The 144,179-nt window shown below is 39.2% G+C and overlaps 2 protein-coding genes and 1 long non-coding RNA gene across 6 annotated transcripts; all 3 read right to left on the bottom strand.

The window, feature by feature from the left end:
• Positions 1 to 8,598: 8,598 nt before the first annotated feature.
• tnrc6c2 (trinucleotide repeat containing adaptor 6C2) lies at positions 8,599 to 72,044 on the bottom strand. Of its 4 annotated transcripts, XM_058777858.1 has the most exons (24): positions 71,281 to 72,044; positions 69,669 to 69,760; positions 56,869 to 56,969; positions 51,963 to 51,984; positions 43,878 to 43,946; positions 42,309 to 42,629; positions 36,369 to 38,594; positions 35,557 to 35,763; positions 33,804 to 33,961; positions 33,555 to 33,632; positions 33,406 to 33,463; positions 33,157 to 33,302; positions 32,885 to 33,031; positions 25,132 to 25,278; positions 20,953 to 21,072; positions 20,658 to 20,741; positions 20,268 to 20,511; positions 17,906 to 18,070; positions 17,076 to 17,264; positions 16,735 to 16,884; positions 15,311 to 15,526; positions 15,028 to 15,101; positions 14,208 to 14,347; positions 8,599 to 13,774 (listed from the first exon to the last, which is right to left on the bottom strand). In XM_058777858.1, the coding sequence occupies exons 3-24, from the start codon at positions 56,929 to 56,931 to the stop codon at positions 13,393 to 13,395; spliced, it is 5,406 nt and encodes a 1,801-aa protein (XP_058633841.1). In that variant the 5' UTR covers positions 56,932 to 56,969; positions 69,669 to 69,760; positions 71,281 to 72,044; the 3' UTR covers positions 8,599 to 13,392. The 4 variants fall into 4 exon arrangements, with proteins under 4 accessions (XP_058633841.1, XP_058633840.1, XP_058633842.1 ...); XM_058777857.1 differs by lacking the exon at positions 69,669 to 69,760; XM_058777859.1 differs by lacking the exons at positions 43,878 to 43,946; positions 69,669 to 69,760 and having other exon boundaries at positions 71,281 to 72,043.
• Positions 72,045 to 80,868: 8,824 nt separating this feature from the next.
• LOC131542315 (keratin, type I cytoskeletal 9-like) lies at positions 80,869 to 81,466 on the bottom strand. Its single transcript, XM_058778868.1, has 2 exons — positions 81,187 to 81,466; positions 80,869 to 81,068 (listed from the first exon to the last, which is right to left on the bottom strand). Exons 1-2 carry the CDS (start codon positions 81,464 to 81,466, stop codon positions 80,869 to 80,871), a joined length of 480 nt encoding a protein of 159 aa, XP_058634851.1.
• A 20,422-nt stretch (positions 81,467 to 101,888) lies between these two features.
• On the bottom strand, positions 101,889 to 104,091 carry LOC131542986 (uncharacterized). Its single transcript, XR_009271836.1, has 4 exons — positions 104,018 to 104,091; positions 102,750 to 102,819; positions 102,486 to 102,637; positions 101,889 to 102,316 (listed from the first exon to the last, which is right to left on the bottom strand). It is a non-coding gene; the product is annotated as an uncharacterized LOC131542986 (long non-coding RNA).
• Positions 104,092 to 144,179: the final 40,088 nt, after the last annotated feature.

Genomic DNA, 144,179 nt, shown 5'->3' on the forward strand with positions numbered 1-144,179 from the left:
CAATTTATGCCCTGTCAGTTAGATCAGTATTGTCACGAATCTGGTCTGCACTTCCGTTCATTCACCACCAGAGGTCACTCACCACATGGACTTTCACACCACACATCACAATGGACTCCATTTCCCATCATTCACTGCACTGATTGCACACACAGCTGTAGGCACTGATCACACAGCATCACTAATAACACACACTATTTAAACCCTGGACTTTGTTTCCCTCCTGGCCGAGTATTGTTTGTGTTTACCGCTCCCCTAGCTGTAGCAACTCTACAGAGCCCCTGTTAGTTTTCCCCCTGCCTGTCTTGGATTGTGTTTTCCCGTGTTTGTTCTAGCCCGTGTTCCCTGGATTAACCCTTGCCTTGCCGTTTGGATACTGTTTGCACCCCTATTGGATTCTAGCCCGTGTTCCCTGGATTATCTCTCTGCCTTGCCCACTGGATACTGTTCGCCGATCGTCGACCTTCGCTTGCCCTAGGATTACTCTTTGTCTTGTCCCTGCCATACCTGTTTGCCATTGCTCGACCCTGCCTGTATTTATGACCATGCCTATAAATAAAAGCTTGCACTTGGATCCGCACGTCTCACGTCTCGTCAGCCCCGTTACAAGTATGTTACAATTCAAATTTGTGCATTTAACTTCCCTACCACGCAAGAAATCAGTTCTTATTGGATGTCTTTCCAAAATACCCCTCCCTAACATTTTCATCTCATTTGCTGATGAAAATGTCAATAGATTTTCATCATTGTTTTTGTATTTCAAGTTTTTTATTTAGTTATTTAATTGGTGAAAAAATGTTGTTGACAAACTATTATTCATCAGTGAAATTAACACTGGACCTCACCTTTATACAAAAATAAATAACTGGTACTGTTAAAATTTAATTTACATTTACTGATGTTTGATGCATTTTCACAGTCAAATTGAGTAAGGAATCTGCAAAATCAGAAATTTTGTTTGAAAGATTTCTACAAACAGATTTTGCATCGGGTTGACCAATAGAAAGCTGGTGAGTATAAAAATGACTTCCATATCAGCTATATTGGCATGTTCAAGTTTCAAACCTAATAATATGCAATTTCAGACAGTTTTAGTCTATTTTTCATCCACGCACACACAAAACAAAACAAAAAAGGTTCTATCCAAAGCCAGAACGGAATCAACAGTTGTGTGTCAAGAAACACACATTAGCTGTGTTTTCTTTCTGAATTAATGTGATTTTGAAGAAATTGGCTGAGCAAATTATTCAATGACTCACTCATGGGGCATTTGCACGGAAAGTCAACATTAATGCTTCTCATTTACTTTGAATAGGTGATGTTATGCATTGCCGGTGTAGGATATCAGAACGAATCAAACAATTTAGGATTCGATCAGAACATGTTTGAAACATGAGGAGCCAAATTCCACAAACAGGACCACAAGACAATGTCATAAATCTGTCCAGATCCTGGTGCCAGCTTTGAGCAGCTCACAACATTAAAACAAAAGAACACTTATTGACAATTCCAACTCAGGAAGGAGATTGTCAAATTTGGGGCAAATAACCAAGATTAATGGTGTCTTTTTAATAACTATTGAATAGCTTAAGGGTTTATATTTTTGTTTGGTATGTATGTGTGTGACAATTCTAGCTTGAAATGCTGCTTTCAATTAATTTTTGGTCAAATGTATCATATTCTGGTTATAGAAATCACATCCAAAAGTATACTTTGCAAGAGCATGTAAAGTTCAGACCATGTGACTGACAAGATAACATGTTAATTTATGGATTGGGAGGAGAAACAGTGCAACACCCTGAGCTAAGATAATATCTAATTGGTCAACACACCAGTTGGGATGTTTCCAAAAGCCAAGTTTAAAAACTCGGGACACCATCAAACTCTCTTCTCTTTTCGGTTTTGCTTTTTGCCACTGCGTTTTGACGCTGCTTTTAGCACTCTTTGAGTGTGTTCTGGCTTGCCAGCTGCTACTTAACACCACGATGAGAAGAAAAACCACCTAGTCTCGTTACATCCTTTCTTTCTTTGACTTTAGTTTTTTTTCTTTTCCGTTGTGAGTTTCGGGTTCTCAGTTTAAGTTTTGCTGCCACGCCTTGTCTCTGAGTTCAACTCGAGTCTGTGACCGCCTCAAAACTTCTACCAGCCACAACTCCGCATATTCAGCCAACGCCCAACCATTGGCTTCCCAAGACATCACTTCAATGACTACTGAACCTCCAACCAATCAGCAACCTTGGGAAACCTCCTTTCTGCAAAGATGACAACAAAAGGGAATCCCTTAACACAAAGGCAAGGCAAGCAAGTAACCTCCAGATTTTAGGTGAATTGGTGCATTTAATATAAATTTTAGCCTCATTGAGAAACTCAATGCAAGGGTTAAATAAGTGTTTGATGGTTGTTCAGGTCTATGCAATAGCACATATTGCTGTAAACTTGGGATTTCACATTTTCATTCTCTAAACTCACTTTCTCTCTTCCTGAAGCGTGTATGAATGTGTGTGTTCATGTGTTAGATTAGTTTACATGTCTTAGATTTATCCAATAAAATCTTATTTATATTGAAAAGAGAAGTATCTTGTGTTTTGTGCTCACAGGTTAATGTCTTAAACGGCTGATCTTGTTACTGTGCTATTTAATAGTGTTTTCACTATATTTTGGATGTTAATATCCAGTGCAGATTTGATGTTGTACATATACAGTTGTTCATTGAATTGCTGCCGACTCAATGATCAGCCGTGCAACAGTGAGTCTGTTCAAATTCCATTTAAAATCATAAATGATTCCCTTTGAGCCAAATTGACCTGTTTCCTTTTCACCGGACTGAATTGTGGGTCCGTTGCCTTACATCACTGGCATTGCTTGGGGCAGCCAATAAGATCTTCTTTATGCAAGTCCCCAAACGCAGATGCTAGCCAATCGTGTTCATGCAAACAATGCAAAGGTAATGTGATTACCTTCACATTACCTTTCCTAAACTTCAGACACACCCTCCATCAAGCGTTGACATCGACACCCCGTGTGAATGCCCAGTCATAATACACAAAATGTCACTTGTTGCCATCTACTGGTATAACAATATAACCAGCAAAATATCCCCACCACTAATACTCACACTGACAGTGTGACTGGAACTCCACAAAGAAGGACTAGCAGTGTGATACAAACAATGAAAAATTCCCAGTGCTGCTCAGTACTCTTAGTCATCTGCTGAGCCAGTCAAATTTAAAAGAGTCCTATTATGCTTTTTACACTTTCAATTTCCTTTAGTGCATAATGTTGCTGCTTGTGCATGAACAGGATTTGCAAAGTTACAGTTATTCTCTACATCCATTAGCACTGTTTCTAAACTCCACAAATGCCTTGTTTGTAGTCCACTTTAAAAAATGGGTATTCAAGTAACTTTTTATTTTTTTAAATAATACCACTATCACCATCATAGTGTTGTTCTCAATATCTGCAGGGCTGTGATTATCTGTGGTCTGTCAGCTAAAATCCTATCAAGAATTATATAATGTTTATAATTAGCCACTTTTAAAATGCATATGGAAAAAACACTTACTCATCCAACACATTCTTTTTTTTTTTTAATGAGTGGTGTCGACAAACTTAGCATGCTTGTATTCCCTCACAGTACCTCCTGGCATTGGTCCTGAGGATGTATTTCCATGGTAACGTATAGACCTTAGTTATTTATAGCATAAAACACCTACACAAGAATTTATAGTCTTGGGAGTTTCTCTGTACTATTGCCAGAAATATTCCAAAAAAGTGATACCTGAGAGAAATTTGAGATTTTTTAAAATTATTTTTAATGAAAATATTATATTATTAGACCTCCATAATGTACCATATTATTAAAGTTTGTTACTCACACACGTTTATGTAAATATGATTTATGGTCATAACTGAAATTAAGTACAAAGAATACCAACAAAGGCCTAAATGTTTACTGTATACTATAAAGATTAGGCAAATAAGTCTCAGAAGTCCATGTATTTAAGTAAATATGGTGTCCTTAAGGACTGTGGTGAAGATACAAAAATGAATGTAGCTCCATACTGCCGCCTTGTGTATGATTTGTATAAGTGCAAAACAACAGCCAGAAGACAACTTCCATTTAGGAATTTGTTAAAATAGCAATTAACACAGAGATATTTTAAACTGTTATTAATCAAAAAAAAAAATTAAAAAAAAAATTTAAAAAACCCCAGAAAGGTTATAGTATTTTTTTCAATATATATTTAGCCTATATCTCGGTTTCTTGGCAATAGGTTCAGGTAGAGTTTACGTTACCTCTTTTGTAAATGTTCTAAGCCTAAGGCAATGCAAAACTGAACCAGAATGATCAAAGGAAGCATGTTAATTTTTCTGCATGTGCCATTCAGTTACATAATTAGCTCAGTAATATTTTCCTCATTTAAATCTTTTGCACAAAGACATGACTAGAACTTTTGTAAAAACGTTTAAAAAAAACAAAAAAACTGCATTTCTCTTTTCTCACACAAATTATTCATGTATGACTGCTAAAAAGTCAAGCCAAGAAAGCCAACTATTTTTTGGTCATGCAAGTACAGCTACCATCTAATTTAAATGTCAAAATTAGGGCCGTCAGTTGATTAAAATGTTTAATCTAATTCATTACATGATGTGTCGATTAATTAATCTAATTAGTTGTAAAAAAATTTGACTGTGAAAATACCCACAAAAGATTATTTAAAGCTATTTTTGTGTTAAATGAGAAAGTATCAAGTAGACCTTACAAATTGTAGAAAGAAAGAAAATTTTTATTTGATTCAACATAAAATTGTTACAACGGCCTATCTATGGAACATAAAAGAAGATAATTTGAGAAACATCTCAGTATTTTTTGTTCATTCAATGAAAGTTATTGGTAACCAAAACAGCTTTGTTACCAGTCTTCAAAATACCTGCTTTTAGCCTATGCTCCACAAAAGAAAGGTTTGAAACCACATGAGAGTGAGTAAATGATGACTGACTTAATCTTTTGGGTGAACTAGGCCTATCCCTTTAATGTTTTTATTTGTATTATTTATTTATTTTTTGAATGAAATGATACTCTAAATGAGAAACTAAATCTGCCAGCAGATTCATTCAGGAATGAAGTAAACGGCTCTCTTTATGAATGGGTCTTTGAATCACTGATTCACTCGATTCGTTCAAAACGCGGATTCATTCAGAAAACACGGCTGTGTTGCTCGGAGACGTGCAACAATTCTGCTATGGCTTTAAAGGTAATAGATTCTTTGCAAAATTGAGCAAAAACACATAATATTGTGTTTAAAATGTAACAATATCAACTTCTTATTTACTGAACTGTTGTATAAAATCACATTTAAACTTGTGATATTCGGGACAAACAGGATATTGCTCTCCCTGCTCGTGTGATATCCAGGGTTCCCACACCTTGGTTAACTTCAAATTAAAGGACCTTTCAAGGACTTTCCAGGTCCAATACCCTCAAATTCAAGGACTTAATGTGGGGACACATTTCAAGTGAGAGCAAAGGTTACATCGTGTCACCTTGTAAGATACATTGTTACAGTTTTCATGTGTCAAACACAACTATGCAAAAAAAATTTGCATTTATTTTTGGCCACATGACAGAAATCTAATATTTGTTGTATTTCTGTTTTACATAAAATTGAATAATATTTGGTACATACTATACTGTATTCTAAAATGATCTGATATTAACTTTTGCATGGATTTTTATTGAAAAGAGCTTAGGCTCATGTAACCAGAAGTTTTAAGATATGAATATGCTTTTAAGTTTTTCTTGCCTCATGGCTTTACATTATCTTAACAAGCAAAGCAATTCAACATTACATCCTTTGGATCTCTGGCAAGCCATTCTTTGTAATCTTCTTTTGTGAGCCACATATCTTGAAACTTGCATTTTCCAGGCATCACGTTTCAGCGGTTTCAGCCTATTTTTGCAATGTTTCACGGTGTGTCTGTGAAACGTTGAGGTACCATCTTAGTAGTTTCGTGTGCGTGTGAACGTCATGGCAACGAACAACACAAAGTACCTCACGTGGGAAACACTTAACGTAACGCATAAATGTGCAACGTAAATCAAGCAAGCTAGTATGCACAAAGTGTTGGCGAAATAACACATGAGCGGACCGGAATTTTCAAGGAGCTGTATCTATGTTTGTTTATTTTCAAAAACTTTCCATGGCCTTGAAAATTTTTAATCAGATTCATAAACTTTCAACGATTTCAAGGACCCGTGGGAACCCTGGATATCGCTTATCGTGTGATACAAATATGAGACAAAAACTCATACAGGGGCATTTTTGCACAAATATCTTGAATTTTAGGGCATAATTACACTCATGAAGTTTTTGCCCTGCATATTTGTGAAGAGTCAACTATATGCAGTCTAAGATGATGTACAGGTCTGGGGGCGGGGCCAGTACGTAAACAGCGTTAAAATATTTTAATCCCGTTATTTTTTCCATAACTCATTAATTACGTTAACGTGTTAAACTGACAGCCCTAATCAAAATTTATATCGCCATAAACAATATATAGCCAAACTCACATTTCAGTACAAGTTCAAGATGACTGCCAGGTCAGCCAGCATATAAACTACTTACAAAGAGTAGAAAAATCTACTCAAATGTTGACGTACATTTGTTGATGTAAATAAAATATTAGCTCACAACAAATAAAAAACAAACAAACACAGTTTAAGAGGAAAAATGCGGTTTATTAATATAGGCTGAAATAATCTCCATACCACGTGGAAAGACTTTTTCGGTGCAAGTCCTCAGCGATCACATTCTATTAAAAGGATATTTCACACAAAAATGAAAATTTCATCATCATTTACTCACCTTCTTGTTGTTCCAAACCTGTATAAATTTCCCTCTTCTGTGGAACACACAAGAAGATATTTTGAATAATGTTGGTAACCAGTTGTCGGTATCCACTTATCTCTATAGTTTAGTGAGAAAAAAAATGGAACCATGGAAGTCAATGGCTACCAGCAACTTTCAGGTTCCCAACATTTTTCAAAATATCTTCTTTTGTGTTCACCAGAAGTAAGAAATTTGTACAGATTTGGAACAACCTGAGAGTGAGTAAATGATGACAGGATTTTCATTTTTGTGTCAGCTATCCGTTTAAGGGTAAGGGGGAAAAAAAAAAAAACATTTAAAAGCCAGCAACATTGTTAAATCTCAGTACAGTCATGTTCTTAATATCTGAACAATAAAGAGAAACAGTTAAATTCCCTTTCACAACCCATCATTCCATTTAAACACCAGAATGTCAGAGATTTGCATAAACCCACAGTGCTTGGTTGATGATGCTCCTTGGTTGGGAGACACAGAGCATGATGATGACACTTTCTGCTGATTAAAATGAAAACTCGTACAAAGAAACTGGAAATCCCCCTCCCCCACCCCACCCCACCAAAAAGATCCTTATATCCTTGTAAGAACAGCGTGTCCGGACATACTGTCCCCTCAAACTTGTGCATAGATTCTTAATCCTTTCACAACATCTTATTTCTGCATCTAGTGTTAAACCTTTTCATCCCGCAATCAAAAACTAGTAAGAAATTCTGGTAAGAGTTCAAGTTCTGTGTTAATCTACAATTCTCAGGCCTTTGCATACAGGCCTCTACTGAATTTTTAAAACAAGTAAAGACAAGAGGATGGAATATCAAGCATCTTTTACTGGACCTCGTTGAGAAACATCAGGCAAGGTAAAATCAAACAGTGGTAGGTCCTTCCACAACCTAACCAATAAACAAAACTGTATTTGTACATAAAGCGACAGATACAAACAAACATATTTCAAATGGAAAGTACTCCACTTCAAGAAATATAACGCATAGGTTCACTAAAATCTAATATTTGGTAAATGTGTATCTGCTACGGATTAAAATTCAAAAAGACATTTTTAAATCCATAACCTTCAGTGCTTACAGCTGGATTTCTATCAACATCTTTTTCTTCTTTCATTAACCGATTTGTTAAATTCTCATGATAATCAACATCATAACAGTGGAACTGGAACTCTGGACCCCCAATCTTCCTGAGAAAATATCCAAGTCCATTGTCAGTGTGCAAGACAGTGACAGAATCATGTTACTTTTACAGAAATGAAAACTTAAAGACATTTCGGTATCAGTCCAACTAACAAGAACAACAATAATGTAATTCATAAGCAAAATACAATGCAACACTGAAACAATCCCAGAGTTCAGCAAGTAGCATACGTCTTCATTTGAAAAGGTTTTTTTTTAAAAAAAACATTTATTTTATGGAAGATGTAATTAAAAAGTTTTTTTCTTGCATTCTTGTAATCAATTTCTTTTCTTTTTGCAAGTTCAGACAATTCAACCATTTGTAAACGGTAGGTAGATTTGAAAAGAAAAAATTTCACAGAATGGAAGAGAGGCACCTTTTGAAATGAGTCAGAATGTCACTAACTAGCATCTGGTTATCTTTACTGTTCATCCATGAATGTAACTGCTTCTCAACCAACTTTCTCACTACGGCCAAAGTTCAGTTTTTATCTTCTATTTTTTTGGATTTTTAATTTTTAATTTTTATTTAATTTTATTTTTTTAATAATGCAATTGAAATGATGCAACACTTCAAAATGATAACTCTTGTGGGAATTAATCCACAATAAAAGCCACTATGAGGATACAATTTTACAGGTTTTAAACATTTTAAGATGAAAATAAATCCATAAAGTCCTTGAGTAAACATTAACACATGAATTGTCATCATCTCCCCTGCAGTTTTCAGTTTTTTAGTTTAGCTGAGCAAGGGAAAAAAGACACTCAGTGCAACGCTAGATAGTAACCATGTTGGAACAATTTTTAAAACACACACAAATAACAGAGACAGTACAACATACTAAATGGATCATAATTGCAGACAGTCGCCCCGTGACGAGAAGCAGTGATTAGAGAGCGCACATACAAAACCACTCAAACACATTCAAACTTTTTTTTTTTTTAAGATCACAATTTTTTTCTTTCTTTTGAAGAATGTTTAACCTTGTGAGCATGTTACCTTATTATCAAATACCTTGAAAGTGTCAGACCCAAACAAAAATGTAAGAAAAAATAAATTCACATTTTACAATTGGCGCACTTCAATTCAAGTATCGGTGAAGATATTTCTTTTGATATGTTTATGATTTTTCATTCTTTGCCAAGAGACAAAAACATGGTTCATAATTGAGGGTTTCAACATAATGATTGAAGGTATACACAAATACTGCATGTATGTCCTGTGTCATTTAATTTTAAACATGCTACTCCAGTAAGACTGTTTGGTTCATATCTATCATTTTGATCACTCTTTTTTTTTTTTTTTCCCTTTAGGACAATTCTCTCAAATGACACACTGTAAGGATCAAGGTCTATTGCTTAATTCAAATGACATTTTATCCAGTAGTTTCAAAAGGGAAGGATTCAGAAATCTGATAGCATTTTTTTCCTACATAATGAGCATGATAATATACAGGATAATGTTTAGCTGTAGTCTACCTATGCTGGTGTCACCAGAGACTTCCTGTGATGTTTGACTGTTTGGAATTACAGCCACATTGTGGTTCACTGTCAGTCAGCTGCGACTGAGTTTGGAACAAGGCAGTTACATACACAGGCAACAGTGATCCCCCCACCCCCCACCCAGAAACAGAGAAAAAATAAGTCAATGAACAACTTTAGTATCTTAAGACACATCTGCTGAAATGTCTTTTCCCAAAAGAAAAAAAAAAAAGGTTTATACAGCATAAAGGCCCAAACGAACTGAAACAGAGATGGAAATGTACAGTTCAGGGCCCCATTTTTACAAACAAACAGTTAATACAGCATACACAAAAGGCACTCCAGCTTGCCGTCAACCTTCAGAACATGACCAGCAAACAGGAGATAATATCAGCAAGAAGTGCATTTTTAAAACATTATAGATCTTTTTCCTTCATTGTGTTTTTGTCAAACTTTTATAAAAAAAGATATTAAAATGCTATTACATTTTTGGTATTCAAAAAAAGTACCAGGGATTACTCATTATCTGTATGCCATTAGCACACCATAATCCCCAATGCTGTTAAAGTTCTTGCTTGTTATAAAGGATTCTTCCAATGACAGCAACAAGATTATCACAAATAATCAGCATGAGGTGACAAATATATCTTGATGAATATCCTCAACCCTTTCGAACCCAATCCCACCTCAAACACACAAGAATCATCAAAGTGCCTCCGAACAGAAGTGCTCTACAACAAAACAACACACACTGGAATTTAAGATGTGAAGTCAGAGATGCCACAGTGTACTGTACATATATCTATGTATATATTGGCACATGAGACCATAAGGGGAATTCAACACAACCAGCAGCAGAGAGGTAAGATAAGCAGGTCCCATTTACTGTAGAAATGAACTGCTGGCTCTGCAGCAGACCCAAACTAGCCACCCTCCTAAATTTATTGCCCCACTGATAAATATCCTCTTGCGTTTCTTTAATGTGCACTTTGTAAGCTGCATACACATCACTGAATGTGTAAAACCGCTTACAAATGATAAATCTTCAAATGATCAACTTTCAATAAACATAAATTTAGTTCATCTTGTCGTGCCCTGAGATTGTATTGAAATGAGATTGATCAAATTCAGCAGAATTAACACACAGACCTCCAAAAACTGAAATTGGCTTGAGTATTACGGGAGGACTGTGAGATATTTCCAACTTTCTTTGAAAGCCACAGATTGGCACAGGGCAGACATTACGTGCCCATCTTCTCTAACTTTGCATAGTGACAGCATACCATGTGCTGTAGTTAAAGAGCCAGTGGCAGAAAGAGTCTGTCCATAGAAACACTGCTCGGACAGGGCTTTTCAAGTACAGGAGGCTTGTCTTGATAACAGGGCTGGCTTCGCCGAGGCCACACAAGAGAAAGAGGATGTTAGCAGCTGAGTTAGAGGTGGGACACCCAGGGTGAGGTCACATGCATACGCATCAACAGAAGAGGCCCTAATCTAAATGATCTAAGAACACTGTTAACAACAACAAAAACAAAACAAATATGGCCCACACCATCGATCTTCGTTTGCATTCGTTACACAGGACAGGTATACAGAGGCACCTCTTTTAAAGTGTATCTGCATATGAGCACTGCAGGCAGTTAAAGACCACTGCATGAAGACCAACAGAATGTGAAAAAAAAACAAGTTTCACAACACTGGCAATTCCATTCCTTCTCAAACTCCAGCAGAAAAGATCATGCAAGACCATGAGTAAGTAAGGACGCATGAGAGGTGTGATGTTATCCAGAGAAGGAACGGGGGACATTCGAAGATCCGTACCTAAGTTACTACAATGAGGACGCAAATGATGAGCGATGACGCCAACGTCCATATCATGACGTCATGACTGTCCTTTCTTGCATTCCATTGTACTAGGAGCACGGAGAAAGCTGCGATGGAGAATCAAACATCCTCCTATCAGTTTCCACATTGAGGCACTAACACACCACACATCCTCCTTTTCAAATCCAATCTAATCGAGGTGCCTCCAGACAGACAAAGACATTTGACTATTTCATTTGAGTAGCAATGACATTCACTTTGATAGAGAGGGGGGAGAAAGTACAGACACAAAAAAAAAAACATACATTGCAAGTTTTGTATGATTGTAGTTTGTTCTTCCCTTCATTCAGATTTTTTTTTCTGCACTCAAGTTTCTGGACCAGAGATGGACGACAAACAAATACGTTTTTTTGAATACCAGCAAGGTACAAAAACAAAGAAAAAAAAAAGTTAAAAGTTGCCATAAGAAGTTTTTGTTGTCATTGTTTTTCTTTTTTTTTTTCCTTTTTTTTTTTTACTATACGCTCCATAATCTGATTTATTGGCTTCACAGAAGGAGCATAACTCTTGTAATAAGTGCTATGATAATACCCCTTTAAGAAGAGACATAGAAAACGTAGATGTCTTTTTTGTTTGTACCAAATGCAAAGGTCTCTTATTCTGTACTGCATTAAGAGAAACCCATTGTATTTGGTATTGTGCCTGACTCCCGTGCCATTTGTCTCCGTTCTGGATTCCGTTTCTGTTTGGTGAAGAAGTAGCTGGGAGACTGTGTGATCCCACACATGCCGAGTTTAAAACTGCATGGAGTGATGTCAAACACAATTAACAGTTCCTCCTTTCCACGCAAATACCGAACAGCCAGCAAACCAGACAGACAGAGGCAAGGTGGGAAAATGAGTTCAAAGGTTAAATTCTTCAAAAATCTTCAAAAAAAAAAAAAAAGAAGGTGTCTTAAGTTTCAGTAAGCTTCAGTGTGGACGGAAGAAAGGGTCTCTGGCTTCTATTGCACAATGCATCAGAATGAGTTTCTTGTCTTGGTTGTATCTCAATAAAAATGGCCGACCAGATACATCACATAGTAACTGAATAACTTCTGATTGATTCAGCACTGAAGTCCATTAGGTATAATTAAAAAGCCTCCACTGAGAGTGTTTTTAACAGTGGTTATGTACTCGCACACAGATGCTTGGTCAAGTTCCAGCAGACACACTGACATTCATTCATCTACATCAAAGCTTAACATTCAGCTTATTTTTTTTTTTAAACCATACACATATTTTTGTAAAAACAAACTGGCGTGAGTAAATAGAAATCATAGAGCAGTGCAGCTCCCTTTTGTAAAACTAAAAGAATTAAAGAAAAAAATCATTGGTGATTAGTCATGCTGACAGGCCACTGCTAGGAGTGTTCTTCTCATTTGCTCTGGCCTATTCGCTGGCTCAGAAACAGAACTGTGCAAGATACAAAGTTTTTTTTTGTTTGTTTTTTTTGTTGGCTTTATAAAATAAAAGTTTTAAGGAGGACCTGGAGAGAGAGCACTTACGGCTAATATAAGTTCTGAAGAAACTATGTAAAGTTTAAAACCAAAAAAGTACCAGGATCATTCCAATCATCAGAACAGTGTCGTTATAGGGAAAGGTGTCATGAGGTCTCACTGTGCCTGGGTCGCTTTCAGATGACTGCCTCGTTGATGGCTTCTCCTGCACAACACTTCTGAGAAAAAAAAACAACCTTTGGAAATAAAAAAAAAATAATAAAAAAAAGCATTAAAAGGCTTCTGCTTCTACTGATTCTGGCTTCTCAAGGTCTTTGAACACTAAGAACAAGATCCACGAACACAACAAAGAGTCTGACGTAAAAACCAGAGGACAAATAAACAGCAGTGGGAGGTTTGCAGCTTTGTTTCACCCTAAACCTCCATTACAGCTCCACAAAAAGTGATTATCGCCACATTGATTTGCTTGGGTTTTGATCCATTAGGTCTTTTGACTTTGTTGGTTTATGATATCCGATACATCCTACATGCTCTCTCCGCTTAGCAGGTCTCCCGGGAGCAGAGTGTTAATTGGGATGGGGCTGCCGATTACCCTGGTGTCGTCTCCATTTGGGGGAGCCCACAAACTGGAGTACTGTGGCACACCTCCCCACAGCAGGTCGCCTCCATTTCCGCTGCTGCTGTTCCCGGTGCTGCAGACTGTCTTGGTACCTCCTCCACCCCCGCTCCAGAGGCCTGTGTGGTGGCTGGCAGCAGGGTTGCCCAGCCGGGGTTGATTGGAGCCTGGTGCTGGGCTGGCCTGCCAGCTGGTGGTAGGAGTAAGGGACTGGCCCTGTGCAAAGAAGCGGTTTATATCGTCCTCACCGGCAAACTCTGCCAGGATGGTAGTGTTACCCAGCACACACCTTGAGAGGCAGACAAACAGATGAAAGGGTATTAAAAAGCTTTCTTGATTGATAACATAAAATCAGCTTGAGGAGAGAAAGACGACATGATGCGCATTTATCTATAGGACTTGAATTTAGAAATAAAAGAAGAAACAACATACAGCTAACACTATAAATCGCAAATAAAAGCTGTTCTCGAACATCCTCTTAGGCTCTGTCCCAAATGGCACATTTCATGTGCACTTGCAGTCTTGTGGACATACAATGCTGGCCGTGTGCACATGACTCTAAAGCCCGTGAGGCCGTAGGGCTCTGCAGCAGACTTCTACCTGACAGACAAAGAGGCATCACGTCACAAAAGTGTGGACTCAGAGGAAGACCGTTGGGGTTTAGGGTACCATTTGGGACAAGGCCTCAGTGAGGTTTGATGTAGAAGAGCTTGTAGTCTTACATGTGCAGGGATTTTTGGGCTTTGGCAGCCTCCTCCTTGGAGCTATAACGTACAACAGCATTGCCCTGCGTCAGGTTCAGATGGAAGGTGATGAGAGGGCCGTGCTGCATGCACAGAGTCCGCAGGGTGGAGCCGTCAATCTGATGCACACACATAGATAAATGATTAAATTCATTGTTATTCATATTCAAGTGCTAAGGGGCAGTTCAGAGAGAATGCGTTCTTGCATTAATAACAGGCATGGAATAGTACAAAGATGCTGCACTACTTTTGAATGCACTTTAAGAAAGCTGGAAAACACTGCACTACTTTCAAAATCAGACTTTACACGCACATTGAACACAAAGAAATCTGTCTCGTTGCTAGGAGGTGAATGACAAATAAAAACAACGTGTTGATTTTTAAGTGTGTATAGCTAAGAAGCTCCTATCGTAATGGTACATAGATGCCACTGTAAACACATACTCAGAATATGGCTGCCTACGGATTCTTCTGTTTGACCCAGTGTTTCGAAATTGATACTGATGAGGTGCCCTGCTTGTCAAAGCTTCTTTTTGTACTCATGTGAGAGATGTTGGAAAAACAGCGAAACATTTTGCAGCAGTAAAAAAAATGCTTTTAAAGATGTTTTAAAAAAAATCTCTACATTGAACATCTGAACATCAACTAAAAAACGTATAGTGCATAATGCTACATAAAAACTCAACACCTTTGTTGCATAAAAAGTGACATACCTGTACATTTCTGTACTCTCATGCGATATGAATCTGAATAAATCATACTAGTTTTCACAGTAATAAAAATTGTTTGCTCTATGCACCTGAGGAGTGAGGTTTCTCAGCACCAGCCAGCTGCTTCCTCTGTTGGAACTGTTAGTGCTCCAAGTTCCCCCTTCTATAACAAAGTAAAGAGAGAGAGATTTGGAAAAACATGTTGCAGCTGAGCATATTTTCCACTAAATTCTTGACTTCTGTCCATTTGCAACTCTAAACACACAACTTGAGAAGACAGAGGGAAGTCTGACTGGTCGACCACACTACAGCAGAACCTCGCGAGTAACTGGTTTTGCTGCTTTGTACCACAAAGGTGTACTGAGGATTTACCTGAGGAGTAAGAGCTGGTCCAGCCCTGGCTGAGGCCAAGAGAGTTTCCTCCCCAGGTGGAGGAGGGCTTGGTGTTGGTCAGGCCTGGAGGGGGGCGTGAGGGAGCACTGGAGTTACGTGTCCCTGGGGAAACCTTCCATAACTCATGAGATAAAGAGGCCTGTGTGTGGGAGATGGGTCCAGGGGACCAGGTAGACTTCATTTCCAAAAGTTTACCTGAAGAAAGGGAAGAGAGGAAGAAAGAGAGGGACAAATTAATAACAGCAGTAGATACAGTCACCACCCATCGTTGCCTCCAAGGATTGGTTAAAACAATATGCCAACAGAAATTTGTTTCTGGTTGGGGTTTTGCAAAGAGCCACAATGGGGTAGAGAAAGTCCATTCCAATCGCCATTTATTTCAAATAAATTATGCTCTTTTTATATTTCTATTCATCAAAGAATGCTGAACATTTTTGAATCACAGTTTCCACAAATATATTAAGCAGCACAGCTATTATTTAATTACTATGAATTATTTATTGAGCACCAAAACAGCATATTAGAATGATGAAAATTCAGCTTTGCCATCAGTAAATAAGATTGTAAATATTTCATTTAAAATATCAAAACAGAAAACAATTTGTAGTAATACTGTTTTAGTGAATTATACATAAAAGCAGACTAAGTGAGCCTAAGAGACTTAAAAATATTACTTATCCTATACTTTTTAATAGTTATCACTAAAAACATTGACAGTACTACCGAAACAGAAAATGAGGGAATCTGTGTGATAGAGACACTTGATTTAACAATGTTATAAGGAATGAAGTGTTTGACCAACATTTTTTAGAATACTGTAAACTTTTATTATAAGAAAATGAATAATCTAAGATAATTGCATAACCTACCTTATAATAAGAACCTCTTATTCAAGTTCATATATATATATATATATATATATATATATATATATATATATATATATATATATATATATATATAAACTTTTAGGAATTTATATGTATTTTTAGGGTTTTAGGAGAACACACACTTGGTGAGGGGTCTGTCTAGGTTCAAGGATAAATAAGGGTAAGGAGGTCTAGTGTGGGGCAGGGCCGTTTAGGATTTAGGGCTGTACCTGGACTGTTAGCATCCCTCTCGTTCTGAGAGGACAAACCGAACGAGTTACAAGCACTGACTGACCACTCACTCAAGGAAGACATAGTCCCATTCTGAGATGGGTACGAGGCTATTATGACCATTTGTCCCAAGTGGATAGCAAAAGGAGCATGAGGAAACAGTGAAATACATTTATAGTGTAATGACAGTGATTTCTGTTATAGCTTTAAAGCAAGACAGTCAATGTTCATTTAGCAGTAAATATTTCAGAAATTTTAAGTAACAAGCTCTGTCTTATTTCATATGACATCAATCATCCTTACCTCCAGTCCTGTCACGTAACAGGTAGCGATTCACATCCTGTATGTTAGTGTTAATGGTGGGGCCACTTGGAACACTTCCTGGGGTCATGTTGGGGTCATTCTCAGGGTCAATGTTCTGCAGACCTTTCCATGGCACCCCAGGGCAGAATTCTGAGATAAAGCAAGAACATAATTGGTTGTCCAGCATCAAGACTCAAAGTACGTAACAGGGGTCCGCAACCTTTTGGTCATTAAGTTCCATCTTAAATTTTTTCTGGTTAATCTGTGTGCCATCTCATACATATAATAAAAAAAATAAATATCACTGTGATCAGTGTGGATAATATGCCACTGAAGCGTACCAGGAGGCCAGTTGATATTGGAGTTGCTAGACATTTTCTCATTGGGGCTTTTGCCTTGTGTCCAGCTCTCTGGAGACACCAAGGTGCTGGTGGGGGATTCAGAGCTTGACATCAGATTGTATGGGCTGAAGGAATCTTCCATGGTGCTCTTTCCGATAGGAACATGGGACTGAGCAGAAGAAATTGAACCTGAAACAAAAGAACAGTCTCTTTAATCTGTCTATTCACAGGAGGTTTTACTTAAAAAATCATGTAATAAAATATTTAGAGACTAAGCAACCCAAACTCAGATATATATTTTGATGCCCAATATCTGAACTGCTATTTTGCTTCTCTAAAAAAATCCATCTTCAAAGATACAATCTGAATAATACAATTCAAGATTACAGGCTTGAGCTTTTGTCCTCAGCTGAACTCACTCCAGTAAACTGCAGCGGCTTGGCTGGACGTACTGTTCAGGCAAGTTTTACTGAGAACAAATGCCAAGGAAGGATAATATTTTAAAAGGCCCTGCTGACTCGGAGCAAAAATAACTCTGGAATGTCTGCAAGCACTTAACTTAAGAGGGAGTTTTGTCTGTCCTTTTGAAATACACAAATCTCAGGGACAGAAATTGTGACTCAGTGTCTGGAGTTTGATGTTTGATTAAAGATACTGCTGTGTTTTCACTGAGTGGAATGTTGTTTGTGGAAGCAGGAGTCTTTTAAAGGATGTTAGACCTAGAGGACCATATGACTGTCTTGACATTATAGATTAGATTAGATAAATTTTACATGTCACAGTGCAAAATCAAGCCCATAATATGTTTGGAGCAATGAATAAATTAATACCGTGCTTATTGAGGTTTGCCTCCATGTGCTGAGCACTAGCTGACAGGGAATCTATGGAGTTTGAATGAGTCCACTGCGAGAGCCGGGATTGAGGCTGAGGGGGGTCTTTGAGAGATAGATTTCCCACCTCCATACAGTTTACATTCATGTTCGGGTTCAAACCAGCTACAGGGGGGCGACAAAGAGACAAGAAGATTAATGCACATTCACAAACACAAGGGGAAAAACATCAAGATCAAAATAACTAAAAAACTATTCAGGGGTTAAAGCAAAAAAAATCCTGAGCCTGAACTTTTTCCCGGGGGCGGGGGGAGGGGGCAGCACATGCAATGACTGTTGCAACTTAAACATTTGAAAGGATACTATGGCAAAGTTATGAAAATTATGAGCTATATCACCGCTTATCAACACTAGGGGTGTGACAATATACTTAGATCACGAGATGAGACAAAATACAGATACTTGGTTCACTAGAATGAGACAATTTTAATGCTATTTTTAAGAAATTTTCAATGACAAAATATTTGTCTTTTAATTACAAATCAACTAATCTAGGGCTGTAACTAATGATTATTTTGGTAATCAACTAATCTAATGATTATTTTGACAATTGAGTAATCTGATATTTTTATTAACACAAACCGACCTAAGTGAAAACCAGGCTGTAGTATGATTATTTATATATAAACTAATGATGAGGCAATAATAATTGGCTCAAATAAAATATCAAAACCAAGTAATTACATGGTTTTATTGAACAACACAGTTAAAATACATAATGTAATATGCCTATACATAATATGAACATAACAGATTTAAATAAATTATGTATTATAACAAATACCTGCAGAGGGCGCTAACGGCCTGGATACGTTTCGCTTTACAGCGTGATTAAACTGTTTTTAATCCAATAAATTTTAATATTTGTCCGCATGCAGAAACTTTTATTTTGAAATCGCGATATACAACATGGCATTTAGACATAGTTTGACATATTCTCCTGTGTTGGCAAAGGTTTATAAATGATTTACGTTACAAATCTAGTAAAACAATGCATTGTTTTCCCAGATGAACTTTAAGCAATTCTCACAGGAAGAGTTTAGCCCCTTTCGCACATAGTCTTTACTGGTAAATTACCGGAAAAATTACCATTAACGTAAAAATAACCTTTTCAATAAACCCGGTAAATTTGTTCTGGCAATCATATTGTTCTTATGGAGATTACATGATTACTCTGAGCTGTTCACAAGGCTCCGCTGCTTTTTAATGAGTTTTTCCATGTAAATATGCGCTAGATGGACCATATCGCGCCTCACAGCTTTTTGTCGCGCTTCTCCAGTCATCAGGGCTGCGACTCTGCCTACTATTACTCGCGGCGCGTCTCGTGTCTATAAGCAAAAAATTCTGATTGGCTAGTAATGTTTGTTTGGTTGAGAGTGAAAGCTGTGCTCCTCTCATACCATTGGTAGGCGAACTCATGGTCTCGACAGTGAAATCAACAAGTTTTTTTTAAATGTAGGATTATTTTTTTTCTGCAGCCAAACGCTACACGCCGGAGATCCGGTGTTGTGCCGAATTCTGACCCCCGCCAGATTATTACCCCCCCTAGGGGTGGGGTTAGGATTAGGCAATCAGGTAGCGATTTCAACGAGGGGGTAAATAATTTGGCAGGGAGTCGAAAATGGATACAACACCGGCACCGGAGAACTTTAAGCCCTGACTATTGCTTGTCAATCAATGAATCAAAAAATAATCAAATTTATTACACAATATTCTAATACATTATTCACTTATAGCAATATTTGCGTCGAAAACCCCCAATGAAGCCCCAAATGAAGATAATCGAAAGGCATTACATTGTTATGGCAAAAAAAAAAAAATTAAGTACAGGAATGGTGACAAAATAAATTGCATTGCATTTTTAAAATGTTAAAAAAAAAAAAAAAAAAATCAAACTAAAGCTATGTTTTAAACTGACAGTCCTGCTATTATTACAAAAACAATGCTTTTATTACAATAAAATACTCAGTGCAACTATCAGCTACTATATAAAACTTAAACTTTGTTTTAAGACATGTTTGTTACTGTGTAATTATACAAACAATTACTGAGTAATATCAATTAACAACATGTACTTACTATAAGGTTAGGATTTGTATTAATGTTAGTTGCTTGTAATTCTGCATAATTTACTGGTATTACTACAGTAAGTACATGGAACATGCATAACATACATTGTAAAATAAAGTGAAAAGTGCGCACAAACACAAACACACACACACACACACACACACACACATACACACACACACAGCAAGCATACACATGCAGGAGTGTGTCCACATGAGGCTCGTTCTCTTACAGAGTGTATAAGGGTTGAAGGAGTTTGGAGAAGACTGCTGCTCTTTGGTCTGCAGGTCTGAGACGGAGAGGCCTGAAGTCTGAGGATGACCCGTGAAAGTGTCCAGGCTTGCCTTGCCAAGATTTGGGTGCAGGCCAGTGTGAGAGGAAGGTGGAGGCTGCTGCTGTTTCATAAGCAGGGCCTGGGCCAGCTGACGCTGGTGCTGCTGGATCTGCTGCTGCATGTTTGTGATTGTACGTGCAACCTGTGTGAGAGGACGACAATGATCATCTTTTTCATTTCATATGGAACATTATTTGTCATAGTCAAGATAACTATAAGCTAATATTTTAGGACTAGAATTACTGTAAGAGTATAAATATCAGAGCCAGTAAAATTAGTCTGTCATACTTGCTGCTCTTGTTGTTTGATGGGACCAGAGACATTACGCTGAGCCTGCATCATTTGCTGCTGAATCTGCAAACGCTGATACGCCTGACAGAAAGAGAAAAAAATACAATTTGAGAAAGAGAGGAAATTACAGAGAAATAGAAAGAAATAGAAATAGAGATAGAAAGGTGATGGGGTCATTATCAAGACAGAAAGAGCTACCATCTCACTCCCTGCAGACAGGCCAGTGGGTAGATGACAATCACTAGTGTTCATGTGGAAACAGCAGAGCAGGAGAGTGAACTGTGTGACTCACCACCTGCAGTTGTTGTAGTTGGTACAGCAGGGTCATTTGTTGAGGATTTATTGGTGAGGTTAAAAGTGCAGGATTCAGTCCAATGTTTTTTGCCGCAAACTGTAAGAGCTGTGCTTGAACCTACAAAAAAACAAAAACAAACCGGTTTGGGCAAAGCCTGTTGATCCATGTTATCCGCCATGATTTGAAAATGTTCCAAAGAAAATCTTGTGTGTTTCAGTGGAAGCAAGGAAATCTGACTTCCTGATGAAAATGAAAAAATTTTCATTTTTGGGCAAACTACCCCTTTAAAGTCTCAGTGAAACCAAAAGTTTTTTGGGTGTTAGTATCAATATGTTCTCATTCCAATGGAGAGTAGTGCGGGAGCTGCGTGGAGTTCCGATCATATGCGTATGTGGAAATTTCGGATCCGATTTGAGCTTCGGATGCGTTAAAATATTTGAACTTTTGCGGCTAGACCGTATGCGACAGCATATTAAAAACTATAAGCGCAATGTTAGAATTAACAATATTTTGTTCACTTTAACATAATTCTTTAAACACTATTTCTGTAAAATGGTGCTTTAGAATAATTATGGAAGAAATAATTATTTTATAATTATTAAATCATTATTTACGTTGATTAGCCCCATAAAACCTACTATGTTTTTATTTTGGGGGTCATTTGTGACGATACATTCATACATTAATTATTTAAATCATTAATTTTACCATGGTGAATATGCCGAGGTGACGGTTGCTGCACGACCAGTTTGAAAGTACAGTGCGACTGCCACTAGGGGGAGAAATGAGACAGTCGTGTCCGAATGTCGTGTGCAGTGGAAAGGCGGCTTTAAGGTTATCTATAAGCCAGTGTGCTCCAAAACAGTGACAAAATTCACGTTTACAAGATATAAGCATTCAAAACTTACAGTCTCTCACTTCCGGCAAAATGGATAAACAATTTTTTGACGTCACCTCGTACTTCAGCTTCTCATCAAATCTTCTGACCAATCAAATGCTCTCTAGAATCCGAAGCGCCCGCCCACTACACTATAAATAGACGCTGAAGCGCTGGCTGAGATTGGTCACTTGTTCACAGGATTTGTATTTTCTGTACGTTGAATGGCATGTAGTGCAGTATATAGGGGATAGGGAACGATTCAGACAGTGTAAATATGCTTTACATAGGGGCAAAAGAAGTCTGGTTTTGCGCTATGTCACGCTAACTGACAAACCGCTCACACACAGTCTGTTCCAGTCCAGAGACATGATAGCAAGCAGCGGACCATATGCACGAGTTGGCACAGACCACAAAACATATTGGACCCATTTGAATTCTACACAGAATACTATTTTTTATAGCAATATGGATGAGATTGTGGCTGTCATACCCTGTCAAATGTGGCTTTATCGAGCTCAATGGCTCTAGCCCAAGCTGTGATATAAACGAACGCTATTAGCTAGGGATGCACTGATACCACTTTTTCCAGTACTCTCCCGATAACGATACTTTTATTTTTGGTACTTGCCGATACCGATATTTTCATTGCATTTGTACATTTTTAAAATATTGGGTACAAAAACCAAAACAGTATGTATAATGTTAATTGGTTAACTTCATTTATCAAATAGATACAGTCAAACCAAAATTTATTCAGACACCTTCAACATTTCTCACATTATCACAGTTTATTCGCTATAGTTTATGGTAATAAATTATGACAAGAACTCAGAGTTAAACTATGTCAGAACAAATTCAGCTTGATAATGTCAGATAACTTTGATAGAAAGGTATGTGATGGATTACAATCAACCAAAATTATTCAGACAGCTGTTAGTATGACAATATTTACACAACTATCAGTACTTTGTCGGGCAACCCTTGCCTTAATGACAGCCTGTAGTCTCCTGGGCATGCTGTTAACCAGGTTCATGCAAACCTGAACTTCAGTTTTTTTCCCAGACTCGGTTTGAATAATTTTTGGTTCCAAATTTGTATCAATTTTATTGGTAGTTCACCCTATGGAAGAATTTTTGGATATAATATGTCACAGTTTACTTTATTTAGCTATCCTCACTTACATAAATGAATAATAACTCCTGCACCCACTAGTAAAAAAATATCAAAAATTATATTTGGTCTCTGAATAATTTTTGGTTTGACTGTATATCCTTCGGTTATTTTCACACTTAACTATGCACATTAAAACGTATTTTACAAGTTTGTTACTTTCACTGTTAATTTTTTTGTTCTATGGTACATAATCTTTAATTTAACAGCATTAGAGCTGCTCCATTGCTGTGGCTTTGTACTGTAATCAAACGCTTTGCTGTAATAATGCAGGGAATCACTCATTATAAATCTCCTAATTGTGATATTTTCAGAAATAGAAGTTGCGTTATTCTTTTCATTTGAAACATGCTGTGATTTATATTCCAAAGCCACTCATATCATGCAGAAACTATCATGAAGAATCAAAACGCACAACACGTACGCGCACGTATTTGTACTGGTGCAGAATGAGAGGGACAAGTAAGAAAGTCGTGTATGCTTAAGGTTGAAAATAAATTATGTTTATAGTGAATGCCCCTATAAATTGTCTTATATTTACGATTTAGTTTTACATTTACATTTACGCATTTAGCAGACGCTTTTATCCAAAGCGACTTACATTGCATTCAAGTTACAGTTTTTACATTTTATCAGCTCTTGCTTTCCCTGGGAATCGAACCCATGATCTTGGCGTTGCTAGTGCCATGCTCTACTATTTGAGCTACAGGAAAGCTTTTAATCCAAATGATGCGTGCTATGTGAGCGAACATCAATAAAGATCACACAACAGAAGTGCGCGCTCTCTCTCTCTACATCTCCCTCCCCACCGTTAAGTAACTTGTGCATTGTTTTGCTTACTTGTTTTTGACATATCCGACTGAACTACAAACTTTCCAGTGATGTCTGTGAGAAAGTCGCTTGACAAGCTCGCGCATCTGCACCGCCGTGAGCTCAATCCACTCAGCGCTTTGCTTTTCAGTTTGCGCACATTAGCTATAAAGGCATTAATACTGAATGTTTAACATTACTCATTGCATACATCTGCTTCGTAGACATCCTTAATCTCTAATAACTCCATTCTGCAGCCTGTTGTTCTGTTGTCGTGTTTCTTTGTCTGCATACGGCACTTATCACATGCTGTGTGGTATCGGCGTTTAGTATCGGTGCATTTTAATGAGTACGAGTACGAGTACATGAGCTCAGTATCGGGCCCATTAGCTATTTAAAAAGGGGCGGGGCTGCTTGATATGTCCCGCCCAAGCGGCAACCTCCCGCTCCCTCTCTTGAAACCAACACGGAAGTGACTAAATCTGCAATTCATCGACTGGCCGCTAGAGACTGGCTCCAAAAGGGAGTCAGTCCCATAGACCTCCCATGTTAAAATGCAGAAATGAAGTATTTTTTTCCATAACATTGAAGTTGATGGGGACCATTAACCGTTTGGCTACCTATATGCTTCAAAATATCTTCTTTTATTTACAAGTTGAGGTGAGTAAATAATGACAAAATTTTCATTTTTGGGTGAAATATCTCTTTAAGAAACAGCCCTGTAGTGTCTTATTATTCTTTTGGTATTATTATTGATTGAGTTTATCAATATGACCGCATTGACTGACACAACCGGATGAAAACAACACTTGAACTGAATTAAGCTGGATGATGGTACTATTGTTTTCTGTGCTGTTTTACATCAACATTGGTGTTGAACTGAACTGAATCAGCACTGAACTGACTTGAATTGAATAACAACATTGCTTATAGCTGACTAAATTCGCACTGTTATGTTATCTGAACTGACTTTAGCTAAATAATGACACTGTTGTCTTTTAGAGCTGCTTTAAACCAGTCTCCATAGCTGAGCTTCCATAATTAATTCTGCTGTTTTCTTGTTTATCTCTGTGAAGTTGCTTTGACACAAACTGTACTGTATAAAGCACCACGGAAATAAAGGTGACTTGACTATTCTGACTAGATGATTGATTGAATTTAAGATTTTGAGATGCTACAAACATTTAATACGGTTAATTTGGTAAATTTATATTTATATTTGTAAATATAAGCCCTTAGATATGTAAAAAAATGCCCTTGGATTTTGTCACAGATGCAGGCACAATAGAATTTGAAATAATAGATGCAATTTGTACCTGAGGGGTGAGAAGCTGAGGCACTTGAGCACGTAGAGTAGGCTGGGCGGAGCTAAGAGGTGGCACTGGTTGCTGAGGGGGCGGGGCCTGCTGCTGCATGACCCGAGTTTGTGCTGCTCCGTTAGTGCCAAACATTCCATTCTGCATCTAAAAAACAAAGAGAGTGGGGGTGGGGATCAATACAAATTAAATGCTTTTATATACTCTAAATGGTTGGATGCAAGAAAAAAATCAGATAAATTTCAGTACAAATTTAACAAAATCTCTCTTACAATGCAGCCTCTTAAAAAAAAAAAAGTGCTTTTAACATTGACTTGAACATAACGTCAAATTATCCTGCCACTTTCAGATTAAAATAAAAAAAATTAAAATAAATAAATAAATATTCATTTCATATAAATACAACATAAATGGAATAGTCAGTCATGTTTTAGCGTTTATATATCTTTAATTATAAATGACAAATAACTTTAGTTCACCACTCCAGCCTTAGTGGCTTTTTAACAACACTTAAAAATACAAAATAAGGAGTAGGGCATTATACCAGACAATACAGCTTCATAGTTGAATCTAAATTTAAAACTTGTGCGCTATGCCTAGGGCTGGGTATACAGATACCTTGACTTCGATACCGGTTCCTGAACGATACTTTTTTTTAATTGCAATTTTATTACATTTTAACAAGATTACATTATCTAAAAAAATAAAAATAAAAAAATAAAAGATTTTTCAGCTTGATGTTTATACAGACTCAAAGACTCATCTACTGAGCCACTGCACAAAGGAACAAAATGTAACCAACACAATAAATCAGTGCAAATAGTTTTAGTAAAGCTCAAACAGTCTTCACTTTACACATCTGTTAGGCTACATTTACACTAGCACGTGTTCGTTTTAAAACGCATAGCTCAGACAGAATCATCATTTCCATTCATTTTCCATTGATTTACTGATGAGCATTAGCAGCTTCCAGCGCTGTCTGCCTGTGTTCTCTCTTCCATGATCGTTGTTCTGACTCAGAGGTAATAACATATTTCAGCAACATGGCCAAAACACACATTAGACGGCAAATGGAAGTTATTACAAACACTCGATAGTGGTTTAAAGTGAGATTTGAGTAAAAGCGGAATATAAATCTTATTTATTGTTTTATGTAGCATGATGCAACAGTGTGCATGAATGGTCACGTAACACACGCTTTCGGTCGTGTAGTATGAACGGACATCTACATGATCGGAATTCCACGCAGTTCCCGCACTACTCTCCATTGGAAATGAATGACTTTCTATGGAGTCAATTTAATGCCGCATATATATGCAAAAGAAAATAAAGTTTTGCAAAAGAAAATAAGTTTTGCAAAGAAAAATAAAGAATTGCAAAACAAATTGAAGTATTGCAAAAAGAAAATAAGTTTTGCAAATAAAAATAAAGAATTGCAAAATAGATAAATAAAACAGAGCAAAAGCAATGATTTTGCAATACATATTTTCCTTGCGATACCGTTTTCCCTTCGTTTCCTTTTATTCACTAGCTTTAAAACATGCATGTTTTCATTTTATTAACAAATCTATATGTGTATTAGCAGCGTTTGCTCAAGTTAAAGAAGTTGTTAATATGAACATCTGCTGTTTATTTCTCTCAATGTGTGCGCACTTTTATAGCATTAAAATGTGTATTGTTTCATCTGGTTAACTAAATGTGCATTAATAGTGCTTGTTTAAAATCTCTTAACCTGTGCACAGTGCTCTTTGTTTACATTAGTTCAGAGTTACTGCTAGTTTTAATGTAAAAGAATGCAATTAACTTCACAAACTATACATCATTAAAAAGGTCTAAGACTCAAGCTTCATATCCATCTCGACTTTGTTTTTCATTTACATAACTCCTGGCATAAATTAAGAAATGACTGGCACTGGAAGTTTAAAAAAAGATTAAAAAGTCTTTTTGGTTTAGTTTTGTCGTGGCCACGAGATATTAAGTCGTGGGAACGTAATAATAATGTATGTCGTGGCCATGAGTTTAATCATGCATAAACAAACCCGCGTGACCATAGCAACCTGGGATTATCAGAGACTGATCAAATATATTTATCCATCCCACAGTCCGTTGATCGTGTCTTTTTATGTAATATATGTGTATATTAGGCTATTATTATTATTATACAGCCCTGAACGTTAAGAGATCGAAATGAAGGGAAAAATCAAATACATAACAACGAATATAAAAATATTACCAATACTAATAAAATACATGGACTTACAAGACTTGTGGGATGGATAAAAATGTTTTCTTGTCGGCCTATTTTATTATACTTTATGTAACATTTATTCATAATAAACTTAATTCGAATGTTGTCTACATCGCGATACAGTCCAGTACGTAGCATATGGTTAACACTTCAACCACCAGAGGTCGCTGTATACCTAAAAGCGCCAGCGGGTCAAATTTACCCATGCCATGACTACTGTTTTGATATGGCTAAAAACGTAGTATGTCACTGTATTATGCCACTGTCTTCACAATGTCTAGAGTCATAAAATTATTATTTTTAGTCATCAGCTATGTTTTTGTCCTGTTGTTTTAAGTTCACAGCTATTTTTAAGCAGGTTACACTAATCACTTTTCTTAATGATGAATATAAACCAGCCTGTAATGACAACGAGAATTACGAGGAAATAAATACATATTTGGGTGTTGTAATATTATAGCTAATAAAATGTTTCAAGATAACCCATGTTATTTAAATGACTAAAACACCCTAAATAGACTATTATAAGCAATACTAATTCACCACATTGCAAAGGATGTACAATGACAAATTCAAGTGCACAGTTTCACCTAATTAATTAATTTGTTTAGTTATATAATTTATCATTTGAATAAGAGAACAACACCAATAAACTTGGGGTAATCATAAAAATTGTTTTATTCATTACATCATAATTCAGATTTTTTTTTTCAGGAATAAATAAGCGACACAGTAGCGAACCATAAACGATAAAAAAATTGCAAACACAAATTAATATTTAATCCAAAGTTTGAACATTTATGAGTAGAGGAATAAACATCTTAAAACATCTTCATTTGAACGTGATGACAGGAATTATGCGTAAATTTGTCCTGATGGCGCTTATAGGTATAAATGCCCCATTTTTGTTCTGGTTTTATCTAAACAATTTTTTTAACAATAAACAGGGGATTGTAAATAACACAATTTTAGTAAAAGTCAATGACTGTAAGACTTGGATATTTTTAATTGAAAATATATTATGTAGCCTATTTGAAAAACAGCCATGGGTAAAATTACCCCGTGGTGGTGTTAATATAATAATTTAATAATGTATTTTTTTGTTGTATAAAAAAATAAAATAAAATATTAATAAATACATCTCTGATAATCCCAGGTTGCTATGGTCACGCTGGTTTGTTTACTCATTAATATCTCGTGGCCACGAGAAATTTAAACCAAAAGACTCAAGCTTCATTTTTTTTAAACTTCCAGTGCCAGTCATTTCTTAATTTATGCCAGGAGTTATGTAAATGAAAACGAAGTCGAGATGGATATGAAGCTAGAGTCTTAGACCTTTTAATGATGTATAGTTTGTGAAGTTAATTGCATTCTTTTACATTAAAACTAGCAGTAACTCTGAACTAATGTAAACAAAGAGCGCTGTGCACAGGTTAAGAGATTTTAAACAAGCACTATTAATGCACATTTAGTTAACCAGATGAAACAATACACATTTTAATGCTATAAAAGTGCACACATTGAGAGAAATAAACAGCAGATGTTCATATTAACAACTTCTTTAACTTGAGCAAACGCTGCTAATACACATATAGATTTGTTAATAAAATGAAAACATGCATGTTTTAAAGCTAGTGAATAAAAGGAAACGATCCACCCGCATGCCTCTGCTCAGTGACGGTGCCTGGATCAGCTGTGATCTGCGTCTCGGGCCGATGACGTCACTTCCAGGGAGGCATGCCCAGGCCTGTTGGACACGCCCCGTCCCCTGACTCCACCCCATGACAAAACAGCGCCACAAAGTGAGACGCGCAGAAACGTGAAGCGCAAAGGGAAAACGGTATCGCAAGCTCAAACTTGACTGAAACGCAAAATAAAAGCTGCATTGCAAATAAATTAGTAGATATGGCCATGGAAAATATGTATTGCAAAATCATTGCTTTTGCTCTGTTTTATTTATCCATTTTGCAATTCTTTATTTTTATTTGCAAAACTTATTTTCTTTTTGCAATACTTCATTTTCTTTTGCAATTCTTTATTTTTCTTTTGCAAAACTTTATTTTCTTTTGCATATATATGCGGCATTAAATTGAGAAAAAGGCGGCTTGAAACGCAGTGATGATGAGGATCGTTTTAATTTTAAAACAAAAACGCACCAGTATAAATGTAGCCTTACATCTAAGGCGGTTGGGATGTATTCACACTACAGCCTCACGTGTGAGCCACATCTCTGAGTATAACGGGTGTAAACTATTAGGTGTGTTCGACTTGACACGGACCGACTGTGCAGACCGATCGGTGTATTAGGCTGTGTTTACACTGCAAGTCTTAATGCACAAATCCGATCTTTTGACCATATCCGATTTTTTGGCCCGTCTGTTTAAATTCACTTTAGACACGACTGGTATCCGATATATGTGTTTACATTAATTCCCGCCCAAAAGGATTGTCTGCAGTGATCGCTTTACTATACACATGGTAGGCCCTCGGGTTTTAAATGACCATGCTATTAAAATTATTTATATAATTCACGTCGAATGGCCATTATTATTTGCCAGCATGGACAACAGCTGTCATGGATGTTTTGCAGCACAAAATCTGACTAAACGGATAAAGACTGGAAAATAACAGTAATTTTAATTTGTTAGACTATTTTATCTACTTCTCGTTAGAGGTAGAATTCTTTAGTGAAATAAAGATGATGTTTATTGAAATGAATTTGAATGAATTAGCGAGAGAGAGAGAGAGAGAGAGAGAGAGAGAGCAAGAGAGAGAGCCAGAGAAAGCGAACGAACGCATGCACCCACGTGCGAGGGAGCGAATGATTGTGAAGCATTGCGAACAAGCTTGTCGGTTTAATAACAAGTTATCACCTCATTGCTGAGAAATAGAATGTAGCTTTTAGCTGTTGTATTTTCAAAATTCACGGGTAAGGGTTGAAAACCAGCTCCTGAATGTGCAATTTCTTACCTATAAAACGTTTCCATCTCAATAAAATGCGAGCGCATACAGCATGCCAGCATTAAAACACCTTTCAAAATCTTTATGAGCAAACGTGCGCTGGGAGTTCTGTGGAGAATTGGATGTGTGTGTTTAGATGTAGGTCGGATGTCCAGATATCGGATGTGTATCCGATTAAAATCCACATTTGGAACTGGCTCAGATTGGATGTGAAAAAATCAGATCTCGCTCGGGTATTTGTGTTTACACATGTGCAACAAATTACTATAGGCCTTTATCACACTTCCGCGTTCGAAAAGCGGAAGATTCAAATAGTAGCGTAAAAGAACTTCCGCTGCAGCCTTTATCAATGGCTGTGCCCATAGCACGGGATTGTTGTGGATTATTTATGTAGAATTCAGCACATATACGTCTTCTAAAGGCACCAATCTCAGTTTACAACAATTAATTGAGTATTATGAAACGATGGAATATGTTGTCACGATATCCCGATGCGTATTTCGTGACTTAAACAGGAGCGCGCGAGGCATACTGTATGCGTATAGGCAATTCTTCACTGTCTGATCACCTTATTTCATTACAGAACAGCGAGAAAACTATACAAACAATATCACATTAATAAGCATTAGAATTAGCCAAAGCTTAAAACATTATGACTAAAGACTGTATAGAAGGATTAAATTAAAGGTTTAGAGCAAATTTGTATTAAACAATGCTCACATTTTTTTCACGCACTGACTTTGATGCAATCCTCTATAATCGCATCAAATTGAAGTTGTTCAAATAAAGAAACATTTCCAGCCCATAGACGATAATTAAAGATAATTAAGTTTGATCATCTCATTCGAGTTATTCTCCGTGATTGCGTGCAACGATTGAATATCATTTACTGTGAACAAGAACGGGAGGTTAATCACAATAAAAATAATGCAAAAATAAACAATATAATATTAAAAATAAAATTTAAATTATATAAGTCTGAATATTCCTCTGGCAGTAACTTGAGCTGCGTGCTCTTCAGTAATCTGACAGTCGCGTCGCTCAGATAGGCTAATGTTACACATTAAAATGAAGGATGACATGATACATGGTATGGAATCGGTATAAATACGCAGTTTTAACATTGTCGTTTATTTCGTCAGTGTTCAACTGAACTAAATCTTTAATTTTCTTCACAAAACTGGCGTCTGTCCATTGACAATAAAGCAGGCGGAAATTCCTTTACGCTACTAATCAGAGCCGGATGTGACGACACGCGGACTGTGATAAAGGCCTATTTGGCTTGCTACCGAGGCAGATAACATGGCTAATTAACTAGCTAACGTCAACTAGTTTCCTCTCTCACGTTACTTCACAGAGCGGGGAATATCAGACTAAAGTACTACGTTTCTGCGATTTAGTACAATAATTACATTTAGCTGGTATCACGTCTATACTTTTAAGCCTCCTGCCATTGTTTACATCTGTTCAAAATCACGACATTTAAAAAAACCAAACTTTACCGCTGTTAATAGTGTTGTACGGAGAGAGACTGTGTGTGTGTGTGTGTGTGTGAGTGTGTGTCTGTAACACACTCGCGATCTCTCTCTCCTTCTGTGTATGTGCACACATCCTCGTACATCACCGCTCCAAACTTAATCCGGGAAAGGTGAACATTCCTGCATTGGACTAAAAGATGAATGTGTATAAAGTGAGCGTGCCTCCAAAAACCTTTTTGAGCTGCAGGTTTAATGACTGCTGCTTAATTTTTATTTATTTACAGAAATTGTGTTTTGATTATGGTTTTGATTATTGAGTAGCAAGTTTAGGCTCACTTTAAGTGACTGCATTTTTATTTATTTTTTTCATTTATAAGGATTTCTTTTTCTTTTTTTTACAGAAAATAATTTATTTATTTTCTGATTGTTGTTGAGCTGCAGGTTTAGGCTCACTTAAGTGACTGCACTTAATTTAATTAAGAAGAATTAAATTATTTATTTATCTATTTAGATTTGACATGTTTACTGTTCCAAAATGTTCTATATGTTTCTTAAAAATAAAATATATTGTGTTCAGTGGGAAAAAATGTTTTTTTTTTACCCAGACATTTAAAAATAACATATTTTAGAGCTGTAAACGCAATACCGTGACACCGTGAAATTTTTATCTACGGTTATCATACCATGAGCATCTCATACCGGCCCATGCCTAGTCAGATGTGAGCAAAAAATCTGATTTTTTTGTGCCAGTGTAAAGCTAGCTTTACAGTACCGCTAGAGCTATAGAAAGCAGACTGCTCCGTACGCTTTCCAATCACTCTCGCGGATGTCAAACACTGATGTATCCGCGCCGCTTCTAATCGAAAACATCTAGTGCTGCAGGCTTCTTGGCTCACTGACATTGATGAGATTAACCCCTTAGATATCGAAATTTGGTATCAAACGACGAGACGTTTTTTGATACTCTATGGTATCGAGGCAATTCGGTCAGTGCCTAAAAAGTATCGAACTCGATATCAAGCCCTAGCTATGCCTATGTCCTTTGCAGAGATCTCACAACACTCACCTGTCTGTTGTTCAAGTTTTGCATGGACAGGCCAGAGGAGACCCCACCCAATCCGTGGCTCGAGAGGCTGCTATTGGCCAGTGGGAGCTTGAGGCCAGGAGAAGGCATAAACGGTGAGGTTGAAGCATCATCTGACAGCCTACCGTCCTGAGAGACCAGAAAATGTTGCAAAAACTAGTTGTAAAATGTACCTAGATCAAATTTCTCTCTACTCCAGTCCAGAAAATTCCTTGGGCTTTTTCCAAAAAACCCCCCCCAAAAAAAACCTATACCTTGTCCAGGAAGGGGGCACGATCCAGTGAGGGGTCTTTGGAGAGGTTTGTGGGTCGGCACAGTATGGGCTTATTCATTCCATTACTGTAGTCTGACATGCCCATCCCCCGTTTGTCCAGTTCAGTTTTCTTCTCCAACAAAGCACCTGAGGAAAGCCAAGTACATAATCAGTGTTCTAGACCAAGAATCATATGACTCACAGCATGTCTGTCTGCTGTTATGGGTAAACTTCAAAGTGTACTACATACTCATGGCCTGATCCAGATTCATATTGTTACTCTTTAGAGCTTCTTCTGCAGGATCCTTCTGTATCAGGTAAAAGAAAAATAATTGCTATGCTAAAAATATTTATTTTACATATGTTGTTAATGACTTAAGCATCGAGTCTTTAACATACTGGAAAACCCATATCTGTAAGCTGCTTGATAAGTCTGGTCATAATCCAAACATCATCCTGCTTGTTGGAGATCTTGCCCTGTAATGAACAAACAATAGCAATATCACATATTATATATATATATATATATATATATATATATATATATATATATATATATATATATATATGTCTGTTGTTTCTTAACCACACAGTAAGTATGTGACATGACATTACACAACAGAGCACACATGGCTTAAAATGGCTTACCCTTTGTGGGCCCTTCTTGGATTGACCCCAGGAGTTACAAGAGGAGTCTTGGGATGTAGGACTGTTCCACATGTCACCATCATCAGCATCCCATTGGCCAGTGTTCATGCCAATCTCTTCCCCTCCTGATCCCCAGCCATCTTGCATAGATTTGGGACCTGGCAAAACACCAATGGACAAGACTGCTCATAATCAAGGGTGTAACCAGCATATACATTTTAATTTAAAGCCTGACCGATTTTTTGCTTTGCCGATTTTATCGGCTGATATGAGACTGTCGCAGATATATTTGCATTGGCGTATATCCCACAGATATACATTTTTTTACAGAACATATAACGCAGATAAAATGCTTGTAAATGGTGTAATTACTTAGTTTGTCCAGCAGAGAGTGCTCCATTGTTTGTTACTGGCGACCCAGTAGTGACACCAGTCAACTTTTTCAACCGTAATTTTACAAAGCTACGAGAATACTTTTTTTGAGAATACTTTTCAAAGCAAAAACAAACACTCTCCTTCGATCCATGAACGTTTCTCTCAGTTAATGTGCGTGATCTCACAGTCTGAAGCGTCTGTCATAGCAAATCAACACATACTGTTGTGAATAATTAAGCGAAGCGTCTACTCATTGGCTAAGAACACGAGTCTCATGAATAATTTAATAGATATCGTCGCGTCATTGATGTACTATTGTCCATTGCCATGTCACAAATTGTGACGTCAACACGATGTAGATTTTAAACCCGGAAGATGAAAATAGCGCAAAAAAGATTAAAATTAACCAGTTTTCTCCAACAGTTAAAATGATCGGATGCTAACATTGTCTTCTATGATGTGCAACACAAACACCACTGCTAAAATCTCAGAAAAAGTAGTCTGGGGTTTCATGACCCTTTAAATGCTCTAGCATGAAGATAAATATGGCAGATTGTGTGCGGCTCACTCAGGGCAGTGTCTCGGCAGTGTCCATCAGAAGTCATAGGTGGGGCTTGTAAAATGTGAGGTCATATTTTACGGACTCTGTGATTAGCTTGCTCAGAGACACTGGTTATAATTTATGAGGATTAAAAAAAGGAGCAGTTAAACAATACATTTCAGTTTGGCAAGATGTTCAGGAAAAGTCCAACTAGTAAAATCCGTACAGGCTTATGTAAAAATAACACGTTAACTAATGTAGGTAAAACTAAATTACAGAAATGATCTCCGCTGAATAAAGCTGCGTCAGATTGTGCTGTTCTTCTGAGGTAAATTCCGGCTTATTCCTCATAGCAGGTCTTCTTTCAAAAACAATGAAAATTAGCCTTAAAAATTAGACAGTTTTCCCAAATACTGCCCCGTTATGTCACTGGTTGGATAAACAGATAGCGCTGCCTCAAACCCACGCCACTGGTTGAATCAGTGTTTGCTTGTAAGGATGTTCAAGCAATTTTTTTTTTTAAATGCCAGAGAGCCACAGAATTTATATTTTATAATACAAATAACTTCAAGTTGTCTCAGCATGTAACATGGTATAACATGAATTATTTAGCAGAAAAAATACAAACTTCAAATTTACAGTGAGGTAACGCAATCAGTACTTGATTTATTCAACCACCAGAGGTCAGTGTAGTTTAACTTTATCATCAAATGGCAACAAAATGGAATATGAAATACATATTTGAATACAGCACATTTAAGTATCAACAATGTCTTAGTTTCCAAACTTCTATTATAGTGAATGCTTTAATATGAAAAGGTTTCTTTATTTCATTACCTTCCTGACAGGAGCCTGATCCAGCAGGTGCATTTCCTCTGCCATAAGGTCCACTGGAGTCATGGCCACCTTCACCCCATCCCCCACAGCCCCTCGAGGACTGGCCCCAAGCTGAAGTTCCATTGTCCACAGAAGAGTTAGAATTGGCTGGCTCGCCCCATGAAGAGGGTTCTGAGTTTGGCTGTACATTAGGGAGCTCTCCCCAGCCTGGTAATTAAAATACAGAAAGTAAAATGGGGTTTTTATGTCCAAATAATCAATAAATTATCAAAATTGTATCAATGATCAAAATAATTGTCTTATTTGTTTTGTATAATACAAAAGAAGCTTAACAGATTAAATGCACTACATCAAATAAAGTCATCAAATTATTACTAACTGAAAATTTGTAGCACAAACAGACACTAATGATACACTGTAATAGAGAAATAAAGATATTATGGGTCAAGCTCTCAGGAATATGGACAAATCCGACTTTAAATTTCAATATTAAAAAAAATATATCCCACAGTGTTGCCAGAGTTGGACAAAAAAAAAAACTTGCTAATGATAACAGGACATCTAGGGTCATATGACGCAGCAGTCATAGGCATTTAATTCCTGGCTCAAACCTGAACCAGCTGGCAGGGGAGGGGCAGCAGAACACACACTTAGGCATCTTAACTGGTGGATGTTTTTTTTTTTTTTTACAGTGGACAGAGATGGCACTAACCTTGACTTTGAACAATCTCAGCATATTGACTAATGTTTGCCAGATGTACAGAGAAATAAAATTAGCTAAAATTAAGAGAAAAATATATGCATTCTCTTACCTGGGTTCACCACGGGCATTCTGTTAAGAGGAGATTCACCTTGATTGGGTGATCCATTATTGTTGCTACCACTGACATGGTTCTGAGTGGGAGCTTGGCTATGGTGTTGGTGTTGGTGAGGCTTGCTATTGTTGTTTGGCCCAGTGAAGCTATTACTGTTGCCACTGTTGCTGGTTCCTGGATTATTTTGGGAGTTATTCCTGTCCCACATGTTTACACTCTTGCTGTAAGCACTGGGGTCACCCCAGGTGGAGGTCCCATCATCAATTTCCATTTTGCGTCGAATAGAAGAAGGAGAGGGTTCTTCCCAGCCTGTGGCCTCATCTCCCGGCTCCTGTCGCACTCCTGATGCCCAGCCAGAGTTGCTCTGTTTCACAGAATTTGGGCCGCCCCATGATCCTATGCCTCCAGCTCCACCGTTGCCACACGTGGATTCCTGAAGTTTTCCACTCCAACCTTGGGCTGAACCATTGGAATGTTGAGCATCACCCCAATTACCACTCTGTGCTGGTGCTGCTTTACCCCATCCTCTCTGGGTTTCTTTCCAGTTTCTGTTGTCAGGGTCCCAAGAGGAACTTCCAGAGCCATTCTTTCGCATTTCTGAAGGGTCACCCCACTCTCCACTATTCCCACTGCCACTACTTCCCCAGCCAGAGGAAGTTTTGGTTCCATCACCCCAACCTTGTGTTTTCTTCTGAGAAGTACCATCATCCCAGCTAGGGGACTTTTCCTCAGCCCAGGATTGGCCATTACAGCCATTGGTATTGGGACCTTCAGAAACAGGATCACCCCAGCCACATTGGGATCCATTGGGAACCTTTTTATTTGCAGAAGGTTCCCCCCATCCACTGTTAGGCTGAGAAGAGGCTGAGACTGATCCTCCCCAGCCTGCGTTTGGTACGGCTCTGCAAGATCCCTCACTTTTGCTTGTCTCCATTCTAGGAGGTACATTGAGGTTGGGACTAGCACATCCAGGAGGAGGTGGTGCAGGTCCAACTGAAGGTGTGTTGGAGGAAGACCCCCAGACCTCAGTCCCTGGACCATTCTTTTTGTCTGGACTTTCTTCCATTTCCCAAATAGTGTGTTGGCGAACTGGAGTCTGTCCCCAGCCTGTGTTGCAGAGGACACGTGGGTCCAAGTCCTGCCTCGGGAGCAAAGGGGCTAAATCATCACTTGAAGACCTCTCTCTTCTTTTTGGGTGGCCCTCACTACTGTCCCTGCTGCCCTCACTTGCTGGAGTATCAGGGCCCCAGGAACTCATATGTTCCTGGGAAGGACCATCATTTACATCCCATCCTGTACCTTCAGTGCTTGGTTGTTTGCTCCATTCACCCCAGCCGCCACCACTGCTAGCTCCTCCCTGCCCCCAAGAGGAGACGCCTGCAGAATCCCAGCCTGAGTCCTTTGATTCTCCATTTTTGGCATCGCCGTTGCCCCAGAAGGCAGTTCCATCTTCGCTGGCAGGTTCAGTAGGTGACTGACTGAGGTTTCCTCTCCAGCTGTTCACTGGACTCATTGGCTCTGGTTTAGTGTTATTTGGTCCATCAGTTTTAAGGTTAGGAGGTTTCATGTTGAAAGATACATTTGTGGGTGACTGATGCTGTTCTGGAACATCCGGGTTGCCCCATGCACAGTCCCCTACAAGGTTTCCATTGACACAACCAATGCTACCATTTCCATTGGTGCCATGAGGTGGTGCCACACCTCCTTGGCCACACATACTGAGCGAAAGTGGATTTGAGCAAACCATGCTACTAGGGCCTGACCCTACTCCAGGACCCTCATGTCCAAGTGCTGGCCAAGCAGCAGGGTTGGCACTGGGGTTTAGGTTCAGATTAGAGGCACCCCAGTTGGACTGTCCTCTACTGCCCATGGACAAGTTAATCTTGCCCTCTGAGACCCAGCCCCTGGTAGGGCCACTTTGACTAGAGACCATACTAGAAGAGACATTAATGCTGGCTTTGCTGATTGGGTAATGACCCTGCTGGCTAGCTCCTGTAGCCATAATAGTGCTGCTACTGTTGCTGACAACCTCTGATGTGCGTTCAGTGTTCAAGGTGCATTCTGGTGTCTGGTGGCTCTTGCCGTATGTATTGGAAGTCCAAGTGTCAGTGTCGTTACAGTTAATAATCACTTTATCCCGGTTGCTGCTGTTGCTTTTGCTGACTGGGATATTCCAAAGACAATTTTCATGCTGGGCTCCCAGTCCACTTTGATGAGGAAGTCCTGTAAACAAATACACAGGGTGGATTTTATTATAGCAAAAAGAGATAAAAATATACATGACACCATTTATCTTCAAATAAAACCAAGGGACATTATTTTTTATTTTCATTTTAGCATCTCCATCACTAAAAGGGAAGCTGAGGTGGAACAGTGTTCATTTACTGGAATGAAACCAAGATAAGCCCGTCATTCATCATTCCTCACAAAAATTAAGCTTCACCAACATGTTCCACGGATACTCAAGAGGATGCATACTAAACCAATATGTACACGTTTCTCTCTCTCTCACACACACACACACACACACACACACACACACACACACACACACAGCTTTACCTCTTTCCAGCTATAATCAATCATGAGCCAGCAGGTAATCGATGGTGTGTAAATTATGGTAGAGAGCAGAAAGAGGGTATTGATCTACAATGCAAAACAACATGCACTCTTCACAACCACTGAGAGTGTTCCTTAGAAACAGTACGCACATGTATTATCCACCCCCTTAAAGGGGCATGTGGCAGCTATATGATTCACTGCATAAATCAAATACAGTGCCCATGACTAACCTAACGTTTAGTTAATAACATGTTTAACGTGTTTTATCCATTTCCTTGGTGAGTGTCTTCTTAAGCAACCAGTGTATTCTTTGTAAATAAATTTGCTCATTAACTAGAATGAGACTAAGACTTTAAAAATAATGCCAGCTCAAATAGATGTGGGGTTTATGATATTGCCTGGCCACAATACTGCCCAGTGCCTCATAATGCAGTTCTTCCATCTATAAACTTATCCCCTCATTTTGCACAGCCTTATCACACAGGCTATGGTGCATTTCAACATCAACCATGCAACCACTGCTTAATTTTGCATTATCAACAAATTAACAATTGAGCTGAAATGTCATTAGATTGACTTGGCACCACTGGGACAACTGCAACATTTGAATAATCTGACATCTTAAGTGTAGAGTTTTCATACTAACAGAATAAGCCTTTCACCAAACGCTGATATGTTTGCTGAACAACAAGTCAAAAATAGAGATTCTGACAACAAATAAACCAAATGTTACTTTTTTTTCTTTTTGATGGAGCTCAGACAATCCAGCGACTTATTTTCCTGTAGCCAGCCGCTCTCAGGGACGCCATTTTATCAGAGCTGAAATGCAGCCAAGAGAACAAGTCTGCTGTCTACAAGTCTGTCTCTCTCACTTTCATTCCCTTTTTCACTTTCTCCTCACACACCCTCCTCTGCTTGCTCTCGCTATTAGTCACATTCTCTCCCTACAGAGAGAAAGCAAGAGAAAAAAGGCTGCATGATAAATTAATCACACATAAAAGGCAGAGGCTTTTTCCCTTCACCTTATTACTTGAGCATCCTGGACAAAACAAAACAAAACAGAAGACAAAGGAAGTGGGAGTTTATATACCTAGAAAGTGGCTCCACATTACTAGCCTCAAAAAAAGTGAGATAAAAATGTTGTGACCATGCAGCTACTGTCTAAGAGTCTTTATGCAGCATGCTGCGCTGCCTGTAGTATCTCTATCTTAAATAGAACATTAATGTGCTGAACAATTATTTGTGTTTCTGTTTTTCATCCTGGTGAATGCCCAGAAAGTTTCCAAACTTTGGAAAATAACAGCAGATCCAAAAGAAAAGAAAAAAACTGAGATGTTTACCTACCAATTTTGATTTTCTTAAAACATTTGCTTTAATACATTTACAATTACAGCTTTCCAGTGCCAGACTTTCTCTAGCCAAAGTCTCAGTGACGTAAAAGACTGTGCTTTTGTCTGAAAATAACTTCCTTTCATACTAATTCTGTTCTTTGGATCAAAGGCCTCACTTCTTCCCAAGAGCGGAATGGCAAACATGTTTTAAAAGCTCATCAGTCATGTTTTCCACTTGTCCGTCAGATCACAGTGTTCTTTTAGAAGGGCGCTGAGAGAAAGAAGAAAGAAATAGACTGAGTGACAGAAAGAAAAAGAAAGAGAAAGAGAAAGAGAGAGAGAGACCCAGACGGGTATCAGCTGGGGAGACACTGTGCTAATGAAGCCACAGAGGGGGCTGGCATGTGAGACAGGGACTACCTCTAGTTTAGACATGTATGAGATCATATCTGTAACATAACTCAAGCACCACCCTGCTAATTTAGCATGTCCATGCTTTTATACCTCTCAATGATGCCTGTTCTATAACAAAACTAATCAAATCTAACTGCATAACTATAGCATACAGCACTTATATTGACAAATACCACAATCGTGATTTGAACTGTTAAATTATATATATTTAACATTTCATATTTCTGTTGCTTTAAATATCTTAAAACTAAAGAACAAAAAGGTATTAAAATCACAATGAAAAAGCTCAAAACGTGTTCTGCTACCAAGAACTGGAACTCTTTCAGCTGACCCAAAAGAGGAGAGAACTCAGTTTTCTTTGTATTCACACTGCACATTGACTTGAAAGTGGACTTAGATCCTTTTTTGTGTTCGCTTTAGTTGTAATATTGTCTCCATCTACTTTCCAAGCACAGATTTGTTTATTTATTTATTATTAACATGCTGTGCTTTTGTTTGCACAGTACAACCCTCTCTGGAAGGACATCTTTGACAGTTGAGATCTTTTTTGAGTGTCCAGTTACGACATTTACATTTATGCATTTAGCAGATGCTCTTATCTAAAGCATACATTGTACTCTAGGTATACATTTGATCAGTTCTTGCTTTCCCTGGGAATCAAGCCCATGACCTTGCCATTTCTAGCACCATGCTCTGTTTGAGCTACAGGAAGGCTGCATTTGTCAATTAAGATGCAGAGTAAAAATGGCCAAACTTAAAAACCCATAGAAAGACAACTGACTGTCTTTGAATGCAGCAATATATCTTATGTAAATGCTCCACAGAAATGTGTCTGATCAGGGTCAGGTAAAAACAAAACCACATAGGGCTTCTCTAAGACTGATTTATTTACTAATTATTATTAAAGGGAAACAACTTAAATCAATTATTAAAAAATGTAGTTCTGCACATCCCAAAATTAAACCATAGGTTTTGCAGTTCAAAAGGCAATTTCACAATTTCAAATAAACTTGTTTTCTGCTTAACTTGGATATTTGATGGTGTTTGAATCCCAGAAGCATACACATTTAAAATATTAATTAGCAGAAAATCAAATGCATATGAAACAGTGAAGACAATAATGATTTAGGAGTTGACAAAGCCATTAGGAGCCATGAAACAGCTGGTGAGCCCCTGTTCCCAGGGATTCCCCTCTGTCCAAGCTCTGCTCTTCCACCTGCCATTAAACCAGATTGGAGTGAAACGCAAACACTCTCAGTCATCAAGCAGAGGGATGTAGGGGAGGGGCCCAGTAAACAATAATTGCAGAAAACACTAGAGACAGAGTCCCTCAACAATGCCGCTCCCATGACCTCGGGCTTAGAACGAGATTTAAGAGGTCAACGGCAGGCTTTGTTAGGGCGTAGCAGGGTGGGGGACACAATCCCACCCTCGGTCTTTAAATCATAGCCACTCTACACTTCTACATCCCAGCTGGGCCATGAGGAGGAATACAATCTCTCTATCAAGACACCAAATGATAAAAAATACCACAATTCATCTCCATTCACAGACCTGACATTGGTCAAGTGAAAAGCTTGTCAAAATAAATATCTTAGTCTCTCCTTCAAAAACTGAACATGATTCTCACCCGTGTGCCGTTTGCTGGTGGGCGTCTCGGGAGGGGAGATGACCCCGGACTGAGTGCAAGCAGAGGTCGGGTTCAGAGCGCCTGTAGGTAAAGGTTGACCCCTCTTCAGTAGCTGCCTCTGTTCCTGCTGTCGAAAGCGTGGAGGAACCTCTCTGGGCACATATCGGGGACTGGACTGCTGTAATGGAGGTAACTGCTGTTGTAGGGAATTACAAGGGCTACGCTTGCCATTGCTGGTGGTGGCAGCAGAGGGTACAGGCAGGTTCAGGGTCAGAATGGGGCTTGAAGGGATGCTGGGATTGGGTTTAACAGAGTCTGGCACTGCAAGAGAAGTGGAAATTTAAAGACAAAATTTTTAATTTAGATAAATCAAGTAATAGAAATAAGTGGCAATATATCAAATTACAATAACATGCCAATCATCTTATTTATAGTATTTGTTAAATTTCTTAAGCTGCACCACAGAAGGTTTTTTGTTGTTGTTGTTGTTTTTGTTAAAAATGAGCAAAATGTAAGTACTGAATGAGTACATATAAAAAAAAAATATATATATAAAAAAAATCAGGTTATAAAAATTCACATTTTGGCATTATCCTAATTCCCTGTGCCTAATTTATTTATTTACATTTTGAGCTGTCAAGTCAGATTTCAAATTTTGTGCCTATGTCATCCAATTTTGTTTATGTCACATCCATGTGAACAGAATTCAGTCTGACTACAATATAGCATGTGTGGATGCAGCTTGTTGTTACAACAAGTAGTATTGTTTCAACTAGTCAGCTAGCTAGCATCTAACATTTCCAGTTCTGAACAGCAACCCTGGTTGACCTTTTGGGGAATCACTCATTCAAAACAAAAAGAATGCTTGAACTCCAGAGAGTTAAAAGGGGAAAGCAACAGAGCCTGTATCAAAAAAAAACAAACAAACAAACAAAAAAAGGATCCGACCCACAACATCAGAAATGATTCTTAATTACTCAGATCACATGCCTTCTCATATGTGTTTTGCTGGAAATGTTTTTTTTTTGTTGTTTTTTTTTGGTCTAAATTAGCTTTGATGTGGTGATCATATATGAAAATCTTGACATTAGCTTTCCTTGGCATATTCTTGAGAATTCATGAAAGAAACATCAACGTCTGATTCATGAACGAGTCATTCTGATGATCATTTCAAAGAAGCATTTGATCAACTTTGCAAATGTTCTAAATAATTTGCTGACGAAACAGACTGATCCAGTACTTAATATTAACTGACCAATTCAATGTTCCAGTTACACTGGTTAATTGACTGGAAAGGAAGATCATCATTAAATAACTGTTTAAATTAAATTTTTGTTTGTCACACAGATCTATTGAATGGCATCGGAACTTCTGGAATCTAGCACTCACATTTATTGCACTTTTGTTTCCTTTTGAAGCTTGAAAAGTTCAAATCAGTACATGATTCAAACTTTCTTTAACTTCTTCAAAGTCTAAATGGCAAAAACCTACATAGAAAATATATTATTTTAAATAAATAAACAAACATCTGTAAATGGATTGTGCATATTCAGACAGAGATCTCCTCACCAGTGTTCACGATGAATGCTGTAGAGGAAGAGGAGGATGTGGCAATCCTTGACATTTGACCACAAAACACTCAAAGAAAAAAAAAAAAACTGTCAAAGCTCTATTGTGCTGTGCATCTCATTACTGCACAGAAAACATTTGGAAAAGCTGCATGCTGCAGTGACTAAAGACTAGCAACAATATCAAGTCCCTTTGCTAGCCTAAGCTTAATTTTCACGATTTCCAGGGAATTCTGGGTAAACACTACACAGGAAGGCCATCTGGGGCAAGGTTCTTTGAGAAGTTTACACACAATGCTCAGGAGAAAAGAACAGGATTAACATCAGCCTCAAGCACTGAGCAGCTCTGGGCAGAGTTACTGTAACTCATCCAAGGATTTGGGTTAAAGATAGACACAGTTCGAAGAAAAGCTTCATGCCAAGATGAGCCATTTATAACAGCCTGAATGGCAGATTTGCCTTAGGAAATAAAATGATCTGGAAATTCACACAATGGCAAAAATAAAACACGATCAAACTGCCTCATGCAGATCTCTGCACATTTAAAAAATGAAAGCCTCGAGTTTGTGTCTAGCGAGTGGGAACAGGAGATACTTGCTAACCAAGCAAAGAACTCTTAATGTTTTCCAGTTGTGAATTGAATACAGAGATCCCCTGGAGTCATTTAAAAACAGAGAGTTGCTCAGAGCTGCTGGCCGCTGGCTGAAGATGGTGACGCACATCTATGATTACATTCTGCTCAGCGTGCCTATCCATCAACCATGCTTCCAACCAATCAGGATGCAGAGCAGTCTTGCCTGTCTCTTTCTCTCCTGTGCCCTTCTCCTTCACACATTTCCCCTCCTCCTCTACCCTTTCCCTCTCTCCGTTCTCTCCTCCATCCCCCACTGCCTGTTCGACTCGTTCATTGTCCCTATTGTTCAAAATGCTTGTGAATTCATTACAGGAAGCAGATGGACACTGGGACCATGAGATCTTCACATTGGCAATCTCAGACAGGCAATTTGCTGTGGGGCCTCTCTCATTCCATCTCTTCCTGTCTGCTTCAATCTTGTGTTCCATCTACAGCTCCATCTCTCTCTCTCTCAAAATCACACATAAGTAAGCACATAAGTATGGCTCTTAATCCCAGAATAAATCTACCACCACTTCTCTTTAAAGTGTTCAGAAGCTGGAGATGAAACGGAATCTTTAATAAATGTATTACTGTATATGTCTGATGTGTTAGGGGTGGGAATCATCAGGGACACTGGCAGAAAAATATTATATCGGTATTAGGGTCATGAAATAATGGTGTTTTTTATATTAACAATTGTTTGCATGTGTTTCCTTCTTTTATTGTCACAACAGTAACAGTCTGGCTGCAGTTGACCCCGCTAATTTCCCTCTAGTTTCCCTCTATAGGCCTTTATCACAGTCCGCGTGTCGTCACATCCGGCTCCGATTAGTAGCGTAAAGGAATTTCCGCCTGCTTTATTGTCAATGGACAGACGCCAGTTTTGTGAAGAAAATTAAACTAATTTAGTTCAGTTGAACATTGACGAAATAAACGACAATGTTAAAACTGCGTATTTATACCGATTCCATACCATGTATCATGTCATCCTTCATTTTAATGTGTAACATTAGCCTATCTGAGCGACGCGACCATAGACATAATATACGTATATTATGTCTATGGACGCGACTGTCAGATTACTGAAGAGCATGCAGCTCAAGTTACTGCCAGAGGAATACTCAGACTTATATAATTTTAATTTTATTTTTAATATTATATTGTTTATTTTTGCATTATATTTATTGTGATTAACCTCCAGTTCTTGTTCACAGTAAATGATATTCAATCGTTGCACGCAATCACGGAGAATAACTCGAATGAGATGAAACTTATTTTTAATTTATCGTCTATGGGCTGGAAATGTTTCTTTATTTGAACAACTTCAATTTGATGCGATTATAGAGGATTGCATCAAAAATGATATAAATAATAATTTAATCCTTCTATACAGTCTTTAGTCATAATGTTTTAAGCTTTGGCTAATTCTAATGCTTATTAATGTGATATATTGTTTGTATAGTTTTCTCGCTGTTCTGTAATGAAATAAGGTGATCAGACAGTGAAGAATTGCCTATACGCATACAGTATGCCTCGCGCGCTCCTGTTTAAGTCACGAAATATGCATCGGGATATCGTGACAACATATTCCATCGTTTCATAATACTCAATCAATTATTGTAAACTGAGATTGGTGTCATTAGAAGACGTATATATGTGCTGAATTCTACATAAATAATCCACAACAATGCCGTGCTATGGGCACAGCCATTGATAGAGGCTGCAGCGGAAGTTCTTTTACGCTACTATTTGAATCTTCCGCTTTTCGAATGCGGAAGTGTGATAAAGGCCGAAAACGGGACCACATCACTCCAATTTTACGCTCTCTTCACTGGTTGCCTGTGCGCTACAGAATTGATTTTAAAATATTATTTATAGTGTACAAATCTTTAAACTGTATGGCCCCATCTTACCTCTCTGACCTTTTGATTGAACATTTTTCTAGTAGATCACTTCGGTCTTCCAATCAGAGACTGTTGTTCATGCCTAGGTCTAAGTATAAGTGTAGAGGTGACCGTGCATTCTCAGTAGTTGCCCCCAGACTCTGGAATAAATTACCTGTCACAATTAGACTTGCTCCCTCTGTATCTGCTTTTAAGTTTACCTTAAAAACGTATCTGTTTGCTAAGGCCTATAATGTGTATTAATACTTTCTTGCCCTACTTTTTATTGTTTTATTGTATGTTGTGTATTTTATTTTTCTCTATTTTTCTTTTGCTGTAAAGTACATTGGACAACCATGGGTTGTAATTAATAGTGCTATATAAATAAATTTGACATTGACATTACCCAGAATTCCATCTATCAGTTTAATAAATATGAAAAGATCCTTGACTCTCTCAATAACTCTTTTCTTCCCGTAAATATTAGTGAATTATGTACACATTCTATATACCCCATATCTAAATACAAATTCCATTTGCATTTGTCTTGGGATGATATTCGTTTAACGATGCAAAAAGAAAATGAGAAATTCTCAAAGGCGCACAGGCGTGAACTGCTGACAAAGCACATTAGAGTCAGTGCAGAGGATGAGAGATGGTTCTTTATAACAATACATTTATCAAAAATACACTTTGGGCAGCAATTGAATCATTCTACTTAGTTTTGAGCCTGAAATTAAACCAAGGTTCAAACTTTTCCACCAAAATGGTGCCGTGTTTTATAACAAGTTTCCAATGCAGAAAATTTTGTTGATAATGGAAAGCAAGGAAAGCAGTTTTTAATTCAGTCATTCATCGATATGGATCGATACATCGATACGATGTCTGACGATACAAGGCATCGATACCATGCGTAAAATATAGATATCTGTAGTATAAATAGGCACCTTTATTTTGGCACTGTCCACATTTTCACACAATGTCCATATGCATTACCGCCAACACGTGCGTTCTCGTTCAAACTCACGTATCAGGACTCGATATAAGGACTGCCCGAAGGCACAAGGCGAGCATAAAAGACGCTCAGGATTGTTGGCGGAATAGTCGAGCGCTGTGTGAGAAGTTTTCTGCACACACATCTGAAGCGCACGCACACAGACAGCCACGTCTACACCACACGAATACTAAATTGAGCTCTCTTCCGCTTTTTTGTGCATGGATGAATAAATATAGACAAAATTACATCAAAATGCACGTTTTGGCGAATATCCTAGTAAACACAGTCGGTTAGGCATATGTCTTAACGTAAACAGTTGAGAAAGAAAACGCACGTATATCAGTAGCCTATATTAAATCCGTGCTTTCGTTCTTAAAGTGAAAGCGAACTAGTAATAAATCTAATGCTGTCGAAGAAAAATACAAGTGCTCACTGCTCCTGACTAAATAACCTTTGTGACATCAAAAATGATTAATTTATATTTAATTTATACAGTGAAGACTATGCAGTTATTTTACATTTGATTATTAGGCTACGTAGCGTATCTGAAAATTTATTTTAGACTGAGCTGAAAAACCTGAAAAGCACTGTTTATTGAACTTGTGTCTTTGTTCTATTGTATTTATTTTCTGCTATTGCTTGTAATTTGGTTATCTGTAGAAAAGATTTTTAGCACTGAGCCCATAGTAGCAGCCAGAATTGTTTTTCCAATTGTTTATTTTCTTAATTATTAAAGTGTAGGCCTATTTTTTTTATATTGTTATGAATGTCCCAATTGAGGTACAGGATGTAAAAATTTCAGATAAATGTTCATGTTATATATTTTGGTTGCATTTGTGAGTTAAAATAGCATTTAAATAGGTATATAATATCATAATATCAATATATATATCGATGTACTCCTGTATCGAAACGAATCGTAATCGTATCGTATAATTTTTTGAGGTATCAGAAAATATACGCTGTATCGCTGGGTGAGAGAATCGATATCGTATTGTATCGTGATGAACCATACGATTTACACCCCTAGTTACTGTTTTCTGTTTTAGAGCATCATTTTTTTTCATGGAAATACACTATATTGCCAAAAGTATTGGGTCACCCCCTTCTAATGAACAGGTTTGACTACTTTAGTAATTTCCATGAGTACAAATCTGAGCCAAAAACTGAGCCAAAAACTCTTTACCAAACACCAATGACTTGTACATACACTATGTGGACAAACGTATTGGGACACCCCATTCTTTAGAACAGAAAAAGGCACTTCCAAAACTGTGGCAACAAAGATGGAAACATAATTCATGTATTTAAAAATTGTATTTCCATCTCTGTTGCAACAGTTTTGGAAGTGTCTAAAATGACTGTACCCATATTTACAAGTCATTGGAGTTTGGTAAAGAGTTTTTGGCTCAAGATTTGTATTTAAAGTCACACCAGAGGTATTCAGCTTGGATTAGGACTTGGCTTTCTGCAGACCAGTCAAGTTCTTCCACACTGACTAAATCAATCATTTCTTTTTGAACCTTGCCTTATACACAGAGGCATCGTCATGTTAGACTAGAAAAGGGTCCTGTCCAAACCGTTGCTTTAAAATTAGAAGCACACAATTCCCTAGAATATCATTATATGCTTAAACATTAAGATTTGTACTCATGGAAATGACTAAAGTAGTCAAACCTGTTCATTAGAAGAAGGGGGTGACCCAATACTTTTGGCAATATAGTGTATCTAAAAGGTTTCAAGAGTGGACACAGTTGGTAGAATAGGGGATTGAGACTACTAATGCACCAAAATGATTTTTTTTTTTCTTTTTAAAGAAACACCAATTGAACTTTTCAGTTAGCTGAAAATAAACATTAGGGTAATTAAATTTGGGTAATTTGGTAATTGAACTTGCAACGCCGTTTAGGGTGTCACATGTTGTCAGGTGACAAATTAAACCAGTAGTAGTAAAATTCTTCAGCAACAATGCCATTAAGCAAGGTTTTAACATCAAAATACACAAAGGAGGACGTTTCTCTCTTTTCTTCACTGAAATTCTATGGCAAGTCAATCTGCCTTTTTGAGTAAAGAAAAATGTAATACATAAGATATTTCTGCCTTTCAGTCTATAGTATTTGGAGAACCAGGGGAACACAATTTCACATAGCTTTAATTAAATTGACCTGTCAATTCTGGCATAAATCTGGTTCACTTTGTAGCTTATTATGGCTTAGAACTACCCACTTAAAACAGGAAGTTGACTGGCTGATTGACATTTAAAGCAACTAACCACAGCTATTTTGTAAAAATGTCACTGCAAAGCATTGTTCAAAGATGTTAAAAATAAAGTTAAAGCACATTACTTATACACAGAAACTAAAGAGCATTTTTGACATTTTCCTTTTATTGTATATTTTTCAAATTTATATTATGTATTTATTTACATTATATATTACTATATATATATCTTAATATTCTCAATTCCAAAATATAAAATCCAAAAGCTGACATGGACTCTTGAGAATGATGAAAATGAGCTTGGTGTTTGTTAATTTGCATAATCATACAGTCACTTCTGGATCAGGAGTTTGAATTCACTCTGACAAGTTCTAATGGACATTTGTACACTGTACAACTGTGACGGCATTGACAGTTGCCCCTGCAACGTAGCAATGTCGATATGCATGGCAGTACAGTTAAATAATATGATAAATGAAGGCCTTTAAACTGATTAATGTGTTCCAGAATAAATCAACATAACAGAATCTAAACTTTCATGATTAATTTGAGTATTTACAAATGTCACAATTGAAGACCCTCCTTCCTTTCTGTTCAGGCAAATTAGCCGCTAATTAGACTGCATTCCATGAAAATCAGTCTCATGGTGAGTGTTGACGTAATTAATTGGATGAGAAATTGCAAATTAATTGCATCAAGAATCGCAGTTTATCAAGCAGAGGAGTGATGCTGTTATCATTTGCGACACTGTAATATTCTGCTACAAACGGGAAATCACTGTGAACCTCAGAGAACGTGCAATGCAAAAAGAAAAAAAAATTGTCATGCATTTAATTTTTCCATTACCCATTAAAAAGTCAACTGACTGCAGGAAATTTCCAACCCAGCAGGGCATAATTGGGGCAGAAAATGCCTCTGTCTTTATTGTGGCCTTGCTGTGCCGCACTAAGAAATTGGTGACCTTTGCAAAAAGCGTCATTTACACAGTAAATGATTTTGCATGTTATGAGGAGATGTACCTTTTTAAACAAGTCTGAATGTTCAAAAGCACAGGCATAGCTTAAACATGCTTGCTGCTGCTGGGGCCACCAACTATTACCAAGAGAGGTCTTTGAGCTGGGTTAAAGGTTGCTTCTATCTCTCATCTCAATGTCCTGATCTCTGACAAATCTTCCTTTATGTCCTCAACTTTTAAAACATTGGAAATCCCTGAAGACTAGTTACATTTATTTTGAGTCCGATAGCCCATACTAAAAGAAGTTACCGAAGTTAATTAAGCTGTAATTATAGACCTTCCACATACATGTAAATATGCATGAAGCACACAGATCAATATTTCAGGATAGAGGAGAACAATACAGACAAGGCTGCATTTTCATGCCAGCACTGTGAAAGGCACACCAAATATCCACCAAAATCTGTCAATGCAAGCAAACAAAACATTCAAACATCCCCAGACACAATAAGCAACACTTCATGTCAGACTGTCCATCATCTGGAATTCACCGGAGACTCTTTTTACAACCGCAATATTCAAAAACTATTACAAATATTTAATAAGCTTTAACATTACAGTAACACGTACACTGATGTGACCTAAAAAATATAACACAATAAGTGTGTGTGATATAGTAATGATAATGATATAGTAACCATTTATAAGTACCAAAATATTAGGGCTGGGTAACTAGTGTTGGGTCTGAGAACATCTTGTAGAGTTTTAATTTTATGTTCTTTTTTAATCTCTCGTTACACACAACGTGGCATTTATTTTATTAAGTACAAATTTACTAGAGAGTTTTACAAGTCTGAGTTCATTTATAATTGAACTGAAGGCTGAACTTGATATTGAGTACCCCAAATGTAGTTACAGATTAATTATATCTCTATTTTTATTCACTAACTATATACAATATTCACTAAAGTCTGAAATTTTACCTTAAGTTGTAAGAAAGCAAGAAACAATATAAAAAATGAAAATCAGAGTTTCAAGAGATTCAACCTGCTTTAAGGCTACATGAAAAAAAAAAAACAACAACAAAAAAACAACAACAATGTGTCCATAAATTAAATCTTGCAAACCGCTGATACTGAGGAGTATCTCTCATCCCAGTATTACCCGTCTGGGTTTCCCTACACCCCAGTGAACATATGCTAATGAAATAATGCATGTGTCACCAAGCATTAGCCCACACAGGCATGAAATCAGAGCGACAAAAGCTATCTTCAGACTAATGAGGGAGATCTCCATATCTGCTGACCTTACTACACACGAGCCGCATTAAATTTTAGTTCAATTACATTACTCTTCTGTTGAAATATAACAATATTGTATTTTTAAAGATTAAAAGGACTTTAAAGAGTGCTTACCTTTGGTTTTCTGTTCAGTATCCTGTAAATGAAAGCAAGAGATGCATTATCACCAAAAGCCATGATATATTTCATTATACTTGTTCAGTGTAGTAGTTTACATGTTATTTGCATAGTATAATGAATATTCATACCATATTTCTGTAGCAGGCTGCTCTGACATTTTACTGCTAATAAATTATGTATTCCAGTTGTGTAATTCATTTATGGCTAGTCAACATTTTCTTAATAATCAAAAATATATAAATACAAGTGTATTAAATAAATGTGTGTATTAAATGTGTATATTAATAAAAGCATACACAAATATCAGCAAAGTATCACCAGAGTTATAAATGACTAGAAGGATGCATAAAAAAAGGATGTATTTTTTGAATCCAACTCATTAGTGTCATGTTCAGAAACATGATTACTACGCAAATATAGAGTGTGTTCCTGTTGTTGTTTGAGTGTTTTTTTGCTTACAGCCTGCAATTAACTTGATTAACATACTTTTAATGTACTGATACTTTGATAATAAAAGTCAATATTAACATTAAAATTTTTTTAATAAATAACACTACCAGACCTGATTTGGTACCCTGTCTGACTGACAGGTGGCGCTAAAAAAATTGAATTTGTTCTGAATAAGAACTGGTTCTTAATTCCCAACACTAGTCATTAATAAGAATGCTGTTAATATTATTTGATGTACTGATTGTGCTTACTAAAGAAATACTTGACAGTTACATGTCATTGTTTTAATTTAAATTTAATGCATATTTTTATTATTTAAAAAAAAAAAATCGATTCACCTAACTATCGCAATTCTTTTAAAAACGATTTAAAAATCGATTGGTTTACCTCAGAATCTATTTATATTTAATTGTTTTACTTTTCCTAAGAGGTAGTGGGAAGAAGTTAGCGCTTCTTAATTCCAACAGAGGGCGAAATGTATAGGTGTGTTCGGCTTGAAGCAGCACAGCGCAGACGATCAGCTTACGACATCAAAGTACTGCAAGAGCAATTCAAAAGCATGCGGAGCCGTCGGTTCTCTGTAGCTCTCGTGGTGCTTTGATGTCATACAACGATCGTTCTGCATGCGCAGTGCCGCTGCATTAGATGACGTCATATACGTTTCAAGCCGGCGCAAGAAAGCAAAACTATGACAGAGGCAGTAGATCAAACCTCTTCCAGAATTCTTTCTACACTTCAGATTTTACACACTGCCGGGAAAACATGACTAAACCGATATGCAAAGTAACATAGTACTTTATTTTATTTCAGAAAATATTTTTTCTACTCATTTTGTTGACTATTATATTCATGTGCAAGTTCAGGGTTTTGGTACTTGAAAGTTTCATGGTTCAAGGAATGCACTGTGTATCAGGAGTGGGCACTATACCGGTATTAACGTGACTGATAATACCGACAATTATGTCGTGCCATGATATGGATTTTGCTATACCGTGGATACCGTTACATATTCATGGATTTCATTGGATGGATAGACAAAGATTTTTTTCACCGCGGTCATTACTGCGTCATCAGAGAGAGAGAGAGAGATGCCCCGCTTGATCGGACATAAATCAGAACTGAATAGTTTTGCTACAAACACAAGATCAGCTCTCCGGAACTGCACACAAACTGGATTACAATAATTTCCCAAAATGTCTGTAAAGGGTCTCCAGGACAGAGACGCAGAACACGGAAACAAAGAGAGAAAATACTGTAGTAGTTCAGCACAAGATCAATGTTCACAATGCTCGAAATATAGTAAGAAAAATATAAATAATAAATTGGGGGCAGGGGGTTAATATGAATGAGTATCTGAAGGGAACTCTCTTCAGAAAACTTTAGATGGCATTTTCTTTTTCTCTTACCTCCGTGACTGTGTTCATAAGCGCAGTGCAGAGCAGCTTTATTTACAGCGTTAACCAAAGGAACGCTAAATTGAGGCCATAAGCGCCTACTAAAATGTTATTCCAATTTTTTTTTCTCATATCGCGATATAATAACGATATCGTCTGGACAGTGGATTTAGCTCATATTGCCCACCCCTACTGTTTATGTGTATGCTCCTGAAATAAAAGTTCAGAAAGATGTGATGCATTGTTTTTGTTAATATGACTCATCGGCAGATTAGCATATCCTCCCAGCCCTAAATTTTATGTAGCATTTTAAATAACATGTTCAAGATCATACAGTGGGGGAAAAAAATTATTTGATCCCCTGCTGATTTTGTATGTTTGCCCACTGACAAAGAAATTATCAGTCTATAATTTTAATGGTAGGTTTATTTGAACCATGAAAGACAGAACAACAAAAAAATCCAGAAAAACGCATTTCAAAAAAGTTATACTTTTGATTTGCATTTTAATGAGTCAAATAAGTATTTGATCCTCTATCAGTAAGCAATATTTCTGGCTCCCAAGTGTCTTTTATACAGGTAAGGAGTTGAGATTAGGAGCATTCTCTTAAAGGGAGTGCTCCTAATCTCAGTTTGTTACCTGTATAAAAGACAACCTGTCCACAGAAGCAATCAATCAATCAGATTACAAACTCTCCACCATGGCCAACACCAAAGAGCTGTCGAAGGATGTCAGGGACAAGACTGTAGACCTACACAAGGCTGGAATTGGCTACAAAACCATCGCCAAGCAACTTGGTGAGAAGGTGACAACAGTTGGTGCGATTATTCGCAAATGGAAGAAACACAAAATAATTGTCAATCTCCCTCGGTCTGGGGCTCACCTCGTGGCATTTCAATGATCATGAGAACGGTGAGGAATCAGCCCAGAACTACACGGGAGAATCTTGTCAATGATCTCAAGGCAGCTGGGACCATAATCACCAAGAAAACAATTGGTAACACACTACGCCGTGAAGGACTGAAATCCTGCAGTGCCCGCAAGGTCCCCCTGCTCAAGAAAGCACATGTACAGACCCATCTGAAGTTTGCCAGTGATTCAGAGGAAAACTGGGTGAAAGTGTTGTGGTTAGATGAGACCAAATTCAAGCTCTTTGGCATCAACTCAACTCGCTGTGTTTAGAGGAGGAATGCTGCCAATGACCCCAAGAACACCAACCCCACTGTCAAACATGGAAGGTGGAAACATTATGCTTTGGGGGTGTTTTTCTGCTGAGGGGACAGGACAACTGCACCGCATCAAAGGGACGATGGACGGGGCCATGTGTACCGCCAGGGCCAGGGCAATGAAGCCAGCCAGGGCATTGAAAATGGGTCGTGGATGGGTATTCCAGCATGACAATGACCCAAAACACAAGGCCAAGACAACAAAGGAGCCTCTCAAGAAGAAGCACATTAAAGTCCTGGAGTTGCCTAGCCAGTCTCCAGACCTTAATCCCATAGACAATCTGTGGAGGGAGCTGAAGGTTCGAGTTGCCAAACATCAGCCTCGAAACCATAATGACTTGGAGAGGATCTGCAAAGAGGAGTGGGACAAAATCCCTCCTGAGATGTGTGCAAACCTGGTGGCCAACAACAAGGTTTTGCATTTTTTGAACTTGGTGAGACATAACACCTCATAGCACCTCATATTTGTTTTGGGGGGGTTCAAAATTGTACCCAGCCCAAGATAAAGGCATGACTCAACAAGCACCAACCAAAAACAAAACTCAGCTTCAAGTCTTAAAACACATCCTGCCTCATAATCTCGACGAGGCCCAGCAGGGGCCTGGAGCGAATCGTATTGGCACAAACAGTGGCCTGCTAATCGAGTGGAAACAGACTACAAACGGCCCTCTGTCAGAGAGGAGGCTAGGGGGAAGAGGAGTCAGAGAAGGGAGCAAGGCCAGTGTGCTAGTTTACATTCCCTGGTGCCCTTCCAGAACTGTTATAAAGACTGTTCTTTTCTTACAGCCCTTTTAAGTACAGAACACCAACTTCAGAACACCCGGGTTCTGAATAAAGATACTAAAGTACTCAATGTGCATTTGCTGAATCCCAAAAGATCTAACCACTGATTTAAACAATAATTACAAATTCTTAATAGGAAAGAATCTTGAGAGATGAAAAATTGTTAAAGAAAAATCAGAATCTGTTGTAAATTATATTAAAATAAACTCTGTGGGGTTGCACAGTATATCTGTAGCATATCATTTAGTCTAAATACAAGAGACTTTCTAAAATGTATCGATATCAGTCCATATTGGATTCGATATCAGTCCATATTGGATACTAACTGTGCACGATATTTTCAAGTTTGTGCTCGTCAGATTACTGGTATTTGTGCCATTATTTAACGCCCCCAAAAAAGCATGTCTTATTTTGCGCTTGAAATGGCTGCAATTGTTGTTGCTAGGAGGAGGCACTGCAGAGAACAGAGAGTGCGTGGTAGAAGGGAGAGGATTTTTTTCCCACACGTATTAATTTATTTGTAATACCAGAAGAACACATTATCCGAACATATCATTTGGCAAGCCATGTTATGTTTAATTTGCTTCAGGAAATAAAAGATGACTTAGAACCTTCAAAACTTCTAGCAAACTTTAATTTTTTGGTCTCCAGATGTTTTCAATGCCCTGTGACTTCTTTATTTCTTTATTTGCAACTATGCTAATTTGCGCTGCGCTTGGTATATTTCGTTAGTCGATATGTAACTAAGATGTTGCTTCTGTGTTCTTTAATTTGCGCATTGTTAGTAAATCACCTGCAGAAATTTCCCCTCCCATTGCAGCTGTTTTGGAATTGCGCTCTCGCACTACTTTGCCCTGTTTAATAAAACTGGCCCTTTGACTTTAAGGAAAACAGCAGATAATTTTATCCATCATTGTCATTCATCAGTTATTGGCCTTATATTAAAAAGAATAATATGTCTTCTCAGTGCAGACTACCAGAAGTGTTTTTTTCCCTAGTTTTTTATTTTATTTTTTATTTTATTAAAAAAATTATTAAAACACTGACCGTTTTCTGCGCAGTATCCTTCTTTGTCTCTTCTTCTTGTTTTTTCTTTTTCTTTTCTTCCATCAAATGGTTCTCTCCTTGTGAGGTTCAGCTTCTCTCAGCTAGAAGACAGACACAGGTGAATCATTAATAATTGTCAGGATGGAAGACCCATCCCACGAGACCATGCAAGAGGACTATAGGACTATAGTGGACTGCAGGATCTGCAAAACTTTAGACAGTAAAAGAACAGATACAAATGTTTCCAAATACAACTTTATCACGCACTCATTTAAATTATGAAGTGGGCGAAGGGTGTATGATTAATCAAGCCTTTATTTAATGTATCTGGAGACTGGTAATGATTTCTGAGACCCAACCTGAGGCCAAATTGAGGGCATCAGTCTCTATGGTAAGTCTTGTTAAGTTCAACACTGCAGTGACCCAAATCCAATAAAAAGGCCCTAAAAGGCCATGGTAAAACTCTGACCGTGCATTGATTTGACAAATTGATTGTGCTACAGGGATCCATCCACATTTTGTCAGTGCCAGTGGGTATCCTGACTTCACTTATCTCACTCATGCACAGTTTAGAAACCATGACCTAGCCAAGTGAACAGACGATCCTCATCTTTCCAAATGTAAGACTGAGCACATTATATTACACACTAAATCTAAACGCATTTTCCACCCAACAACACACAATGAGATCTCATTCCACTGACAATGCAAACATTAAAGTCACAAGTCAGGTGTTAATTCATAAACAGCTCTATCATACACCAAAAATAATGGGGAAGGTGTCCTGTTGTGTTGCCAGTTTGTAAAGGAAAAGCTGTCAATCAGTGAAACTGCAAGTGACAACAGTGCATTGTACTTAGAAACAACGCCCTGGCAGAGAGCCATGGCATGGCTGGACCAACGCTTAGAGTTGCCAATCAGCTGTCCTGATTTACCCTCTGGCTCAAACCCATCCCATTGGCTAGTAAACTTATCCCCACTTTTGCTGTCCAATCAGAACACAGGCGTTTGAGCGATTGCCATTCACATTACCTCTTGGCAGAGGTCCAGAGCGAGAAGATAGGAAGCTGCAGTGGATCATGTTGAAATTACCCAGTGCATTTTGTAGAGGGGGACACTGAAAAGCTTTTATAAATATCCCACACCCTTTGTGTGCTGGAATTTTCCAAAGCCTACCAGTTCAGCTGTTCATAAAATATAGCCATCTGCTCCAGACAATCGAGCTGATACAATGCCATTAGGACACGTGTAAACATACCGTGTTCTTTGATTCTGATCAATTTGTTTTTAATGGCAAGAACATACATTGTTCTTGCCATTGTTCTTGGTTTGATCCAAGATGACGCCGCTCATGGCAGCCTCCGTGGCGTCGTCCGCAGTTGTTTTTATGTTTTTGTTAGTTTGTCCTGTCTTTAGTTATATCCCTGCAATCAGTTTCACCAGAGACGAATTGCTGGACATTCACAATACACACCACCCGATATTTCACTGGTTTTCGATTATTCGGATGTTTTGCTGGACATAGTAGTCGGCGGAGCGGCGGCGCTGATCAAACGCAGGACGCGCAGATGGGGGAATCGAGACGGCACGCTCGTGAAGCTCAGACAGCACGGATTTCGGACAGCACTGCCTAGCATCCATCTGGCCAATCTCCGCTCTCTACCCAACAAAACGGACGAACTCCTTCTGCTCTCCCAGACAAATAAGGATTTCTCACACTCTGCTGCTCTGTGTTTCACGGAAAACTGGCTGAACGACAGCATTTCGGACAGAGCACTTCATCTGCCGGGCTTTCAGCTGTTTAGAGTGGATCGCGACGCAGAATCAACGGGGAAATCCTGTGGCGGCGGGACATGCTTTTACATCAATGAGAGGTGGTGTACAGATGTAACTGTGTTAAAGAAGATGTGCTGTTCCGATCTAGAAGTGCTTTTCATTAAATGTAAGCCTTTCTACTCGTCCCGGGAGTTTTGCTCGTTTACTCTCGCAAGCGCACGTAAGCTCAGCTTTACAGAAACTCGCTGATCTGATCACAGAGACTGAGCAACAACACCTGGACTCTGTTTTAATCATTCTCGAGGACTTTAATAAAGCAAATCTCTCCCGTGAACTGCCAAAATACAGACAGCATGTTACATGTCCCACCAGAGACAGTAATATATTGGATCACTGTTACACAGCAATAAAAGATGCATATCACTCTGTCCCAAGGGGAGCTTTAGGACTCTCTGATCACTGTTTGGTTCATCTTATACGGACCTACAGGCAGAAACTGAAATCAGCTAAACCTGTTTTAACGACTGTTAAAAGATGGACTAATGAAGCAGAGCGGGATTTACAAGGCTGTTTCCACCTCTCTGATTGGAGTGTTTTTGAAGCTGCTGCAAACAATCTGGACGAGCTCACAGAGACTGTAACATCTTATGTCAGTTTCTGTGAAGATGTGTGCATTCCTACCAGGACTCATCTAACTTACAACAACAACAAACCGTGGTTCACTGCAAAACTCAGACAGCTCCGTCAGGCTAAACAAGATGCTTACAGGAAGGGGAACAAAGTCTTGTATAAACAGGCCAAATACACACTGGAAAAGGAGATTAGAGTGGCAAAGAGGAATTATTCTGAAAAAATAAGGATTCAGTTCTCTTCCAGTGACTCGGCATCAGTGTGGAAATGTCTGAAAGAGATCACCAACTACAAGACACCATCCCCCAGCACTGTGGAGAATCAACAACTGGCAGACGATCTGAATGAGTTCTACTGCAGGTTTGAAAAAACACCCCACACCCACCCTGAACACCTCTCCACACAACCATTAATACCTCCAGCAACCCCCCTCTCCCCCACACCTGCAATTCAGATCAGCGAAGATGATGTGCGCCAGGTCTTCTGGAAGCAGAAAAGGAAAAAAACACCAGGCCCAGATTGTGTAACACCAGTCTGTCTGAAATTCTGTGCTGACCAGCTGGCCCCCATCTTCACACAGATCTTCAACAGATCACTGGAGCTGTGCGAAGTCCCTTCATGCTTCAAACGCTCCACCATCATCCCCATCCCAAAGAAATCCAAAATTACAGGACTAAATGACTGCAGGCCTGTGGCTCTAACGTCTGTGGTAAGGAGCTGGCTGTCTGGTGCAGTCTTAACAACCTGGAGCTCAACACGCTCAAAACTGTGGAGATGATCGTGGACTTCAGGATAAACCCCGCTGCACTCCCCCCACTCACCATCATGAACAGCACTGTGACTGCAGTGGAGACATTCAGGTTCCTGGGCACCACCATCTCCCAGGACCTGAAGTGGGACATTCACATAGACTCCATTGTTAAAAAGGCCCAGCCGAGGTTGTATTTCCTTCGCCAGCTGAGGAAGTTCAACCTGCCACAAGATCTGCTGAAACAGTTCTACTCCGCCATCATTGAATCTGTCCTCTGCACTTCAATAACTGTCTGGTTCAGCTCAGCTACCAAATCTGACCACAGCAGACTAAACAGTTCTACTCCACCATCATTGAATCCGTCCTCTGTACTTCAATAACTGTCTGGTTCAGCTCAGCTACCAAACTAACCACAGAAGACTACAGAGGGTCCGGACTGCTGAGCGAATCATTGGCACAACCCTCCCCACTCTCCAAGAACTGTACTCATCCAGAGTGAGCAAAAGGGCTGGCAAAATCACTCTGGACCCCTCACATCCAGCACACTCCCTCTTTGAACTGTTGCCGTCTGGTCGACGACCAGAACGGCCAGGCACATAAACAGTTTCTTCCCTCAGGCAATCCATCTCATGAACACTTGACAATAATTGTGGAACACACACTATTTATACACTTATTTAACTAACACACATACTTAGTCTTAGTCTACATTTCAATTTGCACATACTATACCTGTACATAAAAAACTGTCTATTGTAATATACCTGTACATACAATTGTCAATTTGTACATTGTTATTCCTTATTTACTTGTTCTATTTTTTAATTCTTCTTTTTATTATCTGTGTTTTTTGTTCTGTCACTGTCATTCTGTTGCACTGTGGAAGCTTCTGTCACGAAAAAAAATTCCTCGTACGTGTAAACATACCTGGCAATAAAAGCTCATTCTGATTCTGATAAAATATTCAATTTCTTGGCACAGATTATAATTTATTCCAGGTTTTACTTGCTCAACCTCTTAAATAAATGTAAAAATACATTGTCTCTGATGTGTTCAGACCATAGACTGTAAAAAAAATGGAAGTAGTGTCTGTGACCTCACTCCTAGGTTTCTGAAGAGCATTTTTTAAGCCTAAAGTGGGCGGAGCCGACCGCCACCATCTTGGAAACGCGTCACCGCACGTCACTCCCGGATAATCGAAAATGGGAAAAAAGGTGGGACGTGGGTGAAGCTGAGCTGAAACCACGCCCCTCTATAGTGACAGCAGTGCTGCCGTGCAAAGACAAAACACCATAACTTCGTTTTTGGTTGAAATGAGTTATTGATCATTTTGGGACATTAATGACCTTTATCATGTGTTTATCATGGAGAAAAGCCCCGGAGAAACCAAGGCAGAACACAGTATAGCTAACATCAGTTACAGCTCTTTGATTTTGTTTTTGACCGCTCAAATTAAGTTACGGTGCTCTGCATTTGTTTGCATTCGTTCGTCAATACTGTGCCAGCCTGGAGTTAGACGGTATTCTGCCTTTGTTTTACTTTCCATTATGCCATGGTCTGTCTGAATACTCGATTCTGATTGGCTGGCAGGTGTTGATTAAATTCGTTGAACTGCACAGGTAGTTCCAGGTCAGTTTAATCATGTTCTATATTAATGCACTTCCTATAAACATTGGTAACCATAGTAACATACAGTTACAGTTGAATAGTAATACAGACGAAAATAACAGTCATTTTTATCGTTTCGGTCAAATATTGCAGCGCAAATATTATTAACATCTTTAATATGTGAATGCTGGCAAATGACCATGGCATAAAACGGGTTCTTCGCCTCCACGTCGTGCATTCAAATCGTTTAATGCACAGCTAGCCGTTGATTATCCCTTACTTAAAGTCTGCCACGTTTAAATTACGGTGTAACCTAAGTACTTTTATAGCCTAGATCTATCGGCACTTCATTAGACAAACAAATTAGATACTAGATCGCGATCTAACAAACTGCTCCATATAACAAAGCACTGTAAGCAATAACGATTCGATAACTGGGCAACAATAATTAATCGTAAATAATCTTTAAAGTGTTTTTCTTGCAATTAAATCCTTTTCCTTCCTTTTCTTGTAAGTTGACAAAATCCATTGCAATGAACGCCATCGGAGATGTTTAATTCACAATCATTCGGAGCATTATCCCTGCTGGCATTCACATCAATCCACAAGTTGTTTTTAAGGCCGGGACACACCAAGCCGACGGTCGGCCGTCTGGCAAAGTCGGGCCGACGGCGAGCGACGGTCGGGCTAGTCTGTTTGGTGTGTTCCACTCGTCGGCTGTAGTTTGCCCGATTCAACATTCAACATGTTGAATCGGCGTCGGGGCCGTCGGCGCAAGTGAGAACTCTGAATGGATGTTCAGTTTAGCGAACGAGTCAGTGTCCTAGAATTAAAGCGCATGAAAGTGCGTATAATAGCACGCCAAATAAAAACGAAAACTCGTGGTATTGATACGCAAAAATGGACTTTTGGACGTGATGGGTAGGATTAGGGTTGTGGTGTAGATGCGTATCATATGTAAGCGAAAACTGCATATATCTTTGTGTCGGTTTCTTCTTTTGAATGATGAATATATACTGTTGATAGAGCTGATATGGACAGCTCGTTCCTCTCACGCACACGCAGAATGCACGTGTTAGTTTGCCGTCGGCTGTAGTCTGTGCGGTGTGTTCGAGCGCAGCTTTTTGGTCCGACGCTGCCGACGCGAGGCGACAACACCGTCGGCTTTAGTCGCTGCTAGTTCTTTGAAATCGGCTTGGTGTGTCCCGGCCTTTAAGCTATTTTAATTCAGTTCAATGTAAAAACAATAGGCTAAGTATGACTTGCATCCTTTAATGTTAGCGAACATTGAAAATTAATTGGTTGCAAAACGGTATCCACTCACGTTTAACTATTTGTCTGGTTGTTATGGTCAGAAAAAAAAAGAATCTCATTTCTAGATAGCCTAGCCAATGATCACTAGATTTTATCCAGATGTTACTATAATGATTCTGTAAATGGTGATCAGCACCCTATATAATGTGGAAGTTACTGCCTTTTGCCTTGGCGTGACATCTCACTTTTCACAGACAGTGCAAAAGCAGAATACAATATCAATATAGCGGTAAAAATCAAGTTTGAGATCATTTTCATTAAAACATCCAGATTCCAAATTGCCAGATTCCCAGTGTCCTACCTATAATTACTTTTTCTGTACAAATAAAAATCTTTAAAGCCAGTTTTCTAAGTTTCACACTCTGGAGCAGAGCGGCAGTCCACCTGTCACTCAAGTGGCCACGCCCTTAATTATGCAGAAATTTAAGGCTTAATATAATTTAAACGGATGAGTTATAAAAAAAAATCACCCCCCTCACAGTTGTCAGGAAGGGCAAAATTAGCTATATAGACCAAAACCAATTTTTGTACCAGGCTGTAAACATATTTTATTCTGCTGTAAAGTTGGGCATTTTAACATGGGGAGTCTATGGCACTGACTCCCTTTTGGAGCCCGCCTCCAGCGGCCAGTCGATGAATTGCAGTTTTAGTCACTTCCGTGTTGGTTTCAAGAGAGGGAGCGGGAGGTTGCCGTTTGGTTCACTATATAGACTGGCGTGGTTTCAGCTCAGCTTCACCCACGTCCCGCCTTTTTGCCAATTTTCGATTATCCAGGAGTGACGCGCGGTGATGCGCTTCCAAGATGGCCGCGGTCGGCTACGCCCACTTTAGGCTTCAAAAAATGCTCTTCAGAAACCTACGAGTGACGTCATGAACACTATGTCCATTTTTTTTTTTTTTACAGTCTATGGTTCAGACATATCTTAATCAATATAGTGTAAATATACATAATTTCATTCTGTTTTTTTTATATTAATATAAATATTTTTGAGGTTTATACATTTTTTCCCTTCATCAGAAGAACCATCATTACACAATCTAGGGCATTAATTCTACAGTAAATTATCAAGCCAAGTTTATCACTAAATGGACACAAGGACAAATTATATTTAATAGTTTACAATTTATATGACCTAACAAGACAGTGGCAAGATTCAATTTGGATATCTGGATTTCTGCTTTTATAACTCATAAAATGTGGCCTGATCTTAATTTAACTCACAATTATAGACAAATGCAAATTGACAACTAATAATACACAAACAATTGTACTTTTCACATTTTCATTACAGTGCAGGGTGAAGAAAGTCAATGAACCCTTGACTTTAGTAACTTGCAGATCCTCTTTTAGCAGTGAAACCTCTACCAAATATTTTCTGTTGCTTACATGACTTTTGACCTATTTTGGACCATCCCTCCCCACAAATCTGTTTCAGTTTATCAATATTTCTGAGCAGTCATGCTAGAACAGTCCTCTCTATATTATGCCACAGCATCTGCATTGGGTTAAGGTCAGGGAAACACATATTTTCCTCCCCCCCCAGCCATTCTTTAGAACTAAAAAATAAACTGTTGTACTGACATTCTCCAGTAATATGTCTTGATACACATTGAATTCATTGTTCCTTCAATGGCAGCAAAGTAGCAATGTCTGTTCTGTAACAGTTCAGAATTTCTTACATTTGTAGACAGGGCACCCAAGCAACCCATACTTCCATTCTCATCTCCAAGTGACAATTATCTTTTGGGGATGTCATAAAACAGAGGTTTACTTACTTTTTCCAGCCGGCCTTGTCAACAATGACTCGATGTCTTAAACATTTTTTAAGTAAAGAAAACTGTTTGTGTGTTATTATTAAGTCAGATTGTGCTTGTCTTTTATTGTGAATTAGATAAAGATTATTTTGAGTGATCGATGCAGAAATCCAGATATTTTCAAAGGGTTCACAAACATATTCTTGCTACTGTACTAATTGTAACTTATTTTATATATTTGGTAACACTTATTTTAAGAACCAATTCTCAATATTGACTATTGAATACTACTAGCATATTATAGCATAGAGCACGTATTAATGCCTTATTCTGCATGACAATATTTTAGATTCCTTAATACAAAACCTGCACCTAAACCTAACCACCTTATGAACTATTAATAAACAGCAAATTAGTAGTTTGAGGCAAAAGTCGTAGTTTAAAGTGAATATGCGTTCCCTGATCTCAAGTGTTACCACACATTTTTTACTGAAATCTGTTTTTAATATGAAATAAATGAATAAATAAATACCACACCGAGATTTCTGAGTCATAGACTGTTGAATCAGAGTATTAAATTGAAACAGATGGATTCTTGAAAATGAACTAAACATAACATCTGAAATACCCAACTTAAAACAACTTTTCTTTAGTCCTTTCACCATACCCACCAAAGTAAAAAACTCTTAATCCTATTTACATTTATGCATTTGGCAGATGCTTTTATTCAAACTGACTTACATTGCACTGAAGGTACAATTTGCCAGTTCATGCATTCCCTTGCAATTGAACCCATGACCTTGGCATTGCTAGCACTCTACTCTAGAAATAAGCATCACAGTCAATGTTATTTGTTTACAATTAACAAAGTTACACCAGAATGCGCAAAACATTCACCAATGGAAACTGACTAGTGATCAACCGATACTGATTTTTTTTATAACCGATACGATACCAATTATTTGCATGTTTGTGTGCCCTATATGTTTATGTGCCCGATATATGCATAACCAATATTTATTTACTGTTATAAAGTAATAAATGACTGAGTGAAGCAAGTCCATAGCCTACTTCACTTTGGTTTTTCCTCCTTTCAGTCATCTTAAAAAAAAAAAAAGGTTAAAAATGATGAGGTTAGAAAGGTTAGAAATGAATTTATAAAAAGCATCAGCGGCAACACTGATATTAACAATAAGCAAAATAAATGGAGAATGGAGAAAACAAATAAAGAACAGGAGTCATATCAACTTCATTTTAAACTACAGTTTTAGTAGGTTTATAAGCTGTTTATTAGGCTAAAGAGTGAAGAATAATTCACTGGATAATGCTAATTCACTGAATAATATTCTCTGGAATATTGAAATATAACAAACAAAACATCGTATTTTATTGCATTTCTCAACTGATATGTTATATCAGAATTATTAATAAGTTTTTGTCATTCTAGATTATGAAATGCCTTTATTATAAATTTTGTTTATTAGCGAAATAATGGTTATATAGTAAATGTTAATATAATTTACTGTTTTAAACAAAGAATCTTGTTAAAAGTTACATGCGGTGGCCGTGCTGGAGCATTTCCTGAGCATCAACCGCTGAGTGAACAGCAAAATGAAAGCGGCTTCACGAGACTAATGAGCATATACAACAGCGCTTTCCAACATGCGCTCATTCAAGTCTGCATATTATTTAATTCAGGCAAAGTTACATCTTTATTGGGACAGACTGAAGGATTATCTTATGTGACTCCGTGAGTTGGTCTCTATTTCTTAGAGCCAAGCTGCATAAACTGCATATCAGGCATTTATGCAATACATCTAATTTGTGCATTAATGGCCGTTATGTTAAATAAAGTTTACTAACTACAGCAAATCAAGTAGGCTACCTGTGCACACCGTTGTTGTTGTCTCGTCTCCCCTCAGACGCGCTGCAATGGCGATCTTGCGTGCAATTCTCAAAACACCCACAAGATGGCAGCATTTATCGGTGAATCCGATATATTACAAATCCGATATACGATTATGGTAAAATGCTTAAATATCGGCATAAATATCGCTAAATCGATATATAGGTTGATCTCTAAACTGACCAAAGTTTAAAGATAAATACATCATTTTCTCTGGGCAAGAAACCTGAAGGGCACACTGAGTTATATAATAAAAAATCATTAAAATGTATATACCTTAAAGGCAAAAAAAATAAAGTGTGATATTCATTCTCACAAATGAAAAGTCCTGAGTTGCATGATTAAGCTTAGGTCAAGCAACGCTTAAGATGAAGAGGTGCGACGGATGTGGTTATCGTCCTGAAGGGCAGGACAGGGTAGGTATACAGAAAAACACACTGAAAGGTGGTGTGTTTCGGAGTGGGCTGTCTTGGCTAATATCCAGACCTGTGGAGGCTGTGAGCAGAGGCTTGTGTGCTCACAAGGACTTCTGGCAGGCCACAGCGGTGGGGAGGGAAAAACCGTTAACCTTTGGCCTTCCTGCCGTCGAGTATTAGCAACCTGCAGCTCCCCTCACTGACTGGGTCATCAAGAGACCTTCTCAAACTACAACTAAAAAGCAGCTTAGCACTTCCTATGTGCTAAAATTACTGAGTGCTAAGGATATGCGGGATTGGGGGGAGTGGGCATAACCTGCTAAATTTAGAAAGCTGGGTCGTCACGTACAACCTGACTCCAACTGAACTGATTTGGATCTTGACTCCAACTCACTGACTTAATGATCTATGACCTGTTGCATAAACTGCTTAACTGCTATTAAAGTTAGTTAATTGTATAAAAACATAGATTGGAACTTAAATTAGTTTAATTAATTGAGAGCCTAGATTTAGATTTATCTGTTTTTGAAGTTTACACAGGAAAAACAAGGGCACGTAAATTGAGACAAAACAGTCAAGTCGCAGCCAAATGGAAACCAATCACTGAATACCACACATTTAAAGTTAGCGAAGAGCCTTAAGTTGTGTTCCGGCCTTACCATGTGATGTTTAAGAAGTCAGACATACAGCAGAATTGAGGCTAAACAATCCAGGATTGTCCTACAGAAGAGCAATAGCTTTGTCAAAACATCAATGTCAGCTCTATTCTGATGAAATTTATCAAAGTGAAATCAGATAAGACACTATACAAAAACATGCAGCTCCAGGAGATGGAGTCGGTATCATTCCCGAATGGTTCTCCCTTTCATCCTGAAGGTTATACTGACAGCTACCAGAGGCCACACACAGAAGAACAGACAACCGCTTCTGACAGCTTGTCAGGGGTACAAAGCACAATAAAGGCAAACAAGTATTTATAAATAGAGAAAGGAAAACCAGACGCTCATTTTTAATAGTACGCCTGAGAGCTCAAGCAGTACTGAATCAATACACAGGACAATACAACCACTGCATCCAGAAATCAGTTTAAATCTTTGAAATCTGAAATGATGATAACTTGCAAAACAGAAAACGGTTGAAACAGAATGAATAAAATTTGTACTCCATCTTGAACGAACTTCAACTTTCTTGAAGTGTTAAAGCCTCTCAATCATTTACATATAGTACATTACATTTAAATTCAAACATTAGGGATCAACGTTAGTGATGGCTGGCTGGTAATTGACAAAACTGGCTCTTGCCCTAATAGGCCAATTCTTAATGTCACTGACATTCATTAATCAAACACATGCATTCTATCCCTGTTTTTTTTGGCTGCAAGATGAAGTTAAACAGCTGCCTAGAAACTCTAAGAAAAATTTGTGATAGTGTTCTTAATATAAAATAGAATATTTTGAAAAAGATAAAAAAGCCAGTAATGTTTTGCATTGAATACCACTATTTTACAAACACCTTTATGTAAATATTTTTTTTTTAGAATAAAATGTTGGAACTTCTGCACTACTAAAATCGGTGCTACTGGCACAACGAAGCAGAAAAAAATAAAATAAAAATACAGTTGAGCCATGTACGAAACTATCCTATAACTAAACTTAGAAACCACAAAGAAGAATCTAAAAAAATAATATCCATGCCCTTCTGACACTAACTTTCAATTTTGGGGTTGCTTGGGACCTTTGAAGTATCGGTTCTCAAAATATTAGACATCATTAAAGCCGTTGTTTAAGATTTAGGTTTTCTGACTAATTAATAGGGACCTGGGATCTCCAAAATAGAACGAGGTTAAAACAAAACTTAATCTGAAATGCAATAATCCACAATCTCAAAATCTCAAAGACATGAAGCTTTACTCTGCCTAGAGTCTATAGCAAAATGCTATCATAAGTCAGAATGGGGGAAGGACCCTGCAACCCAGCAGGGACATTTTCTGGGATACCAGCCAACACTCACAAATCCTTTCTTCTCTAGTTCTTTCCCTAACCCGTACCCCATCCTGTCCTGCTGCGTGGCGCACCATTCTCCTCTCACATGGACAAGAGGATTTCAGCCTCTTACATCAGAGGGTTCAATGTTAAACTGAAATGGACTGGACTGTAGTGCGATGATGAGGTAATGAGAGAAATATGGGTGGAAAGATCTCATAATCTATGATACTCTTGATACTACACAACTGCCTGAAGAAAAATACCCCCTTTAAAAAACATAATATTTAATTCATTAAAAATTCTAGGCAGAGGAAAGAATGAAGATCAGGCAAACAATTCTACTGTTACACAAATGCAAACTGAACTCCAGCAAAGGAGAGTATACCACAGTCAGCCTTTGAAATCTGTGCAGACAAGAACAATATGCTCTAATTTTATCAGAGCAAGACGGAGGCAGTGTGCTGCCACAGAAGCCAATATTAAATTATGTCCAGCTATAAAGTGGGGCTAGACACCAAATAGAAAGCCACAATGTACACAGAGAATCCCATGAAAGGCAAGGAATTCCCAGTCTTTTTCTACTTTTACAAGCTCTGCGGTTCAGGGGTTTGTGTGCACCCATATAGTCCAGAGCGAGATTGCTCATCTGTATTGCTTACCCTTTTTGCCTTTTTGACAAGCTGAACATTGGCGTCTCACGCCTCCAAGCTTTGACCCCAATCCCCTGCAGTGCCATGAGGGAGGTTGTTTCCTAAACTCAGACGAAAGGGGGGAGAGCTGAAACTGGGTGTATTGGAGCAAAAGAGCTCCTAGTTTTGGTGTGATTTATAATTAAGGTTGAGCAGCACACACTCAAAGGGTAGACGGGTTATGAATTACAAGTGAATTGCCCTATTCATTTGATCACTGGCATCAGCCAAGTGTGACATGATTTTCAAGAGAGAAAAATAGATTGAAGAATAAAATTATGGTTCTCGAAGCGCACAAGACAATAAGCAAAGCTACAAAAGAACACAATGACAATATGGATCAAAAGTACTAGAACAATAGGGGAGAAGGATGGCAAATCCAAATTAATATTTCTCACAGAGCAAAGATGGTTATCTAAAAAAAATAATTTTTACATAAAAAAAAGCAAAAATATTTAACTGCTCTGAAGTATTTAGATAAAAATACTGAATGCATTTTTTTTCACAAGGAGAACCAAATGACCCTGAGTTTGTGAATATAAACAGCTAACAGAGCAATAATCTAGGCTAGATATAAGAAACTAACTCTAATGGACCTTTTTGACTTCTAGTCTCTCTCTTCTCTTTCCTGTAAAATATATGGCAGTAAACTGAACTTATATGCTGTCCTCTTTGTGTTTTGCTGGAAATCACATAACCAACAGAAATTTAATATCATGAATACATCCCTTTCAGTGTGAAAAAACATGGCAACAGTGAGGAGCCTGTTAATTGGAGGATTTTAAGTGTAATGTTTAATAGGATCAGATGCATGTGATATTAGTTGTACCCACAAGATTAAAATGAGCTGAATCTTCTTTTATTTTGAAAGACAGGAAGAGTAACAGCAAATGTCCAGCCCTTCATTTTGTACCACCTCAAACATTTAAAAATGCATAAACGTTTTAGGGATATTTTTTCGACATTGGCAACCTGTGATATCAGGCCCCTTACAACCAAATTAACATTAAATTAAAATAACCAAATATCAGATTCACTGCATAGTTTATTACTATGGAACTGTGGTAGTCTGGTATGCTAATTAACATATCAGAGCACAGTATATCTTTAAATAAACACAGGTAAATAAATAGAACAAAATGAAAGACTATTAAGAAAAAAAAAAGAAATAACTTCTTTCAGTGTAAATAAAGGCTCTAATTACAGATTACACGACTAAACAGCAGTTGGATGAATCTAAAACAGTATTTTAAGTTATCATTATTCTGACCCAGTCAGCGAAGTAACAGTAAACACATTACAGGCTCAGTCTACCTGCAGTAAATTGGTTAAGCGTGTTTATAGTCAAGCTCGTCGCTGAGTTAGAAGCTACAAGCTTTCAGGTAACAGTCCAGATTTTTAACCACTACGCCAAAGCACACAATGTTTCCAACGGATTAGACTTAAATTGAACTCGCAGCCTGTTTTAGAGATGATCGACGATTTTTTTTTTAAACCTAGTGAGCTGCCTACCTAGACAACATTGGTTGCAATAACGAGTCAGCAGCCGAGGTTTTGAGACGGAGCGGATATCTCAACTCACCTTTTTGTTCACAAGTCGAGCTTTGGCAGCTTTCTGTAAAAAAGTGTTGCATGTTGTACAGCGGTACAAAAGGCCTTTTTTTTCCCGAAAAAAAAAGGTACCCGTAAAAACAGACAGACCCAAGTAACACTGTACTGAATGAGTAGCTGAACTTCCGAAAGAGTCCCAAAAAGGCAACAGAACGAAAATAAACGCAAAATGTTGTATGCAAAGGGAAAATGACTGTTGTGAAATTTCTATGCAGACTCAGAGCTTTGGGCTCTGATGGAGATTATAGATGCATGCATTCTGGAAAAACAGCAGATGACATTTCCATGACATATACGCTACGAAATACCCTCGAAAAGACAGGAAAAAATACATCAAAACAGCGAGGCAGTTTGTCAGGTACAGTGGCATAAATTGGTCATAAGAAATAGCATCTCATCTACGGTGCAAAACGAAGAAGAAGGCAGTTTGAAGCTGCTAACGTTACTGTCTGGTAGACTGACATGAGATTATACGATGCGAGCTGCTTCATTAAAGTGCAAAAAATAAAGATAGCGAGCGATGTGGCGAGCAGTCTGGCTGCAGTCGTGTGGAGAAATCCAGAGATGTTTTTAAAACGACAGTGGAAATATCCAGGGATAAGTGCGGAGTGTCCGGAGAAAGCGCTGAGAGTGTCGGGTCAGGATCAAGCCTCTGCAGCCATTTTGTTCGGTATCAACACAGCAGACGTGCAGCTCAACTCCGGTGGGAGAGGCTTAGCCGCTGAAGTCATTTCCATATGACGTTTAACCAACCAATAAGCAAGCAAGCTGATTTTACATCGGAGCACCGCCCATAAAAGGTTTCAATGCGTCCAGTTGGAATTCACAGGGGCTGGAATGGGCGTTCAACGGAGACCCCCTGCACGCTTTCCACACAAACAAACAAACAATTAAAAAAAAAACTGTTTTCATTTCACACTGGGTGAGAAGTCTGTCTGTCTGTCTGTCTATGACACACGTTACACATGAAGGGAGTAATTTAATCTACATTCAAGGATGCTCCCATAAAGCATGGACTCTGCCACTGTTTGACCTATAGTGTGATTCCTAGTGTGACATTCTGAAATACAGAAGGGAGAAGGAGAGAAAAGATTCATGCAGCAGGGTCCAGGCTTTATGCTTTTGTAATTTCCCATGGGACAAAAAGGGGGACGAAAGAGCTGGTGAAAGAAAACAAGGCAGAGGGAAAGACAGTTCATTTTGTTTATATTAGTTATTTTTATTTATTTTCTAAAATAAACCAATATAACATTTTGAAGTACAAAAAAAAAAAAAAAAAAAAGGAAAGAAAAAGACATTACATTTAAGGTTTAGTTCACTCAAAAACTGTGTTGCCAAGTCTGCGGCTTTCCTGCAGAATTGGGCTACTTTAACACTGTTGCCTCAGGTTGTTTTTCATGTCTGCAGGTTGAAGCAACCCCAATAACGTGATGTTTAGCCCCTGCAATGCGAATTTTACCGGGGAACCGCACAAAAAACGTGCATTTTACCCCCCGGAATGAGATTTTTACCAGGGGACCCCATCGAAATGACATTGAGCTAGTTTTGAGTAGCAATTGGGTGGGTTCTGTTGTGAAAACCTGGCATCCCTGCTCAAAAATGAAAATTCTGTCATTAATTACTAACCCTCATGTCGTTCCAAACCCATAAGACCTTCATTCATCTTTGAAACACAAATTAAGATATTTTTGATGGATTCTGAGAGCTCTCTGACCCTCCATAGACAGCAAGGATATTACCACGATCAATGGACAGAAATGTAGCAAGGACATTGGTAAAATAGTCCATGTGACATCAGGGGTTCAACTGTAATTTTACAAAGCTACGAGAATACTTTTTGTACACAAAGAAAACAACATAACTTATTCAACAATTCTTCTTCATGAGTTACCATCTTCCGCCATTTTGGAGAGTACCCCAGAATGAAAATCAACGTAATCAGCGTTGTTTACGTTCAGCATGCAGCGTTCTACTGAACGTAAACAACGTTGTCTATGGAGGGTCAGAGAGCACTCAGATTCCACCAAAAATATCTTATTTTGTGGTCCAAAGATGAACGAAGGTCTTACGGGTTTGGAACAACATGAGGGTGAGTAATTTATGACAGAATTTTCATTTTTGGGTGAACTATCCCTTTAAACTAAATGATAAAATTGAGCAGTTTTACACGAAACCTGCTTACAACTGACACAGGGGAGAAGGTATTGTATGACAGCACACAACATGGCTACATTAAAATTCTCACAGCACTTAATGATATAAAATAACAAGCCAAAGCCTCTTTAAACGACACACACGCACGCACGCACACACACTCAAGTCAAGTCAAGTCACCATTATTTGTATAGCGCAATGCAATGCAAATTGTGTCAAAGCAGTTTTACATCAGCTTGATATAAGCTGGGTGGCTTTATATCAGCTTTACAGTATTTAGACAGGGAAATAGTGCGTCGAAATAGTGTCATTCTCCTCTGGCCAGACAAAACCAGCAGTCTAAATCTAGGCTAAAGCAGAGTCAGATTGTGTAAAGGACTCATCTGGTTCCTGTGGTTTTGTCCCGATGGCCGTCTAGGAGACAGGGTCTTCACTGTGCCCCAGTCTCTGGGGCTCATCTAGTTGTCCTCGTCTCCGCTGACGTTCAGGGCTGTAGAGGTCATCTCTAGGTGCTGATCCACCATCTGATCTGTCTAGCTGGATCGGGTGGCTACGGTGACCTCGGAATAATAAAGAAACAGACTAATATTAGCGTAGATGCCATTCTTCTACCAATGTAACAAGTACATCGAGTGTTTTGGGAAGTGTTCCCGGTTCCGGTTGACCTAATTAATGCAGCCTAACAATCCTTTAATGTATTTGAATTATAGAAATGCGATAGTCTATTATGTGTAAGCCCGGTTAAAGAGATGGGTCTTTAATCTAGTTTTAAACTGACAGAGTGAGTCTGCTTCCCGAACAGTGTTAGGTAGATTGTTCCAGAGTTTGGGCGCTAAATAGGAAAACAATCTCCCGCCCACAGTTGATTTTGATATTCTAGGTATTATCAAATGGCCAGAGTTTTGAGATCACAGCGGGCGTGAAGGACTATAGTGTGATAAGAGCTCACTCAAATACTGAGGTGCCAAACCATTAAGGACCTTATAGGTAATTAGCAAGATATTAAAATGTATACGATGTAGGGAGCCAGTGTTGCAGTGTTGACAGAAAGGGGCTAATGTGGTCATACTTCCTGGTTCTAGTAAGAACTCTAGCTGCTGCATTTTGAACCAGCTGGAGTTTGTTTATTAAACATGCAGAGCAACCACCCAATAAAGCATTACAATAACACACACACACACACACACACACACACACACACACACACACAAAATCTTGTTGCCACTGTTGTGGCTCAGCCTCTCTCATCAAACTAATTATGGAAAATCAGTCTAGTGCTGGTTTTATGGTGTTTTGGGACTTGACTGGTTAATCTGATTTATTGCACACTTAAGCTTAATTGATTGCCTTCATGGATTTAAATGAATAATGAGGAGCTAATAAGCATTGTCTTTGTTTCAAGAACCTGGAAGTTAACAGGGAAAAGAAGATAATGACCAACGGGCAGAGAGAGAAAGAGCATTCTATCACTTATGAAGGTGTCATTATTTCTGTTCTGCATGTTTGATCTTTTGCCAGCTGCATGTAAGTTTTTTTTTTTTTTTGTATGAATAAAACACCTGAAAATACATTTGGGTTCTGAAAAAAATCATAATCATACAGTATATATAAATCAATATTTGATATCAAAAGTATGCAAATGTGTCATGCTGGCCATAATAAGTACTTTGAATCAAATGTAAAGTTTCCTTGCTCACAAGATGCTCTTTGGATCGTCAGGTTTTGCACACAAAAAAGTACAAGGGTACCAAATGCTAAGAAATGCAATTATATTCGACAATATTATTAGTAAGCATTTCTTTAATGCTCTTATATTTAGGAATATTATATATTATGTACAGTACAAACACTTAACATTTCTTATACAAAACACATTGCTAGAGATTGAGGATGATTTTAACAACAAAACCCTGTTCATAAATCTCTGTCAATTTGTAACTGAGATGAGCACCTGACCTAATCCTTGTCAGACCAATAATTCTATTGGATTAATTTCCTCAGGTTAAGCCTAATGCCCAGCAGACGCATGAACCAACAGATTTATAGGGGCTATGTATTGACAGGATTTGGCTGAGTGAAGTTGTCAGAGCAATATTCTACAGATCACCAGTAGTCTGATCACTAATTTGCCATTGGATGTTGCTTCAAACCAGAAAGTGTTTTAAAAATTTGAGTTTATTTGATTTAAAATTTGATTTAAGTTACATATAGTTTCTATCCGGCTATTGTGCAGCTTCAGTTGGACATCTGAAGAATCCTAATCAACCATAGGCTCCCAGACGGCTCTGACCAAGCTCCAGCCGAGCACCCGCTCTGGCTTGAGAACCAACACAATCTCAACAAAAAAGCGATATGGCTGCTAGCTGGCTGCCTCCTGGTCCAGGTAGAAGCTCCTTTCAGTCTACTGGATTTTTAATCTGCCAGAAAAATTGCAATTTGACCACTTAAAGTGCCCCTATTATGGATTTTTGAAAATTACCTTTCATGCAGTGTGTAACACAGCTCTAAGTGAATGAAAACATCCTGCAAAGTTTTAAATCTGAAAGTGCACCGTGTTATTGTCTCTCAAAAGAAAGAGTCAACTCTGAACCATTGAAACGAGTCATTGAGAAAGTAAGGTAAAAATAAATGCATATTATAAGACAATGAAAGTGTTTTTTGACCTTGCATGCATGTCAACCTGTTGTTGGGGACTGACTCCCAAAACCAAAATATGAACCTTTCATAACCCATAATAGGGGCACTTTATGATATGACCCTAGGTTTAATACTCAGGGTTATAGGTTTGTTAAAAACCGTAACCTTAACTGTGAGCAATAGTAATAGTGATGCTTGTTTTAGCAAGCACAACAGATCAACACTTCAAATGTGGATTGTCTTAAAGGCTGAGCTTAGATGTTTTACTTGTAATATAACCTTTGATGCCTCTTAACATGTAAGACTTTGGATAGGTTTTATTTCTGTCATAGGGGAACTCCTGGTCCACAACAGTCTCTCAGCATTTCCTCTTGTTTTGATTTGCTTTTTAGCAGTATGAATCTTGTCCTTTAATATGCGAGGAGCTTGGCTCACACTATGAACTCTATTTGCCAAAAGAGCACAGATGAATTCCACCTCTGTTGTGAATGTTAGAGGTATTTATCCCCTCAGGCGAGGGGTGATATTCAGGAGTACACAGCTGTAATAGGGGTTGGAAATGGGTTAATTTAGTTTTTAGGAAGCAGAGAAACAGAGGTCTTTTGCCACAGGCAGACACAGCACAGGGGAAAAAAGAGATAGGAAAAGGGAGAGTGTGGGAGAAAGAGATTGGAGGTGTTACTGTCTATGGTACAACCCCTCCTCGTTCTCTCTGTTTCTCTCTCTCTCTCTTTTGACAGGGTGTCGTTGTGATTAATGCAGATTTCTTTTGTGTGACCCGAAGGTCAAAGGAACAGAGGGAATGAGGGGTGACACTGAGGGGGGTAAAGCAGTGCATAATTCACTCCTGCAGCAAACGCCTCTCTGCTGCTCTAATCTGAAATGTAATCAAACTTGCTTTAATACAACTGGCTTGGAAGAACCAAAGATTGGTAGAAGGGGTGCTGATGGTAGACAGTAAGCATGAATATAACCGACTCATAGCAAGCACACCTGATCAGAGTCACACCATATATAGATACATAGGGTACATTGTACACAGGCTACCTAATATAATGTGGGACCGCTTTTTCCAAGGCCTATATTTAGAAAATATAGACTTCTGAGGAATACTCTGGCTTTATCCATATTAAGTACTAGGTCTATCATCTTCAGAAAAAATCCTTCAGGTCCCACAAAATTATTTGGTTTTCCAGCATCTTTTGCGTATATGAACCCTTTACAACAATGACTGTATGATTTTGAGATCCTTCTTTTCACACTGAGGACAACTGAGGGACATGCAACTTACAATCAGTTCAAATGCTCACTGATGCTACAGAAGGAAAAAATATGCATTAAGAGCCTTTGAACTTTTTGAATTTGAAGATCAGGGTAAATTGAACTTATTTTGTCTGTCACTTCCGAGTTAGTGTCAGATCTGTCAATGGAGGCTTCTGCAATGGTGATAGTAAAAAGTAAAAAACACAGGAATGACTTTTGCATTGATCTTTAATTGCTTTAACCTGTTCCAGGGATTTGCACATATCAGACCTGTACACACAATTGTCTATATAATATATTTTTTTGCTATTTTGTACATTGCAGTTCTAAATAAATAAATAAAAGATATTTAGGTAAAATAAGAAAAATGTACACATCTTTATTCTGTGCAAAAGTTTATACAACTATCACAAAAAAAGATTACAATACAGTATTAAGAATCAAGCATATGTAAACTTTTGAAGGGGGTCATTTTTAAATATAACTATTATTTTATCTTGTAAATATGACTATATGTAAATGTCTTTTATGTGAAATATCAGGTCAGTACTAAATAAAAAATATCATGCATTTTGTATGATCCCTCTAATGTTGCTAAAATAATTAACATTTTGCTGATACTGCAAAGTGTATGTAAAATTTTGACCACGATATGTGTTTGCAAAGATGCCTTTGCATCCAATAGCGTGAGTTTGGGGAGTGGCTACTGTAGCACGCTGAGCCAGAGGATGTTTAGCCCATAAATGAAAGAAACTCAGATTCTGTTACAGTGTCAGGGTTATGGACCTGTCTGTGTTGTGTTTTGCTCCCCATGTGTTCCGTGTGACCCAGTTTCTGTCTCCCTTTGATTGTTGATTTGATACCAGGTGTGTCTCCTTTCATCCCTCGTTATCCTGTCTTTTAAAGCCCCAGTCCTTTCAGTTAGGTTTTGTTGGTTCTTGAATGTTTTCCTTGTGCTCTATGTTTGGATTATTAAAGACTCTCATTTTGTGAATTCCTTGTTTCCGCGTTCCGTGCTTCCTTGAGTCCAGGTGTATTGTGACAGAAGAACCGACCAAATACAGTAACCTCCATTTGATTTCCCGTTTTATTCAGTGTCCTTTTTTCCCCATTGTGTTCCCCGTGGATCCCCTCCTTTGCCCGGAATACCTCCTTCTCCTGCTGGAGCAGGGGGAGAAATCACTCGAGGGCCACACCAGACTGTTCCTGGTCCTCGCAAGCCTCACCACCTACCCAGACGAAGCAGTTTGAACATCGCGTGCAGAGCGCCGTCGTCCGAGGACCGACGAGCCATCGCCGCACTGAGAGACAGTGCTGAGGATTGCATCAGTCAAGGTGTGTGAGCCGGCAACAAGGCCCGCCACGAGGGAGAAAGAATACCGCGGACATTGAGAGGGTGGAGAGGCTGAGGGTGAGCTGAGTATGATGGACTGTGCCACAGCAAGGCAGGGAGGGCCACGGATCCCAAGTCCAGCCTTTCTTCGCAGGGGTTAAAGCAAAAAAAAAATCTTTTGACTGAAAATTTTTCTCGGCCAAACCCCATTCCACAGCCATACCTGTCACACACCCAGTTTAAGAGCCGTGTTTTTCTTGCTCCCCACCCAAGAATCACCTGCACTCAGAATCAAATTTATTTGAACTAAATAAGACAAGTAAATAGTAAATAATAAAATAAGAACAAATAAATTAATGACAATCAATAGTACAAACAAAAACAATAGATACAAATTAAATTATCAATACTTAATATTTTTCAGTTAGGTCAAACTATAATCTATTCAACTGTAAAATAACACTGAATAGTCTTCACTGTATAATGAAAGACAGCAGCAGGTTTATTTAGGCTGCTGTCTCTTTAAGACCTCATGCACAGATCTAATATGTTACACATGGCTCTGTGCTTACTTTTCATTTAAGGAGTGTTTGTCCTCCTAATTAAAAAAAAATTAGGAGCACCTTCTGATCAATAATCAAAAATTAGCCTTCCTAATACGAGGTGACATTTGACTCCTTAAAGTGACTTACAGGGGTATTTTCTTTTTACCTTTGCAATGGCATCATTTTCATCTGTCAAATTCAAAAACTTATAAGCATTTTAAAATTTCTATTTAAAACAATATAAGTAGTAGAATAAGACAAATAAGTTACCAATCATATGAAATTAGTATTAATAAAAAAATAATTTGTACTACAGAGGTGGCACAGAAGAACACAAAAGTGGTTTGTACATTTTCAGATGTTTAATGAGGCTCAGAGGTGGCATGAGTGCACTTAAATTCATAGATTCATGTGGAGATTAATGTTTTAAATATAAAATTTTGAATACAGAAATATTAAATGATTTAAATAACTGAAATTATACGCTAAAAGTGAAACTGAAACCGCCAGCAGGTGGCGGCAAGTCAATGATTTCTTCACTGAATCATTCATTCAATTGATTCGTTCGAATGGATGATTCATTCAGGAATGAAGCAAGTGAGTCCCTGCGTCCCAATATGTATACTATCCACCCTATTTGCCCTAAATATTATTGAAAATTACTGCTACCACACAGGATTTAGGATGGATAGTATGCACAATGGGACGCAGGCTGTCTTTATGAATGGTTAATCATGAATCAAAAACGCACTTTCATTCATGAATGAAACACCGCTGTGTTTGCTTTTAGAGGTGCGCAGCGGCTCAGCTGTTACTTCATTTAGAACTATTTTCGTTGATGATATAGAGCAAAATCATGCAGTACTTGTTTATTAATCTGTTGTATTAAATCAATATCACATTTGCAAACTCCCTTAATAATAATTAAAAGCTGTCACTCTCCTTATCGCGACCTGTGCACAGAAAATGAGAGCGCGCGAGAGTTCAAGACTCAAAAGCAGGTGCAAATGCGATGCATTCCGTCGGAACCTGTGGGAATGAGTAGAATGATTATTACCGGTAATAGCTGGAATCCCACGCCGAATTCTGCTCAGTTCTCTGATAATAACCCGACTGTGAATGATGCGAGCGGCGTTACTGTGTTGTCAGTGAGAAGCAGCAGCCGTGGCAGGGATGATTTTTGGTGTGCCGGCAGAACAACAACAACAACAACAATGCGCTACATGTTTCTTTTCCCTCACTTTTCCCCTGTTATCCCTAATAGCTAATGGAGTGAACACGGAGCAGTTTTTCCTTGAGCGGGAACAGAAAACCCGGAGTGGAACCACAGTGGAGTGAATACAGAACGCTTAGAGCGGAGAGAGGAACGTGATTTTACTCCACTCCAGGCTTTGATCACACCCCCTTCAGCAGGCCGAATACACCTCGTCTTTCCCTAATTTAAGACCTATTCAAGCTAAAATTAAGACATTTATTACACTGTTTGAGAAATGTAAGCCGATTTACGGCCTTAAAATTATGAAAAGTGAATTTAAGACATTAAAGACAGGCGGGAACCCTGCAATTGACGGAAATCCGTCGTAGACTCTCTGCAATTAACGGAAATCCGTCGTAGCGACAGAGAACTTTAATCCCTGTCTTCGTCTCCTGAGTCTCCTTCGCCTCCACTGATCCCGTCCAGCTCCGCTCCTCCAGAGCGCCCTCCAGTGCCCGCTCCACAAAAGCGTCCTCCAGAGCCTGTGCCTCCAGTGCGCCCTCCGGTGTGCTCTCCAGTGCCTGCTCCTTGAAAGTACACTCCAGTGTCAGCTCCCATTCCTGAGTTCAGCCCTGGAAGCCCAGAGGCTCACAAATGCCCACCCTCCCACCCGCTCCTGCCTCCTCCACCTGTTGTCTGGCAGCCCCTCTGCTCGCCCTCAGCCCCTCATCTGTATGGCGCGAGCCCCACAGGACTGCCATCCTCCAGCATCGCCTGGGCTGGAGTATCCCTCACCTCTGTCTCCAGCCTCTGTGGTCCGGACTCCACCTCGGCCCGTCGACCCGTCGGCTCCACCATGGCTCCTAGCTTCCTCCTCGCTGCCGTAGCCCATCTGTCCACTGGCTCCACCGGGCTCCCTCATCCCTCCGGCTCCACCTTGGTCTGGCGTTGACCATCCTGCGCCTTGGGACTCCACTCCTCTGGCTGCGCCTCGTCCCTCCGTTCCTCCGGCTCCGTCAGGCTCCTCCATCCCCTCGGCTCCTCCTCAGTCCTCTGTCGCTCCGTCTCCACCGCGGCCCTCTGGATCACCGCCTCCGCCTCAGTCGCTGGCACCATCTGCTCCGCCTGGGCCCTCCGGATCCTTCCCGTCGCCCTTGCTCTTTGGCTCTCTGTCTCCGCCTCGGGCTCCTCCACCACCTGCTCCGCTGCCGTTGGTCATCCCTCCTTCGGCTTCACCGTGGGCCGTGATCATGGCTGTGGTCTTGGTCCTGCTGGACTCCTCCTGCTCCGGGTCCCTCCTGTCTCCTCCCTCCTTCATCGTCTCCCTGGTCTCTGTCTGCTGGCCCCCTCCCGGGGGTCCGTCCTCCTCCAGAGTCTCCTCCCAAGCTCCCACCCGTCCCTCCCTCGGATGATTCTATGGCGTGAGGACGCGCCTTCCGGGAGCGTGCGTAATGTCAGGGTTATGGACCTGTCTGTGTTGTGTTTTGCTCCCCATGTGTTCCGTGTGATCCAGTTTCTGTCTCCCTTTGATTGTTGATTTGATTCCAGGTGTGTCTCCTTTCGTCCCTCATTATCCTGTCTTTTAAAGCCCCAGTCCTTTCAGTTAGGTTTTGTCAGTTCTTGAATGTCTTCCTTGTGCTCTATGTTTCCCCGTTGGATTATTAAAGACTCTTGCTTTGTGAATTCCTCGTCTCCTCGTTCTGTGCTTCCTTGACTCCAGGTATATTGTGACATACAGAAGTGCAAGCCAAAATTCAAACAATTACCAAAATACAAAGAGACAGACAACGGGGTAAAACAAGGGTAAACATTGTGACATTATGGAAGAATTTGATGGATGTTTGGATTTCGATTGATCTGACAAACTTTCAGAGATTTTTTTTTTTGTTCCACTAAATGACACTAGTAGTGTAGTAAGTTACCAACTAGTAATATGGAAAAAGGGTAGGTTTAAGGTATATATATAACATGTATGTATGTATGTATGTATGTATATATATATATACTGTATATATATATATAACATGACTAAAATTTTACATGCTATTGCAATTATTTTTTGTTATTTTGTCATTTAGCTGTTTTATAAACATACTATACTCTATAATCTATACATTTCTCTTTGTGCTGGCATCATGCATGGTCTATTGGAAAATATTTCTCAATAGCCAAATAGTATACTTAGCCATTATATTAGCAAACCCTCATTTGTTCTGGCTTAATTCTGGTACATATTGAAACACGCTGTAACATATTATCCACTGACGGTGAATCAAAGTTGAGAAACCATTTGCAGTTTACTGACAAACGTTAAATTAGATACAAAACAAAGTAATCAAGACAATGAACCATTGAAAAGACAGAACTGAGGACCACCTGCCAAGACAACAAACCAGTCAAAACATAATACATGAAGACAAGGAAGCACACGACAAGATCACATGAGGGGCAAAGGGAATTGCATGACACAAAATAGGAAATATGCAGTAATGCTTTAGATTACACCCCGCAAAGTACCGCGTAATTAAACAGAATTTACAGCGCACCTATTTGTAACTATAGATTACCTCCACAGTACTTACTAGTAAGTATAAGGGAACAATATGCAACATTTGTGTAATGGGGCTGACGAGATGTGAGATGTGCGGATCCATGTGCAAGCTTTATTTAAAAGACAGAGACGAGGTAATAACAGGCAGGGTCAAACAATGGCAAACAGGTATATAGAGGGCAAGGCAAGAGAAGTATCCAAAACAGGCGTGTTCGATCGTGGGCTAACAATATCCAGAGGGCTAAGACAAAAGAGGTAATCAGTAAACAAAGCAATGGTCCAGGCTGGGGCACACAGTATCCAAATGGCAGGGCAAGGGTTAATCCAGGGAACACGGGCTAGAATACGAACACAGGAAAACAGGCAAGGCAAGACTAGGATAACTAACAAGGGCTCTGTAGAGTAGCTAAAGCTAGGGGAGCGATAAGCGCATACAATATTCGGCAGTGAGGGAGTCCATGGCTTATGTAGGGTGTGTGAACAGTGCAATCAGCTGTGTGTGCAATCAGTGTAATCAGCTGTGTATGTGTCATCAGTGCAATGGATGATGGGAAATGCAGTCCAGTGTGATGTATGGTGTGAGAGTCAATGTGGTGAGCGAGTGACCTCTGGCGGTGAGTGAACGGAAGTTCATAGACCGGATTCATGACAGTTTTGGGAAAAAGGAGGTAATACCCTGCAAAATTATAAAGCATTTATACTGTAAGTATTTTATAACTAAAGGGTACCTATTCTGAAATTACGTGTATGTAGAGTGCGCGATTTTCCGCGTCAGCATAATTTAAAGCTGAAGGTACATGTAGATAAAAATTAAAATTATTTACACTATTAGTATTTCAAGTAAGGTGTAACTATTCTAAGATTACGTGGTATTCATAACCTACTGTTTTAGGCAACAATATTATGATTTAGAACAAGTTGCCTTATTGTAACAACACAAAATATATGATGCAACATATGGGTAGCCTACTTATTGGATTATTACAACATATATCTTACATGACATTGATACAAATAGTAAACTGTAGTATACTATAGTATAATTTAGTAATTATAGTTAAAAATAAAATTTTTAATTTAATTTATTTATAAAATTTTACCACAGTTTACTAAAGAATATACACTATATTATTTACTAGTGTTATGTATGTGGGGTCATGGAGATTACTGAAAAACTCAGCTGAAAGTATGGGGTAATTATGTGATGAGCTCCTGATATGATTTGGTCTAGAAATTCCCGTATGTAAATTTACCTGATGAAAGACTATTGCTTATGGTCATCTCAGCAGCGAGTCAGTTCACCAGCATTGTATTGTCGAGGTGCAATACAGTGGAAAAGTAGATTACCTGTTTAGCTCCTCCCAGGATATATAACAGCATAATACACAACACATATAATTACTGTATAATTGATGTTTTTTGATAGCTGTAGTGCTGTTGGTGCACTTTGTATTATAAAATGTACTACAACCTTTTTCTATGTTATATGTAGTTATTGTGTAAGTGTAACATCCGCGGGCTGTAAATTAAAGTGATCTCTTGTTACGTGTAGTTACTGTGTAAGTATAACATTGCGGGCTGTAATCTAAAGTGATGCCTTGTTACCCTCTTGTTACGTGTAGTTACTGTGTAAGTATAACATCGCGGGCTGTAATCTAAAGTGATGCCTTGCTACCCTCGTTACGTGTAGTTATTGTGTAAGTGTAACATCTGCAGGCTGTAATATAAAGTGATGCCTTGTTACCCTCTTGTTACGTGTAAGTATAACATCGCGGGCTGTAATCTAAAGTGATGCCTTGCTACCCTCGTTACGTGTAGTTACTGCGTAAGTGTAACATCTGCTATCTTGCCACTTATACAAAATACAAAGAACTGTAAAACACACACACACACAAAATCATGTTCTACATTTATTTTTAATAGGCATATTGTCAGTTTTTCCTTTCAGCTGTGGGCAGGAATCAATGAATTTCTGGAGATCTTTTGCATATGCTTGCAAAGTTGTCCCTGCAGTATATGAGGGGGCAGAAAGGTCGTCCCCCTCTGATGCACTTTTCACCTGTGATCACAATTAGAGAAAAATACATTGCAAAAAACCCCCCCAAAAAACAAAGTTAATACATGTCAAGTTTGCAAGTTTACATGTAAATAAGTGTTGCACAAAGCTTATATTTAACCAACTATATAAAATAAGGACTTCTGTGAGGACTCTGTGTCACAGCAATGTTTCAAGGAAATCTGTAAGAGTTGCCATCACTGTGATACCGTAAAGCAATAAATAATAAAATAACAAAGGACTACAAAAGTACACAGGTAACTGGAAAATAAAAACAAGAACTTAATAGTATAACAAAATAGAGAATAGCCTATGCGACAGTAAGTAGGTGACAGTCAACTCCACTCTGATGGGCTCCAATTCACCTTAAAGGAGTAGTTCACTTCTAGAACAAAACTTTACAGATAATGTACTCACCCCCTTGTCATCCAAGATGTTCATGTCTTTCTTTCGTCAGCCATAAAGAAATTATGTTTTTGAGGAAAACATTTCAGGATTTATCTCCATAAAATTGACTTCTATGGTGCCCCCGAGTTTGAACTTCCAAAATGCAGTTTAATTGCAGCTTCAAAGGGCTCTAAACAATCCCAGCAGAGGAAGAAGGGTCTTATCTAGCGAAAAGATTGGTTAAACACTCATCTTGTCTAGCTCTGTGTTAACTGTGTTTTTTTTCCGGTTCATGACAGTTAGGGTAGGTCTAAAAACTCCCATCTAATTTTCTCCTCCAACTTCAAAATCGTCCTACATCGCTGCAGAAGTACTGACGCAGTGTTTACACAGTGAATATACAAAGAAGGTCAAACGCCCTTTATAAAAACGGTAAAATCGCGATGTAGGACGATTTAGAACGATTTTGAAGTTGGAGGATAAAATGAGATGGGAGGTTTTCGACATACCCTGAACGGGGAAAAAACAGTGTTAACCCAGAGCTAGACAAGAGGAGCGTTTGAGGTTAAAAAGTATATAAATGGTAATTTTTTTAGAAAATAACCGATCGTTTCACTAGATAAGACCCTTCTTCCGCGGCTGGGATCGTGTAGAGCCCTTTGAAGCTTCACTGAAACTGCTTTTTAATCTTCAATCCACTGACCACCATAAAAGTCCACTGTATGAAGAAAAACCTGAAATGTTTTCCTAAAAAAAAATTTCTTTGCGACTGAAGAAAGAAAGAATGAAATCTTGGATGACATATGGGTGAGTAACTTGTCAGGAATTTTTTTCATTTGTGTTTGTCATAAAATTATGAACATTAAAACAATACCATAGTTTAAAACTTAGAGGGTTTTCGGTCCCTCTTTATATTGAGTGGCCTTAACATTTAAATTAATCATTTGGTACTATGCACATATTGTGTACATCATTTTTTTACATTGTACTTATATTTGAAAAATATCTGCATGTAATTACATCTGTAATTACAGAAATTAATTACATTTATAATTACACTTTGAACCATGCCTTACTCCTTAACCCACCCTTAAACCTACCCACACCACCAAACCTCAACCGTATCAAACCTCAATACCAGAAAAAGTGATTTGCAATACAATATAAACACAATAAGTACATTGTACTTATTTTTTGATGCAAGTACATAGTAGTTAAGGTCAGTTAATATAAAGTGAGACCGGGTTTTCTGTACATAGAGACAATTTTTTAGACAATTTTTTCAATGTTTCTTTTTTTTAACTATGGTATAAACATAGTAAAACAATTTTCATAAGGTACAGGGTATACCCAGGGGTTAAGGTGAGTTAGAGCTCATCAGAGTGGAGATCACTGTCACCTTCTGACTGTGCATATTGTCTATTTTGTTTTAATATTAAGTTCTTGTTTTGTAGTCCTTTTTTATTCTATTATTTATTGCTTTACCGTATCACAGTGTTGGCAACTCTTACAAATTTGCCTTGAAACATTGCTGTGACACAGAGTCCTCACAGAAGTCCTTTTTTTATATTTGGTTAAATATAAGCTTTGTACAACACTTCTTTACATTATGCAAACTTGAAATGTATTAACATATATATATATATATATATATATATATATATACATATATACATATTTATTTTTATTTTTATTTTTTTTTGCAATGTATTTTTCTCTAATTCTGATCACAGGTGAAAACTGCATCAGAGGGGGAGGACTTTTCTGATCCCTCATATACTGCAGGGACAAAAGATCTCCAGAAATTTGTCGACTCCTGCCCACAGCTGAAAGGAAAAATCGATAATATGCCTATTGAAAATAACAACCTGTCCTCCAACCAATAGGCCCGTATAGGTCGTTTGTCCAAATCCCTGAAATACGACCCATCAGAGCGTATACTACAATTGCGCCCCTATCGGCAAAAGGACATCTTCGTATTAATGTTTTGTACTCTTTTATCTGCGTTGTAGTTCGGGTTTTGTGTAGCTCGGTTGGTAGAGCATTGCGTTATAAGACGATATGTAATTACGCGATCATGGATTTGATCCCAGAGAATGCACGCACTCATAAAATTTGCACTGAAAATCATGATTTTGCATGATTCCTGTAAGGGGTAGGTTTAGGGGTAGGGTTAGGTGTGGTCATTCGTACGAATTAGCCACATAGTAAAATATGTACGAATACTGTGAGATCGGTGTAAAAAGTCCACACATTGCATTTAAATAAACACGCATTTTGATTGGTAATGACAGTCATACGTCATTTCATGATGACAAACGCAACACGAGACTGTCATTATTTTTACGTGCGCTAGAGGGCGCTTAACTTTAAAACGTAAATATAGGTCGTAATAAGGGTTTGCACAAACGACCTATAGGGTCGATTTTTGTTGGAGGACAGGCTCGAAAATAAATGTGTGTGTCATGGATCAACCAGGCTCCTCCACCAATCACACACAGCGATCACAGTCACCTGAGTTTTAATCCAAACCACCTGCACCTCATCAACATTCATTAAGATCAACACTACTTAAGCACACACCTCACACCCGTCACTGTCCGATCTCAACTACACGAAGTGGACTCTCACCCTCCATGCTTGGATACTTACCTCTCGAAAACTTACCTCCTCTCCCAGATCATCGGTGTTCGCCCGTGTCTCCTACGCCTGTCTGTCTTCATCTGTCGTCCCAGCTAGCAGTCAGTCTCAGTCCAAGGTGTGTGCACATCCCATCCAACACGAGATCCTGGCAACGCAACTACCAGCAAGATATCCTTTATCAGTCCTCGATACCACTATTATCATCTCGATCATCCTGCAATATTTACCCGTCTGCTCATCTCAATAAACTCCTGTGTATATTCCATCATCCTCTGTGTCTGGTCTGCTTCACGTAACAGTATGTGTGTGTGTATGTGTGTGTTTTTACTGTTCTTTGTATTTTGTATAAGTGATTGCAAATGAGTTTTTTCTGCATTCTGTTCTTGGAAAAGATCTGTTAAAATTTTGTTAAATAATAAAATTATTTATTTAACTTAAAGGTCCCATGACATGCTGCTTTTTGGATGCTTTTATATAGGCCTAAGTGGTCCCTAGTACTGTATCTGAAGTCTCTTTCCCGAAATTCAGCCTTGGTGCAGAATTTCAGCCACTACAAGCCAGTCCTACAATGAGCTTTCCTTAGGAAGTGCCATTTCTGTGTCTGTAGCTTTAAATGCTAATGAGGAGGAGAGAGGCGGGGCAAGGTGGAGGGTGGGTGTGTGGCCTTAACCAGCTTGCGGCCACGGTACCATGCGCTACCATGCGCTAATGTTAACAGTGGATGTATCGCAATGGCTCGTAGAGACTCAGTCGTTTGCTTTTCAGTTTGACCCAGAATCTGATCCGGATGGAGAAGCACCGGATGAAGAAGTTGCAACTCAGCGGCTACAGCAGGACGTCTCCGAATGGTTAGTTTAAAATATTGTGTCTGGATATGGTACTTTAGTTGTTTTGTTTATGTATGCTGTTACAGTTATTATCATGTGGCTAATGCTAGCCTACATTGTTGGCTTTTCATGTTGCTCTGATTTGCTATGGTTCTAAAGCTGTATTAGCGTCTATATCAGTAATCTTTGTACTTTAGAGAAGACTGTTCTGTGGATAATTTTTTTAATGACAAAGTTGCCCATGTCCACGTATATTGAAGTCATGTTACACATGTTACACTTCATAGGCTCGGATGAAGGAACTAAAAAAATACTTTGGTGTTCATTTGTACATCCAAACACTGAGCAACTGTCATGCTTCGCTCGTTTGCAAGCCATGATGTCTCTCGAGGGAAATACATTTTTGGCTCGCCTCGCACAGTGTAGCTCATTTTCTCGTGGGCAGGCAAAGCAGAAAAAGGGGAGGCAACCTTTCCCCGTATGACGACATAAAGGGAAGATTCCAGATTGGGTCATCTGAGCTTTCATTTTCTTAAAGGCGAAGCAGGATACCCAGGGCTTGGTTTACACCTATCGCCATTTCTAGCCACTGGGGGACCATAGGCAGGCTAGGGGAACTCATATTAATGTTAACAAACCTCATAAAGTGAAATTTTCATGCCATGGGACCTTTAAGGTCTTTGGACCTTGCATTTAACTATGTAAAACAGTTCATTGTTAATAACTTTGAAACACATCTATTGTATCATAAATAAAATTGTTTAATGTTACACTTACACAGTAACTACACTTAGCAAGAGGGTAACAAGGGATCACTTTAAATGACAGCCCGTGGATGTTACACTTACACAGTAATTACACGTAACAAGAGGGTAGCAAGGCATCACTTTAGATTACAGCCCACTACAGGTAACAAGAGGGTAACAAGGCATCACTTTAGATTACAGCCCGCGGATGTTACACTTACACAGTAATTACACGTAACAAGAGGGTAGCAAGGCATCACTTTAGATTACAGCCCACTACAGGTAACAAGAGGGTAACAAGGCATCACTTTAGATTACAGCCCGCGGATGTTACACATACACAGTAACTACATGTAACAAGAGATGACCATATGCAATGCTCTTATCAGGTAAATTTTCATATCAATTTTTAAACCAAAAAATTTGTAAACTCGTTACAAAATTTCCCCATACTTTAATAATCTCGACTATGGTGGTTTTTAACTTTACTATAATTACTAAATTATACTATAGTATAGGCCTACTACACAGTGCTATTTGTTTCAATATCATGTAAGATATATGTTCTAATAATACAATAAGTACCAGTATGTAGTGTAAAATATACTGCATCATATTTTATGTTAACAGTAAGTCAACTTGTTATAAATCATAATATTGTTGCCAAACACAGTAGGTCATGCATACCATATAATCTTAAAATAGTTACACATTACTTATGAAATACTAACAGTATAAATACTTTTAATTTTCCAAGTCATTAACCCCTTATCCCCCAATCTTTGCACATTGTTTCCGTTTACCTACAGGTACGTACAGCTGTAAGTTATGCTCAAATTGCGCTTTGTGTGTCATATATACACGTAATTTCAGAATAGGTGCCCTTTAGTTATAAAATACTTACAGTATAAATGCTTTATAATTCCGCAGGTTGTTACCCCCCTTATTCCTCAAACGTTGCATATTGTACGAGTAGGTACTGGAGGTACTCTATAGTTACAAAATAGGTACGCTGTAAATTCTGTTTAATTACAAGGTACATTGCAGGCTGTAATCTAAAGCGTTACCAAACATGCTATGACAAATTTTTAAATAAAAGATGAAAGATGAAAAAATTAACAAAACCTAAAACAAATGTGTTCCCACTCATGATTTCAATACCCATGATCTAGTAAATGTCCAAAAATAGTTCTGTCCTACATTTTTTTTTTCTTGTAGAAAATCTAGAAAGATACAAAAGGATAGCTAGAAAGCTATTTTGTTTATCTAGAAGACATTTCAATAATGTGATCATTTTGAAAAAAAAAAAAAAAGAGTAATTAAAATCTGCTGCTGCACACATGCATTCATAAAAGTACAGATACATGCATATGCACATACACAAAGATCCTCTGTTTTACGACTTCACTGAGTTATTTGTTTACATGCTGACCTTGGTTTTATCAAGTAAGACATTTTTGTTGATTCTATAAAAACATACTTGTCAACCAAAGGATACTGATCTAGGAACCAATTCTACTTGACTAAATCTTGTTGTGCACTTTGCAGTGTTACTGCTATGATAAGATATGAAAAAATAGCCTACGTATTCACTAACAGCCACTTCAGAGCAGGCACTTGAGTTCCAAGCATCTTTAAGTATTCAATTACTTTTCATGAGCAAGTAAACAGAACCATTATAGAACTTCAGCATAGGCTTTGAGATTCGTTGCATGGTGTGATGATTAGATGGGCAGGCTCTGACTGAATATCTAATGCATTCACACAGTGTTTCTGAGTGATTACTTTATGCTGATATGAGTCACATCTTTCTGAGTCAGACTTAAACAGCTCAAGACTCCCAACTAAGAACCAAGTGAGTCTTTCCCTTTGAGTCTGCAGTATGTGGTGCCATCCATTACTCTTACTCCTGTGTCTGTGTTTCTAATGCTTTCTCTCTCTCCTTTCTTTTTCCTGGGTCCTTATTTTGAGTCTGAGCACACACACACACACACACACACACACACACACACACACATTTCCTGGGTGTCATGAATCTTTCATTCTGCCGCTTGCTATAATCCCTGAGGCGTGCTCCCAGGAGATACACACACACACACACATACATACATGCCCATTACCTTACACCAGAGGAGAGAGAGGGAGAGAAAGGGCAAGAGAGAGGAAGACAAATTGATGCATACTGCAGGACTGAGCTTCAGAGCAGCTATTACTAGGGTTCTTTTACAAAAAAGCTTGAGAGAAAAAAGCAAAAAGACAAGGAAAGGCAAGCCTCTTTTCTTTTGTACTTGCAGCTCTATACCCTCCACTTCCCCCCAGCTATCCCACATCAGACTAAACCTGAGGTATGCTCACACAATTTCCAAACGTCTTCCTCAGCCTCATTCTGAACAGTCAGAGATACATCAGAAGCGTGCATGGGATAGGATTTGCCTTCAGGGGAAACATGTTCCACAGTTTCTACTAATGACCATATAAAAAGAATCAAATCTGACCACTGTCAGTAACACAACCAGAGTCTAATGAGCACATTAAACATATACCATACAAATTAGACCATTTAGGAGTTATAAAAACATGTGTGAGTTTCCCCACATGTAATGCAACTTTCTTAATTCTATTTGTGTTATTCCATGTGGAAAAAAATAAATTGGAGCTCTATTAATTAATGACGTGTGTGGTTGCACCAGGCCATAAATACACAGTCTGAGCATCCACTTGAATATATGATGCTACTGATAACAAAGTGATGTTACATAACAGTGAAGAGAGAGCGAAAGACAGAAAGAGAGGCATGATAAGGCCTATTTTTCCAATAATTACAGCCTAAAAAAGTTTGAATGTTTTAAGAATAATGAAAATAATGAAACATTTAATACAACGCAATTCAAAATAAAGATTATTTGGTTGCACTTTATTTTACATTATGTGCACTTACATGTACTTACAGTGTACTTACTGAATAAATTATTGATAATATAAGGTAACTACATAGACAAGGGTTAGGTTAAGGGTTATGTTTAGAGGTACCTAGTTATTACCCCGCTATAACATGCACTTAGCACGTATATGCGGAACAGGGCTGTAAAATAAAATGCAACTGGTTATTTTTTATTTGTTTACTTTTTTTTTTTTTGCAGTGCAGACAGGAGAATGGGAGGCAGAAAAAGAGAAAGCAAGAACCACCAGCATATTGGTGAGGTCTTTTACCTTTCAGAATAGAAGGAAGGAACTACCAATCCCCAAATGCATTTCTCTGTGCTGTCTCCACACATATATATGGGTTAATATTCTGATAACCACTTCTGAAACACAATTATAGTGAGTTATGAATGTGAAACACAGTGTGTGGGGGAAGGGAGGGCGATAAGCTCATCGGTATAGCTATGGTCTTGCAGTCTTGTGTCGCTGCCTCTTGGAGGGGGCAAATGAAGAGGGCAGAGCAAATTTCACGCCTCTGCCACCATCTTTTCAAGCTACAATTGTTCGCCAACTCCAATCCCTCTCTCTGCCCTCATCTCCCCATCCCCCTGTCCCCACGGTCAAAAAATGACAAAAGAACAGAAATTCATCTCCAGCTAAACCAGCATACTATCATCTGCGTAATTATAGAAAAAGAGAATGAGAGAGAGAAAATATCCATTTCAGTGCTTCAGCCACAGTCACAGAGCTGTTTCCATATGCACAGGGACAACGTTTGCTTAATTGGAGATGTTAAATGGCCTATTTATCATGTGTCCAACACCTCTCCACCAGTACATGCCTAATTAATGCCCATAACTGCATAATAGGATTGCAATTATGTTATTTAGATGCAACAACACAGTGTTGACATGTCCCCACCTGTGTTCGTGTCAGATGAACGTTGTTTCTGTTCTTATTTTAGCTGCTGCTTTCTTAACAGTGTTAGAACCAGCAGGATGCCACTTTTTACTGCCTTTTTGCAGCTAATCTTTAATTGCACATAGCAGGATGAGGAGGTGTTTGATTCCAGTTGTTATGGATGAATGTTTATTCCAACAGAATGGAACGTTAATGCCTTTGTTTCTGCAGCCATCCTAAGTGACAGTGATAAGATGCGGTCCTTCATTTCAGACCCCTGGCAGCCATACACCAGACAGTTTCCCATGGGAGGTATATGTCTGGGTGGGGCTTTCAGACATCCCGTCCTTCATTTTCTAGTCTTCAGACCAGAGAGTAGACTGCAGGCACAACTGTTTGCCAAGGACACTTAAAGGTCATTAAGATTTAAATTAATATGCTTTAGACTGGGCCACAAAGGCTAAATATTTCCTAGTATCACAACTGATAAACTTTCTTTGTCCAGCTTCAGTTATGATCTTTCAGACATGAAGACTCTTTCTGTTGCTGTTTTTATTTTTTTGTCTTTTAATAGAAACATGGTTTGCAGGATAGCAGCATTTACAGATGCAGGGGTGCCAGCCATGCCTCAGCGTGATTAAACAGCTTGTACTCACACATTACTGGAGCTGAAGGGCTCATATCCCAACTCTTCCCAAATGGGATTTTACACATGGATGAACTGTGAAAATCCATATTTCCATGACCGCATCCCTGCATTCCGGCAGGGGAATTACTTTGCCCTCTAACACTTTACCTCAAATTAGGGGGATGTTCATGAATGGGATGAGAGGGAATTCATTATTGGTTGGGTTGGTAGAAATAACACATTCTAAATGTAGCAGAAGTAAGCTATTAAAGGAGAATCAGATGTTATCAATGTGGTAATATCTGAGGAGTAATCGCAGTTCAGCTAATAATGAACTATCAATCATAGGTCACTTAACAGATGGGGGTTGGTGCTCTGGAGCAAAAGAGTTCACACTGACACAAGAAGGAATATTTTGGCAATAATTAATTTGTGTCTTCTGTAATTTGGAAACGCATACAGGAAATATACTTTTTATTGAACAACAAACACTGTACAATAAAGTCTGCTTTAAGGAAAGTCATGAATACCTATTTACAATCCATTTCTTATGAAGTCACGGATCAGATCTCACAATAAAATTAGTACTGCATATAACACTGCCCTGACCTGTACGTTATCTTACTCTTAATGCAATTGCTTAGAGACGAACATGATGCAGAATCACAACTGACGGTGTGGTGCGGTTATATGCATAGATATGTATTGGTAGTTGACACATTCGACTGCTCCAGACACATTGACACATCCACCATCTTGGAACGGTCAATGTGTCATCACTCACAGTAAAAATCAATGAATTTTCATAGATGCCACAACATTGCACAGCCTCTGGTTATAAAAACTGCTGAAATTTAAATTTGCGAAGAAATGGGATAAACTTTCACAGGTGAGAATGTGTTGGTTTGTGTTTTAATATGTATTTTTGAACAAATCAAGTGAGCAATGACCCATTTATAAGGGCTGCATCCGAAATCGCATACTTCACTAATATATGCAAAAAACAGTATATGACAAGAGTAGCTTTACCTAGATGGCCTACTGCTTTCGGTGAGATTCTGAAGTGTCATGAGGCCACGGGAGAGGATTTGTGAATGACAGTGGAGTGAACCAACTGACGCTGGTCGGTCACATGACAATGACAACATGTGAATGTAGTATGTCCGGATTACATTCAAGACCTTTTTCTGAACACGGAAGTCTCTCCCCGATTAGAACGGTGCTTTACATTTCTGGTTTTTAGTCATATTTACATATTTTCAGAGCCGATAATATAATGTGAAACCTATGAAAGTCATTTAAAAAAATCATGTGGTGCCATTGTTTTATCACTTTACAGTGTCGCAATGACCGTCTTTTTACAGTAAAGGACCAGTCATAGTTCAATGAGTGGGAAGATGACATGAAGCGATGCGAGGTTAAGCTGCATTGAAAACAGATGAGTGCACATACAGCTCCCGATCGGGGTGAAGTTCATGGGATTTTGTACACAGAATTATAAGAGCAAACATTATTTTAACATATATTATTATTTCACACTCAGTATTTTAACTTAAGCGCTGCAAGCCGTATATACAGTGCCTGACAAGACAGATTTTCTGATACGCAAAACAAGTACATTAAAGGAATTCCTTAGCTTACTGCCGTTACTGTGGCAGCCAACAACAGCACAGCAATCCTCCGCACATTTTTATATGTAGTTATATTGAAAAAGTTTAAATTCAGTCTATCTTTTTTTTTTACCCCGGTTTAACGGATTTCTATGGAGATTGGAACAGCTAGGAGAGCACCCAAACGGAAGTTAGAATCCATCATGGCGCTGCTCATCGGTTATTCAGGAAAAAGGTCTATAAAAGAATATAGTTTTTTGCATCGCAATGTAATTACTTATTCAATGTAACCCACTCAAGAAAGTATATGATTTCAGACATAGCCAAGGACAGTAACTTGCTTTGTTTTTGAATAAATCAGAAGTTTGACTGAATGAGAGAGTGACTTAAACATACACTTCTAACAACACAAACGCTGGTCTAATATTTTATGGATGTTTGTGTGTGTGTGAGAAAGTGTGAGTGTGTGTATGCAAGTGACCTTAAGGATATTTGTCTCAGTCAAAAAGAACATGTCTGAGAAAATGGTGAAACTTATATATCATCTGACTATGTAAATATATGTGCAAGTTCTTTCTGCAAGGCTTTCCCTTTCCTAACACCCTCTGAGGACTGCATTAAGCTCATTCTGTACAAAACCCAATAAGCACACAGATAAATACATAAAACTATGAACCTGCCTGTGTGAACTAGACTGACAGCTCAAACAAGGGCCAATTATCTCATAACAGTAGGATAATTGTAAAATTTAACAGTGTTGGTTAAAACAAATAGATAGATGACAGGGTCAGTAACAAAGAGCAGATTCACTAGACCAGCAAAATGAGTGAAACATAAAACAGATAAACTCAGTGGTGCTAACAAAGCAATTACATCCATGACAAGGCTGTAATTGTGTCTGATTGCAGTACCATTACGTCTATTTGCATCACCTCCCATTATGGTCGCCTTTTTGAGCGTCTGCTAACCTCTAAGCTGCCTCAGGTTTTATGCATTCACTGGTAAAGCCACTGAAATGTATGCACTTTACGCACACATACACAATTATTTATGCATGAGTATGCAAACACATTCATGCATGCACACATACATATTCAGTCACTCGTAGTCACACACACATATTCTTAGAGCTTCCAGCGACACTGCAGAGATCTCTCCATTCTGAGGCTGTAATTATGGACTCTCGAGATAAATCAATTAACACGAATATATAGCCTTTAATTTAATCCACAACTAATTAAAGCCAACAGAGGAGGGTGGGCTGGGGTGGTGGTCGAGCCATGGGAGGTGTGTGAGTAATGAATGAAAAGATTTCTATCTAAATCAATGCTTCAGAAAGATTACAGTAATCTGATCAGTGTAGTTAATGGTGTCTATATTCTACAAACATGTGAGTTACATTTTTTCTTTTTTTAGAGCCTCAAATAACTTCTTTTGACAGCTTTAAATCAAAAGTCTTAAAAATTCTACCCAATTTCCGAAATGCATCAACTTTATATGTTTCATTCATTGTGATATGAGTCACAAAGCTTGTGTCAATGATTAGGGTATATTACTCTATATGGCTGTGCAGTGCTAAATACCAACAAATTAACATCCCACAGCAGTCTGCAGCAGCTGGAATGAAAGGACCTGAACTGATCACAATCTTTCCATTTCAATTTAGCATTGCAGTTGACTACGTCCCCGTTAGCCATTTATCTTTCTCTGCATCCTTCTCTCATTTGTCTCCCCCTCTCTCTCGGACAAATGGAATGGATTGGAACTGGACACGCCATCACATCCTGGCATAGATTGAATCGGACAGTAAGAGTCTGGTCTTATCAGGGTGAGAGCGTGCTGTCTGGAACTAGCATTGGCCAGCTGAGAACAGACCGGCACACTCTGGTTGCAGCATTTATGTCATTTTCATCAGATTCATTCAGCCACAAACAACATTCGCTGCTTGAGTTACTGCAGCCATTCAACTATGAAAAGTAATCAAGCCCAAGAAATGCAGTCTTAATATCAGTGTTTGCAGAGTTTACTCCTCCCTAAGTATACAACGTTTTCTTAATTGGAAGTAAACAGAACGCTGATTTCAAGGGTATAAGAAGTCTGTTATTATGAACGCTAGCTGTCTGAAGTGAAGTACTCAACCTTAGCTGATAATCCAGAGCTGTTTTTGGGTAATAACATTTATTCATCTATTTATTTTACTCATCGCTGATTTTGATTCAAGGTGAAATTATTTAATCATGTGCAAAGAAAGAGACTGTGGAGTGATAGGAGAGACATGCAGATATGTACAGTATATGGACAAATATTCAGTTTAGTGATCATTACAAAAAGTATTTGACTGCATAATCCTGCAAATGACCAATCAAAATCAAACAGTGTGTTCTAATAAGTTAACATGCATATAACTCAAAATAACATTTTCTATAGACTCCCTAAAGACTTTTTGTAGGTCACTTTAATATTTACATATGAAGAGTTCAGATGCAAAAGCCTCTAAGTGCAGTCTGAAAATTTTATCTAAAATTAGCATTTTTATCAGGCTTGTATGTTTAGGTTCAGTAATTTCACTCTAATGGCAATGTATATGTCCCTTTCTATGCAATTAAATTGAAATAACTGAACATAAATATAGGAGGAAAATTTCAGATGGCGCTTAGAGGCTTTTGCATCTGAACTCTTCATATTTACTTGGAATATAGCCTACTTCTTTGGCTGTAGAGAATGCTTGTAATAGTTCAACCAACAATTAAAATTCTGTCAATATTTGCTTACATTGTTTCAAACCTGTATATTTTTTTCTGTTGTGAAACAGAAAAGGAAATATTATGCAGAATGACACTTTTTCCCTTATGGAAAAACATTAAATGGTGACTTAGGCTGTTTTTCTGAGGATGAAGAAGTGTCATATATGGGATGAATACAAAATCAAAGTAAATAAATCTTTTTGGGTAAACTCTGCTTTTAAGACCATAAATAATGTGTTGTACTGAAATTGTAAACATTAAAAGAAAAAATGTGCCCAAAGATTCCCATTGTCATTTCTTTGCAAACTATAATGTAAACTGTGTCAATTGTTGAGGTGTTCAAATAAAAACTACAAGGCATACTTAAAATGACATTTTACTTCTCCCAGATCCATTTTGCCTAAAGGCAACCTAAATATACTACAAGGCCATACACTCCAGTTAGCTGAAGGAGAATGTGGAGGAATGGATACAAAAGTCCCATACTAGACAGTGTAGTATTTTTCTTGTATTTGAGGAATAAATACTGTTTGAACACAATCTGGCCCAAAATCTTATAATCCTGGGCTTTGCCAACTAAAATCATGTCTTCATTTTTAATTATTATTATTTTTTTAATCTTATTTGTTTATTCACTTTAAACCACCAAATTCTGTGGGGGTAATACAGACCTGATGCTCTCATTTGTTGTTAGGAACATTTATCTTCATCAGGGGCTTAGTCTTCAAACAGCAGAGAGACATGGAAATGTGCAGAATCTGGATTTAAACCGCCTTTCATTGAAATTTGTCTAATTAAGCCCCCAGATTAGCCCTGAGGCTACATTGATTTTTCAACCGTTTTCTTATTCATTGGATTTTCTTTCCCTTGTTGCGATGTGGAAAGAAATTTAAGATAACCTTGTTGTTAGAAGGTCAAATTAGCAAGGCAGACACTGGCTAAATTCAATGTTTGGCTTGATCTAAAATTGTTTACACTGGAGACATAAGCCCACTAGGAAATGAGAGGAATGCATGGACAGCACGTCAATGCTAAATCAAGTAGCATAATACATTTCTTATTAATCCTTAAATATAATTAAGTCTTAAAATTCACTATTTAGCTGCTTAAACTGTCCCTAAGGGGAAGACAGGCGTTTCTAGTCAAGGTTAGGAGTGTTAGAGATGAGATGAGTTGCCCTCCAGTCAGCAGTGCTAACTTGCTAACCTGAGGCCCTGTGATCGTTTCCAAGGCGACGGCAGGGAGGAGATATAGAACCTGCCAAATGGAAAATGTCAATTACAGCAAATATGTAGATATGGTGCAGTGCGTGTGCAGCAGGGCAGACTGGGAGAGAGGGATAGAAGGGAGGGGAGGGTAAGGCGGGAGCTAGGGCGAGACAAAGGGCTGAATTGTGCCCGCCTGGCTCACAGAGAACGTCTGTCATATTTCATTGTATAACAGTCTCTTCAGGACAGAAGTGGTGATCCAGGTACGGAGATTTTCCCCTTTAGAAAGCCCCCATACACCTTCTCGTTCACCGTCAGAACCATTCGTCCAGTTCAGCCTGTAAGATGATTGAGCCACAGAGATAAGGTCAGCCAGATGAGGAAAGCAAGAAAAGGGATGGGATAGAAAGACAGGTGAATAAAAGGAAGAAACTGAAAGGAATGTTAGGAAGGGAATTGAGGGGGAGAAAAGATAAGAGGAGGATATAAGAGGGTATTCTAGCACAGTCACTGCCATTTCTTTCATATGGGCTCACTTGAGGAAATCTGTTTACTTTGAATATTAAGTGGCAGTACCTAACAGTTGTTTATCATGCAAAATCTAAAAAAAAGAAAAAGAAAAAAAAAGACATCTTAAAACATTGAAATGTTTTATTTGAACACTGAAAGTACCGTGAAGTATATTTTGTTTGTGATTTTATCAGAAGCCATGCTATCTACACTGTAAAAAAATGTACCGTAGAATTTACAGGATGTTACTGCCAAAAAAGTTGGCAATAAAAATCTTGTAAAAATGATGTTATTTGCTGTAAAATGGATTACAGTATAATACTGCAAAGCAAATCACAGTTAATTGCTGTATGTGAAATACAGTAATTTGGAGTATTTTTAACAGTAACATTGAATTAAACTTGTAGTTTATATTACAGCAATATTTTGTAATCTCACGGAAGTACAGTATTTACCTGGCAACAAAAGTTGCCAATTGTCACAAATTCAGCCTCTGTGGCTCCCTCCAATCACCACCAGAGGGAACTATGACCAGAGTATTAACCGGTTCATTAAGACTTCATTTCCAACGTGATCTCACAGAATTCCGTGTAATGTTCACGGACTTAATTAACCTCCGAATCTGTGGTGGCATCACGGAATCGCCGAAAATTCCGTGATGGGCTCACAGAAAAAATTCCGTGATGGACTCACAGAAGTGATACCAATGTAAGTCAGTGACAGGCATCAGCCGTGCTCCACGCACGGAAACCCTTAGCATCAATATGCCGACGCGATACTGGGACATTTATCGTCATTATTGTTCAGAACTGGGTAGGTTTAGGGTAGGGGTGGGGTCAGGTACTCCAGTGAAAGTATAACTGCATCGGAGTCACTCTATTTAAGCTGAACCAGTGAATCCGTGTATGGACCACGGCTGATGCCTTCTGTGAGCCCATCACGGAATTTTCGGCGATTCCGCGATGCCACCACAGATTCGGAGGTTAATTAAGTCCGTGAACATTACACGGAATTCTGTGAGATCAGGTTGTCATTTCCCACGTACCCCGTGCCAGAGACTGATCACCTGCACAGGTGTTCCTCATTGCTTGGTCTATTTAAACTGTGCCACCCTTGCTCTCCTTGTGAAGTCTTGTTTTGCTATGCAGTCATTTCTGAGCGTTTTCCCTGTGTTTGCTTACCTGTTGATGACCTGGATTGTTTACCCGTTTCTGAAGGATTGCTGCCTGCCTCTTCTGACTCTGCCTGCCTTACTGAGTATCTCTATTGTCTGTTTGCCGCCTGCCCTGACCCTCAGCCCGAACGGTTTCTGATTCTGCCCAGCCTCTGCTATATCTGACACCAGTTACTGATTTATGCCTGTCTGACTTCTCTTGTGTTTCAATAAAACTGCACATGGATCCTGACGCCACTGCCTCATTACACCAATAAAATCCTGTAAATATATTTTACAGCAATATTTTGTAATCTCACTAAAGTACAGTATTTACCTGGCAACAAAAGTTGCCAATAAAATCCTGTAAATACCCCTAAATCCAAGATGATGTTGTAATTTAACAATGAAAATGCTGCAAAGAATAATTTTAACAGTAAACTGTAAAATACTGATTTAAATGAATTATCATGAGAACTATTTTAATTCATTTACAAATGAATAAAAACCAAGTCAAAGATGTTGCAAATAAATATTTATTAAAACTGTCAGAAAGACATTGCAAGGCTTTTACTGGTAAAAATAAAAATGTCAGTCTTTCAACAGTTAAAATCTTATCATAAAAATAACATAGCATCACACAATAACTACAAATAACTGTTATATCACAAATAAGCCATATTCTGAGTAGAACATTAACTTTCTATAAAAAATTAAGGTCAAGCAACAGAGTTTGTATAATTTTGGTTAAAGGATTAAAATAAAATGCTGAAATCAACATTATACCACAAATTCTGTTGTTTGAGCTTATGTTATATTCAATTTAGAATATTCCTGCAAAAGACAATTTAATAAATACATACTGAAAGTCCATCAGCTTTCTGAGATGAGCACACACATGAGGGTTGTCCCTCTTCTCTGAGACCTTTCCACTTGTTTTGCCTCTATGTATCTTTGTCTTTTATCCAGTGAGTGTTGTGATTCCAACAAAACATCTGCACATAAAAACAAGCAGAAGCTTTAGAATAAAGTTCAGTATTGAATGAAACTAGCTCAATAAAATGTAAAAATGCCACATATACAATACAATCACCATTTACCAGTACTTAAACTAAATAAGTAACCTTTTTTCACAAATGAAATTACTCAAGTAAAACACGTTACCTTTGAAATTAATTCAAGTGTGCAAAAGACGCCTGCTCCCGGGACGCCAGACTGAAGTTGTAATAAGACTGAAAATCCAGCCGCAAAGTTGAGGTATGAATTCACAACCATGTGACCCTCGAATAGGCCTAGTCAAAAGCCACTGGGTGCACCTCAAATGAATAAATAGAAGCAATAATGTAACTCACAATACAGTATTTCAATATAAAATGTAATCTAAAATACAAGTTTATCAAATAATTTACAACATAATTAATACATTACCTAATATAATCAGCTTCAGAGAGTCTTGAAGCATCAAACATTTCTCCACATCAGCTTCTATTCTTTGCACCTACAAGAAATAATGAAAATTATCTTGTGATTTAAAAATGCATTTACATAAATGAGACCAAAATGAACACCCAAAAAGGCATATATTTTAAAATAAACGTTTACATTTGATTAATAAATTCAATTATAACAATACATTGTAGAACTGTACCACCAATCAAATTAAATAATTTATAATGCAAAATTACAACTGTGTTATGACATTAATTTTTGAAATTACAAATAAGAAACGTTGTAAAAATGCAATGATACTTTTTAAACGTGAAACTAAACCGCCATTAGGTGGCAGCAAATAATTTAATGAGTGAGTCAATTGAGTCATTCATTGAACCGATTCGTTCAGAATGCTGAATCATTCAGTAAAAACACCGCTGAGTTTTGCTTTGATCTTTGTTTGGAACGATTTTCGTTGGTGAAATAAAACAACAGTCAATATTGTGTCTAAAAAGTAAGTAACTTAATGTTAACTAATTGTTTATTGAACTACGTAACATTTGTAATCGTGATAATCAGCAACAGTTCACTTGTTATGCTACTTAACAATATCATGTGTTATAAATAAACTCAACAGTTTGAACATTTACCTCATGTTTCTTCCGTGAGTTTGTGTGTGCTGTTAAGGTTATTTGTTTTGATGTTGAATGTAACAGTAGTAAAATCAGAATCAGTCTTGCATTTCGATGCTTCCCTAGTTATTTTTTTTTCACTCAAGTTTTAATCAGGCTAACTGATGGGCATGTAAAGATGTATTTCACAAAAAAAATTGCCCCGGACTAGCTTTAATGTCGAGTACAACTACAGTGGCAATAGACACAATTTCTAATTATAGTAAAATGTCATGTCAATATGGGACAGTTGAAAACATATAAACAAATGAAATTTCACATATTTTGCTGTTCATCAGTTATTTCGACAGATAGAAGTTAACGTTACTATGTACAATCGTTCACACTGGACATTACGTTAAAAATTGGGTAAACACTACTTTAAATGCTTTCAATAAGAAAATTAAACTGCCAAAATGAGAAAAATGCAGCATTTAGCCTAACTATGCTATGATAGCAATTTCCATCTTACTGCACATACCAAGGCCACTTGTCTAAATGTGATAGCAGGCTATTGTGACATGATATCACTTATACATTAACTTAAATAAATATAAAAGGATATATTTCTTAAGTAAAATTAAGTGAACTTACCAGGAATTATGAATAAAGCCTCTAATCTTCAATCGTTCTGGCTCTGCTCCAGTCGCTGGATTTCAGATTTGAATGATGCGCGCGCAATCCCATAATGCCACACTACAGTAAACTAGTGTAAAAAGCAGGAGCTACAGTGATAACACCTGCTTCTTGTAAATTAATTACAGTTGACATGGAAATATACAGTTAACAACCGTAAAACCTTATTTGACCCATAATGCATTGCGAATTACAGCTACATCTTGTAAAATGTTTAAACAGTAAAATTCTATAAAATTTTGCTGTAGAAACTACAGCAATTTTTTACAGTATGTGTAGTAAGAGTCTTTGGTTTGTAAATGTCTTGCATTTACAAACAACCAGCACAAAGCATGTTAATCCTTGAGTTCATGAATGCCAAGTCAATCGTATTTACCAGAAGGAAACTTGTTTCTTTAAGCCTTGACTTTCCAATTTGGGTGTGTAGTAATTATTTATGAAAAAAAGCACATTGTTTTTGAATAGTTGTGAACGTTGATGGTATCCTTTGGTTTGCACACATTTAGTGTAATGTCGATAAAAATAGCAATAACACTTGCTGGAAAACATTAGTCATTTAGCTGGTTTATAAAGAGACAGACGTGTTTGACAAATGGCTAGACCAATAATAATTCAGTGTGTGCTGGTAAGCCAGAGATCTGATTTTACTCCTATGAAATAATGAATAAGAATAAGTGAATAACTGCTAATAACATGGCAATACAATATAAAGCAGACTCCTCAATCTCACACATAGTTTTACAGTTGCCCAAAAATGGGCTCAGTTTGCTATGTAGCTCATTTATACTGGGTTAGTTCTTGTTTTTAAATCATTTCTGTAATTAATGAAGGTTCTGTAAGACTCTAACTGGGAAACACTGACTGTTGGGGTAATAACCATAACAGCCCTGTGTGAAGCTATTTAATGATGTGCTTAAAACCGTAAGGATAAAAAGGAGCTCTGTTCGAATCTAGGGAACGAATACTCCTTATTTAGTACAGTTCCCCATTACATGACTATCCTCGTGATAGCAGGTAGCCTCAGCTAATGGCCAAGGTATTTTGAAAATGAAGATAAGTAGGCCTATTGAACAAGCATCAATATCTTTTGTAAGTCTTTAATACCTTTCTGAATACTGCTGCAAATTCTAAAAATTAAAACTCTTCTAATTTAAAGAAACAGAGGAGAAGTAATAAGAAAAAGCAGTAGAGAGGACAGAAATGTATGAACTAATAAAAACAACAACAAAAAAGCGCTGGTGGTATTGACATAGATGGAAACAAATAAAGCAAAAGCAAAGGTGTATGTCTGAAACAGAAAAAAGAGAGGCGGTTGAGGAGTGGTGCCATAAATAAATCATTCAGCAGATGTATGAGTTCTGACTGGAACTGAAAGAAAAAAAAAAGCGAGAGCTCTGACGAGATCAAAGGAAGGTCACATAGAGAAGATGAGAGAGAACATTCTGGAAAAAGGTCAACCATAATGTGAAGAACCCACTGCATGGAGCAGAGTGAAACCATCATACAGGCTGTCAGCACGTAGAGTCTGTCTACACGTAGAGGAATGAACTCATTTAACCACTTTTTAGTTCATATAATTCCACAAAACAAAAACATGATCATGAAAGGTTAAGTTTAACTTATAAACAGAGAGTATAAGCTAATTAAAACAATAAATAACTCATTGCTAAACTATAATGAGCAAGCTTGTTATTGAGGCACTGACACTGACTATGGGTATAATTAATATAATTTTGATTATCACAGCTATAATTATAAGCATCATTATCCCTGACAGTATTAATAATGATAACTATGTAGGCCAATTCAAGGCACTTTATTTTCACTATCAGTATGTAGAAAGGTAATCCTTTAATTAATCACAATGAGGTAAACTTACTTCATTCTCTGTATAATCTTTTTTAATCTCCACCCTCAACTGATATTGGTGCAATTTATTAGGTGGCATGTGTGAAGCTTGGTAGTGAATTACTGTCAGTGTAATCCAATTAGTTTGAGCACAGCGATGTTCAGGCTCCAAGCTGGTGTTGAGGGGATTCTGTCTGCATGCACCCTACCGAATGCTTCCCTGCTGTGAGTAAGAGCATTAACAACACTGCCTGGACACAAGCAGGCAGTTTTATTAGCATTATTATCACCTTTCTATAAAGAAGGCGGGGGAAAAGCTCTGCTCTGTAAATAGCCAGGCTATGGTGATCATGGGAATCACCGTTTTGGTTGAGGGATCTCTCACAATGCTACCATTACCTCATAATGGGTATTTACAAAGTGACTATTCTGGAACATGCTGTTGATGATCTTTCCTGGAATTGTCACTGCAGACTGTTGTAAAACATGATCCACTTACAATGCTTCTGTACTGTTTTGGGTAATTTTGACAAATTTTAGACTATAACACATACTTACTTAACATCATTTCAGCCTGAAACATCACGCCATCCTCCACAGATGCTGATTTTGTAATTGCAGCAGCAAGGCATGGACTAAATAGAATAGAATAGAATAGAATAGAATAGAATAGAATAGAATATAGGGTCACACTTTAGTTTGGGGACCAATTGTCACTATTTACTAACTATTAACTTTTACATCAATAAACTCCTAATTAGCTGCCTATTAATTGCAAAGTCTCTTTAAGACAAGTCATGTCACTCGGTGGCCATCTTTGAAACGACTCTCGGGCATGCAAGTGCAGCTCCTATCACTTTGTATGGGGAAACATCAAAATCTCCCAAACTGTTCACTAAGCTTACGATTAAATTTGTGACCTGTTCTGGCAAAATGAGTCGGAATGTGCAAATTTTCAAAAATGACTTTTTATTTTCACATTCTCCATTAAAATACCTTCAAAATGATATATTACTTGTTGGAATCGGATAAAAAAAAAGACTGAGCTACGGCCGTTTGAAGGCAATAGAGGCAGCAGATCTGATTTTGAGAAAAATCGAGTTAAAGATTCCAAAGAAAAATCACCATGCAACGTTGCATATTTTCCTCCAATTCTTTTCTTAATAATAATTACTATATTATTAATCACAATATAGCTATTTTTATTTTATCTTTGTTATTAAAAATAAGAACAAAGATACAAATAAACAGTAGTTTAATCAAGAGCAGCGAGTGATTCCGTCTTTTCTTTTAATGTATGATTAGCATTGAGAGTCTCAGTTTGAGACAGATCTATATTAAGACCTACTGTAATGCATCGATCAAATATATTACACATCAGATTTTCCCCCAACCATTAACTAAACGTTCATAACAGATTATGATTGTGTGAATCTCACCAATACATATTTCGCAATAATGTTCTTTATAAAGCCCAATTTATACTTCTGCGTCGAACCTACGCCGTAGCTCACGCAGAGACGCACAGGCCTGCTCCGTAACCTATGCCGTACCTGGCGTGCACCTCTCCAAAAATCGCCCCAGCGCAAATTCGCTAGCCTTGGTGCCCGCAGGGACCACTGAGTACATCGCTGCTGGAGCCAAGCCGCTGTTCCTTTCCCCACAGAAGTCGGAAGGATTTCGACCTTCAATGAAAGATAGCTTCAAGTCTTTCCTATTTGTTGTTACAGCTTGGCAGTAACGACGTGAAGCGCCAGATCCCCGGGTGAGGGGGAATGGCGCAGCAAGCGTGACACCGGCCAGCTCTTCCCGCCACTTACCTGTTACCCAACACACAGGAAGAAACTGACGCGGAGATTGTAAAATCTCGCGAAGGTGTTCGGTGTCGCCCAGCCCGCAGCTTTACAGATGTCTGCCAGAGAGGCGCCGTGCGCCAACGCATAGGGAGGGGCAACACTCCGTGTGGAGTGAGTCCTCACCCCCAGGGGGCACGGCTCGCCTTGAGATTGGTACGCCAAGGTGATGGCATCCACTATCCAGTGGGCCAACCTCTGCTTGGAGACAGCCTTCCCTTTCTGCTGACCTCCGTGGCAGACAAAGAGCTGCTCAGAGCCTCTAAAGCTCTGGGTGCGGTCCACGTATATGCGCTATGCTCTTACGGGACACAGCAACGCCAAGGCTGGATCTGCCTCCTCTGAGGGCAGTGCTTGCAGGTTCACCACCTGATCGCGGAAGGGCGTGGTGGGAACCTTAGGCACGTATCCAGGCCGGGGTCTCAGGACAACGTGAGAGTAGACCGGCCCGAACACAAGGCACTCTTCACTCACCGAAAATGCTTGGAGGTCCCCGACCCTCTTGATGGAAGTGAGTGCGGTCAGGAGCGCTGTCTTAGCAGACAGGAACTTAAGCTCAACTGAGTCCAGCGGCTCAAAGGGACCCCTCTGAAGCCCAGCCAGGATAATAGAGAGATCCCAGGGGGGCATCAGAGGTGGCCTAGTTGGGTTCAACCTCCTGGCACCCCTCAGGAACCTCACGACGAGATCGTGCTTTCCCAGGGACCGGCCGTCCACTGCATCATGATGGGCCGCAATAGCAGCCACATACACCTTCAAGGTGGAGGGTGACAGCCTACGCTCCAACCTTTCTTGCAGGAAAGAAAGCAGTACTCCAATCGTGCATCTTCGGGGGTCTTCTCGGCCGCGTCCCGTCCAGGAGCCACACGTGGAGGTTCCACAGATCTGGACGCAGGTGCCATATGGTTCCAAGCCCCTGGGAAAGGAGGTCCTTCCTCAGAGGAATGCGCCAGGGAAGAGCTGTCGCAAGGAGTATGAGTTCGGGAAACCAGGTCCGGGTGGGCCAGTACGGCACGACCAGCAGGACCTGCTCCTCGTCTTCCCTGACCTTGCATAGTGTCTGTGCAAGCAGGCTCACTGGGGGAAACGCATACTTGCCAGCTGTGTGCCAGTGCGTCCCTGCCGAGGGGGGCCTCGGTCTACCAAACAGGTCTACCTGAGCTTCCCCGAATCGACTCCAGATCAGCCGGATCATCTCGGGATGGAGTCGCCATTCTCTGGGGAACGTGAGCTGTCGTGAGAGCGCGTCGGCCGCACGATTGAGCTCCCCCGGAATATGGGCAGCACACAGCGACTTGAGTCTCGTCTGACTCCAGAGGAGGAGATGGCGGGCGAGCTGTGACATGCGACGTGATCATACACCTCCCAACCGGTTGATGTACGAGACAGTCGCAGTGCTTGACACACGTGCTTGCCGAGCAGCAGTGGCCGGAACTGCCGCAAGGCCAGATGCACTGCCAACAACTCTAGGCAGTTGATGTGCCAATGCAGGCTGCCTGCCCGTTGCATGTAGCGCCCCAACCCGTACTGGAGGCATCTGTCGTGACAACGACATGCCGGGACACTTGTTCTAGGGGCACCCCGGCCCGTAGAAAGGCAAGGTCAGTCCAGGGGCTGAAGGAGCGGCGACACTCCTGTGTGATGTTCACACGAAGTGTACCGTGACGCCATGCCCACCTCGTGACTCGGGAGTGCAACCAGTGCTGAAGTGGTCTCATATGAAGCAACCCGAGCGGCGTGACTGCGGCTGCGGATGCCATATGCCCCAGGAGCCTCTGAAAAGGGTTTCAGTGGTACCACCGTCCTGCCTCTGAAGGAACTCAGGCAGTTCAGCACGGACTGGGCATGCTCGTTGGTGAGACGCGCCACCACACTCACCGAGTCTAACTCCATACTGAGAAAAGTATGCACGAGGGAGAACTTGCTCTTTTCCCAGTTGACCTGAAGCCCCAACTGGCTGAGTGCTGAAGCACTGGGTCCCTGTGATAACACAACTGTTCTAGCATGCGGGCCATGCTTCGAGATAGTTGAGGATCCTGATGCCCACTTCCCGTAGCGGGGCAAGGGCGCCCTCCGTGCCTTCGTGAAGACACGGGAGGGACAGGGACAGCCCGAAGGGGAGGACCCTGTACTGCCATGCCCGACCATCGTACACAAACCGTAGAAACGGTCTGTGTTGTGGAAGGATCGAAACATGAAAGTAAGTGTCCTTCAGGTCGATCGCTGCAAACCAATCCTGGGGCTGGATGCATTTGATATGCGCCTGTTCGTCAGCATCTTGAACGGGAGCCTGTGCATGGCCTGGTTCAAGACTAGCTGGTCCAGGATTGGTCGAAGGCCACCGCCTTTCCTGGGTACGATGAAGTAAGGGCTGTAAAACCCTTGCCTCATCTCGGCTGGAGGGACCGGCTCGATTGCATCCTTTGCCAGGAGGACAGCAATCTCCTCGCACAAGACAGGAGCGTTCTGAGCTACCACTGAAGTCTCGAGAACGCCGCTGAACTTGGGAGGTCGCCTGGCGAACTGAATCGCGTAGCCGAGTCGAATCATGCACGTGAGCCAACGAGACGGGCTGGGCAGCGTGAGCCACGCCTCCAGACGCCGTGCAAGTGGCTCCAACGGCACGATCGACGTACCTGCGGTGGTGCAGCGAAAGGGAGTAGAGCTGGATGGTACAGAAGGCTGTGCGTTCTGAGGCATCCTCGCAGAACTCCCTGGGTCCCAGAGGGGACTGGCTAGAGGTGCATGGGGAGGCACTGCGTCACCTGAACCGCACTCTCTTGGCCGCTGGCAAGATGGGTCGTGGGTGAGAGTGAGGAGGCAACGCGTCGCACACTGTCGGCCCGTGGACCTGAAAACCCGGAGGAAAAGGAAATTGCTCTTTCTTTTGACAAAAAGGGGGAAGGAGCGGCGCTGTCCCTGCCGTCTCCTGAGAAAGAGCAGCTTCCCACATCCCTGGGTTGCCCATGTCAGGGCTGCTTTGTCGCCTATCTGGGCGATTAGGGGCCGACTGGGACACAGGGGGCGGCGTACTCCTGCGAGAGGCTCGATGCACCGGCATATGGGACGATTCAGCACGGGGCGGAGCAACTCTGGAGGATGTGGGAGAGCGCCCACGGCGACAAGCAGACTGGGGCTTGCCCTGCGGCGGAGCGGTGCATCACGCAAAATGTGCTACTTACCTGTTACCCAATTGGCCTCGGTCTGCTGAATTGGCCTCGCCGAACAATCCAGCCTGGGAGACGAGAGCGGCAAACAGCACACTGTTGACATCACTCTTCTCAACAAGGCTGAGCCATAGATGGCCCTCTTGGACCCCAAGTGTGGACATCGCCCTTACCGAGGGACTGCGCTGTGACTTCCATCGCCCGTAGGGCACAGTCAGTTACCGAGCGCAGTTCCTGCATCAACCTCGGGTTGGTACTACCCTCGTGCATTTTAATGCCTTGGCTGGTGTACTTGCAGGATAGCCATGGCATGCAGGGCAGAGGCAGCTTGGCCCGCAGCACTGTAAGCTTTGGCCGCGAGCGGCCGTCAGCCTACAGGCTTTGGACGGGAGACGTGACGATTCCTCCAAGTGGCGGCGTTTTGCGGGCACAAGTGCACTGCAAACGCACTCTCCACCTGGGAAATGTCAACCTACCCTCTAGCTGCCCCGCCATCGAGGGTAGCGAGGATGGGGGAGGGAGACGAGACGCTTCTGGCCGTAAAAAGGGGCTATCCATGACTTCGTCATGAACCGGGGCAGGGCGTGGTCGCGAGCCACAGCCCGTGCCGAGGAACCAATCATCTCGCCGCGAGGGCTCAGGACTAGGAGGTGTGCACGCGACTCCCGAGGGAGGCAGCCCCGCCGAATCTTCATCCTCAGAGGACGATTGCCCATCCCCCGATGCTGCGATCGACATCTGATCCTCTATCGGCGCACCGAATGAAACGCTGGGCACGCCGTGAGACGGCACAGCAGAATCACCGGGGAGCCGCACAGAACAGCTGCTGCGGGAGGAGTGAGAGGTCCGTGGGGACTGGCCCGGCGGAAAGGCTCTCACTGTAACCCTCAGATCGCCCAGAGTACTAGCCGATGGTTCTCTGCTTGGGGCAGAGAAGCCAGCGCGGGTAGTGACAGAGGGAGCCCCTCCCATCCCCGTGAGGAGAGAGAGGCGCGATCGCAGCACTGCCATGGTTACACGCTCAGAGCGAACGCATAAACCATCCACGAACGCAGCTTCAGCGCGCTGGATGCCCAGACACCGAAGACAACGATCGTGGCCGTGGACGGAGGATAGGAAACGACCGCAACCAAGAGGACACGGCCGGAACGGCGTCTTTAGAGACGTCTTTAAAAGACGCGAACAGACTGTGATTTTCTCTTTTAGGAAATCTGCTCTTTTTAGTTGAAGTGCCCAGGGGAATCGCTGCAGACAGGGACACCGCTGTTCGCACCATAACGCCAACCAGAACAGCTTCCAGACAGATGATGAATGGCTCTTTGTGGAGATCAACATGTTCATCCACTCGGCTCCGAAGCGAAAATCTAATGAGTGGATGCACCTGCCGCTTATTTATACCCGTGTGCACGGGGAGTGGCGCAGGTATGCAAATTCCACTAGCCAATATTCATTGGCGTTTTCTCTTAAGTCAGAGATGATTGGGGCTCCCAAGTAAATCCCCTATGTCGTCACGACATAACTCGTAGTGACCGACAGATAGGGAACAGTAGTTGATCAATGATCAAACAATGTTGATCTGCCGTGTGGTACACGTGCTTGTGGAGATTGAAAGAATGCCATCTTCTCCTGTTCCGTTGTTGTCCCCCTTTTTGTTGTTTTAAATAATGATTTAATGATTTGATATTTACTTACCGCCGTCACGGCTATGCTTCTCCAACGAGCCGCTTCTTCTTCGGCTTTTGACGTGGTACTGCGGGTTCACAAGCAACATGCCCGTGGACACTGTAGACTATCGGTCCGCATGTGTACTGCACGTCGACGCGGACGACGACGCAGAAGTATAAATTAAAACCGACGCACAGTTTACGGCGTAGAGGCTACGGCGTAGGTCCGACGCAGAAGTATAAATTGGGCTTAAGGGAGATCGCACGCTCGCGGAAAGGCACGTCTTATGCACAAGCTTTGCAAATGTCAGCGCGATCGTTTTGTTTTTATCAGCATGGGTTTAAAAATAATATTTCACTGGTTTGGACCCATGTCATGGAGAATTCGATATGAATATTCACAAAGCTGGAATGCTGCGCTTTGCAACAATAGACAACTTGTGGTGAGAAGCAGCAGCAGCCGTCTAGAAGTGGGCAGAGAAAAAGGTACTCCTCTCAGAAAACGTACAAATAAAGATAATTTTAGATGTTTAATTACTATTTGGAGCATTGGGATCACTAGAAGAGAGCTTAATGAACTCATTTTTGTGAAAACCTCAAATTTGACCAAAACTGACATTTTTCATTTCTGACTGTTTCTATAGTAACCGGGACTTCTAACGGCAGCTGCAGTGACGTGCTGACTTTACCAATTAGCAATTGGTTCTTTCATTCAGAAGGCGGGGCTTCCTGCGATTAAGCGGCCATATTAAGCCTTGCATTTTCCCCCTTTCAAAACTATATCAGTGACATGTCTTGGGTATTTTATATTCTTTGTTAATAGTTAATAAGGCAGTTGATAAGTTTAGTATTGTCAGTCCTCTGTCCTGTGTGTCGTGCTCCTGCCTCTTGTTTCCTTATTTGGTCATGTTCCTGTCCTTGTTAAATGTGATTATTAGTTAAGTCTTGTCCAGCTGTGTTTTAGTAATTATCTGTGATTGTCATGTGTATTTAGTTCCTGCCTGTTTAGTCAGTTTTTGTCTGGTCTACTCGTTATTCCCCCGGTGTTCCTGTCTGTGTTAACCTTGCCTTGTCTTGCCCTGCCGCCCTGATGTCATCATTAAAGACTATTATTTTGAAGTTTATCCTCGTCTGCGTGTTCCTCGTTCCTCCCTGCTGTGTGCACCGTGACAAGTATATGGTCATGCAAAATAAGGCATTAATATGTACTTGTCAGCGGTACACAAACCAGAGAGATGTAAAGTAAAGTTCAAGCAGGCTTTATTGAACACAACAGCATGGATAAGGCATTGGATGATCAGATAAGCATAGAAGATGCAGCAGGAGGATGATCAGACAGGTGAGATGCCACACACAAACACTTTGGTATTTGTGGTTTACAGGGACTCTCCATAGGCGTAATGGTTTTTATACTGTACAAACTGTATGTGCTATTGCCCTATACCAGTGGTTCTCAACCTTTTTTTCCACCGGGCCACACTATGGTCCAAGTGCAAGTCTCACGGGCCGCACGCATGTCATTTACATATTACGTCATCAATACAAACAAACCAGATTTATAATATTATTTATAGCCTAAATATTATGGTATCTAAACGATTACATTTACTGAAATAAATAAATAAATAATTCTACTCACCATTGATAAAACACATGATGCTGTCGGGAGCTGACCAATTTTGTGAAATTCTGCTCGAAAGGAGTAACGGCACAAAGAAGTTGCGATTGTAAATTGCAGTCTGTAAGACGCGCACGGAAGCGTGACTTGACACGCGACATTGCAGAAATGTAGCCTTGATCCAAATATGGAAAGCACTTTCGAATTTAATAATCTGAGGTTCTCTCGAGAGATGTTTGCCACATTTCTGTAATTAAGCATGATTGCTGCGTAGTAGCGTATGGGTGTTTCTTTTTTGCAATCCGTGATCGCGTGCAGTTGCTAATGCGTGCAAATCGCTTTCTTATGTGCGCTGTTTTACCGGTTTCACTTTCGCTTTCAAAATCGATCACGTTCGGCACGGCCCGCGAATGCCCCACCTTGGCGCCAGCCCTGATTCAGCATGGTGGGCCGCATTTGAATTCGTGACGGGCCGCGGGTTGAGAACCACTGCCCTATACCAACCCTACACCTAAACCTACCCCTTATAGGAAACTTTGCGCATTTTTAGATTTTCAAAAAAAAACACCATTTAGTATTTTTTTTTTAAGCCTTTTGAATTACGGGGACATAGGCAGTGTCCTCATAAACCACCTTCAAATTGTAATACCTCTGTCATACTGCATGTCATTAAAAAAAATGACACTTGGGTGTAGAAACGAACAACAGGTAAGTATACTTTAGGTGAGTAACAATCCAAGGAGACTATCTGGTAGGTCTTAGACGAGACTAGACCATCTGCGTGTGTGTGGCGAGTCCTTTTAACCAGTACAGGTGGAATGAGAGACAGCTGGTGATTGAGACTGGATGATTGGTGACAATGAGTAGGTGAGCAGCAGGAGGGATGACAGGAAATGTAGTTCAGAGTAGGTGACAGAACTGGTGACCGTGACAGTACTTTGTAAGTACTAATAAATAGCCAATATGCTAGTAATATTCATGCAAATAAGGAACCAGTGGAAATCGGTCCCTAAATTAAAGTATTAAATAGAGATAGTCTTTTTGTGTGAATCTCATGGTAACACTATATTTTAAAGTCCAATTCTCGCTATTAACAAACCATTAACTATGGCTTTTGACTCAAACTCCTAATTTGCAGCTTATTAATAGTTAAGGTAGTTGTTAAGTTTAGGTATTGGGTAGGATTAGGGATGTAGAATATGTGCTTTATAAGTGTTAATAAACAGCCAATATGTTAATAATAGGCATGCTAATAAGCAACTAGTGAGAATCGGTCCCTATACTAAAAATTTACCAGTGTCATTGATCTTTTCCTCTCTGGCTAAATCCTAACTTTCTACTGAGTATAAAAAATAAGTACTGCACTTGTGATGAGAAAGTACTGTCTAGTATGCACTTTTGAATATGTAGTAAGACATTAAAGCATGTGAATGTACTACTGCATCATACTATTGTGTCTTGATAAATCTAAACCCCTAAGGTATGTATGGATGCATTCTATTTTCAACACCTTTATTATTATAATCTGTATTCCAAGTTGTATATAGTCTTTCTCTCCAAACACTATTATAATCACCCATTCTGACACTGACATTTATGTTTTAAGAATGTACTTTTTATTAAAACACTACACAATTGTGCAATTGTGGTCATTTCAACTATGTAGACAAGGACAGCTTCAGAGAATGCACAATACTAGCTAAAATAGATCTCAAATGCCAAGGACAACCCCAAAGCAATTAGCAACTACAATCACCATTTAATCATGTCATACCTAATACACAGCCTAGAGGAATCCCTCAAGACAAGCAAAGGTTCCTTAGCCGAGAGAGCTGCTATCACCAAAAATGACAGAGATGAAAAGGGGAATGCATTTTTAAGTCACATTAAGAGCCCTTTCTTCTTAACCGTGGACAGCAGAAGCACTTAAATAATCAACACTATTGTATTCGTACCTGTAATGACTACTGTCACAGAGACAGCCATGCATTTGCTGATACTCAAGTGAAAAGCTTGTAGGTCATTACAAACGATTTGTGATCACAGTTTAAAGAGCCCACTTACATCTATTTATTTGTCATGTCAGAGCAAAAGACTTTTTAAAAAAAATGAATGTATTGGTTTATTTAATGTTAGTTTTTATTGTTTTCAATAAAAATGCAATAGATGCTCTAAAATGATTGAGTCAAACATTTATATTAACAATTGATTCATGTACAGGATATATTAGACATTTTGTAAATAAACCTTACACAGAAATACAGAAAATAAATGTTACAAAACTTGTCATATATAGACAGACAACAAGAGAAAATGGATAACAAGTATTCTAAAATACATATAAAATGAAATATCTGAACAAATGATTCCAGAAATCCATTTTTTTGCGAGGGCAGTGGGGTCACAAATAAGGGTGCCTGCAGAAACACTTGCACACAAACACATATATCAGCCTCAGCCTATCTGTGGAGAGGAACGAAATGAGATTTTTTTTTCATGGTCTGATACGGCAGTGTGCGGAAATGCATGAGGTGTTTTATAATCACAGATTCTAGGATTGAGTGTCAGAGAAGGCTTGGGTGACGATCTATCACTGGCTCACAGCAGACACAGGAGGTCTTTAAAAGAGATGACTTCAAATGCACTGAGCAGAGCTTCTGTTCTTTGGCCCATCACTGCCATGTTGGGGGGCTACACACATTCTAAAACTATTGGAGCACTTCTACAGCAAACACACATGAACAGCAAACAGCGTGTCTGTTCCACATGACTTACCTTTAGAACACTTTCAGGAAGACCAACTGCTAACACACACACACACACACACACACACACTACATTCAGTACCACCTAAATGGAGTCTGATACAAATCTGTTTATCCCCCCCCCCCCATTTCTCTAAGCAGCTGGGAACACTGAGCTATAACAATACAAACCACTCAAAAACTAAATAAAACAAAATAAAAAACACGGATGAATGCAAACAAAACAAAGCAAAACAAAACGAAACAAAAAATAAGCTTTGGTGTGGAGTGGCAGCTATTAGTAAACAAACACCCTGCATCCATGCCAGTAGGTGTCATTATATAAGAAACACTTTCACGAAGGCAAAAGCTAAATCTCATTGGCTGACTCCCACAGGTTTCCAGATGCCATTAGATGCATCCCAAATGACGCATTATACACTATGCACTTATATACTACTGAATGTACTCAACCGTGTAGTGTATGCATTTTAGAATGTTATTTTGTTATTCATAGCGTCTGATAGCCCCTCCACTATGCAATTAATACCGCAACACCCGAGTGCATGAACTGTCCAACATTCCACACTTTTTTTTTTTCTTTTTTTTTTTTCTGTAAATTAAGTGCATCATCCAGGTATTTAAGTGCACTTTTTCTTTTTGGAATTTTCAGTGTTAACACACTACTCCCACTATTTACAAAACGGCATAAGAATAGAGCATAAGTACGCAAATTGGGATACACCTATTGAAGCAAATAATCAGATTTTTTTTTTTCAGTGGATTAATTTGCATGGATTAATTGTTCACTTTAAGACTAACAATGTGCGCTAACAAAATAAATATTGTAAATTTTAATTTCATGAGGACTTGGTTGTGACAAAGATTGTGGTTGTGCCATCCATTTGCATGCCTGTGTGTTCTTTGGGCTAAGGACACAAAATTACAAAAGAATAAATATAACTACTTTAATCTCCAGCTGAAATTTGGACAAAAATGCCTTAATTTCATTGTACTGTTATTGAAAGGTCAAACAGTGAAATCATTGCTTCTCCATATTCAGTGGTCCAAAGGGTCACAAATATATTTGAGTGGGTCTGAAAAGCACTTAGTTATCAGGACCGCTACTCATAGCCCTAACCATTTCCCACAGGAAAATGAAACAAAGGCCTTCATTAGCATATGTGACCCTTCATTACGCATATGACTACTGAATGATGCATAAGAGCTCCGCCGAGCTTCCGTTATTAGCAAGGGCCTTCACCTTTAACCTTTCATCCCTTTTATATTTCATACTTCCTAATGATCCTTCATAAAGGCTTGATGGATATCAGTCGTTGTCGGATTGAGGTGTCACTGGACTTTAGCTGTCACGTTAGTCGAGAGACGTATGGCAGGCATAGGGTGGTGAAGGCTTTGATTTGAGGTTAGTTAACTCTGCATGCTTCACCCTTTACTCATTTTAATATGCCTCAGTTCCACTGAGATCTTAGGTCAGGTCAGTAAAGATGAGAGGAAATGCTCTTCAGCCCATTTTCTCAAATATGAGAGATCATACACTACCCAGGTGAAAAACAAGTGCACTTGCATAATGTAATTAAAGTGCTCTATTTTTGCACACTAATTTTGTACTTAAGATAAACTTAAGATCATCTAAGTGTACTCAGCTGTGCTATTTTGGGACACCATGAATATGAACTAAAATGCACTTTTAACATACTATCTCTGTATTTAAAAAAAATTATTTAGTTACCACTTGTAGTACACAAACCATCTTTAAGTACATTATGGAAGTGCACTTTTTTCACCTGGGTAGGGACTGATACTGTACATAACATACGACTTCAAAAAGAATGTATGTCTAAATACAATAGTTCAATAGTTGCAAATACACTACTGACTGTGTACAAAATTTTAAAGATTATTAATATTAATAATATACATACAGGTGCATCTCAATAAATTAGAATGTCGTGGAAAAGTTAATTTATTTCAGCAATTCAACTCAAATTGTGAAACTCGTGTATTAAATAAATTCAATGCAAACAGACTGAAGTAGTTTAAATCTTTGGTTCTTTTAATTGTGATGATTTTGGCTCACATTTAACAAAAACCCAACAATTCTCAACAAATTAGAATATGGTGACATGCCAATCAGCTAATCAACTCAAAACACCTGTAAAGGTTTCCTGAGCCTTCAAAATGGTCTCTCAGTTTGGTTCACTAGGCTACACAATCATGGGGAAGACTGCTGATCTGACAGTTGTCCAGAAGACAATCACTGACACCCTTCACAAGGAGGGTAAGCCACAAACATTCATTGCCAAAGAAGCTGGCTGTTCACAGAGTGCTGTATCCAAGCATGTTAACAGAAAGTTGAGTGGAAGGAAAAAGTGTGGAAGAAAAAGATGCACAACCAACCGAGAGAACCGCAGCCTTATGAGGATTATCAAGCAAAATCGATTCAAGAATTTGGGTGAACTTCACAAGGAATGGACTGAAGCTGGGGTCAAGGCATCAAGAGCCACCACACACAGACGTGTCAAGGAATTTGGCTACAGTTGTCGTATTCCTCTTGTTTAGCCACTCCTGAACCACAGACAACGTCAGAGGTGTCTTACCTGGGCTAAGGAGAAGAAGAACTGGACTGCTGCCCAGTGGTCCAAAGTCCTCTTTTCAGATGAGAGCATGTTTTGTATTTCATTTGGAAACCAAGGTCCTAGAGTCTGGAGGAAGGGTGGAGAAGCTCATAGGTCAAGTTGCTTGAAATCCAGTGTTAAGTTTCCACAGTCTGTGATGATTTGGGGTGCAATGTCATCTGCTGGTGTTGGTCCATTGTGTTTTTTGAAAACCAAAGTCACTGCACCCGTTTACCAAGAGATTTTGGAGCACTTCATGCTTCCTACTGCTGACCAGTTTTTAAAGATGCTGATTTCATTTTCCAGCAGGATTTGGCACCTGCTTACACTGCCAAAAGCACCAAAAGTTGGTTAAATGACCAGTGTTGGTGTGCTTGACTGGCCAGCAAACACACCAGACCTGAACCCCATAGAGAATCTATGGGCTATTGTCAAGAGGAAAATGAGAAACAAGAGACCAAAAAATGCAAATGAGCTGAAGGCCACTGTCAAAGAAACCTGGGCTTCCATACCACCTCAGGAGCCACAAACTGATCACCTCCATGCCACGCCGAATTGAGGCAGTAATTAAAGCAAAAGGAGCCCCTACCAAGTATTGAGTACATATACAGTAAATGAACATACTCCAGAAGGCCAACAATTCACTAAAAATGTTTTTTTTATTTTTTTTATTGGTCTTATGAAGTATTCTAATTTGTTGAGATAGTGAATTGGTGGGTTTTTGTTAAATGCGAGCCAAAATCATCACAATTATAAGAACCAAAGACTTAAACTACTGTTTGCATTGAATTTATTTAATACACGGGTTTCACAATTTGAGTTGAATTACTGAAATAAATTAACTTTTCCACGACATTCTAATTTATTGAGATGCACCTGTATATATTTTTTTAAAGAAACAGTACAGATTGGACTGAAAATTGTCCTGAGAGAAGACTGCTCAAAGCCAGAGCATGCACAGTAACCGTTGACAAGGATTGGTCAGTTTTGAACGGCATTGTGTCTGGCCATCTGTGACTCTTGTTTGTGCTGTGAAGATTTATTTTGGTTCCTGAGTATACCAGACAAGTAACCGGTGATCAATTAACTTCTTGTCTGAAACCCAGACTCCCAAAAGAACACTCTGGGTAAGAGGTCATGACCCAAGTCTGACCTCTTCCGTGTGGACATTGATCGCAAGCTAACGATTTCTTTGCAATCAATATCACAGTTGGATTATGTGATTCAACCCATTCAGAAAGCTCCTCTTTATGGGGTCAGTCAAGATAATGCCCCATGAGTACAAAGATAAAAAAGGAAGTTTTAATTTCTCACACAACAGAGAATTCTGTAATACATGGCTTCGAAAAATCACTGACATTTTCAGGTCAGTCTGGTAGGAAGTCCAAGAGAGCCTTGCTCTCCTTTTTGATCAAAAGGTCAACACAGCAGGGTCTGTTAGGTAAGCAAGCCGTGAGGAATGGTATGGCTTGGTTCCTTTATGGTTTTCAAGCAATAAAGGTTCCTCATATGCTGGCTGCATGTCTGGTGGTGTGAGATTATTGTAAAGTTTCTCCCACATGGCTTCTCTCTTTGTACAGATTTCCACAGTTCAGCAAAGCCAGCTACTGATAACACTGATTTCGTCAACCTTCAGCACTTTCTCTCTCTCACACACACACACACATAAACACACACATGCACACACACACACACACACACATGCATCACTGCTTGTGTTCAAACTAAATCAGAGAGCTCACACACACATTGAATGCTTCTTTGTAACTAGTTTTGTTGTTTGTGTAGCTATCAATTCCTAGATCCCAACAAAGAGGTCAAGTGAAAAGCTGCATGTGTGTAACAAGCAAATTAATCAAGATGTTTTTTAACTTCAAACCTCTGCTTTCTTCAGTAAAAAATCATCTTCTCTGAATCTGGAGATAAATCTACACAGATCAAACACATTTTACAAGATAAAATAGTCTAAAACATTTCTAAATAAATAGGTTTGTGGATTTTGTTGTGAGAGGACAACAGGGATGTACTAATTCACAGATAAAGCATTATTAAGATTATGGACTGGATTCTGGGCAGAAGTGATGGCTTAAAGTTAAGACGTCTTGATGTTTTTTGCAAACACACAGATTTTCACTTTACAAGACATTAATTGATGGACTGGAGTCATTGTCGATTATTGTGATGTTTTTTTATCAGCTGTTTGAATTCTCATTCAGCAAGTTATGCAATTTTAAATTTCTCTAAATCTGTGAAGAATTCTCTAAATCCGATGAAGAAACAAACTCTTTTACAGCTTTGGACAGCCTGAGGGTGAATACATTTCAGCAGTATTTTTTTTAATATTTGGGTCAACTATTTCTTCAACAGCCATTCAAATAAAGCTGTGTATTCTGACTAAATAACATTTATAAACATTTATAAATACATAAATATGGTTAATATTTATATTATGTTGTTTAGTCTTGTTTATTTTCCAGTGCCACTAATTCTGCACACACACTCACTCCAAGAACATTAACCAAGATTGTTGCTAGTGGGAGGAAAGATGCTGCCAGTGCACATGGGAAATACCAGAAAGTTGGGCATTTGCTATTATTCATTATTATTGTTAGTTGTCACACATTCAAAATGGAAACATAAAGATTACATAAATATTATATTCTCTATATTATAGATCGACACGCCCCTACTCAAAATGGAAACATATAGATTTGTCTCCCTTCGCTGTGTCTTAAAATATGTACTATACTACACAGTATACTTACACTACACACTTGACCATCTAGTGTATACATTTTTGACATGCATTTTTTACATTTCTTTTTACATTTACATTTACATAAATGCATTTGGAAGACACTTTAGTCACAGTTTTGAATGCCTGTGATGTATTGCCACTATCTTTAGTATGTTTATCCCCAATCCATCCTGCTAAGCTGCTGCACAACTAGTGCATAAAGTGTCCAGTATTCCACATTTCTTTTTTTTTTTCCAGGTAAGCAGGTACATTGTGAAGTGCATTATGTCTGAATGCATTTTTCAGTGTGAACAAAATGCTCACACTGCATACTGTATACTACAAAATGGGGTAAAATAGTGTAAAAGTCTGCAAATTTCGACACAAACCTGCACATTGTATATATATATTTTTTTTGATTGCTCTTGGATCGTAAATTTCAATGCTATTAAACTCTGCACTTGGGTTTCAACTCGACTGGGAATACTCCTTACAGTTGTCAACTGTAAACACACAAAATAAGAAAGAAAAGCGTGGAATGAAGATGTTATTTCTCAACATGGTGAACCAAAAAGTGAAAAAGAGAAAGCAAAAAAAAAGTTCATATCAGTCTGCTATGTGATGCTTTAATTGGCTGTGTGGCTGTTCGTAATTTGAGCTGGTATTTATTTGATGAATTAGAGGAGAGGTTCAGTTAATAAATCAGCTGAATGATGAATCAAGGCCTTAAGTAGGATATTAAGATTTATATCAGCAGCCTGGTACCCACTGACAACTACACAATCACTTCCCAGCACACAGCAGACAAATCCACATTGCTGCAGACAGACCGATTCCTTATCAAACACACAGAGTGAGAGAGAGAGAGAGGGAGGGGGTGAGGTGCCCAGAGAAGAGTGATGGAGCTCAGCTGCATTAGAGATTGAAGAAGGAGGAAGAGGGCGAAAAAAGAGAGAGGGAAATAGAATAATGTACATGGGCATGAGAAATGGAGGGTAGAGAATGAAGGGTAGAGATGGGGAGAGCTACAAAGGAGAGGACACATGTTTCAGAGGAGAGAAGAGTTTCTTATTAAAGGCTGGCACATGAGATGGGAGTGTGTATGTGCGCCCATCACACTCTGCCTCACTCTCAGCGCTCGCTGATGGTGAGTTATTTACCCCAGTGCAGACTCTGGAGGTCACAGTAATTGCTTTTTCCTGCTCCTGCAGCTCAGAGGAGGAGAGAGGCTTTGTTCCTAAGATGCAGGTGATGTCCACCACCTGCCATCTCTTTGAAGAGGAAAATATTCTGATAGAAAGGTTATGGGTAGGAGGGCGTCATTTGCGTTAGGGGAGGTGGGGACATGTCCCGGCAGGGATGTACACTAAAAAAGAAATAAGTTAAAAGAGGTATATCTATCTGATTTCCAGGAAAATTGTTTAAACATTCTTAAACAAGATAAAGTATTTTGAGGAAAAACTGTGTAAGCTAAATTGACTTGTTTTCAGAGTAAAATATTTTGAATTTAGTTGATTTGTTTATTTTACAGTTAATTGTTGTCTTGTTTTAATAATGCAACACAAAACTGTTTTAAGGCAAAATAGTAATTACACTAATATTGCAACAGAAAAAATGGCTGAAAATTTAAGGCAAACTCATTCGTCATAGGAAAGATCATAGACAGGGATTTTCAAACTTGGGTCTGGGAATTCATGTGGGACCAAAGATGTTTGTAGGTTGTTGAAATATTTCTCTGCAGTTTCTAATTCGTTAACATTGTATAGAAAAAAGAGGCACTTAACTGTTTCCCATCTTTCAATAACAGCATCCAAACAGGCGTGAAGGAGAGTAATTGATGTTGTGGTTGTGGCTGCTGAGGATGTGAAGTCAGTGTCTGAGCTCTATTAGAGAACTAACAGATGGGTTTTCACCCTTGCTCATAATTAAGCGTACAGAACAACTGAACACTCGAAACCATTTAGTTGCACGAGTAATGAGCTAAATTAAAGGTCTGACGAAAAGAGCAGGATTACCTTTAGACTCACCAGCCATAACGGAACCTATTAAAAGAATAAACACACACACACACACACACACACACACACTTGAATTTCTGAGTAAACATTCTGTTACATAAGATGTTTCACATCAGTGATAATGGCTACATTTACTGTCTCAGAAAAAATGGGATATTGAAAACCTGTCATTTGATTCTCTCATCTTAAACCTACCTCAGTGTTGTGTCCTGGTTTGTCTGGAGCACATGGCTGTCAGTTGGTATTTGTGTTTGCCATGTGTGTTTGTGTTTGTTACCCCACCCCTCTTGTTACCTGATTTTCTTGTTAGGGTTAACACCTGTTTTAGATCATTAGTCTCCCTTTATATTCCCTTCCCCCTTTTGCTGCCCAGTTCCCCCATCGGCTCTGGCTGCTGGATTCCCTACTGCCTGTGGCTTCCTCCCATCCCTGGCTGCCCAGCTCTACCTGCTTCCCTGACCCTTCTGGTTCCTTCCATCCAGCTGCTTTGCTAATATCAGTCTTGACCTCCAGCCTCAGAAGATTCCAGTCAAGCCAGCCAGGCTTCTGCCTTCACCCTCCTGGAACCTCTCTCCCACCTTCCCTGTGCCCTGGTGCTCATTGAAGAGCTTGTCTGTCTCGTTGCTCTTGGTCTGTTGCTCTCTGCCATTAACTCTGAAACCCCTTTCCTAGACACCTCCTGCGGAGCTAACATTTACTTCCTTGGACCTGGCTGGATTCTCTCATGGTTACCCTCTCTTCCTGAGTTCCTGTTATGTGTTTAGAAACTCAATAGGAGATCACGTGACCCTTTGACAGCGATCCACATCTAGTCCTTCGCTCTGCTCAGTTTGTCAAATATTATATAATCCTGTCAGTAAATTTCGAACCACTCTCTATTTAACCTATCATGAATACTTCAACAGTCAAAGACGATCGGAAAAGAGAGATTGAGCATTCGCCAATAAAGAAAAAATTCAAAGATTCCACCATCTCCAGAGAGGATCTTGACGGTGCTATCGCTAACGGTATCAAGCTAGCACTTAAAGAACAGCGAAGTACTTTGGATTCGGTTGTGGCCTTGACAGTAAGAGATGCGGTAGACTCTGTACTGACCCCAGCGTTGCATGACTTGCGTGCAGACATACAAGCGACCAACAATTCTGTTAAAGAGCTAAGAGCGGAGCTTGAGGGATTAGCTAGCACAGCGAAGCAGACACGTGACCGGGTCGATTCTGTTCAAGCAGCTGCACATGGATAGGAGGACAGTCATGGACTTAAGAAATCAGCTGGAGCAACTAACTGAGAAGATGACGGATATTGAGGATAGGAGCAGGAGAAATAACATGCGACGGGTGGGATTGCCGGAGGGGACAGAAGGCTCCGATGCAGCTGACTTCCTCAGAGCTAATCTTTCCAAGTGGATCCCTTCCCTGAAAGGCCGTGACATCGAGATTGACCGGGCCCACCGCGTGTATAACGAAAGGAAAAACTCAGATCGTCTGGTCACTCTCATCTTCCGTGTACTAAGATGGCATGAAAGATCGGCGGTCCTGAGGGGTGCTCGGCAGACATATCAAAATGTACGCAGGACAATGTCACGCTACTATTTTTTCCCGACTTTAGTCCAGTCAAGTCAAGTCAAGTCACCTTTATTTATATAGCGCTTTTACAATACAGATTGTGTCAAAGCACTTAACAGTATCAAATTGGAGGATAGAGTGTCAGTAATGTATAATGATAAGATTAAACACTCAATTTTCAATTTTCAGTTAAAGGCATTTCATTATTGAATTCAGAGATGTCATTGTCTAGCTCAGTTTAGTTTAAATAGTATCTGTGCAATCAAATCGGCTATAATCGCTAGAAATTAAGTATCCCCAACTGAGCAAGCCAGAGGCGACAGCGGCAAGGAACCAAAACTCCCTCTGTGACAGAATGGAGTCACAGCTACCAAGAGAAAGAGCTTTAATCCAGTCTTGAAGAAGATGACAGCACTTGGTCTCCAGCCCTTCCTCACCTATCCGGCGATAATTAAACTACGGCACAAGGGTGAGCAGATGATGTTCGACTCTCCTCAAAAAGCGGAGGACTTTATCAGCTCACTGTCACAGAAGAAGACTTATGCTGCAGCACTACAAAGCAACAGGAAAACAGTGGCCACCATCTCCATCCATCTATAAATTGGCAGCCTTCTCCTGCGCTCTTAATAAAACGAAGGGGGTGCTTATCCTTGTTAACAGGAAGTTACATTTAACAATTGAACATACCGGAAGTGATGAGGAGGGTAGATTTGTTTTTATCCATTGCAAAATACATAATAATAGGTTAGCATTGGTCTCTATTTACGGTCCGAATGAGACAGACAGTGCATTCTTTACAAATGTTTCCAAAACTCTACTTGAGCAGACTGATTGCCCATTGGTGGTGGGTGGTGATTTTAATGCTGTCGTAAATCCTGCTTTGGACAAATCTCAATCTGATACAACAGTCAATCCATCTTCCAAATTACTGAATAAATTTATCACTGAGCTCAACTTAATCGATCTTTGTATAATTCAGAATAATAAATCTAAGGACTTCACTTTTTTTTTTCTAATAGACATAAGACTTTCTCTAGGATAGACTACATATTTCTCAGCCCATGTTTAATTTTGGAGCTCCACGTCTCTCTAAAAAGCCTTCAAAAGGGCAAATCGCCGGGGCTGGATGGTCTCCCCGCTGAATTATATTTAGAAATTTGGGATTTGGTAGGGACACTTATGCTTAATTCAATTAATTTTGCAATTGAACATGGTGTATTTCATAGAGATCAAAAAACATCATTGAAATCATTACTTCTTAAAAAAGGGAACGATCCATTAGATTGTTCCAGCTACAGACCGATATCACTTATCCCATGTGATCTAAAAATCTATGATATAGTTTTTGCTTCTCGTATGGAGAAGGTAATTCATAGTTTGATCAAGGAGGACCAAACCGGTTGTCACGGTGCACACAGCAGGGAGGAACGAGGAACACGGAGACGAGGAGTAACTTCAAAATAATAGTCTTTAATGGTGACATCAGGACAGGGCAAGACAAGGCAAGGTTGACACAGACAGGAACACCGGGGAATAACGAGTAGACCAGACGAAATCTAACTAAACAGGCAGGAACTAAATACACATGACAATTACTGATAATTAGACGAAACACGGCTGGACAAGACTTAACTAATAATCACACTTAACAAGGACAGGAACAAGACCAAATATGGACACAAGAGGCGGGAACACATGACACACACGACAGAGGACGTGACACCAGTTTTATCAAGGGGCACAATACGTCTGACAATATGTGCCGACTCTTTCATATTCTTGACTTTGCAGACTCTCATCCGAGCCCTTGTGCGTTTTTTTTCACTTGATGCAGAAAAAGCCTTTTTCATATCATCACTTTGATGTTTCAGTCTCTAGTATAATTAAGGAATTTGATAATTTTAGTAGCTTATCAGGATACAAAATAAATTGGAGCAAATCTGCTTTAATGCCAATTAACAATGTTAAAAAATGACATTCAAAGATCTTAAAGTCTCTCTTCAAGTAAGAATCTCCACAGTTAAGATGAATTTGTTATCTCGGTTTAACTTTCTTTTCTCTATGCTACCACTCTCTCCCCCTCCAGGTTATTTTAAGGGTTAAGGGTTGATCCTCAATCTAAACTTTCATGGAGAGTGATTGAAGCTGACAAGGTTAAGCCAAATAGACTCCAAGATATGTTATTTACTGGCACAGGGAAAAAAAAGTGATAATTATAAATTTGGTTCGGTTGTGGCTAATTTGATTAAAATCTGGAAAACGATTGAACGTCTGATAGGAGGACCCTTCAAATTTTGTAACAGTACACATTTATGGCACAATTTTTATTTTGTACGCGGAAATCGTTAATTTGTCCAACCCTCTTGGTCTTCTTTAGAGGTAAACACACATGTGGTGATATATATATATATGATAATCAGGGCCTCTGTGCATTTCAGACATTAAGAACCAAATTTTGTTTACCAGCATCCGCATATTTTGTCTTTTTTCAATTACGTTCTGCTCTCAAAGTGTATGGAGTTCCTTGGGCATCTCCCATCTCCTCTCATCCTATGCGGGATTGGATTGCACCATCTTCTGGTCAGCCATCCGTTTCCTTAATATATAATATAATTATGTATTGCATTACAAAACCTCTTTCTATTAAATCTATTTGGAATCGGGAATTATCTGACCTTAATTTATCTGTTGATTGGGAGAAAGTGTGGTCTAACCTCAGCTTAACATCTGAAAACTTGGCTCATCGTCTTATTCACTTCAAAGTCATTCATAGAGCATACATAACTCCTTACAAAAGATTAAAAATGAAACTACAACCAAATTTGGTCACACTTTATATTAGGTGGCCTTAACTACTATGTACTTACATCAAAAAATAAATACAATGTACTTATTGTGTTCATACTGTATTGAAAAACACTACTGCTCCTATTGAGGTGGGATACGGGTAAGGTTAGGGACAGGTTTGGTGGTACAGGTAGGTTTAAGGGTGGGCTAAAGTGTAAGGGATGGGTCAACAGTGTAATTATAAATGTAATTACAGAAATTAATTACAGATGTAATTACATATATGTATTTAATAAAATATAAATACAATGTAAAAACATGCATGTACACAATAAGTGCACTGTACCAAATGATTAATTCAAATGTAAGTACATAGTAGTTAAAGCCACCTGAAATAAATTGGGACCCCAAATTCTAACTGCCATATATGTAATACTGCATCATCAGCTACTTTTCTTCATATGTTTTGGGACTGTCCTGTTGTCATTAATCTGTGGACACATGTAAACCTGGTTTTATCCTCCTTACTACAATTTGATTGATTTGCTAACCCAGGTTTATGTCTTCTTAATGATGATTCTGGTCTCTGTATAAGCTTAATACAAAAGAGAATGTTGTTTGCTGATTTTACGGCTGCGAAGAAGACAATAATACAGAACTGGTTTACACCGCACATGTGTGGAAAAACATATTGCCATCCATGACCTGCCGGCTTCATTTGATGACCTGGTGGACCTGGCACTTTGTGTTGAGACATGTATGAACCTACGCCGTCAGCGGGTCATGGCTCACTCTTCTTGGCCAGTTCCTCCTCATTCTGTTTCTGAAGCCGCTACTGTTTGCCCTGGACCTCTTCCTGAAGTGGAGCCCATGCAGGTGGGGCATACTCGTCTGGCAGCGGAGGAGAAGCAACGACGCCTCAACCAACAACTCTGCTTCTACTGTGACAAATCTGGGCATTTTGCTGCAGCATGTCCTTTAAAAGCCAGGGCTCGCCAGTAGATGGGGGAGAATTGGTGAGCATCACCCCTTTATCTGATTCCCCTGTATTTCGTACCCAACTGCCTGTCATTGTCAAGTGGGGGCCTTTTTCAAGGTCATGCTCAGCCCTGGTAGATTCTTAATTTCCTGGTGGCTCGGTGGGGCATTCCCACCACCCCTCTCAAGATGAAACTCATTGCCAGGGCTCTCAATGGCACCATCCTCACCCAAGTTACTCATGTCACTTCCCCTGTAAGTTTAACTGTCTCCGGCAGCCATAGTGAGGAGACTGTGTTTTACTTCCTCGAGTCCTGGTGAGACACAGCCCTCACAAGGCGGAGAAGTGCATATTCCACGCAGACTCAGTTCCGTTCCTGGGACAGATAATCTCGGCGAAGGGGTTAAGGTAGATCCTGCAAAGGTAAGGGCTGTCTCAGAGTGGCCAGTCTCCGGCTTTCGTAGAGCATTGCAGCAGTTTCTGGGATTCGCCAGTTTTTATCTGCGTTTCATCCGGAACTATAGTCAAACTGCTGCTCCTTTAACTGCTCTAACCTCAACTTGTGTTCCTTTCAGGTGGATGGAGCAGGCACAGGGGGATTTTATGAAACTTAAATCATGTTTCACATCTGCACCTTGTCTGTTCCAGACCCTGATCTGCAGTTTATTGTGGAGGCTGATGCTTCTGAGGTCGGGGTTGGGGTGGTCCTCTCTCAGCTTTTTTTTTTTTTTTCTCCTTGATGGAAAGGTGCACCTATGTGCATACTTCTCGCACCGCCTGAGCCAGTCAGAACGGAACTATGATGTCGGTAACCGTGAGCAGCTTGCGGTTAAGCTGGCACTGTTTGAGTGGCGACACTGGCTGGAGGCACCCATGCAAGCTGGCACCCAAGTTCTTAGGGCTATACCGAATTACTAATGTCTTAAGTCTGGAGGTGGTGGGGCTCAGGATCCCATCTGTCTTTGCTCGTGTCCACCCTGTCTTTCACATGTCTCGTGTCAAACCTGTCATTTCGTCCCCTTTGCCGTCTCGGGATATCTTGGACCACTTCTTGATCGAGGATTTCCACCGTCGACAGGCCTTTGTTTCTGGATCTCTCCTGGAGGTGGGGGTACTGTCAAGGTGCTGGTCTGATCTGGGTTTGTTTGTGTTGTGTCCTGGTTTGTCTGGAGCACATGGCTGTCAGTTGGTATTTGTGTTTGCCATGTGCTCTATTGTCTATTGTTACCCCGTCCCTCTTGTTACCTGATTATCTTGTTAGGATTAACACCTGTTTTAGATCATTAGTCTCCCTTTATATTCCCCTCTTGTTTTCTGTCCTGTGCCAGTTCGAATCTCTGCTCTGCTGAATTAACCTGACTTTCGTCTCTGCTGATTGTGATCCTGTTCCTGCTGTTCTCAAGTCTAGTCTTGCATAGTTTCCTTTCCATTTATTTTATACTTTTTGATATTAGGGTTTTTCCTTTGATTCCTTCCTTGAGGGGCCGTGACATTGAGATTGACCGGGCGCACCACGTGTATGACGGAGGGAGAGGCTCCGATCGGCCGCGCACTCTCATCTTCCGTGTACTGAGATGGTATGACAGATCAGATATCCTGAAGGGTGCTCGGCAGGCTTATCCAGTGAAATGCGCAAAGAACAATGTCACACTACTATTTTTTCCCGACTTTAGTCCAGCTACAGCGATCTGGAGAAAGGCATTTGGTCCGGTTTTGAAGAAGATGACAGCGCTTGGCCTCCAGCCCTTCCTCATCTCTCTGGTGGTACTTAAACTACGGCACAAAGGGGAACAGAAATGCTTCGATTCCCCTCAGAAAGCAGAGGATTTTATCAGCTCCCTGTCTCAGCAGAAGACATATGCCGTGGCTCTGCGGGGCGGCGACGGGGGAACAGCGGCCGCTGACTCTCCGGATGGCCGGGATGGACATGGATTGAAGCTGACAAGGTTAAACCAAATAGACTCCAAGATATGTTATTTACTGGCACAGGAAAAAAAGGGGATAATTATAAGTTTGGTCCGGTTGTGGCCAACTCTATTAAAATCTGGAAAACGGTGGAACGTCGGATAGGAGGAACCTTCAAATTTTGTAACAGTACACCTTTATGGCACAATTTTAATTTTGTATGCGGAAATCGTCCATTTGTCCAACCCTCTTGGTCCTCTTTAGGTGTAAAAACGTGCGGTGATATATATGATAACCAGGGCCTCTGTTCATTTCAGACATTAAGAACCAGCATCCGCATATTTGTCTACCAGCATCCGCATATTTTGTCTTTCTTCAATTATGTTCTGCTCTCAAAGCGTAGAGTTCCTTGGGCATCTCCCATCTCCTCTCATCCTATGCAGGATTGGATTGCACCATCTGTTGGTCGGCCGTCTGCTTCTTTAATATATAATACGATTATTGATTGCATTAGAAAACCTCTTTCTATTAAAACTATTTGGAATCGGGAATTATCTGACCTTAATTTATCTGTCGACTGGGAGAGAGTGTGGTCTAATCTCAGTTTAACATCTAAAAATCTGGCTCATCGTCTTATTCACTTCAAAGTCATTCATAGAGCATACATAACTCCTTACAAAAGATTTAAAATGAAACTACAACCGAATCTCAACTGCCATATATGTAATACTACATCATCAGGTACTTTTCTGCATATGTTTTGGGAATGTCCTGTCGTCATCAGTCTATGGACACATGTAAACCTGGTTTTATCATCCTTACTGCAAATTGATTGGTCTGTTAATCCAAGTTTGTGTCTTCTTAATGATGATTCTGGTCTCTGTATAAGTTCAATGCAAAGAGAATGTTGTTTGCTGGTTTTACAGCTGCGAAGACAATAATACAAAACTGGTTTACACCACATGTATGGAAAAACATATTGGATCCGTAGCCTCCTGCAAATAGTGACTTGTGAATGTACAACAGCACGAATCAATGGGGCCAAGCCTTCTACCATTGATGTTTGGCAGTGCTTTCTCTTTGATATACGTGACTGTATAAAGGAGTGACTTTTGTGTTTTTCTTGTCCTTCCCTCTCTCCCTCCCTTTGACTGGACTTTGAGATATTGAGTATGTGTCTGTTGTTTTTTTTTATTTATTTATTTTTTTTATTTTTATTTTGGGTGTTATGTATGAAAAATAAAAAATGTTGATAACAAAAAAAAAAAGGAAAAAAAAAAGAAGAAAATACAGATAGTTTTAATGAAACCTAAAAGTATATTTAACCAAAACTTTTATGCTTCAAAAAGTTCATAAAGAGATCATAAAATGAACCCTTATGATGAACAGATTTAATTTAAGCTTGTATTCACATATAAGCAATGCACATATATATAGAGCACAACTAATATGTTCAACAGAATCTCTACCTTATGTGCTTCATATGCAACAAACAACCTCAGAGCTTGTTCTCTTGGAAGCTGAAACATTACACGCAAAACAAAACCTATTTTAAGATAAAAGACACATAACTGCATAATGCCGTATTCTCAGTTATATACGTTATTCTAGCACACAAACACAGACAGGTACCTGGATCCTGATGTTTTTAACAACAGCAGATATGTAGAGCAGTAACACTGTCCTGATATATGGCCTGGGAAATGAGGAAGAGGGAAAAGAAAAATAAGAAAGAAAGCCCTTGAGTGGGCCATTACACGTTTACAACACAAGTATTGATGGAAGACATCTGTCCATCCAGCTGTTCAACTCATGCTATTATCATGTTCATAAAAACATGTGTGTATGCATACATTCACAGGCTCAGTACAACACACATCTGGAAACCAGCAGGAACACACAATATCACATTTTGCGCCAACACAGGAAATAAATTGTTTCTGATATTTTTCAGGTTTTAAGGTTATGTCAAGGTCTTGAAAAGATCTCATACTTTTCAATTGAATTCCTCTGGGACAGTCAGACAAAAGACTTCAGTGATTAAATGCCATTGGCCAATGTCATGCTGTCGTTGAGCATCTGTCTGCACAGTTTTGGTGTTCCACACCACTGGCACTAGTCAGACAACCATCATTAGCTTTTTGGCCGATTGAGCATGTTGAATTGGCGTCAAAGCAACCAATCTGTGAGAATCTGTGAGAATCTGAAGAGACCACTTTGATTGGCTCCCTATCTTAGCAAACCAGTACTAAGTATATATATCGAGATACAATATATTGCCAAAAGTATTGGGTCACCCCCTTCTAATGAACAGGTTTGACTACTTTGGTAATTTCCATGAGTACAAATCTTAATGTTTAAGCATATAATGATATTCTAGGGAATTGTGTGCTTCTAATTTTAAAGCAACAGTTTGGACAGGACCCTTTTCTAGTCTAACATGACGATGCCTCTGTGTATAAGGCAAGGTTCAAAAAGAAATGATTGATTTAGTCAGTGTGGAAGAACTTGACTGGTCTGCAGAAAGCCAAGTCCTAATCCAAGCTGAATACCTCTGGTGTGACTTTAAATGCAGATCTTGAGCCAAAAACTCTTTACCAAACACCAATGACTTCATTAGAAGGGGGTGACCCAATACTTTTGGCAATATAGTGTATCTTATTTCAATATGTAAATATTTTTATAGTGCCATGGCTGTCTGGAACATAGAAAGTGAAAACCATCTAATCAAAATGACTCCTGTTTAAAATGGTAAGCAAGGGCTGCTTTGTTTACAGTTTGTATAATCACCTCACCATTTCCGGTTTTCTTTTTTAAATGACAAATACATATGCTGCCATATGCTGGTATGGAAAGTTATACCATATCTTGTAGGCGCAGAATTTATTTTCTAGGTGTCATTGGCTGTAGTCTTTGCGGTTTGTCCAAGTGCAATTTTTGGCCCAGACATAGGTGATGCAAGGCAACACTAGAGTCAGCTTTCATTGCCATTAGTTCTTTGATGTCAGCTTGGTGTGTAATGGCTTTAAAAGAAGCAGTTGAGCAGGTGCATTTGTTCAACTTGGTAGATAACTAGAACATTCCACAGAGACTGTTATATTCTGAAAACTGGACTAGCCTGGAAAAAAAAAATATAGTAAATATATATAAAAACAATTGTATTAAACTCAATACAATAACTCATAAAAAATGTAGAGAAATGTCTGTTATGATTACACAATTAATCATTGCAATAACAAGTACATCACAGTAATCTAAAGCTGTCTGTTTCAAGCCTCATTTATCTAGATTGTTCTGATGAATTGTTTTTGCTTTATGGATGATGGTTAATTGAGTTTGTTCATTTAAACCATTTTCTTTTGAAATTTTATATATTTCCTCTCATAACTTAGCACCGCAGCCTTACACACCCATCGATCTCCATCCCCACATTCACTTCATCTTCAGCCTTTTTTCCCTCCTCTCAGCATACATGCTTTGCTTTTCTTTCATCCAATTAGTTTTCCTCAGTTCACTGCCAGCACTAGACTGCCCATGTAAGGTCTTCACATCCCCTCACACCTCCCCTCACTGTCTCTTTAATGGTGAAAGAGTTAATTAGGCTCGTCTCTCACACTCTCTCTTTGAGCGTGTGCCCATGGGTAGAGACGCCCCTCTTCTTCACTGATCACAGCTTTATTTTTAGAAACACAACACAAAAGAGTCTGCTGAAGGTCACATTGGCTCTTCAGTGTGTGTGTGTGTGTGTGTGTGTGTGTGTGTGTGAGAGAGATGCCATTAAAAACGTGGCTGACAGACTTGTCTGTGGAGAATAATGGATCAGCTCTGCTGGAATAATACAGTGTGAAAACAACATTTAATTTAAAGGTTTTTCCGGATATGAAAAATTTTGGATGAAAAAATTTAAACATCCTAGTCAAACAACATGCTTTAAAAATAATTTATTATTTTAGCAATATTGCAAATTAACATGAACACAAGAAAGAAAAAAAACTTGATTTTTCATTTGAGCAGATGAATGCAATATAGGTAAATTAATGAATTAATTAGTTAAATAGTTAATTAATTAATAAAATAACTCAAAACACAACACAACTGTAAAAGCCCAAAGTTACAGCACCATTAAAAATTCAACTTGACACGCTTCTCTTCTTTTATTAATAAATAAACCTATCACTTGAAGCAAAATACTTAATGGGTAATTATGGGAAATAACTGGTTTCCCCATACACTTTTAATGCCTGTTTTACCCCATGACCCAAACCCTCCACCAGCCCCCCTCCAGAACACCTCATAATTAACAACATACTGTATCATAGCAAAATACTCCTTATTCTCTTCATGCAAGGGCAGAAGATGCGTAGTGTTAATTAACCAATGTAAAAGTGAGCAAACAGAGTTGTACTGCATACAATGCTCTCTTATTCCCTCTCTCTCTCAATCTTTTTTTCTGTCTATACCTCTGTATCTGTTTGATATCATTCAAACTCAATGGTCCAGAACAGATAATTATGGAAATACGATATTTCATAGTTCTGTGCATGAAAAGCTCTGAAAAAGCAACACTAACAAATCAAACCTAATCTGCAGCAGATTTTCTTTATAAAAGAGCTGCCAACTGTTTTACACCACCAATACATTCAGGGATGAGATAAACACACACTAACAAATACAAACAGTGAGATCCCCTAAGAGGACATGCAGCAGGCTAATAAAGAAAACAAATAAAGCGAAATAAAGAAAATAAAAAGTGTGATGATACTATTATATTTTAAAATAAAAAGTGTACACAATACAATGCTGATATTTAGGTGTTTTCTTCCTTTTCTTTTCTTATTTATATATGAATTCATCATTTTTTAAACCTAACATCAGCAAGCTTTTATTTTGGTGGGTTGCCAGCAAGTAAGTATACACTCTCAAAAATAAAGTTTCCAAAAGCAGGTCACAGTGTGCTGTGGACAGACAGGCAGAGAATCCAAAAAAGTAATCCACACAAGTCTTAAACCCAAATGCTGAGGTAAACAGAACGAGAGAGAAGAGAGATACAACACAATAAAGGTAAGCAAGACTGGGCACTCAATGCAGGAAAAGGAAGAACATAAATACAGATAGGCCATATACAAGGTAAATTAATAACGCACAGCTGAACTCAAGAATCAGTCAAATCAATATATGTCAACAAGTGGGAAAATCAAACCAAGGCAGACAGGAAAAGAATACAAACTAAATGTCCAAGAAACCATAACTGAACATAACTGTAACAGGGCGAACGAGACGAGAGACGTGCGGATCCATTTGCAAGCTTTATTAGTCAGAGACGTGGTCAAAACCACAGGCAGGGTCGAAACACCAGCAAACAGGTATGGCACGGGCAAAACACAAGAGCAGTCCAGTGAACAGACGGGGTCGATCGGCAGTGAACGTGATCCAGGGAGCAAAACAAAGAGAGATAATCCAGGTACATGATAATAGTCCAGACAGGGGCAAACAGAGTCCAAACAACAAGACGAGAGAAAGAGATATCCAAGGCAGGCTATAAACTTCATGGCAGGCAGACAGACAGACAAGAAACAAGACACACAGGCTAGGATCAAGACACAAATGACTCAGGCAATAAACAGGATAAACTAGACTTATGCCGAGTTCACACTGCACGATTTTAGCCCGATTTTTCACTCGCCGACAGGTTTTGATAAATCGCCGACAAATGCCCGACATCGGAGGCAAATCGGAGCTCGTTCACGCGAGTGACAATCGCGCAGTGTGAATTACCAAGGACGCGATCTGAGAGAATCACCGACACGTCGCCGACGCCTGTGAAATATTTGGCATGCTAAATATCTGGAGCTGTCGGCGATTCACAATCACGCTGTGTGCAAGGATTTCTGAATGAAAACTACATCACGATGACCTTCAGCCAATGAGAGACAAAGATACAGGGCAGAGGAAAGTTCGGTGAGGAGTTATAGACCATATCAGTATTTTAATATGTACAATTATATCATACAGAAACAAGCACAAACGCTTGACCAGCCGCAACATCAGCATAACAGTTACTGCAAATTATTATTTACCAGAACACAATCCCTGTTCCCTGCATCTCCCTCCTGCATAATCTGTTTTTGTTTTTGTAGCTGGAAATCAGCGCACAGACCATTTGCGGGCTATGTTTTTTAATACTTCCAGTCTCGCTCGAGAACAACAGTCTGACGCACGCAGGTTCTCGCGTTATTTCCTTTGTGAGGTTTTGTTGTGAAACGTAGTTTGCAGATCAGACAGAGTTGTCGGCGATTCTTCCTATTGTGAAATCGTGCAATGTGAAAGCCCCTGTCGCCGATCCATCGTGCAATGTGAACACAGCAGCGACTGAATGCTTCCCCAGATAGTCACGCAGTGTGAAAACAACATCGATCAGACGAGTTTGAAAATCGTGCAGTGTGAACTCGGCATTAGACTCAGACTCAACACGGAATGGCTCCGTAATGTAGCTATCACTAGGAGAGCAATGAACGCTAAACAATACTCGGCAGTTTGAGAACGACCTGAGTGGGTGTAATCAAAGTCCCTTTCAAGGAAAGTCTGTTCACTCGGCCGCCATATTTGCAACGCCTCCGGGCAGCTCAGACAAGACCAAGTCCTATGAATGGGGGAATCCTGAAATCTCAAAAACGGCTCGCTGAACTTGCGATTAAATTACATATTTCAAATCAGAAATAAGATCTGAAATGAACTGCCCCATAAATGTTGTTTCTTATGCTCAAATAGCATTTAAAAATCTTAGCCAATGCGCAAGCGTAGCTTCAATGTGCTTATGACTGTGCAGCTGCTGGTCCCATAGATATGTATACGTATATGTCTATGGCTGGTTCCATAGACATATATAGACTCCCTATTCGACCGCTCCAGGCACGTAGATGCGGCCACCATCTTGGAACGGTCAACTTGATGTCATTCACCATATTGTAGGTTCGCACAGAGTCGTTGGGTTCAAAGATTGGCTGTGCAGGATTGTGGCATCTTTCGAATATTCATTGATTACTATGGTGGATGATGTCAAGTTGACCACTAGAACATGTCAGACGGCTTACGTATAGCGGCCCATAGAAACAGTCGCTAATGAGGCATCTACGTATATATATCTATGGCTGGTCCAGCCCCAGGTTTCAATGGTAACCAGAGCTTCTAACGGCCGCTGCAGTGACGCAATGACTCAGAGATGGGACCAAGTCATTGTTTAGCAAGTCACAAGTAAGTCTCGAGTCTTTGCATTCAAGTCTCGAGTCAAGTCCCGAGTCAAAATAGGCAAGTCCAAGTCGAGTTGCAAGTCCTCAACTTTTAGCTTCAAGTCTTAAACAAGTCATTAGTGCTCTTTGCCCAAATTAGTGTCTCAATATTAATTACCACATCAAATTTATCGTAATTTATATCAGGAAGTCAGGTAGAATATGTTTTTACATAGTTTAATTTCATGTGAGATGGGTGCCCTTAGTAAAACTACTCAAGTTCAATTTAGGGATTGTGCCAAGGGACAAGGACAAAAAAAAACTATTTTATTAGTAACAGAATAGCAAAGACAACAGAATTTCATAACAGCTGCAGTACTTTGCATGTGTGCCTAAGAAGAATATATGCTTCTAGGTGTTATATCTAAACCAATGAGCCATTATTTGGAACCTCAATGAAACAGATTTAAAAGCATGTGAGCAGAAACGCAGAAAGAACTGTTTCGAAGAACTATAAGAAAAACTGCTACCATACTTTACAAGTGAGAGGAAACATGCAATATGGATGCAGAAAAACTCATGAAGACAGTCATTCAAAAATAATGTGCTACCATCCTTTATAACTAATAGTAACAAAGACAAAATGTTGTACTTTAAATGTTACGTTTATAATATGCATAGTTGATCGCTAAATTTAGGGTCTATGAGCACTATACAGACTGATTTACAACAGGTGAATTCAATTATTTACCCCGAAAGAAATAAAAGTGAAATGAGTGCCTGGTGAAGAGGGAGAAAATTTAGTATATTTTATAGTTATATATAGGCTAAAATTCACAAATCATTTTGTGAAAGAAACACTTCTTCAAATTATATTTTAAATGATCATTAGGCCAAGTGCCGCTTTTTCTATCAAATTATAGCTAAATTGTTTGCAATGATTAATTTTAAATCTAGCTTAAATCAAGGTTTATCTAATAATTATTTTGCACTTTAAACCTTTAAAAATAAGCAGGTTTACATTTTAACCCATCATTTTGATCCTGGATTTAAGTAATATTTAAGATTAACTTTAATCCTGTTGCACCATAACTTTAAACTGATTTAAATCTTGATTATGGATTAACTTTAAACTTAATGGAGGTTTAAATAAAATAAAATGCACATGCAATTAAAATATGCAACTGATTGAACAAAAAGTGGGGATCTGATCAAAAAAAAAAAGGTCTCGGAGAGGTGTTTACAAATTAAAGTACATGGAGTTGACAGAGTGCGAGTATCGTGGCGGGATGGTGCACCTCGGTGTCGGACAAACAAAAGAAATGAGGAATATGTTTACCATTTAACAGCAGCGGTCGGTGATGGTAAGGCGAGCACCAGTGATCGCGGCAGCGCCTCTTGTTTCTCATGCCCGCTCCGTGTGTCTGCTGGGCGGCGATCAAACGGGCAGGGCAGCGCTTTTCACGAGCGGAGATAGCCACTAGACGAATCATGTAATTTTTTTTTTTTTTTTCTTATCTTGGTTCTTTTGTCGAAAGTTATGCTATTACTCCATTAATTTATACTGTATATCAAGCCTCCCTGAACGCAGTCTCTGGCTTATTGCCAGTCAAGCCCAAGCACGCTGCACCTGTCTAGAGTGATAACGACGCTGATCTGATCAAGTCTTTCCGAGTCACAGGGCTCAAGTCCAAGTCAAGTCTCGAGTCATTGCTGTCAAAGTCTAAGTCGAGTCTCAAGTCGTCTTTAATTATGTCGAGTCGAGTCGCAAGTCATCAAATTTGGGACTCGAGTCCGAGTCAAGTCTCGAGTCATGTGACTCGAGTCCACACCCCTGCAATGACTTTACCAATCAACAATTGGTTCTTTCATTTAAAGGCGGGACTATCCCGCCATATTGCTTGTTGCACTGGGCTTGTTTGAGATGAGCAAAATCTGCGCAGAACCGATCACCGGTGATCACCGCGAGGTGCATGCCGGTTAGAAAAGTGTCAGAGTTACGTCCGCCTTGCTCTGATGTCATGCTGACATGTGCCAAAAAACTCTCGCGACGGCGAGGCGGCTGTGTCCGATTGCAGTCGCGCACAGTTGCTCTCCACCGACTGCGCTGATAAAAAGCATGATGGGAAATGACTGACTGACGACATAGCTGAATGCTCATTGGTTCAGACAACCGTGATGCTGCGTTCTCTTCTAAAATGTTTTATTTTTTAAATCTGATTTCATGCGATTATGTATTTCAATTGTGCATGAATATTCCCAAACACTATGACAGTGCGATCTCTGTGTGAGATATGTGATTGTTGTCATATTTTCTATAAAAATCTAAAGTACATGTTTGAATTAAAATAAAAAAATTTATGATAAATACACCTTTCGTATGGAATTAAATAGCAAGCACTTTGAGTGTCTTCATCATATTTATATTCATATAAAAACAACAGAACTGAAATGATATCATGTTTATCAGCAGCACAGCATATGAGTGAGAATAACGCGATATCTGCCTTTGATCTCGTAGGTATCTGTTCCACTTCGAGAGGGCAGAACCGTCCGTCTTGACTGCGCTTATTTCACTCCTCCCCTCACTTGCAGCCGCCTACTCTGGCCTACATTTCAGGCGAGGCGAGGCGCATCTCAAACAAGCCTACTTTCTTCCATTCATACATATAGGAGTGAAGTGTAGTATAGTGTGTGTGTGATTGGTTACAGCTGTGTGCAATCAGTGCAATGGATGATGGGAAATGCCTTCCAGAGTGACGTGCAACAGTCTGTGTGGTGTGAGAGTCAATATGATGGAAGGGCGACCTCTGGTGGTAATTGGGCGGAAGTCCATGAACCGGATTCGTGACAATAACTGTGACAAGAAGAACCATTTTGGCTTCCCCCAAAAAATTTCAGTTAACAGTTCTCAAAAGAAACATAATTTTCTTAGAGTAATTTTTTAATAATTTAAAGAACCTTTAACCACTATAAAGAACCTTTTGTGCAATGGAAAGGTTCCATGGATGTTAAAGGTTTTTAATGAAATCATCAATGCCAATAAAGAACCTTCATTTTTAAGAGTTTATGTGCTGCCAATTTTAGCGCTGCAGAGTGAAACGTGTCAGTGAATGAAATGTCATTGTTTTGCATTTCGCTCTGAATCCAGCAGCTCACAGCCTAGATTTATGCTTTCAGTTCGAAATGGAAATCTTATTCAATATAACAGTTAGTCGATCTAAATCAATGATTGTGCATTAACAGCTGTCAACCATGTAGGTACGCAACTGAGCAGTCTGAACTTATTTACCCAGTGCATTTTTTATTTTGGTCATGCATACGCACCTGCACACCACTTATGTGCATTCCTGTCTGTAATTACACTGTTACATAGTCAGTTTTCATCACCGCCAGTTCTTTGTTAGCTTGGGGTATCACAGCCTTAACAGGTTCAAAGAAATTTTAAAATCCGAATTAGTAATGAGTAATAGCCAATTTTCCCTTGAGTTATGAAATTTGTGGCAACCAAAACAAACAAATGCATAACCAAAGAGAGGCACTGTTTACACCTCATGAACAGTGTCATGCTGTATACAAGCTAATCATTTATTATCATTTATTTTCCCTTAGAGGCCCATTTTCCACTCCTGCACCTTTAAGAAATTCCCCTTTGCATGTGAAATTAAATTCAGATAAACTGTGAATAAATACAAGTGATGTACAGTCTTTCAGTGTCAGAGCCTTTGCAGTGTGAAGAGAGTGAGAAATGTAAGTATGTCCCAGCAGAGACATCCACAGGTCTTACATCTCACCAAAACAGACTACAGGCTTTCCCAAGAGAGCCATTAAAATCTCCTCATCACTAGAGAGCTGTTTGTGAATCTCGCTTCCTTCTAACCTTGAAACACAAGCACACACTCATAAATCCAACAGAGAAAAACCTTGAAATAAAACAAGGAAGAGATTAAACAAGAGTCTGACTGCTCTGGCCTTGAAGGAGGCTGTGTGTCTGCTATTTTTCAGCGCTATCTAATATCTGCAGCAGTTTGCTGAGGTAAGAGCTCTCCCCTAGTCTGAGGCTGTGTTTCAGGGGCACATAACTAACTCTGGGTTCATCCTGCCATTAATATCATCTTATAGGCACTCCCACATATCGAAATGCCACGATGGTTGCGGTGTAAAGCCACCAGGTGACAGAGTGAGTCAGAGCAGCGGAACTGATTGCAATGTGGCGGCTGTTCCTCTCAGCACCATTACCCCCCCACCCCTCTTCAAACCCCCTGGTCCTGCACTTATAAGCCGTGTCTCAGTTCCCTGCTATTGCTGCTGATATTGCCTTGCCATTACATCAGTCACGGCAGCTGCCCCTTAAGGATCCACAGCGTGACTCGGGGGAGGGAAAGCTATTTCACTCCTATCGTCAAAACCTGCTCCTTCTCTGTTTATAACTTCCCATCCAAGCTCAGACATAGAAACAAAACAGACAAACCCACAAGAGCTCAGTTTATTTTTTATTTTTTTATACTTGCAGTGCTCCGAGAGAGATGCAGTACATTTGATAGAGCCCATCCACCCCTTTACTGTGACCTCAAACAGGAGTGCACCTCTTTCTTACCTCTTACATGCCCAGAACGTTCCCAGAACATTTGTTTCTGTTTATTAAAAAATGAAACCTAAAACTATTCCTACAGTGTTAGGAATTGATTCTCCAAGAAATAAGAAAAGGGGAACTACAAACACTTACGCTAGGAGTACATTATGTGTATACTGGGTCAAAGGTCAAAAATCTGTGTTAATAAAGAAATCTAATGATTCAGTGCTCATGACACTGAGCACAAAACCTCCCGCCAAAGAGGAAAACAAGCTTCCCTTTCTCATTCCTTTCTGGTCTCCCTCCTCTCTCACTCTTCCTGCTGAGGGCACATGCCTAAGAGATTGATGTAGCTGGCAAGAGTGTTGCCATGGTGCTACCTGACGATGAGGAATGAACCACAAAGTGAACACGGGGTGTGAGAGAGTGAGTGAGTGAGTGAGAGAGAATGAGAGAGCATGTATAACGCAAAGCAACAGACAGTGAAAGAGAGCGAGAATGGGGGATCTCTGTTTCATAGAGTGTCGACGTAGCCGCAAACTCCATTCTGCAGAATTAAATCATTGTGCTTTCCCATAGACACCTCACTGAATTATTTATGTTCTCTCTACGCCCGCTCCGCCTCTGATAAAGTTACAGCTGCCACTAATCTCCAATTTGATGAGGTGAGCTTTAAACAAGGGATTCTGGGCAAACATTAAGCGCATATTGTCTTTTACAGATTCGATTGCTTTTTTATTGTTATTGTTATTAATGCACTAGGCACAGTTCCTGCAAATGCCAAATCACTACACGAGGGA

Source organism: Onychostoma macrolepis, chromosome 06 (assembly GCF_012432095.1).
Source record: "Onychostoma macrolepis isolate SWU-2019 chromosome 06, ASM1243209v1, whole genome shotgun sequence".
NCBI classification, from domain to species: Eukaryota; Metazoa; Chordata; class Actinopteri; order Cypriniformes; family Cyprinidae; genus Onychostoma; species Onychostoma macrolepis.

Excerpts from the sequence above, each read along its gene's own strand:
- tnrc6c2 (XM_058777857.1), bottom strand. The coding sequence starts at position 56,931 with ATGGAAGAAAAGAAAAAGAAAAAACAAGAAGAAGAGACAAAGAAGGAT. Across the intron at positions 33,464-33,554 it reads TTACAGATATGGGTTTTCCA|AAGGATCCTGCAGAAGAAGC; the intron begins GTATGTTAAAGA and ends TACCTGATACAG. Across the intron at positions 25,279-32,884 it reads AAAACTTGAACAACAGACAG|ATGCAGAATGGAATGTTTGG; the intron begins GTGAGTGTTGTG and ends TTTGTTTTTTAG.
- LOC131542315 (XM_058778868.1), bottom strand. The coding sequence starts at position 81,466 with ATGGAGGAGCCTGACGGAGCCGGAGGAACGGAGGGACGAGGCGCAGCC. Across the intron at positions 81,069-81,186 it reads TGCTGGAGGATGGCAGTCCT|GGCTGAACTCAGGAATGGGA; the intron begins GTGGGGCTCGCG and ends CTGGGCTTCCAG.